We start from the raw sequence: 136,618 nt of genomic DNA on the forward strand, positions 1-136,618 counted from the left end.
CCCGGGAGGCCAACAGGGTTACCCTGTTGGCTCCCTCAGGCCACAACTGACAGTCCAAAGTTCATAAAGTGGTGAGGGTTGGTCGACAGGCTAGTAGCCTGTTACCGTAAAAAAACAATTATTACTGAATCAACAACAAATGGTCTCGGAATTTTCTCGTCAGTATCTCCCCGTGACTACCTCATCCTTCTAGGAGATATGAATGCTAGCATTTCAAATGAGTCAAGCCAGTGGGATTTCGTTGTTGGACCCTTAACAGCAGATAGCCTAAACGACAACGGAGAGAATTTTGAACTGCTGTCTCGCCCAGAATCTTACCATTGCAGACACATAGTTATAGGAATACACCAGGTACAGGAATGATGAATCAAAGAAGATGATGCTCTACTACATCGTCATATGCCGGCGATGGCTGTCGTCTGTACAGAATTGTCACACCTACCGAGGTGCCAAGCTTGGGAACACCACGTCTTTTAGCAGCCAAAATCAGGCTTCGCCTAAAAGATACAAAAGCAGCCAGATACCTCAGAAAATTGACACCTACCGTATCCAGCAAGATCTCACTTTGGCTAAGCAGCATCAGGTCGATATATCCGATAGATTTGAGTTCCTTACGCAGTGCGACGATAGTGAAGCTGTATGGAAGGTCTTCAAAGAATATACTCTTGCAACTTTAATTAGTGTTGCTGGAATGAAGCAGTTTAAGAAAAGAGACTGGATCAGTAACGAGTCCCTCGCCATTATTGATCACTGACGGGAATCCCGCCTTTGCGGGGACATGACCGTGTCTAGACGACTGAATAAAGAGCGTAACATCATGCTGAACAAGGATCGTAAGACTTTTTTTACCAAAAACCAGGCGAGCTCACAGAGGCAGCCAGTAAAAATGATGGAGGAGCCACATATAAGATACTCCGTGAGTTTTCAGGTCAATAGACTCAAACTACATCGTATCTCCGTAACTCCAGTAGCAAGAATTCTTATGACCAACAACAGTGCCTCCACCAGTAGGAAGTCCACTTCGAGAAGCTACTAAGCTTAGACCCACCTGACCAAATTGACGACTAGATTATTGCTGCTGATTAAACTCCTACACCTGCCCTCGATGGCCCTGAATTAACAGCAGAAAAGGTTAAAGCTGCAGTATGAAAGCTGAAGAAAAACAAAGCACCGGGATTGGGTGGCTAGACATCAGAACTTCTTAAAAATAAAGATCCATCCATGACCCTCTGGATAAAAGCGCTTTTTAATACTGTGTAACACTCTGAAATGATACCATCAGACAGGAGAAGAAGCTTACTTGTGCCAGTCTACAAGAGAAAAGGAAGTAAATCAGAATGCAATAATTATAGCGGAATAACTCTGCTCTTGGTACCCGGCAAACTCTTCGCCATACTGCTCCTCAAGCGTTCGGAAAAGATGTGTTGCTGCTTCCAAAATTTTCCACTCTATCATGGACCATGTTCTAAACAAAACACCGCTGAAGCATCCGTCTGGCATCGATGTCAGTGGAAGAGTTCTGTCAGATGTTTACTTTGCTGATAATTTTGCATTTGTATGTAAAAATCTCACTGATATGAAAACTGCCCTGGAACCGCTAGCATCTATTGCAGAAAAACTTGGTTTAAATGTAAACTGGGCCGTGACCAAAATATTGCCTGTGGACAAGACACCATGCAGCCCCCTGATAACTATAGAAGTATATGGCCATAATGTTGAGACAGTCAAGTAGTTTATCTACCTTGGTTCAATTGTCTGCTCAAACGGGTATCTAGATCCAGAGATATCAGCAAGGGTGGCAAAGAGGAACGCCTTATTCAGCCGTCTGTTGAGAACAATATTCCACAAATTCCAGATCCGCCGTCTACAGTAAGTTCGTATCTACTCTGCGTCGGTAGTAAGTGTTGTGCTGTACACGTCATAAAGTTGGCCTTTGACTCGGTCGCAGATGAAGATAGATGCTGTCCAGACAAAACACCTCTTCAAAGTCAAACACGTTAGGTGGCTTGACAAAGTAAGGAACATGGATGTCCTCCGTTCCTTCAAGTTACCCCCCCCCCCCTTTCCGAACAGCTTGAGTCCTGCTGGTTGCGTTGGTACGGTAATTTACTTCAACTGCCCACTGAAACACCTCCCCGACTTATATCTGACTTCGATCCAGCTGCAAACGGCTAAAAATAGACCACATATGAGATGGATGGATATCGTCCACGATTGACTCACAGCGTGGGGCATTGACCCCAGCGAAGCTCCTACCCTCGCTCAAAACAGGCCACTCTAGAGAGGAATAGCGGCACTGACATCTGGTTTCCTCTACGCTGTTGGCGCTGCCAAGCAAGAGCTTTAAGTCAAGGGAGTCAAGTAAAAGTAGTGTCAAAATCAATGTCTTTCAGTAAACGGTGTTGCATAGGAAAATTTAATTTTTACGTTCTTCCCTTTTTGTGAAGAAAGAATAATGGATGATCTACCTCCATCCTTAAATCTTTTTTTTGTTTAGAATTGCTCAGCTTTTGTATGTTTCTACTGCTTTCCAGAATTTATTATAAACTTGTGCAAAATCAGTGCTAGAGCACAATCTAGACACAGAAAAACAGGTAAATCACTTGTAAAAGATGCCTAGGCTCTAAAACTTTTCGCTCATTTTACTAGCAAAATATCAAATAGTTCGGGGTAACAAACTGTAGATGAGGAGCGACCCGGCTCATTAGTAATTAAAGGTCTAAACAAAAGAATATATATATATATATATATATATATATATATATATATATATATATATGTATATATATATATATATATATATATATATATATATATATATATATATATATATATATATATATATATATATATATATATATATATATGTGTATACATATATATATATATATATATATATATATATATATATATATATATATATATATATATATATATATATATATATGTATATATATATATACATACATATATATATATATATATATATATATATATATATATATATATATATATATATATATATATATATATATATATATATATATATATATATATATATATATATATATATATATATATATATATATGTGTGTGTGTGTGTATATATATATATACCAATACTACTACTACTATTAATAACTCACTGCAGCACCAAGCCACCAGAGGTCAACACAGCTACGCACGCTCCTCCTCCCACCTAATCTATTCAAGGTTTCCCTCTTTACATCCTCCCAAGAAGTTCATATTTTCTTTAAATCTTTATTCATGACATCCTCCCAACCCAGACGAGGACGACCTGATTTCTGTCTAGTCCCAGACGGTTGGCCAAAAAGGACAATCTTCGGCAATCTGTCATCCTTCATCCGCGGAACGTGGCCTAGCCATCTCAACATTTCTTTCATTATAGCCCTAGAAAGCGGTACAGAACCACATTTTTCGTACAACCTACTGTTAGAAATATGGTTAGTCAGCCGGGTAGCCAGAACAATCGGTAGGCAATTTCTCTGGAAAAATCTATTAAATTTTCATCAACTTTTCGGAGCCCATGCTTCAGAGCCATATTTGACCACTGTCATCACTTCCAATATTCTAATCTTGGTTTGCAGACTTCACTTTCTAGTCTTCCAAACTTTTTTGACTTTGAAAAAACACCCTGAGCCTTAGATATTCTACTTTTAACATCTTCACTGCTCCCACCGTCTGTATTAATAATAGTACCAAGGTAAATGAACCTGCCAACCTGATCAATCTTTTCTTTACCCGACGTCACCTTTTCATCTTCACTTATTTCTAGCTTTAGTAGCTTAGTCTTCTTCACAATAATCTTCAAGCCTATTCTTACACCCAGAACTCGCAAAATCTCTTAAAATTCATTCTGTTTAAGGGAAGCTGAAATTTCTATTCCTTGTAGTTCTGTAATTAAATCAGGTATAACCAAGTTCTGTCATTTTTCAAAATATACTTAATGTTAGGATGTCAAAGATTTTCTCCTCCCCCTCCCCCATAGACAATTCCATCGTGCCAATACAATGTCACTAAAAAAACAAAAATTCTTATAAATACAGAATAATTTTTGCTTGTGATTATCTGTCACAAGTTAACTTCGGAACTAACTGTATAGTAACCTATTTCTAATAATGCATCCGCTAAATCAAGTACTATAACCCATTCATAACTTTTAATGTATAAATGGTACGGGAAAGCATTACAAAATTCATCAGTAATATCAATCAATTAGAAAGCAATAGAGAGCGATCTCTACAGAGTGTTTTGGACAATCGATCTAGATTATGTCTTGCATAGCAAAAAAGAGGCGATTAAATAAAAAGGGAAAGTAATTCTAGCTTTTTGAGATCAGAGCCTAGACGATTTACTTCTTCATAATTTTAAGTTGATTTTCAGAAATAAATCAGGCACGTCCGTTCATATTTTTTCTTGGTGGAGGGGGATTATGAACCACGTGAAATCAATTAAAACTTTGTTTTGAATAGATCATAAGGTGTCAATAAGTTCCATTTTATATCCGTTTTCAAACATTATCAACGGCTTTCAGTAAATTTTAAACTAGTTTTTGGAATACATATTGGTATTAATTATAATTGACATTGTTTCGTTTTTCGCTAACATTAGGAAAATTTGCAAGATGTTCCGCTTAAGTGTTTTATGGGGATACTTAGACATGAATTAGTTTTAATTCTTCTTCTAATTCGTGAATAAAATCGAAACAACGTGACCCTTGGGGAGCCTTCAATTGGTTCAACCAATTCCCAATTCTTCAATTCCTTCAATTGGTTGAATTGGTTCAACCAATTCTCAGGTAGCATCTGAATTTAAAATATCAGGTGAAGGGGAAAACCCAGCTACAAGAACAGGAAATAAATTCTGGTTCCGTTGGGGGCCTTAAGTATTAAAATACTTAGGTGAATCGGAAACAAGACATTTATAAGTGGCCATCATCACAAAATACAAATTTCCCCTTATTGTACTCCCTTCCATCTATTATGCAACCTAGAAATGTCAAATCCAACCTCAATTTATTCCCAAGATATTGAAAGTATGGTATTTTAATAAATTGAATGCACATAGTTTAATTTTATGTAATTTTAAAATCTCATCCCAAGTCATAGTTGAACATCCGACCATTCCCAAGATAAAACAGACATGAAATTTCCTGGGTGCACAGAGCATTCTTTATTTATCCCTGCCCTTCCTGTACGTCAAAATTTGAGCTCCACTTAACCCCACGCTAAGACTCTCTGAAAGATTCGACTTAACACCGAACCCTTGATCCAATCCCCTTTGAAAGGTACGTAAGCGTTTCATTTTAACACCCTTATATATTCCGAGTATATAATTTCGACAACCTGGATGCACACAGGGTATATTTGCTAAAAATATTTCTTTGCTGTTTCTGACCATTCCTGAGATATTACACATACGCCAGATGGACGTGGTGTCTTTTTATTTAATTCAAAATTTCCTGAAAGTTTCAACTTATTACCCTTAGTTGTTCCTGAAACATTATATATGCACAATTTTTACTACCTAGATACATATAGTGTCCTTTTATTTAGTTCAAAATCCCTTCAAGGTTCTCTTTTAATTTCAATTTAATACCTTTAGACACTCCTAAGAAATTCCAGACGTACCCCTCTTGGTGCTTTGATATAATTCAACACCTCCTCAACAATCTCTGAAAGCATCAAATTAACACCCTTGGTCATTTTTGAAACACTGCCGATATAGCATTTTGACAACTAGGATTTCTATGTTGTCTTTTGATTTAGTTCAAAACCCCTTTCAACATACCCAAAAATATTTTATTTAATACCCTTAGTCGTTCATATGATAATACATATTCCCTCTTTTGATAATTTGGATGCAAATAGCGTGATTCGATTTAGTTTCACATGCTCTGAAAGTTCCATTTTCATAACTTTATCCATTCCTGAAATATTTTGGACCGACCATTTTCACAACTTGGATACACTTAGTCTGTTTGATTAACCACCTCCAGATGCACAGCACAGAAATTTTCACTGAAAAATAGGAGAAAAACTAAATGCCCCACTCATAGAAATTAAATATCACTAATTTTGGAATTTTTACTCTACCCCCCCCCCGCCATTTTTAAGAAATATCCCCCCTGTATGTTCATGATCTAGGGCCCTGCATCTGTATGAAACGCCGACGGTGAACAATGTTTAAACAAACTGAGTTGGTTAGAATAACATTAGTCAAGTCTTTGCCTACTCTATCTTCAGAAGAATGATCCGAATTTTTATTATTGATAAAAAATAATTTCTGAGACCTCAATGGCTAATCATGATAAAGCATAAAATCGCAAAAAACGGAAGAAAACGAGGATAATAAACAGCCGGATAAAAAGTTGAAATTTATGCAAATATGTTGGTCAAAACCTCCTCTTGACCGTCCTCAGTGTAGAATAAAACGATAAAAATATAAAAAAAAAACTTAAAACAAAATACAAAACTAAAATAGGATGACCCTTTCTTATTAACGGTGAAATGGTAACTAATTTAAGTGAGTAAAAGGTAACAGTATATAAATAATGATAACCTATCTGAATGAAATAAGAGGAGCACGAAAAAAGAAAAAGTTTTATTCCAATCAGGGGCAATCAAACGTTTCAACACTAAAAGTTAAACCCACACATTACAACTCAAAATAAGTCACATCATTGAAGGGTAATTTGGCAGAAAAATAAATATGGAACAAGATCGAACTCTTAGTCGAAATTTTTAAGACATCCATTTTCTCAAATATTTCAAAGACTCTATCAAATTTTGACCTGTGTCTACATCACCTCTAAGCCGAAATGCAAAAAAAGACATTCATAAAATCATGGACGAAAACATTAGAAGCAAAAAATTTGTTCAATCTGGTAACTTTATTCTGGGAAGAAGTTCATTGGACTTCCTCAGCTTTTTTTTAATGAATTGATCAAGGGTACTCAAGGCCGTATCCAGGGGGGCTGGTGTTTTTATGCATTTAAAAAATATTTAACCCCCTCCCTCTCTGAACGAAAATCCTGGATACGGCCCTGTTGGTACCATAAAGTCTCTTTCACATTGGCACGTCCGTGTGATATGTTATGTTTGCACTTTGGTCGAGTTGCGCTTGCTTTGTGTAGCAGTCCTTCATACTGGATTCGTTGCACATATTTCTCTGTCTGTTTATTAAGTAAAATATTTGTCGCTCTCATCTCTGACGACGTGTCCAAAATTTGTGAAATAAATGCTTGACCCTGATGAAGAAGTTGTTTCAATTCGTGCTTCAGTAATTGCTCTAGAATATGAAGCCAAAATTTAAGAGAAGAGAAAAAGAAAGAGAGAAAGAAGACATGTTAATTATATAAGAAACCTGTATCTATGAGTGACTTGGAAATTAAAAGATTACACAATTTTTAAAATTTGTCTTGCTAGCTAAACGTATGGGATATTGATGCAGAAATTACCAGGCTTTCCTCCAAAACTTCCGCTAAAATTATCAAGATAAAATAATTTTGATGTCTACGCACTAATGCACCGAGGAAAAAGCTTGGTTTCGTTCTTGCGTTGCGATTTAGTTTACTGAGCAAGGTTGCGTTGTGCCGTTGCAAGTTTGCCGCAGAGCTTTTGTCGCTCACTGAAAAGCGTCAACACATCAATGGGAAAGAGGCTTAATGCACGAATACGGCTACAAATAATACTAAATCGTTAAAAATAGCAAAATATATAATTAGAAGGAAAGCAAAGAGAATTGAAAAGCCATGTACAATCAAACTAGTTTATCAGAGAAAGACTTACCCTCAACTCCAATTGATACTCTCTGACAGTAAAAGTTGATAACTGCGCGATGGCTTGTATTAAACTAAGCTAACTTTTGGCTTTCATAGCCTATGGAAAGCAATTTATCTAATCTCAGAGTCTGCGATAAGTTAGAAAAAGTTTGGAGACACTTGTTGAGGTTTGCTTGGGAGCGTGTTTCTCTGCGTGATTTCTTTGTAAAATGAGAATGTGGTATGTTGCATGGCACTCAACGGTCTTGAATTAAAGTATGCAATTAATAGAGGCTAGGATTAAACTGAGAAAGGAAGGGACGAGGAAATGAATAATTTATTATGGAGTGACTTCTGACGACCATAGAAACAGGCTGGAATTTTTAAATAGGAAAACTGATTTGCCAGTCAAACCACAGAAAAACAGAAACTTGCTTGCGAAAAAAGTTGCAAGTCATGAATCTTCACTCTTTTTACTTGCTTAAAATTCTATAAAAAGAACCAATTAAGCTCAGCTTTCTTTCTGCTTCTGTCCAAAACACGACAAAGCAACAATAGGCGAATAAAAGTACGGTTAAAAAAGGGAGGGACATTTTGCCCAATATATCATGGTTGCAATTATAAATGTAACCTAATAAAGAGCTAACCATGCCCCATAGTGACCGAAAATTTAAAAACACGTTTTGAACTTTCAAAGGAGAAAAGATTGCCATTTCAAGCTACGTTAGGAGTTGTAAATTATATTTCGGCTTATCTTATTAGTAAAAGCTGATTGTGAAAGCTAATTATTTCGAATAAGAATATAAAACCCATCGAGAATGGTATTGGATTGAAATGAAAAGTTCACCGTTAGAATCACCATGGTCAAAAATCCAGTACAGAAGAATTACAGTCCCCACAAAAACGCTTTTGGCACCACTCCAGAGGATCCAGAATAGAAAATCTAGATGCTCATTGTGGCTTTAGTAAGTTCAAATTTGCCATCAATATTCCCTCATATTTTCCTTCATAGACTTAGCCTTAATCGTACTAGTATCACAGTTGTTGTGGTGGTAGTATGAGAAGTATTTGTAAAGTTAGTGCTGTATTAGTAGCAGTTGTAAGAGTAGCAGTAGCAGTATTCATAGGGGTAGTAGAATGTACATCTTGCCTATTGGTCAGTTGAGCATCCCTTTCCTGACGCCCCGGAATTTCACCTTGGCAAGGTTAGCCGTTCCAAAATATTGCTGGTGTGCACTTTTAACCCCCTTTTGACGTCCTTTTCAGCTTAATACTCTCAAGCCTTACAAGTCAATGCAATGGAAGTAGCAATTAGAATAGTTTAGCAGCAGTGATAGAATTTGTAAAAGTAGCAGCGGTAATAGTGTTAGTAGTGACATTCATATATTACATTTTAGTAAATTGGTCTTTTCCTTTTAATATTGTCTGAAAGCTCCAACTTAATACCCAAAATGCATTCTTGAGATACGCTCTTATGACAATTTGCATGCACTTAGTGCGTTTTCATTTAGTTGAAATTTCCCTTCAAAATCATGTCAAATTTCCCCCTTATACGCGCAGCATTAATTGTACTAGTATCATAGTAGTAGTAGTAGTAACAGTAGTAGCAGTAATAGTTTATTAATATTAGTAGTAGTAAGAGCAGTAGCAGTAGTATTAATAGCAGTACTAGCAGGTACATTTTGCCTTTTGGTCAACTGAACATCCCGCTCATGATGCCCCTGAAGTTTCGTCTGGATACGGTAAGCCGTTCCAAGGATTTTCCATAGTTTTTTGTCAATTATGAGCAACACATTTCATATACTCCTGTCTTCTTCCCTTTTAGATTCAAAGAGTTGAGTTTGCCGTTTTTTATCACGTGAATCTGTTGTTCAAATCAGCGTTGCTCATTTCTGAACTAATAAGTGGCACAGAAAACCGCATTGAGTCGTACAATGTATGGAGAGTTATGGAACTACGTCAAACATGTTTTTTTATCGATTGGTCACCGTTCATTAGTCAAATAATCCCTTGATGAAGTCGGAGAAAATCCGTTTTTAGCTATTTTAGACCACAAGCCAGCCAATTCAGGCAAATTTGCATTCCAATTTATCGCTTTCTGTGACTAATCGCCGTAAAACTAGACCGGGTTTGAGTTGCTCTAGACCCGGTGCACGTTTTACCACTTGGGCCAAGATTCTGAGTCTGTTTAGCGGTCAGATTATGAATCCACCTCTTAGACATATCCGAAAAGAGTTGCTTTCGCAACATCTTCAGTTTCCAAATTATTATTATCAAGCAACCAGCGTCTTCAGTCTTTGAGCCTCATACTAGAACGCCACTGCGAGAGAGCAAAAATGCATAGGATGTGATCAGGACGTGACTGAATCCACAGTAAATTCTTCACAATTTTATCCACATGTTAATCTCTGTAATACTGGGATCACACAAAAAAAAGGCGAAAGTCCGCCTCTAATTTCTTGTCTAAAGCCTTTTTTTCAGAAAATAGCAGCATAAAACTAAGAAATAACAATTGTCCAACTTGCATTTTGTACATTATGTTTTGTTTCTTTGCAAAAACACAATCACTTATGAACCAGATCTAACGGTCGGTTCAAACGCTAAGGAATTCCTGCCCGGAACTCTGGTCTTGAGTCGCGGGAGTCACCCTTTTCACGACTGGAAAAGCTCTTGGATTTTTTTTCCAAGGGATTGGTCCGTTCCGGGTCAGAAAACTGAAGAAAAAAATTGCTGGAGGTTTCTTGCTTCTAGCCTCTGAACATAGCCTCTGAAGATTAAGGAAGCTGTTTCTTTAGGCTGGGAAGGTATTAATAATACAAATCTAATCGCTCATTTTATGACTAAAAAGTTGAGGGTATCAGATATAGTAGTATATGCCCCTGTAGAACCGACTGACGGAGATAAAAGTGACTGAGATCAGTTTTACTTACAGTTACAGGAGCAAACAGACAGTTGCTCAGGTAGAAATATGGTGTTTTTATTACAAAATTTTATCTCCCAAGTCGGTAGAAATAGGGATAGATGGTATCCTAGACTAGCTAAATTTGGGGTGGGGAAACAAAACAGCAAGACTGCAGACTGCTGCAATTTTGCAGGTATATAGACCTAGTTATAACAAATACAGTGTTTTGTCGTAAACGGCCCTTAAGTTAACATAGTATTCACGTGATGATAAGACAACAAACCTTATTGATTATGTTATTGTAAGCCGAAGACTGGCAGGATCAATATAAGGTACTAGAATATTTAGGAGAGTGGTTATTGATGTTAGAAGTAAAAATCACCATCTAGTAGTGATCACCATTTAGGGTTAATTTAAAGCTCCCGAGAAGCTATGATGCTGGTAGACTCCAGGATGAAAATTTGAGACGACTTTTCCGGGAAGAGTTGAATCCTAAACTAGAGAGTTTAACATTGAACATTGTGGAAGATGGATGGAATAATTTTAGGGAAATAATTTGTGAGGTTACTGATGGTGTCTAGGGGAAGAAAGCTAGGAGCGCAAAATGAATATTAGCGAAAACAAACTTTATTTTTAATAGACAGGAGAAGGGGCTTGTACAAGAATTATTTGAATGATAGATCATAAGAAAACAAAAAGGATGTAAAGAAAGTAGAGAAAGCATTAAAGCATGAATTAGGGATGCGTGAAGTGGAGGGGTGGACAAAATTGCCGAGGATCTGGAATATGCAGCTAGACGGCATAATGGATCGGGGCCATAACTGTTGATAAGGAGAGTTAAAGGGAGATGGGCGGAACACTTTGAGATTGTGTTAAACAGAGATAGAGTTGCAAGAAAAGATACAGAAAAAATGAAAATATTTGTGATACCTTGGATATGAAGGAAGATTTGCATTATGAGGAAGAATTAGTTACAGTACTAAATGGATTAAAAATATAAGATTTCAGGTGCTGATAGGGTGGTAAATGAGTTTCTGAAATAAAGGGGTTCTGAGGTAAGAAATAAAGTACTGAAAATTATGAATATGGTTTTTGAAAAACGAGAAGTACCTAGTGATTCTAGGAAAACATAAATCAAACCACTATATGAGAAAGGTGATAAGAATGAGTGTGGTAATTATCGAGGCATTTATCTGTTTCTGTAGGTGACAAATTACTTAGTAATATGGTACTTTTAAGACTGAGAGATGCTGTAGACAAAGTTATATGAGAAGAACACTTCGGTTTTAGAAAAGTTAGAGAATGTGTCGACCAAAGTTTTACTCTTATGATGATAATTGATTTTGTTGATAGAAAAGCTTTAGTGAAGGTCTTATCCATTTACGGTATACAAGACAAATACATTAAATTGATCTGTGCTATGTACGAGGATAACACTGCTGCGGTTAAAGTAGAAAATAAGGTTAGCGGCTGGTTGCTTATCAAATCAGGAGTTAAGCAGGATTGTTTTCTATTCCCTTTTGTATGGATCAGTTTGAGGGAATTTCCCTTAAGGAGCACAGAAAAGGCTGGGTCCCATGAATACCAGAACGATCTTACTTCAGTGATTGGTTCCAGGCTTAAATTCAGTTGCAAGAATTACAAAGCAGCAAGTACTTAACCGTTCCGGTCAATGAAACGAAGAACAACTCGACAGCAGCGCAGATTGCCACTCTTCTTAGGAAATTAGACGAAGGGAAAGTAAAAGCAAGACCGATCAGATACTATCACATGAAGAGCCTGGATGCTCTAAGTCTTGCAAGTTTCATTCACGACACAGTGACAAGAATTGAACTCGATTTGAACTACCGTGTAACATAGTACTACAACGGAGCGTAATGAGCGCACCATTCTCCGGTGTTCAAGCTCGTTTGACAGTAAAATTGCCACAGGCAATCTACATTAATTGCCATGCATATAAGCTAACTTTTATCATTGCAAGCTGCGTTGAACCTGTCGGCACTGTTGGTTCTTATTTCTCATTGGCCCAGACTCTATACACATTCATTCCCAACAGCAACACTCAGTATTAGTTGTTTTTTGAGGAACAGAAAGCTGCCGAACTACCAGTTCTGGAGCTGGAAAAAGTGCTGCTACATGATGGATCGATTACTCCTAACGATCTATATCGAAGGTTAGACTCCGACATAAATATATTTTAGCTAGACCGTCTGCTGTAAGTGAGGGAGCCGACAGCGAAGTATGGGCAGAAGAAGATGGAATCGTTCCTTGTTACCTTTTATTCGTACTACATAAGAGCAAATTTACGATCGACGAACTCTCTGTCTCAGCAGCTCCATGCCATCGACTTGGTTATTTTCATTGCGTACCCTGATTCAGGCCAACAGGTCAGCGAACTCGCTGACCTGTGTTCAGACCCTTCATTCGTATCGCTTTTCATGAAGGCAAAAGATTTCAAGACAGAACTCAAAATCAAAGCACCTGCTGTGAATGAACCCACAACTGGACCTTCTCTGTTGATCAGAAGGGATGACCTCGAAGAACCCAAAAGATCACCAAGCATCTTAAATTTGGACCACAACCAGCTTGTTGACGACTTTGCTAGGATGAAACATCGGTGGTTTCCTTTGTTACCTTGGTTGTTGTAGTAGTTTTTGCTAGCGTCATATTTTCCTTTTTGTAAATATATTTGATCTGGAAGATTTCTGCAGAAGGAAATCCGAGATTTCGGTTACAACCCTCAGCATAATAATGAAGATTACTTTCATCGACGTATTGTTTACTTAAATAAAACAGTTTCTCGCTGAGGGACGCCAGCCTGTAGTCTGGTTGAATTTTCTACTTTCAGTGTAAGTTTCACTTAACCTCGTTGATTAAATTCTTCATTGCCATATTTAATGCTAGAGGTCAGTGTAGCTGAGTTCCACATTCGAATACAGTACAATTCCAAGCACACGCGTTTTTTCTTACTCGACACGAAGTGAATCGCCAGGGGGACAGATGAAATTCTTGCCAACCCCAAGATTTTGCCAATCCGTGGCGGAGGGTGTTTGACATCCAATCACTGTCGACTATTAAGAAGGGCACTGGCCATCTCAATTTCCGATCTAACGAACATCTTATCAAGGGGGTCTTTTGACACCCCTTGCACCGCTTTCCTTAAGAATTTTAAGAATTTGCTCCTATATTTATTCATGCAATTTGCCTATTTTAGTGATAGTTCCTGAATTTTAAGTCATTCTTGAAATTAACTATGGCATACGTCCTTAAGAAAGTTTGATTTCTAATGTGGAAAAACTATAATTAACAAGGCCTTAAGCATCTCACTTATTATTCGTAGTGCCATGAATTTAAAAAAAGGGAATATTGATATTTGTTTAAAGGCTTTTGTTTACACTTTTTAATAACAATTTTCAAAAGCTGAATTATTCCTTGGAGTTCAAAAACACTTGACTGACATTCCTTGGAGTTCAAAAACACTTGACTGACACATCTGAATTGATGCATCAGACAGTTTTAGGTCTTGTGGCAATAAAAGTTTGGCTTCGCTGAATTGTGGCTTACACTTTTTTACTTATTGCCAAAAATCGGTATGATTCAGATTTAAAACGAAATATGGGGACAAGGAAGGAATATTATACCAAATAAAAAGAAAAAAACTACTGTCATATACTTTTGTGATGAAAAATACCATCTGCATTATTCTTTAGACGTATGTCAGAAAAGGAAGCTAAATATGCTCCTTTTTCACGTTGTTGTATTCACCTATTGCTGCTATTTCATTTTTGAGCTAGTAAAAAGAATACAAACCTGATTGGTTGTTTAGGTTAAGTCCCAAGTTTTTTCACAATCAAGCTTTCTGTTTCTCTGTGTTTTGACCAAAACGCGTGATTTTTCCGATAAATAATCCTAGCAATGTCTTTGTGTTTCTCTGGTCATTTGTAGTCTTCCATAGTAAATTATTAATTTGTCTGTCTTCTCCTGTCTCAGTTTAATCCTTGCTCACTCATCTACCTAAATTCGTTATTAATTCAAGACCGTTGAATGCCATGCAACATACCATATCCTCATTTTACAAATAAATCACGCAGAGAAATCCGTTCCCGAGCAAGTTTCAACAAGTGTCTCCACTTTTTTTAACTTTTCGCAGGCTATGAGCTTACAAAAACAGCTTTCCAAGGAGTTTCAATGCCAAAAGCTATCGTATATGGCTGTCTTGTTGTCCATAAGAAGGAGTTATAACGCATTTCTATTGAGAGCAGTATCTTTTCATTTTTATTTCTAATGAAATTACGATTTGGAAATTTAGACGTTAAAAGAAGTGCTGATAAAATGTTTAGCGAGGAAGGCAAGGTATTATGAATTAAGTTTCTAATAAGACATATGCAACCAGACTACGAAGGACTTTAGCTGATTTTTATGGCACTTGGTATTAACCAAGTGACATATAGCAATCGCAAATTCTGTCGGTCTGTCGGTCCCGGTTTTGCTACTTTAGGTACTTCCAGGTAAGCTAGGACAATGAAATTTCGCAGGCGTATCTGAGACAAGACCAGATCAAATTAGAAATAATTGTTTTCCCGATTTGACCATCTGGGGGGGGGGGGTGAATGGGGGGCCGGTTAATTCGGAAAAAAGAAAAAATGAAGTATTTTTAACTTACGAACCGTTGATCAGATCTTAATGAAATTTGATGTTTGGAAGGATATCATGTCCTAGAGCTGTTATTTGAAATCCCGATCGGATCTGGTGACATTGGAGGGGAGCTGGGAGGGGGAACCTAAAATCTTGGAAAACACTTAGAGTGGAGGGATCGAGATGAAACTTGGTGGTAAAAATAAGCACAAGTCCTAGATACATGATTGACATAACCGGAATGAATCTGCTCTCTTTGGGGTAATTGGGGGTTGTGGGGGTTAATTCTGAAAAATTAGAAAAAGGAGGTATTTTTAACTTACGAACGGGTGATCGGATCTCAATGAAATTTTATTTTTAGAAGAATATCGTGTTTCAAAGCTCTTATTTTAAATCCCGACCGGATCTGGTAACATTGGGGGAAACCTAAAATTATGGAAAACGCTTAGATTGGAGGGATCGGGATGAAACATGGTGGTAAAAATAAGCAGAAGTCTTAGATACGTGATTAACGTAATTGGAACGGATCCGCTCTATTGGGGGGGGGGGGGGTTAATTCAGAAAAATTAGGAAAAATGACGTATTTTTAACTTACAAAGGAGTGATCCGATCTTCATGACACTTCATATTTAGAATGACCTCATATCTCAGATCTCTTATTTTAAATCTCAACCGGATACAACGTCATTTGGGGGGGCAGAAATCTTAGAAAACACTTAAAGCGGAGAGGTCAGGATCAAACTGGATGAGAAGAATAAAAACTTGTCTAAGATACGTGACTGACATAACCGGACCGGATCAGCTCTCTTTCGTGGAGTTGGGGGGGGGGGGGGGTAATTCGGAAAAATGAGGTATTTGTAACTTACGAACGGGTGACCAGATCTTAATGAAATTTGATATTTAGAAGGATCTTGTGCTTTAAAGCTCTAATTTTAAGTTTCGACCAGATCCTGTGACATTGGAGGGAGTTGGAGGGGAAACCGGAATTCTTGGAAAACGTGAAAATTGGGGTGTTTTTATCTTACGAATAGGTGATCGGATCTTAATGAAACTTGATATATATAGAAGGGTCTAATGTCTCAGATGCTCCATTTTCGACTCGAATTGCATCCGGGACATAGGGGGTTGGAGGAGGGAAACAGAAATCTTGGAAAACGCTTAGAGTGGAGCGATCGGGATGAATTTTGTTGAGAAGAATAAGCACAAGTTCTAGATGCGTGATTGACATAATTGGAACGGATCCGTTCTCTTTCGAGGAGCTGGGGGTGTTAATTTGGAAAAATTAGAAAATTGAGGTATTTTTAACTTAAGAACGAATGACCGGATCTTAATGAAATTTGAAATTTAGAAGGAATTCATGTCTCAGAGCTCTTATTTCAAATCCCGGCCAAATCTGTTGACATTGGGGGGAGCTGGAGGGTGAAATCTTGGAAAACACTTGGAGTGGAGGAATCGAGATGAAGCTTGGTGGATAGAACAAGCAAATGTATTTGATAAGTGATTGACATAACCATACTGGATTCGCTCTCTTTGGGGGAGTTGGGGGAGGGGTTCAGTGATTTGGCGAGTTTGGTGCTTCTGGACGTGCTAGGATGATGAAAATTTGTAGGCGTGTCAGGAAGCTGCTCAAATTAATTTGATAAAGTCGTTTTCCCAGAGTCGGCCATCTGGGGGGCTAAAGGGAGAGGAAAAATTAGAAAAAATGAGGTATTTATAACTTACGAGTGGGTGATCGATTCTTAATGAATTTTGATATTTAGAAGGACATCGTGACTCAGAGCTCTTATTTTAAATCCTGACCGGCATTAAGCCTCTGATTTAATTTTTAAATCAATCTATTGATTCTTAGAATTTTGTTAGAGTTCATACCATATGAGCTATTGGCTTTTAGATCTTCTTGCCTCGTCACAAGTGCCATATGAGCTCTTAGCTCTTGTTAGTTTATTATTCCTCAATTCCTGAATTGTCCCCCGTTTGTATTCACTTAACAATTAATAATAAAATTTAATTTTACAAATAGATACTCAAAGGAGCATCGTTTTTTCAAGGCAATCTGCTTCTAAAAAATATTCTGTGACCTTGTTTATCATCATTTACCGTGCCAAATGATGCAGACTATTATGTAATAAAAGAAAAACAGTTGAAATCCTAGAGTTAGACATATTCTCCTGCAAATCCCTAAATAAAAACAAAAATGTCTATTTATGGTTTGATATGCAACATAATGAAATCCGAATTATCTCTTCACTCACTGTCCGAGAAACAATTGTTCACGAACGGTCCCATACGGGGTTATATCCAGGATTTTTTTGGGGGGAGGGTTACGTAAGAAATTTTTCGGGGAGAAGCTACACAAAGAACTTTAAAAATGAACCAAAATTTTTCTGTATTAATTTTTGCTACGTTGTTAAGTGTTGGACAAACATTTCAGGGGGTCAAATCCCCTAACCCCCCACCCCTGGATACTGCCATGATCATATATATTGGTACAAATTCCGAAAAGGGTTTCTAACTTCCACAACCATTCGCACTGAATGTTTTGTAAGCCTGGTGATTTCGAATCAGTGGCTAGCTTTGTACCTTAGAAATGGCAACAGTATTTCGTTCGAAGGTTTTAATAAAAAAGATTCAAACCTGGATTAAAACAATTGAAAGTTCAAAGCAGATAATAAAATCATAAAAATAACTTTGAATAAAAATATTCAAAGTAGAATATGCTCGTGAAAAAAAGCGAAAAATAATTAGAAAATTTTAATTTGCAGCTGAATAATGCTCTTTATATATCCTCTTTATAATAAACCTCTTTATATATAATCAGATATGTTTCTCCAGATCTTCATAATCATCTATTCAATCCCAAAACCCTGGGTTTTACCTCTTTTTTTCCAAGGGGTTTACACACGTTTTTACCTTTAGGTTCATACCTCTGTTTCACGGTTTATACAAGATGTCAGTCAGTGACGAAAATAAAAAACAGTAAATACCTCTTGTCATCTTTTCATTCTAGTCAATCTATGCTTTTTCCTTAGAAGTTTCATTTACTGCATGGTTTCAGATTAGACAGATGCGGGTTATCAGATGGCATAAAATTAGAATAGACGGTAGTTAAAGGTAAAGCTAAAGAAGGAAAGGGAATTGAGAGGAAAAGGAGCTGGAATGTTTCTGGGTACTTCACTGTTATAGTGTCTATGTTAAGTTTTCATTCATTGACGCGCTGTAGAATTGGTGCCTTTGTTAGTTTCTTTCAGCTTAGCGTAAGACAGGACAAAAACAAGCGACAGAATAGATGAGAAATACATAATTAGGGCTTTATATTTACACATTAAAAGGGTGGGGGTAAATTATTTGGGCAGTGTGAAGTTAGAAAACAATTCTTACTTCATAGTATGCAGAATAATTATGCCTAACACATTTTGCATGCAGACCTGCTTTACTTTACCCCCACCGCTGAATGTACGAATATATAGACTAAATTTGTTTTTAAAGTACTATATTCTCATCAAATTCTGTGATGTTTCATTAGGGTTAGTAAATGTCATTCAATACATATCTCAAACGCAATGAAAACCAGTTCTACTTAGCGTCTATAGACATGGGCGCTATAACAGACAATTACCTGTTGCTGATATCTTTACTCTTTTTATTATATCTGTGACAAAAAAGGTGGGTGATATTTAATTTATGTCCTGTCTTCTTTTGTTCCACTATTCTAGGTTTTTTTAATTACCTTTCCTTAATCTACTTAATTACCTTTTTTCTTTAAATTACTTTATTTAAATAAGGTTTTCCTAAGAAAAATAAAGACCCAGAGTAAAACCCAACGAGCGAAAATGAAGTTAGAGCTATGACTTCGTAGTTAGAGCTAATGCTGCTTCATTCCTCATACAGGTTATAAAATTAGAACGAGGGATGTTTGAGTTAAGTAAAGAAAAAGGACTTGAAACCTTTCTAATCCAATTATCGCAATTCTTCCCAAACTTCTATTTACTCTTCCTTTTCATTTCTCTCCTGTAAACTAAAATGTTATTTTTATTTTCTGTGGGTTCTACTGTTTCAATTTTTGAGATGTTTTTGTTTCAACGTTTCAAGGTAAACCGGAACTTTAGTTTACACCAGCTTAGACTATAAAGTGGTAAGGGCAAAACAACCTGATTCAACCAAAGCATTTAACTGATTTGTATTTACTTAAGGTGGGACTCACAAAATTTTCTCACGAAAGTTCCAGCTGTAGTATTTGAAATTGTGGCGATGGATGGTCATCAAGTCTAAAATGTCTCAAAATTTAAAGAAAAAACTTTGGTCAAAAGCTAAAAAAAAGTTTTAAAAAGTACGAGTTACATCCTTCTACTTTACTACTATTACTGATAACTCACTACAGCACTAAGCTGTCAGTAACCAGCACAGCTACGCACGCCTTTCCTCCCTCCCAATCTAATAAATGCCTCCCTCTTTACATCCTCCCAGGAACTTACCATTTTCCTTGCGACTTCTTCCCTACCCAACCAAGGACTACCTGTTTTCCCTTTAACCCTAGATGGTTGGCCGAAAAGGACAAACTTTCGTATTCTGTCATCCTTCATCTGTAGAACGTGGATTACTCATCTCAACGTTTCTGTCATTATAGCCCTAAAAAGCAGGATTGAACCGCACTTTTCGCCGCATACCTTCAGTTGGCCGGGTAGTGGAGACCGGGGTATTGTGGACACTTTTTACAGGATTGCAAATACCTTTTTAGAAAGACTTTTCTTTGCACATCCAATACTACCAACATTAACCTTAGTATGTTGGCTTTGTTTGAGCTATATATATCTATGAATTTGTATCTGTTACAAAATTCTCATGGGAAGTGATCAAACGAAAAGCAGCAAAAGTGTCCATATGTCTGGATTACAGGGGTATAATGGACACTTGACAGCGGTGTCGTTGAGGGGGCGACAGTTGCCCCTCCCCAATAATTTGGAAAAAATTGTAATTATTAAGTAGTTTTAAAACTGTTACTCGTTTTACTTTGAGCAGAATTTTTTTTTTTAAATTAACACCTGCTTGTTTTTAACATAAGAAAACGAGAAAAAATAAGAGCGGTCCATTCCACTTCTTAATATGTTCAACATTAGTTTAATTGCAAAATTTTTAATTGCAAATTAAAAATATTTAATTGCAAAATTGGAAAATCTTCTATGCTTCCTGTTTCACCACGTTAGCTTAGGTCAATTTTTTCCCCTGATATTTAAAATGCTTTTACTTCCTAAAATCTGCAAGTTCAAGATACAATTCTCTTGATTTAAAATTTTCAAAAGTGGAAATGAATACATCCTCCACACCTACAAACAGGAAAGAAATGAAATTATTGAAAAATAAAAAGGGAGATATACAGTGAATATAATTTATTGAATGAAAAAGAAATAATTGAAAAAGAAAATAAAATTAATACTTTTTATAATGATATACGTTCAATAACTTGATAGGTCAAATCGGTTGTAGTTTCGTCATGGACTTTAGTAGAGGGGCATCTACTCTAGGAATCATTTAATTATTTTAATTTTAAATTTTATTATTAAGTTTAGTGTTAATCTTTATTTCCAGTATTTAATTGAAACTCCTGTTCTTTTATTTGTCATTGAAATGTCTAATAAGCACTGATAACGTCTTATCCTTTACGTTTTGGATTCACATACTAACCCACAAAAGTAGAACTGCCTACATGTCCAACACTATGCTAACTTCTCGCTATTTTTGCTTTTCTAAATATTTCATTTAACCAGCTCAAAAAATTGACGTAAGTGTGATGAGAATTTTAACTCATAAGTCCACTGAGAATAAATAAAGTGAATTTAAACAAAATATGTATATTTTTCTCACAATTTAGAAATTTCGTGTGCACATATAAGCAGTACCAAACTTTTCTCTTTTTCTATTGTTATCCGTTTTATTGCGCAGCACTAGGAAACCAAGCTTCACTTCTGAAAGGAATTATAAACATAAAAACGATATTCAGTGTGAACCCCCTCCCCCTCTGGAAATGTGCATCCCCATACCCTTATTTACAGAAGAAGAACTTTCGTATGTGCTTTATAGAATTCGTTTTTTTTAACAAAGATGAAAAGGGCAAGGTAATTTTCAAACTCTAGGAGTCAATTTTCCCATCCAATTGGCAAAGTTGGCAATTTTTAACTAGCCTAATCTCTGCCGCAATGATGCCAAGAATTGTTCAGATTTTCTGGATACTCTTTGTCAAACAATGCCCAACGGATAACTTAATAATTTTAATCTTTTCCGAATATTAAATAAAAAAACTAGTTTTTTAAACTGAAAGTAAGGAGCGACATTAAAACTTAACACGAACAGAAATTACTCCGTATATGAAATGGGTTGTCCCCTCCGCAATCCCTCGCTCTTTGCGCTAAAGCTTTTAATTGCTTTAAAAAGCAGAATTGTGGCAAAGAGACAAACTTTAGCGTAAAGAGCGAGGGATTGCAGAGGGGACAGCCCATTTTATATACGGAGTAATTTCTGTTCGTTTTAAGTTTTAATGTCACTCCTTACTTTCAGCTAAAAAAAATAGTTTTTTTTTTTATTTAATTTCTGAACGTTTTTGAATTAATGCATGTATGGTTTTGGCTCTCCGCACATAAATTATTAAAATGAAATTTGTATATTAATTTTTTTTTCCTCCCTCAACGTCCCGCTCTTTACGCTAAAGTTTTACTCTTTCTCTCAATTCTACTCTATTAAACAGTAAATGGCTTTAGCGTAAAGAGCGGGACGTTGACGGAGGAACAGCCCCTTTCATACACGGAGTAATTTCTGTTCACTTTAAGTTTTAATGTCGCTCCTTACTTTCAGTTAAAAAAAGTTGTTTTTTTATTAATTTCCGAATATTTTTGAATTAATGCATGTTTTTATTTTGGCTCTCCGCAAATGAATAATTAAAACGAAATTTTTATATTATTTTTTTTTTTTGCTAAATGGCTTTCTCTTAGTTTTGATCAGACGATTTTGAGAAAAAGGGTGGGAGAGGAGACCTAGTTGCCCACCAATTTTTCGGTTACTTAAAAAGGCAACTAGAACTTTTAATTTTTAACGAACGTTATTAGTAAAAACTATACAATATACAAAACTCATAAATTAACTTACGTAACGAACTTCTATATGCGTATATTTTTTTATGTATATGAGGGGGTTTGCCCCCTCGTAATACCTCACTCTTTACACTAAAGCTTTAATTTTGTCCCAATTCTTTAAGATCGACCCCTGAATCACATAGGCTGTAGAATAAATAGTTGAAATTATTAAACATACTTTAGCGTAAAGAGCGAGCTATTTAATAAGAGATGGACCCCCCCCCCCCCCATATGCGTAATAATCTCTGTTCGTTTTAAGTTTTAATGCTGGTCCTGACTTTCAGTTGAAAAAAACTTTTTTATATTTATTTTTCCATTGTTTTTTTTTTAAATAATGCTAGAAAATCCTGCGTCCCCTTCATGGAATTTCTCTTCTCCCATGACAAATTCCTCCAAGGGAAGATCCTCCCATGTATCCCCCTCCCCTCACCCTCCAACCAAAAATCATCCTGAAAAGGTCTGTATACGTCCAAATAATCATTACTGTATGTAAACGCTGGTCAAAGTTCGTAACTTGCAGTCCCTCCCCTGGGGACTGTGGGGGAGTAAGTGAGCCCCAAAGACATAGTTATTATGTTTTTTTATTATGCTGAACAAGGTAATAGCCATAACTATTACTTTGAAAGAAAGGCTTTTTGAACCTGCATATTATCGTATGCCAGTGTGTAGTGAGGAGGCTAACTAAGTTATGATAGATAAGGCTTATAATCAAAGGTTTACAGTCAAAGACCCCCCCCCTCACTAAAAACTTCCTCAATAAATGTCTTATCATCTTCTTTATGATCGCTTATAGTGCACAGTGAGGCAGTAAATTAAATTATTAAAAGACTGGCTGTAAGAACTGTTCAATCAATGCCTCAATTTTGATTATATGCTTATCCTGTTATCCTTAAGCAAGAGCTATCATGTATAAATAAACATTTTTATTGGAATTTTATTTTTCACTTATTTAGAAAAAATCTTATAACGACTTAATAATTTACTTATTCAATTTTCCCTGGCGTACCGTTTTGTCACTTCAGTTCCCTTTTAAGGAATGTTTTTTTCATTTGTGTATCATCACCTGTAGTAAATAATGAGAAAACTAACTAAGCTATTGCATATCTAGTTTCTTGTAAGAGGTGTGCAACTTGGCTACGAAGGACGTCGAATAATTCTTTATTTATTATTACGTAACTATATTCCTTTATTATTCTTTTTATTATTATCTGTTTCTTGACACTGTGTACCTTAAATCAAATTAATCCTAAATACAGACACCCCTTCCCCCTCAGATTTTTAAAAGACAATTTACTACCATTAGATGTTCAGTGACTTTATTTATCGCCGCTTACTCTGCCCACTGAGGCAGAAAATTCATCTATTAGAAAGAAAAGGTTAACAAGCGCTGTTCAACCAAGCTATGCCTCAGATGTGATTGTACATTGTCGTAATATTGTAAATAAATAGAGTTTCTTATGAATAAATAAATATTATATTGAAAGCATTATTTTTCGTTTTTTTAAAATCCTAATGCAATTCAAGTTTTAGGTGTTTAAATAACTGCTGTCTCCCGTGAAATATCTTTTTGTCGCCTCAATTACCTGATAGAAAACATTGCAAATATTTTTATATCATTTTATTCAGTGATGCAATGGACTTTTTTTTTAAGAAGTTACTGTTGGTTCTTGATGTTGTAGATGAAAAGAGATTTTTTTTTTTTCCTGGCTTGGTTTAGTATGAATGATTAAACTACAGTGTAAATTTTTTTTCAGTCAAAAGGCCTTTAGGCCCTTCAAGAGTTTTTGATATTTAGAGAATAAAATAGCTTGAACTTGAGCTATTACAGGCTAGGGTTATAATATGAGGTTTGCACCATTAACGCTTTTTGAATTTCAGTTTATTTCTCTTCAAGTTCCCATTTATTATCTGCTCCATATTCCTGGGCACTTTAGACCAATATTTATCCTAAAAATAGACAGAGGCGCTATTTTGGCCAAATCTTGGGGAGGGGATGAGGTGGGCTCCCCAACTTTCACGTAAGAAAAAATGTGAGTTTTGGCAGCACATTGATCGAATATTCTAAGTAAAAATTCATTTTCCGCACCCGTGTGTTGCACGGAAATGTACTGTAACCCAATGTGGAACTCAGCCACACTGACCTCTAAGATTAATTATAACATCAAAGATCATAATCAACGAGGTTAAGTGATTAAACTGAAAGTGAAAAATTCAACCAAACTAAAGGCTGACCCTCATCAGCAAGAAGCTTTCTTATTTAAGTAAACAATACGTCGGTGAAAATAGGCGTGCAGTAATGTCAAATCAATTGGACAGAATGAATTATGTTGAACATAATGGATTATTATGGCCGGCAAAGAGCACTTTGTGGTGGAGGCATGGACCGCCCTGAAAAATCTGGGATGGGCATTTGCCCACCCCTGACCCCCCCCCCCCACAAATGGCGCCTCTGAAAATAGACACTCCCCCTGGAGAATTATTTATTCATGCAGTGAGTTTTTATAAGCCACGGAGTGAAAAGGGCCATCTCAGTTGTTATAAATTAGCTTTGTAATAAGAGGTATGCAATCAATCTACGAAGGATGCTCATTATTTTAAGTCTTTTGTTCTTTAAATACCACAATTATTATCTGTTTTTTGTCCCTATTAAAAAAAGATATACCCCCCCCCTTCCGGAGTTTTTTTATTACCAAGACGATTTGCTTCTAGTAAATTACCGTGGACATGCTGTTTTGGTTTTACCGTGCAGTTAAACTAGAAGCTATTCTGACAACCAATAGATAGACATTTTCTTAATGTAAGTAAATTCAAATTTTTTTTAAAGTAGTGTTTAGTTTACGGCAAATAAACTGAATTAAAACTTTTTTTTTATTATTTATGATGAATTGGCTTTGATTTGTTTCAGCTTCGAACCCCATGACACCTCAAACTTCCCTGAATTTCTTGCCACTTCCTGATCAAATTTCTAGTATTTTATTATAATTAGTTTTTTTACAATTGCCTTTCTTTTTTACAATTTTTCAAGACGATTTCCTTGTTTGACGATTTACTTGTTTAACCTCGCTTACAGCAGTAGTAGACTAATCTATCAAAAACTGGGTTGTCAAGAGATGTTCAACCAACTTATGCCTTAGATTTTATTGTACCTAGTTGTCATGTCGTCCATAAACAGCAATTATCGTGTATAAATAAACTTTCTATTGAAATTAATATTCATAGCAACATCTCCAATATTCATTGAATAATATCATTTGATTTTTTTATTATTGTCAAATCTGCGCATTTAATCGATTTTGAACCTCAACTAGGCCTCATCTTCTCTGAGAAACGGATCAAGACTTAGGTTTTTACCTTTACGGCATTAATGCTCTGATTGTTTGAATTTTTACCTTTGCGGGATTATTGTCCTGATTTTAAAATAGTTTTATAAATTTTCATGCTTTGGCATGTTAATAAATTGAGAGGGACTAGTCAATCTGGATTGTCCCAGTTAAAAATAGGAACGCAGCCACAATTAGTGAGAAGGGATGAGTAAAAGAGAAATGAGCAGAACATTTTGAGGGTGTGATTAACAAAGATACAGTTGCAGGAAAAGATATAGAGCAAAATAAAAGGATTAAAAAGAAGAAAGTATTAAAATATGAACTGAGAAATTGTGAAGTGGAAACCACGGATATAATTAGCGAGGATCTAGAAGATGCAGCTAGACGGCATATTAGTGAAATATTGAAAGGCATGTTAATAAATTAAGAGGGAGTAGTCAATCTGGACTTGTCCCAGTTAAAGATAGAAATAGGGCCACAATTATTAGAAGGGAAGAGTAAAAGAGAGATGGGCAGAACATTTTGAGGGTGTGATAAACGAAGATACAGTTGCAGAAAAAGGTATAGAGGAAAATAAAAGAATTAAAAAGGACAAAGCATTAAGATATGAACTAAGAAAGTGTGAAGTGGAAACCACGGATAAAATTACCAAGGATCTAAAAAATGCAGCTAGACGGCATAATAGTAAAATATTTTACTGGCATGTTAACAAAGTGAGAGGGAGTAGTCAATCTGGACTTGTCCCAGTTAAAGACAGAAAAAGGACCACAATTAGTGAGAAGGGAAGAGTAAAACGTTTGGAAAGTGTGCTTAGCCGGGATAGAATTACAGAAAAAGATATACATGAAAATATAAAAGTTTGTGACACTTTGGATGTGAAGAAAGATATATTTTGTGAGGAAGAATTAGTGACAGTACTAAAAGGATTACAAATAATAAAGTCTTAGGTGCTGATAGTGTAGTTAATGGGCTTCGTAAATATGGTAGTTATGAGGCTGGAAATAAGTTACTGAAGATTATGAATACGATTTTTGAAAAAAAGGAAGTAATTAGTGCTCCTAGGAAAACATTAATTAAACCCCTTGCATAAGCAATTGGTAAGACTGAGTGTAGTAAATATAGAGGCATTAGTTTGGTTTCTGTAGGTGGCAAATTGATTAGCATTAAGATACTTTTAGACTTAGAAATACTGTAGATAAAGCTTTAAGAGAAGAACACTATGGATTGAGGAAAGGTAGAGAATGTGTCGACCAATTTTTCACTCTTAGATTACCAATTGAGAAGCACCTGATTCATCAAACAGCTTTAGTCCTCAGTTTTATAGATTATGAGCAGGTGTTTGATTCAGTTGATAGAACAGCTTTAGTGAAGGTCTTATCCTTGTGTGGTATACCAGTCAAGTACATTAGAGTAATTAGTGTCATGCACGAGAATAACGCTGCTACAGTTAAGATAGGAAATGAGGCTAATAGCTGGTATCGTATTAAATCATTAGTTAGACAGGGTTGTGTTCTATACCCGTTTAAATTGATCATTCTGATGGACTTCGTCTTAAGCAGCACAGGAAAGGTAACGGGAGAGCACGGAGTTAATGGGGAAGAAAAACTTTTCTGAACATAGATTATGCAGATGATTTCAACATGGTAGATGAAAGTGTGAGCAAAATGAATGGACTTTTAGAGGTTTTACGAGTTCAGTGTTCTAGAATAGGTTTGGAAATTAACGTTAAGAAGACTAAGTCGATAAGGCTAGGAATAAGTGAAGACGAAAAGGTGACGTCGGGTACTGAAAAGATCAATCAAGTGGACTGCTTCACTTACCTTGGTAATATTGAACAGTTCATGGTAAGGAACTATAAGTAAGGAGCAGCCCAGCTGAATAGTAACCAAAACTCTAAAAAATGAATTTTGATACCAATAGATATTCAGATTTATTAGATTTTTAATCTGATTTAATCAGATTTTTATGGTGATTTCAAATATAAAATATTTAGTCATACCAACCAAAATTTAAGATCCAGAGAAACTTTGCTTTATTTTCGGAAAAAGGGGGACACCCCCTGAAAGTCACAGAATCTTAACGAAAAGTACACTGTTAGATTCAGCGTATCAGGAAATTCTACTGTAGAGATTTTAAACTCCTATCCGCAGAAATGTCGAGCCTTGTATTTTTTGTCAGAAGAAAGATCACGGATGCGTGGTTATTTGTTTATTTGTTGTTTTTTTTCCTTGGGGAAATCGTATCGACCAAGCGATCTTAGAATATCGTGAGAGGGCTCATTCAAATGAAAATAAAAAGTTCTAGTGCCCTTTTTAAGTGAGCGCAAAAATTAGAGGGCAACTAGGCCCCCTCTCACGCTCATTTTTTCCCAAAGTTAACTGATCAACATTTTGAGATAACTATTTTGTTCAGCATAGTCGGAAAATCTAATAACTATATCTTTGAGGATGACTTAATCCCCCACACTTCCCAGGGGAAGGGATGCAAGTTAGGAATTTTGCACATTGTTTACATATAGTATTGGTTATTGGGAAGTATACATACGTTTTCAGGGGATTTGTTTTGGTGGGGGAGGGAGCCGGGGGTTATGTGGGAGGATCTTTCCATAGAGGAATTTTTCATGGGGGAAGGGAAATTTTTATGAAGGGGGTGCCAGATTTCCCAGCATTATTCAAAAACGATCAGAAATTAAATGAAAAAACACGTTTTTTCAACTGAAAGTAAGGAGCTAAATTAAAACTTAAAACGAACAGAAATTATAACGTGTATGAGGGGGTTTGCACCCTAGTCAATACCTTACTCTTTATGCTAAAGTGTTTTTTAGTACTTTCAAAAGAGCTATTTATTATAATCAAACTGCTTTTGTGATTCAGGGGCCATTCTTAAAGAATTCAGACAAAATCAAAATTTTAACGCAAAGAGTGAGGTATTGACTAGGGGACGAACTCCCTCGTATGCGCTATAATTTCTATCCGTTTTAAGTTTTAATTTTGCACCTTACTTTCACTTGAAAAAGCTTGGTTCTTTTATCAAACAGTTCGTGGTAACGAACTATAGTAAGGAGCGACCCGGCTCAATAGTAAACAAAACTCTAAAAAAACGGAATTTTGATACCAATATACATATCAAAAGAATCGGATTTTTATAAAATTTTACATCAAATTTAGTTTTACTCATCAAAAGTTACGAGCCTGAGAAAATTTGCCTTGTTTTGGAAAATAGGGGAAAACACCCCCTAAAAGTCATACGATCTTAACGAAAATCACACCATCGCATTCAGCGTATCATAGAATCCTACTGTAGAAGTTTCAAGCTCTCATCCACAAAAATGTGGAACTTAGTATTTTTTGCCAGAAGACCGATCACGGGTGCGTGTTTATTTGTTTGTTTGTTTTTTTCCCCAGGGGTGATCGTACCGACCAAGTGGTCCTAGAATGTCTCGAGAGGGCTCATTCTACCGAAAATTAAAAGTTCTGGTGCCCTTTTTAGGTAACCAAAAAAATTGGAGGGCACCTAGGCCCCCTCCCACGCTCATTTTCTCCCAAAGTCAACAGATCAAAATTTTGAGATAGACATTTTGTTCAGAATAGTCAAAAAACGTAGCAACTATGTCTTTGGGGATCACTTACTCCCCCACAGTCCCCAGGGGAGGGACTGCAAGCTACAAATTTTGACCAGCGTTTACATACAGTAATGATTATTTGGAAGTGTACAGACCTTTTCAGGATTATTTTTGGTTGGGAGGGGGTTTTGAGGGGAGGGGGCTACGTGGGAGGATCTCCCCTTGGAGGAATTTTTCATAGAAGAAGAGAAATTCCGTGAAGGGGGCGCAGGAGTTTTTAGCATTATTTTAAAAAAAAATGGAAAAATAAATATGAAAAAGTTTTTTTCAACGAAAGTAAGGACTGGCATTAAAACTTAAAACGAACAGAGATCATTACGCATACGGTGGGGGGGTCCATCTCTTCCTAAATAGCTCGCTCTTTACGCTAAAGTATATTTAATAATGTCTACTATTTATTCTACGGCCTTTGTGATTCAGGGGTCAATCTTAAAGAACTGGGACAAAATTAAAGCTTTGCTGTAAAGAGTGAGGTACTACGAGGGGTAAAACCCCCTCATATACATAATAAAAATATACGAATATAGAAGTTCGTTACGTAAGTTAATTTAGGAGTTTTGTATATTGTATATTTTTTACTAATAACGTTCGTTAAAAATTAAAAGTTCTAGTTGCCTTTTTAAGTAACCGAAAAATTGGTGGGCAACTAGGTCTCCTCTCTATTTGGTCTCTGCTCTATTTGAGAAGACTTGTGCCATTCATGAAGTTTACGAGGAGAGATCAGATTTTTACATTCGGCATCAAAATGAACAAATGACCTCCATCATTTACAGCTTGTTTTTCAAGTGATCTTGTCTCAATGTGACATCAAGTGGTTATGATTGCTAGAAGTGCAATGTCCAAAATTCACAGTTAAAAACAAGAAATTGTTTTTCTTTATTTAGCCCCACTCACAGACGACCTCTATGTCCGCTTAAGGTACGATTTTCTTTTATCCCTTTCGTATTTATATTCCAAGCTTTTGCAAGAAAAGTAATTATACATTTATTTTATATTGGTTATATTTGACTGTATTTTTCTTATATAGGTTGCTGTTTAACTATACTATTTGCTTGTTTGTTTTCTGGAGACCTGCTCTTTAGCGTCAAGCGAAATGCTAACAAGGATGTCCCCTTCCTTATCATCCAAGAGAAAGATCTCAGGTATTTTACAGAGGTGAGTGTAACCAAGAGACAGGTAATAATAACAACATGATTAATTTGATTCTTGTTTATGGCTGTAAATTGTGTACATTCTTATATAGATGACCCAAATCAAAAATTCTAGAAATCGGGACGGCGATCTTTAACATAGATTGATGTTTGGGTAATAAACATAAAACCAAACAAGAACCTAATCTAATATTTGTAGCTAATACTACATTTTGTAAACAACTGCTTTCCGGCACTTTAATATTATTTACATGCACTTTATACAATATATGCACTTTATAAAACGCGCTTTAATTTAATACATGCACTTTAATATTCAAAGTTGTCTGGGGGTTGTTATTTTTGTAAGGCTGTTTAATTCCTTAGTTTAAAATCAAGCAAATTCTCATTCGCTAATAACTGTTAATGAACTAATTTAAAATCTAGTGACAAAAGTTAAAAGTCAAGCAAATATCAACTTAAAAAAAGTTAAGTTAAAATTTAGTGACAAAATATTATGTCTAGCAAAAGTATAAGATAAAATTATCTTATAATCTTATCTTGTCTTATTTACTAATATATAATATATAAAATAATATATAATATATAAAATTGTCTTATTTACTGCATCTCATTTTTCAAATATAAAGTGCAATTTTTTTAAATAAATTATAACTTCAATAACAAGAGGGGAGAATATTAGTTAAAGACTGTTTGTACAAGCTACATGACCGGGACTCTCTTGAATTTGATAAAACATAAAGTCGCGAAGAAAGGAGAAAACAAGGGCAATAAATAATTAGTGAAAAATTATAAAATTATGCAGATATCTCGGACAAGACTTCCGCTTAACCGTCCTCAGTGTAGAATAGAACTGATAAAAATATAAACAAACAAACCTTAAAACAAAACACATAAGTAAAATAAGATGACCCTTTCTGAGAAACGGCGAAAGCATTTAAATAACGGTGGTGAAAGTAAGGGAAAGTAACTACTAAAATTTCGTTGAGTAATCCCACAGAATGGCTTGGTTCAGTGGTGGCTGAATCACATGGACCGTCATGGCCTTTGCATCTACTAATACAGATTCAGCAGATGGCAGATCTAAATCCATCTCTATTGGTATTTTTACTCTCATCTCTCTATGATGTTCTGGTCAGTCGCTAGCCCTCGTCAAAAAAAGAAAAAAAGGAGATAGAGTAGTGCTACCCATGCAAAAAAGTGATTTTCCTTGGTGTTCAAGGTGGAAGACTGTAATTGCCCTATTAAGGTTTTTCGACCATTCTGATTCCAACGGTACACTTTTTATTTCGATCTGAAGCCATTTTCAAGGGGTTTCAGGCTCTTTCTCATAATCACCATAAATTTTGTTCGCAATAAACCTTTACTTTTAAGATTAACCGAAACAAGTTACCATTCCTGATTCAGTATGAGATGAAATTTTTTTTCACCAGGCAGATTTTTTAAAAACGAGTTTTTTAGCTTTTGATCACTTTTGGCTGTGGTTCGCTCTTTACTAAGTTCCAGCTACTATTGCAACCATGATTGTTTTTCTTTCAATACTAAGGCTCTAACGTATAAACACCCGAAATATGCATGTCCTACACATGACCCAGCGAAATATAACATTGCCCCACCTGTGGGGCCGTTGCCTAACTTTGGGGATCCTAAATTCAAGTAAGATCTTTTTGCAACGTAGGCGATTAACAGGAATACACGAGGCTAATTTTTCACTTTCTTTTTGGCTAAAATCTGTTTTCTGTTTTTAAATCTTTTTTACTCTTTGTCAAACAGTTCGTGGTAACGAACTGTAGTAAGGAGCGACCCAGCTCAATAGTAACCAAAACTTTAAAAATAGAATTTTGATATCAATAGCTACATCAAAAGAATTGCATTTTAATGTTGATTTTAAATATATAATTTTAGTCAAGTTTAGTCCTAACCATCAAAAGTTACGACCCTGGGAAAATTTCCTTATTTTAGAAAATAGGAGAAAACAGCCCCTAAAAGTCATAGAATCTTAACGAAAATCACACCATCAGATTCAGTGCATCAGAGAACCTTTTTGTAGAAGTTTCAGGCTCCTAACTACAAAAATGTGGAATTTTGTATTTTTTGCCAGAAGGCAGATCATGCGTGTTTATTTGTTTGTTCTTTTTTTTGTTTTTTTTCCCATGGGTGATCGTATCAACCCAGTGGTCCTAGAATCTTGCGAGAGGGCTCATTCTAACGGAAATGAAAAGTTCTAGTGCCCTTGTTAAGTGACCAAAAAATTCGAGGGCACCTAGCCCCCTCCCACGCTAGTTATTTTCGCAAAGTAACCAGATCAAAATTCTGAGATAGCCGTTTTATTCAACGTAGTCAAAAAACCTTATAACTATGTCTTTGGGGACGACTTACTCCCCCACAGTCCCCGTGGGAGGGGCCGCAAGTCACAAACTTTGACCAGTGCTTACATATAGTAATGGTTATTTGGAAGTGTACAGACGTTTTCAGGGGGAGTTTTAGGTTGGGAGGAGCGGGATATGTTGAGGGAACTTTTCTTGGAGCAATTTGTCATGGGGGAAGAAAATTTTAATGAGGGGAGCGCAGGATTATCTAGCATTATTTAAAAAATAGACGAAAAAAATAAAATGAAAATTCTGTTTCAACTGAAAGTAAGGAGAAGCATTAAAATTTAGAACGAACAGAAATTATTACGCATATGATGGGCTCACCTCATCCTAATACCTCGCTCTTTTTAAAGCTAAAGTATTTTTTAGTAATTTCAACTATTTATTCTGTGGCTTTTGTGATTCAGGGGTCATTCTTAAGAAATTGGAACAAAAGTTAAGCTTTAGTGAAAAGAGCGAGGTTCTGACGAGGGGGTGAACCCATTTGTGTATGTAACAAAAACATGAGGATATAGAAGCTCGCTACGTAAGCTAATTTGTAAGTTACGTGTATCTTTTACTAAAAAAAACATTCGTAAAAAATTAAAAGTTCTAGTTGCCTATTTGAGTAACCAAAAATCGGAGGGCAACTAGGCCTCCTCCCCCGCTCCTTTTTTCTCAAAATCATTCGATCAAAACTATGAGAAAGCCATTTAGCAAAAATAAAAATAAATAAATATGCAAATTTCGTTTTAATTATTCATCTGCGGAGAGCAAAAATCAAAACATGCATTGATTCAAAAACGTTCAGAAATTAGATAAAAAAAACAAGTTTTTTTTAACGGAAAGTAAGGAGCGACATTACAACTTAAAACGAACAAAAATTACTTCGCATATGAAAGGAGATGCTTCCTTATCAACGCCCCGCTCTTTACGCTAAAGTTTTTTACTGTTTTAAAAAGTGGAGTTAAGAGAAAGAGTCAAACTTTAGCGTAAAGAGCGGGGCGTTGATGAGGAAGCGTCTCCTTTCATATGCGAAGTAATTTCTGTTCGTTTTAAGTTTTAATGTCGCTCCTTACTTTCCGTTAAAAAAACTTGTTTTTTTTTATCTAATTTTCTTTCCCAGAATGCTTTTTGAAAATTAGGTATTTTTGTTAAAGCTTTTGATTTTGTTTAAATATTGTCTCTCGCTATTTATCTTTTAATACTATTGTAGTCTTGAATTCGCTTTTTGAACTTAATAAAAAACTGAAAAAGATACTCAGTATTACACATCATGATTTTTCACCCTTATAAATGAAATATGCAACATGCAATTTAGCTTTATACTTTACTCAAAACGACTTTATTTTAAGCCGTGTGTTTCATTTTAGTTGCAATGACCAAATTGAATTGCAAATCACAATTCATCAGATTCAAAAATCGAAAAAAATATAAACGCTTATAGGAACGAAATTTAAAATTAAAACAAGAAATAGAACTTTAATTGTTTGTTTTAATATCGAAATTCATACCCTTTGTTTTTAGAAATTAAATTTAGTAGCAATTAAGAAAAATGCTCCAGGCGAGTAGCTTCTGTACAAAAGGCTCACTAAGCGGAAAGCTTTGCAAATCCATACATATTTGTGGCAAATTTTGCTAGCTCAACAGAAATGTGCCTTTAGGCTTAGGGAGTATTTGACGTTTCCTTAAATAGAAAAGCCGCTTATTATATATAAATGAATCGAAATTTCTATTTTAATTTGTCTTTCTTTCTCTTTGGATGCACAATCTTACGTATGGAGAGAATATTAGGGTGGAATTGTTAAGTAAAGCCCATCCAAAAAAAGCCCATCCCACCTGAAGTTTATTTTCTTCAAAATGTTTTCAAAACTAAGATAAGCCTGCACAGTTCAAGCATCCACTGAAAGATGCCAGTTTTCTTTAGTAGGTGTTTACTTTCATTTTTACCACATGGTTCGTTTTTCAGATTTTGGGAAAAATTAACCCTCCACCCCCACAGGATTTTGACAAAATTAAGCCATTCGTTGGGGTATAGGTTTAGTGGTGACCTGCCAAGAATGTTATTGCAAACCACGAGCTAGATGACCTCTATTCCCTTGTGAATCAACATGCTTGACAAAATACCTTCCCGGGACATGCTTTAAAAAATGAGTGCATCACGTTTACAATCAGTGAAATTTTCTTGTCTTAAAAATAATCGTATAAGGGACCTAACTGTCCCTTAACCGTCCTTTAAAAAAAAAACTAAGCAGGAAATAATTTAACGTATCGGTGTTTGTACCTTAATTAAATAAAAAAACTAGTTTTTTGAACTGAAAGTAAGGAGCGAAATTAAAACTTAAAACGAACAGATTGACTCCGTATATGAAATGGGTTGTCCCCTCCGCAATCCCTCACTCTTTACGCTAAAGCTTTCAATTGTTTTAAAAAGCAGAAATGAGGCGAAGAGTCAAACTTTAGCGTAAAGAGCGAGGGATTGCGGAGGGGACAACCCATTTCATTTACGGAGTAATTTCTGTTCGTTTTAAGTTTTAATGTCACTCCTTACTTTCAGTTCAATAAACTAGTTTTTTTTATTTAATTTCTGAACGTTTTTGAATTAATGTATTTTTGATTTTGGCTCTCTGCACATAAATTATTAAAATGAAATTTTCATATTAATTTATTTTTGGCTAAATGGCTTTCTCTTAGTGTTGATCAGACGATTTTGAGAAATAAGGGATGGAGAAGGAGGCCTAGTTGCCATGCAATTTTTCGGTTACATAAAAAGGCAACTATAAATTTTAATTTTTAACGAATTTTTTTTATTAGTAAAAAATATACGTAACTTAAGAATTAACTTACGTAACAAACTTTTATATTCTTTAATTTTTATTATGTATATAAGGGGGTTTGTACCCTCGTTAATACCTCGCTCTTTACACTAAATCGTAAGTTTTGTCCCAATTCTTTAAGAATGACCCCTGAATCAGAAAGGCCGTAGAATAAATAGTTGAAATTACTAAAAATACTTTAGCATAAAGAGCGAGGTATTTATCTCCTCCTAAATACCTCGCTCTTTATGCTAAAGTATTTTTAGAACCCCTCATATGCGTAATAATCTCTGTTCGTTTTAAGTTTCAATGCTACTCCTTCCTTTCAGTTAGAAAAACGTTTTCATGTTTATTTTTCATTGTTTTCTTATAGTAATGCTAGAAAATCCTGCGCCCCTTTCATTGAATTTTTCTTCCCCCATGACAGGTTCCTCCAAGGAAAGATCATCCAACATAGCCCCCTCCCCTCAGCCCCACTCCCAAACAAAATAAAATCCCCCTGAAAACGTCTGTACACTTCCCAATAACCATTACTATATGTAAACACTGGTCAAAGTTTGTAACTTGCAGCCCCTCCCCCAGGGATTGTGGGGGAGTAAGTCATCCCCAAAGACATAGTTATTATGGTTTTCGACTATGCTGAACAAAATGGCTATCTCAGCATTTTGATCCGTTGACTTTGGGAAAAATGAGTGTGGGAGGGGGCCTAGATGCCCTCCAATTTTTTTGGTCACCTAAAAAGGGCACTAGAACTTTTCATTTCCGTTAGAATGAGCCCTCTTGTGACATTCTAGGGCCACTTGGTCGATACGATGACCCCTGGGAAAAAGGAAAAAAAAAACAAATATACGCGCACCCGTGATTTGTCTTCTGGCAAAAAATACGAAATTCCGCATTTCTGTAGATAGGAGCTTGAACTTTGCTGTAGGGTTCTCTGATACGCCGAATACGATGATGTGATTTTCGTTAAGATTCTGTGACTTTTAGGGGGTGTTTTACCCTATTTTCTAAAATAAGGCAAATTTTTTCAGGCTCGTAACTTTTGATGGCAAAGACTAAATTTGATGAAACTTATATCTTTAAAATCAGCATGAAAATCTGATTCTTTTGATGTATATTTTAGCATCAAAATTCCGTTTTTTAGAGTTTCGTTTACTATTGAGCCGGGTCGCTCCTTACTACAATTCGTTACCACGAACTGTTTGATTACGTAGCTTATTAAAGGGGCTTAGAGGAGGAGTATAAGGGAGGTGTTCTTGCAAACCTCCTGTTAAGGAATTTGGACCATAATTATAAAAACACATTATCAAAATTTATTTTTGATAATAGAGTTGCGCACAGATGCAGCTGTATCATCAGCAAATTGTGTATCTAGAGAAGCTGAATCAGATCGCTAATATAAAAATAAAGAAAAGAGGGAATATAATTGAATCCTGAGGGACACCAGTCAATTAAGATAGTGGAAGGAAAGAAAAACCAGAATTATTCATTACAGCAACTTGTCTTCTCTCGTAAAGATAGAATTTTACTAAATCAAATGCTTTCCCACGAAACCCTGTGCCATTGAGGTTAGGAAAAAAAATCAAATAAGAAATTGAGTCGAAAGCCTTTTGAATGTCCCTCACAATCCAAACTCAGCATAATACAGAATAGGTAACAGCTTTCTTCGAGCAACTGGAGGCCTATTCTTATCGGGCGATAATTTTAGTCGAATACGCAGTCGAGAATACATGAAGTATGAGAATAACTGCAGGGCTTAACCCTCGTTTGGCAGCTTTCAGAAGCATAGCAGGGTGTATTAACAAGTCAAAGGCACGTTTGACGTAATGACTAGCAAGAGCAAGACATTCCCCCACAGATTCTGCATCAATTAGTGCATTTGCCACGACTGAAAGTGCATCTCCACATCCTGTTCCTCGTTTGAACCCGATCTGATGTAGTGGAGTGTAACATGTCTTTTCAAGATCGTCTCTGAAGAGAAGTTCAAAAAGTTTACAGAGAGATGTCGCAACAGTAATTGGTCGAAAAGAGGAACATTGAGGGTGTGCCCTCCCTCTTTTAGGAATGGATGTAAGATCACCAATACAAAATGTAGTTGGAACCGTACACTGAGTGAAAATCCTTCACATTAAAAGTGTGATATGCTGGACAAGAAGAAAGCCACCATGCTTTAGATGCATACCACTAACATCATCAATACCACTAGATGATTTCTGCTTTAGTTGATAAATAGCTATTTCAACGGACTTAGTAGTAACTACGAAATGGGTGTCTTAGCATGTAGCCAACATTTCTTCGAGCTTCGTTTTGGAAAGTTGCTCAATCTCAGGATTCGGTGAAGAAAATTTGGATTCATAGTACGAAGAATACCATTCACCATCTGAAATATCAGAGGCATAAGCAGAAGAAGAATCGCCCCGCGTTTGTGAAACCATTCTGAAAAGATAATTCCGGTCTAACCTTGCCATAGCAGAATTACTATTTATGAGGTTTTTCCTATGAACCCCGAGAGCTTCTGAAAACATTCTTTTCGTTCTCTTTGACAGCCTGGATACACTTACACTGTTTTTATTTATTTAAATTATAAGCACAGAACTAGTAATAGTAGTATACCCAAAAGTTTCAAGTTAATACCCCCAGCCATTCTCGATATATTGCTTAGATGTCTTATTGACAACCATTTACCGCAATGCCTTTTGATTTATTTTAAAGCAACGTTTAGTTTTAAAGCGTGTGGGCAAATGGCATGATTATAAAGGGTTGACATGCCCCCCTAGAACTTCAAATTTGCGCTAGATAGGACTGAAAAGCGATTGTTCAAAAAGCAGATGGTTGAAAAAGTAGTTGAAAAAAGATAGATCGTTGAAAAAGCTGGAAATAGACAGCCAGAATGACACAATAAAAGTCAAACGAAAAGCAATTATTCATAAGATCTTGGAAATTCTTAGCTCTAAACCAAGAAGGTTATATATAGTAGAAGGTTATATATATAGGATATATAGTTTTGGATGGTTATTCATTAATAAAGATTTCATAGGTATGATAGAACTTGCTGGCAATATAAGGTTCTGTGAACTGCCAATATAACTTCAGATCCCCCGCCCTTCATCACAGAATTGGCTCCCCCCCCCCTAGTCAAGAAGCTACGTACACCCATGATAGGAGCCCTGCCTTAAACTCAATGGCTACATCCACAAAGTATGCTATACATTCAAATTAACAAAAGATTACAAATAAGGAATGTTAGTATTATGTGATACCCGCCCAAGTGTTGAGAATAAGCTGAGTCTTGGTGTTAGCAAAGTCTCATTAGGTGTTAGCAAACGGTGGAAACAAGATCTGAACGTTTGAAGTGGTTAATTAGAATTTTGTACAGTCATTTATTTCTTAAAAGATATAGAAAAAATGAGGTTTCGATTTTTAAAGAAAAGGGCATCCGCATGCCGTCATGCAATTTTGGTAGGAGCGGGTTTGGGGTGGAACGTGGATAAAAAGCAGCCGAATAAGGTAAAGATCAGTGGCGTAATTTCACCAAAATCCAGGGGGAGGGGGCAAAGTCAGAGCCAGTTTTAAAAAAATCAAATGAAAATGACAGTGAAAATTGAAACATGAGCCATATATTACCATAAAGGGAAAGATATACTAAAGAAAACTGACCTGTTTTGAAAATTTTTTTGAAAATTTTGAAAAAAAGAGTCTTGGAAAATTGAAGTTCTCATGCACGAATTGTTTCAAGATGGTTCCAGGAGACACAAAATGTTTCACTTTTGATGGGCCTTAACGCTTGGAACTAAAGACATCGAGTGATTTCTATGATTGTTTACAGAGCCCAATCAAGACGGGGGTGTATTGACCTGGTTTAAACTTTGTTGATTGTCTAACTGTAATCGGAGTAACAGGAATGAGAGAAAACGTAGCGGAATAATATGCAGGTGTGCAAGAGGCGTAAAACCTTTGATTTTACAGGTTTTTAATCCATCAAATAAAATTATATTTAATTAAGGTTTTTAATTCAATAAATAAAATTATAGGTTAGGTATAATCTGAAACTTTGCGCTGGGCTAGTGCCCTTTTTAATAGTCAAAAGTGATTGGAGGCCAACTAATCCCCCTCCCACGCCCACCTTTTTCCCAGACACATCCAATCAAAATTTTGAGATAACATTTTTGTTCAAGGGAATTGAAAGGTCTGGAAATTACGGCTTTGAGGATGAAAATCCCCCCCCCACAGCCCTCAGGGCATGGGTTATGAGTTATGCCCTGGGGCAAATAAGGTATATATAGAAAGGGTAATCGTAAAAACTCTAATGCACTCATTTGATTTTAAATCAGATGTTCTAGTGCCCTTTTTAATATTCGTAGTTGTCGTAGAAACTTCTAGAGATAGCTATTTTGTCCAATGTAGTTGAAAGGTCCGGAAATTATGTATTTGAGGATGACAACCCTCCTACAGCCCCCAGGGCAAGGCTTGTAAGTTACACCCAGGGGGAAAATAAGGTTTATATATAAAGGACGATCATATAAGCTTCGGAGGGGGCTGATTTGACTGATAATCAGAAGATTTAGTGCCCTTTTTGGGATTCACAGCAATGGGAAGGTGGATACCCCCCAAACCTCGTATTTTCCCGAAATGCATCCGATAGAAATTGTGTAATGGTCATTTTTCGTTGCAGAAACTTCTAAAAGAGCTCATTCGATTGAAAAATAAAGCGCTAGTGCCTTTTTTAATGGTTAAAAGTGATTGGATGGCAACTAACCCCCTCCCACGCTCACCATTTCCCTAAGCACATCCAATAAATATTTTTGCTCAACGGAATTGAAAGGTCCGGAAATTATATCTTTGGGATGACATCCCCCCCCATGCCCTCAGGGCAAGGGTTATAAATTATGCCCTGGGAGCATATATGGTATATATAAAAACGGTGGTCGTAAAAATTCTGAAATGGGCCAATTTGATTGGAAATCAGCTGTACTTGTGTCCTTTTTAAGATTCAGAGTGATCAAAGAATGGATATCCCCCCACCTCGTATTTTCCCGAAATGAATCTGATGGAAATCTTGAGATGGCCATTAGTTGTCGTAGAACCCGCGGAAAGAACTCATTCGATCGGAGATTGAAATGGCTAAAGCTCTTTTTAATAGGCGAAAGTGATTGTAGGGCAACTAACCCCCTTCCACGCCCACCATTTCCTCAAACACATCCAATAAAAATTTTTAGACATCCATTTTGTTCAATGTAGTTGAAAGGTCTGGAAATTATATCTTTGAGGATTACAGCCCCCCATACACCCCTCGCGACAAGGGTTATAAGTTATGCCTTAAGGCATATAAGGAATATAGAAAGGGCGGTCGTATAAGCTTCGACGGGGGATCATTGGATTGTTAATCAGAAGTTCCAGTGCCCTTTTTAAGATGTGATTGAGGGATCGGAGTGATCGGAGAGTGAATATTCCCCCTCCCCCCGCGCAAAACTCGTGTTTTCCAGAAATACATCTGATAGAAATTTTGAGATTGCCATTTGTTATTGTAGAAATTTCAAAAAGAGCTCATCCGATTGAAAATTGAAAGGACTATTGCCCTTTTTAACAGTCAAAAGTGATTGGAGGGCCTTATTTCTGATCAGGGAAATGAGTAATTCTTCAGCTTCAAGGGTATATATCTATTAGGCTCTAGCTGCCAACTGAAATTCCCCAGATGTCTTCTGCTATTGGCTTAACATGACTGACTTTCTTGAAAAAGTCCGGTGAAGTTGAACGTTTATCTGCCTGCTATTAAGTCATGTGAGGCAGCACCGGATTGAATAGGTGTTTGTCCCAATTAATTTTTTTTTGCAAGATCCTGTCTATATGTTATATATTTAAATAAGACATACCTGCATAGTAGTTTACGTACGTAAAGTAGTTCAATTACGTGTCTCTCTAATATATAACTATCCCGATTAAATTCAATTGATTCGACATGAACTTTTACGGTTATCAGTTTTCTTTATTTTAAAGTGTATATTATGTAATAATAAGTGCATCAATAAATCTTATCCAGCAATGCAAACTTAAAATAAATGAATTTTTAATTATTTGAATAACTCTAAATTTATCCCTCATTGTCAAAATAATTTGCTTTAAATTTCGAAATCTTGTTTTTTACCCATGTTGATGGTAACACAGCTCCCTTTTAAATGCGCGGTCGAATCCCTCCAATCACCCTTTATCCAGCCCTGATGTGAGGAAAAACGGTTTATTAACTTTTTAGACAGTTTTACTAACTTTAGTAACGTAATGGGATCTCTCCATAATACACAGTCAAATGAAACAAAACTGTATCTTGATGGGGTGTTGTTAAGGTTGATTAAAATTGAAATTTCAGTTGCAATAATATCCATTTTCTTTCAGAACCCAGAAGGATATTAACTAACACTACCACTATGACTGACCACTCATCATAGCACAAGGTGGCCCAAGGTATGTAGACAAATTCTATATATTAACTCTGAGGTTTCACAATATCAGCTAAGTTAGTTTCAGAAGGCTTAATAGTTGGATGAGATCGCACTAGAAACTAAAGCAATAATATTCAGGAAAGCTTCTTTCTTCTTAACCGTCTTCTAGGGACTGCGGTACCTTATATGTACTTTTCTTTTTTCCACTAGTTTCCTGGGATTCTTTTGATTTTCCTGTCACTCTACATAATTCTTTTTTTATTTTTCTTTTGTTGACAAGTGATACTAGGATAGATCCTAAAGTTTTTGTTACTAAGTGTTCTCTCCAGAAAGATAATATTTTTTTATTTTATTTTCAGCAGTTTTATACATCCGAGATTAGATTTTTTTCGATTAGAATTTTTTTAGATTAGATTAATTTATTTCAAAAACATGTATACAAAACATTTTGCTGCACCTGCTGCCAAGAAAGCCCCGAGGGGCTTTTTGGCAGCAGGTGACAGTCATCTCTACTCTACATATTACTACATACAAAGATTCTACTTATGACACTCACGCATTAAAACAAACTAAAAGTTTGAAGGTATTACCGACACGCTACCTTTTCGTCAGAACTTTTAGTGACATGCAACCACCGTTAAGGCTCAATACTTTTTTTTTAAACTGTTTGTTACCTAAACGCTAAGATTTTGTAGTTTTTCTGGATTAGGCAGTAAAAGATTCACTGTCAACATCTATTTTGTAATTACAAAGTAGATGGCGACAGAGTTTATAAGTAAAGTTGCAAATTTTTAAACCTCAAACATATAAACTTAACGATAATTTATTCTTCTTTAGTTTATTAGGATGAAATCAAGTTATCTTTACTTAATCTCAAAAGCATGTTTAACCTGGTTTTGTCTAGTATAACACTTTAAAGAATTTTGCAAAACAGTCATATAGTCATTCAAATTATGCGATTATACACTAAATTACGCAGTTTTAAATGTATCTTTTCTTCCTACTAAATTTATTAATATTTTCTTTATTGTGCTTCCCATCAAAAATAAATCTAAAAGTTTTCAACGTTTTCTGTATCGCCCCTGTCACGTCTAAAAGACGTATCTGATATTCCACACTTCTGATACAAGTGTCAAAAACTGTTTATCAAGCTTCTCTTAAAGGAAGTATAAGCAGAATAATATCGATCAGGAAAATAAAAAAAGCATTTTTGAATGTGCATTCTGCGTTGCTTATCCTCAGTAAAAAAAAATTTCGGCAATTACGTCAGAAGTGTGAAAATGTCACACCTGACCTTTTGGCGACGATATTGCCCGTGCAACCCAGGGCTAGTTTTGCATGTTTCCGATTGGCTGATTTAATTCACCTTTTCTATTTTAGTTCATCTGTCAAAAAAATTGAATTATTTTTCGAAATGAAAATGTTTGTATTTTACTAAGATAAAAAAAAAAAATTAACAGACATCTAAAATAATTTTAAGTGGGAAAACAAAAATAACAATTGTAAAGAGGAGTATCGTTTTAGACCCCTTTGGGCAAATCCCCTCTATAAAAATTAAATGATTGAGAACCAAATGTAGTAACCTAATACGGGAGTCAAGAGACTTCAAATGATTCCCTAAGACCACGTTCTTCGAATTTTAGCATCTTAGCATTTATATTCTACTAGCCAAGGAACATGAGAAACTGATAAGACTAAGTAGCCTAGATGTTTCGGTGTTAGATTGCCTAGATCAGTGGTTCCCAACCGTTTTTGGGCCATAACCCACCTAGGCATTTCTAAAATCCTGATACCCCCCGTGATACTTAAATTTTGTTAATCAAAATTTTACGTGTATTAACCTTAAAATGTCATTAGCATGGCATCTTTTTTAGGTCGTCCTCTTGGCATATTTTATACTAATGAATATTGTCTGAATACAAAACTTTTTATTCAAAGTATGACGTCATTGCAATGCTATCATGTATCTTTTCTTATCTTTAAACGCATATGAATGTGACATCATTCGCATGAAATAAATTTTCTTGTGATAGCATTGCCATGCTATTACATAACCTTTTTGTTCTTTAAATGCGTATGAATGTGACATCATGCACATAAAACATGTTTTTTCTCAAAATTCGATGCTCTAAAGTATAGTCAGCCAAAGGGTGCGCGTTATGTCCATGATCCATTATAATATCAGCATGTCTCTGGTGGGGCCTAGAAGTAGTAGCCTATATAACTGAACAGCCTAGTACTTATCATCAACCAATCTATTATGATAAGAGAAAACATTTTGAATTTTTGATATGGTTTAAAAGGGGATAAAAAACTTAGTATAACATATTTTTGTTGTAAAACAGGGTTTCAGGTAAGGACTTTTTCCTTTTTTTTTTCTTTCTTCAAAATTGAAGTAAAAATAAACCAGAGATAAAACAGCTTGGATTTTTATTTCTGTGATTTACAACTCAATTTTTTATTTTATTACGTATTTTTAGATGGCGCGAATGTGATTTATTTAGAGTTAAACTTGAATTTCCCTTCCTTGAAACTCTTTACTTTGTTTGGCGCACTCTTTGGTACCAATATTAGTGACAAAAAAAAATATTTGAACTTGTGATAAACCTCATTTTGCAAAATCCCTAAAAACTCACTGGGCAAGGTACCACTCAGAAGAGCTCAACGGTATCCAAATAATTTTAAACTACTCCCTCCCACCTTCTCTAATCTAGCAGAGATACTCAGTACAGTAGAAATCATAGCGAGCACATTGTCTTCAAAAAGTCGTCAATTGGAGGAAACTTGTCAGCCAAAAATCACCCTTGGTGGGGTAAATAGTTACTGGAACTCAAGCTGAACCCTCATTTATAAACATCCTGTGAAAGTCATTACGTGGCAACAGGATTCCAGAATACGGTATCCAAACAAATTCAAACTATACTCTTCCACGCTTTCATTTCTTACTGAAGTGTTCAGAGATTGGACCAATCCCCAGCCCTGTTCAATAAAGGTGTCCTGGATGCTCAGGCAAAATATCTTCCTTCTTGCATTCTTGAGGAATCGTTGTTTCTCTTATTTGTTATGCTGATGACATCTTGAATCTCAGCCGTACGGCGCAGCGCATTGAGCAGAATTTCAAAATTCTCAAAGATGAATATCCAAAAATTAGAATGTCTTTCAATTCTAACGAAAAGGAAGTTTTTCTTTTCAATTGGCAAAATCCTTCTACTTTTTTCCTAAATCTTGACGATTCATTTATCAAACCCGTAGACCACATTACGTATGTGGGCCTTCCAATTGGCTCATCTATCGGCCACACGCGCTGTTTGTTGCTATCTCACTTTGAGCGTAAAATTAGTTTTTTTTTTCACGCTGGAATCGTAAAAAGCAAACTAAGCTTCAACCGTCACCTTCTAGCATCACCATATCCCTTCCCCATCTGCTTTACATTACTCTTTTCTGGAAATTTTTACAGTTACAGATAAAAAGTACCAACGATGAATCTCCTTCATTATTGCTAAGTATCTTTTACGTTTGCCTCCTTGAACAAGAAACCGTAAGATCATCCATATGTATAAGCTTGCAGACCCAAATATTAATATTGATAAATATTTATCCCGTTTTCCAATTAATTTTTCATCACCCATGGTCGTCAATTTGTTTAGAATAGTTTATTCGTATTAATGTAGCGTATGTAATGAAGAGTTTTTCGTCATGTCAGTGTGTTTTTATGTCCTTTTTTTGTTATCTTTAGTGATTACTCCGTCTATTGTATTTTTTTTGACGGACAATAAATGATAAAAACAATAACAATAATAACAATAACAATGATAATAATAACTATACATTTGACATCAACTGGATCAAAAAAATTTAAAAGGTAAAGAATACGGCATTCGGCTTTACAGTCCCTACCGGCGGTGCTGATCTCTGGTTCTTTGCCCTTCAGCCAGGAAGTGCAATGGGGGGCTGGGGGCCAACCATCCTATGCTTTCACACGCCCTTCCTGTTTACCTTCCCCAGATTACTCTAGGTACCCATTAGATACAGCTGGATCGACTCTGGCTGAGCTTACAGTCACGCCACTGACCCCCGTCCCAAACTAAATAATTGGGTACACTAGGATTCGAACCCTCGCCCTCTCAGACAAAGAATCCTGAAACAAGCGCACCAATCCACTCATCCAGGTCTGATCAAGGTCTTTAAAAAATGTTCAGCCAATTGTTTGGTTCACCCTTTACAAAAATAAAGAAAAAAAAGTTTAAACTTATGAAGACCCCTCTTTGGTTAATGGACATAAGACAAAAGAACAGATGAATAGGGTATCTAAAAGAATTCAAACCAAGTTCACTCACCGGTTCCGGTCCTGCAGAGGTCTTCAGCAGATAAGAAGTACTAGTTGTCTCATCATTTGCACGACTGCCATCTTCCGGATGAAAAACATTCTGAGTAAGGTTGAGCCAGTTTTTTAGTTTACTCTTACTGGGGAAAAAAGCTAATTGAACTTATTAAGACACTTCTTTGGGTATGCCCTCACCATTAAATAAGGAGAACAAGACTCTCACTTTCTATGGTTTCCAGTAGTCTTCAGCAGATAGGAAAAAAACACCCATTTTTTAGTTCACCGCCTAATCAGATGACCATCGAGTAGGGTCTAAATACGACCTCATTCACAAATTGGACTTCTATTCTAAATTCAAGACGAATCAAAAGTCTTCATACCCCAGCTGTGAATAACGATGAAAATAAATTAATTCAGAAAGGATAATGACAATTATTTTTTAAATTGTCTTAAGAAATAAAAAATTGTCTTAAGAAATCGTAATTAAATGATACAACTTTAACAGACGTTGAAATATAAAATTCGAAAATTAAATGTAAATTTAAACATAACTCATATAAAAAAAAATTAATGTCAGATTAGAGCTCATTGACTAGCGAAATTTGGAAGTATATATACATCATTCTACATTCATTAAATTTTTCTTTTGGAGAAAAGGCAGAAGAACATGTAAATTTAATAGGCCAACATTTTTCAAGGAAGGTAACTTCCAGGCCAATCTGAGGAAAGGGAGGCTTCCGAATCAACCAATAGTAAAAAAAGAGACTGAAATACTCATTTTATACTTTCGTGCAGTCTTCTAAGAAAAACAACAAATAGTAAAAAAGCAATAAAAAAAATCTGGAATATACTAAATGCCAACTTTAACATATCCATTCCAGTTGATTAATTTCTAGAATACAACGGTGTCTGGCAACACTGCTTTCCGGTTCAGGTATATACACCGAGAATTCTCTTGGTGTAGTACCTTCAACAATAACATGATTTTTATTTTTAAGACACACTTTTTTTTTCTTCCCTCAAATAAATTCCAATATACGTGAAAGAAATTTAAAAATTACTATTCAAAAACTTTACGTTGATGCACTCAAAAAAAAATCTTTTAAAAAATAAATGCATTGTCGAGCTGTTGTCTGTCACAAGAAAATCCAAAAACTTAACTTGAAAATAGTATATTATAAATCAGATTAAAAGGTTTAATTGCTCAATAAAAAAGGGGGAAAGATCCAGTCGTGGAAAAATTTTATGTCTATTTAACCTATTTACAGCGGAACTGCTTTTCCTAAAGCCCCATCTATTATGTCGAACCTTGGGTGTAAAAAATCAAATTCCTGTTAGATGTGACAAGTGAACACATGTTACAAATTAAAAAAAAGATTAAAAATTAATTAAAAAATTTAAATTAAAAAATTAAAAAAGTTAACAGTTAAAAAAAATATTTAATTAACAAATTAAAAAATTTACAGGTAAGCGAAAAAAGGCTAGTATTTTCGGGTTGTTGCTAAAGAACAGCTACAGCTTAGGCACATATATTGACAGTAATATATGTCTGTTAGAAAAATGGGACACCTCACATCGTCGCGAACGGACATGGTCAGTACAGTGAACTTTTGACTAATTTCCTAAGAGCGAGCGCATCAAAGCACAAGAAAGGTATATAAATTCGTCATTGGCCAGGTGCAAACGAGGATCCAAGGAAAATTAGCGACACGTGATCTGTTCCAAAACTCTTCAATGGAGAACATGAAGCTTTTCATCACAGCATATACGTACCTAGGCTGTTATGATAAGTAGTTTTCTACGAGGAAGAATTTGAATTTATGTTTCAAAATAAGGCAAACATAGTGTAGATGCTAAAGCTCAAAAAATCTGGCTACACTTGCATTTTAGAAGAGGAAATATATACCATTTTGGAAGAAGTGGAGACTCTTCATTGTTTTGGGTCTAAAATAGGCTACAGGTTTGCGGATTAGACGAATCAATCAAATGCATTTTATTTAATAAGGCGTGTTATAAAATAACTCTCTGAAAAAAAAAGTACCGTACAATCCTTCTTCAATCACTGAAGAGATATAACACAGTAAACACACCCACGGCCAGAGAAGAATCTTAGTACTCGCTGTCCCTTTTTTAATTATCAAACTTATAATATAAAAATCCCGTAGAAATCCCAATCCCTCTCAATAGCCCCTTCCATGTTTCGTAGGTATTTCATTTTGGAATAAAAGTAAAAACGTCCAGCTGCAAAGATATATCCATCTAGACCACAAGATGCTGTAAATACACAATTCAGCTTGAATACATTTTTTTTTTTTTATTGACATTCTGACTATCCATATTTTATCTTGGTATTCCGCAAGTTACGCAATTGTTAAACATTTCGTATTTCAAATTGTGTAAACGGGCAACAGCATTTAAATTGCGTAAATGTGCAATCTTGCTTAAACTGCGTACTAAATTTCTTAATTTTCTCCACAAGATTTTTGACCTGATAACTCTGACACACAAGTAGGTAAGGGATGGAGCTTCAGGTTTCTTCCTTGGAGCACCCCCACCCCCTTGATTCAAGGGCGCACACCTAGATCAAAATTGGAAACTTTGGACTAAGAACAACATCAAAGCTACTCAAAATTTGAGCTTTTCATTTTGAAAATTCAAATACAGTATTACAACAAATATTAATCATAATTCGGTATAAAAAATAAGTTTTTAGCAGCTTTTGATGCACAAGACACTATTTCTTACCGTCAAAAATACGGTTTTCGACTATGCTGAATAAAATGGCTATCTCAGAATTTTGATCCGGTGATTTTGGGAAAAAATGAGCGTGGGAGGGGACCTATGTGCCCTCCAATTTTTTTGGTCGCTAAAAAGTGCACTAGAACTTTTAATTTCCGTTAGAATGGGCCCTCTTGTGACATTCTAGGACCAATGGGTCGATAAGACCACCCCTAAAAACAACAACAACAACAAAAAAAAACAAATAAACACGTATCGGTGATCCGTTTTCTGGCAAAAATACAAAATTCCACATTTTTGTAGATAGGAGCTTGAAACTTCTGCAGTAGGGTTCTCTGATACGCTGAATCTGATGGTGTGATTTTTGTTTAGATTTTATGAATTTTAGGGGGTATGTCCCCCTTTTTTCGAAAATAAGGCAAATTTTCTCAGGCTCGTAACTTTTGATGGGTAAGACTAAACTTGATAAAATATATACATTTAAAATCAGCATTAAAATGTAATTCTTTAGATGTAACTATTGGTGTCAAAATTCCGTTCTTAAGAGTTTCGGTTACTATTTAGCCGGGTCGCTCCTTACTACAGTTTGTTACACCACGAACTGTATGATGACTCTAGAAAAAAAAAACACTATTTCATGTTTTAAGTAAATGTTTGAAACTATTCACAGAGCAAGTGACGTCTTAAAAAGAAGTCAAAACAATTCATTTAGAATATATATGTATATATATCCACGAATATATATATATATATATATATATATATATATATATATATATATATATATATATATATATATATATGTAATGAAAAGAGAAATCACCAATGCAACAGCACAAACACATAAAAAAAAGGAAGACTGTTTTCCTACATTAGTGATTAATATAGACCAGCACTTGAATGAGGCCTTAACCCTACTCATCCATACAATCACATAGGTCAAACAGCATAGCCATACACAATCAACCATAAAGAATAATCCATGGACAGGTGGTCGTGTCGTCAGTAAGTATAAGTCGTCTTTTACCAAACATTAAAAAAAAGACAAATAATTCAGAGGCAACAACCCAATACAAGTGCTCATCAGGAGAATACACGTGTTGAGTTGAGTAGATGTATTACTTCATCTTCGAAAAAGTCAACATTTATGAAAGGAAACGCTATAGAAATCAGACTGAAAATAATAAGCTGCAGGCGAGCTATAGTAATAATAGCTATACCAGTAAAATAGCGTATAACCATTATACCTTTACCTATAGGCACGATCCGTACAGTATGTAGACATACAGGTATGATAGGTATAAAAGATCGCAACTAATATATGGGTAGGTATATTCTATAGGCATACCGGTATGATAGGTTCAAAATATCGCAGCTAGTATATACAGCGTAAATAAAAACTCTTTTTCTTAACAACTATCAAATCTGATATTAAATTTTTTTTTTCACGTTGAAAATATTCTTAAGACTTGATAAAAAAAGAAAAAGAAAACCAACATTAAGAACCACGGGCAAATTGCGCCTATATGAGAATATGTCGTACTATAGGGATGCGGTATAAAGACCTAATTTCTGTATCCTTTGTTTTGTATATGGTATTTTTGTTTAAAAACTATATATATATATATATATATATATATATATATATATATATATATATATAACTTAATAGCTAAAAAGAAACTTAAATGGTAGAGTCCTTCCCCCCTCCCTAACTAGTGCAGGTCCAACATATAATACGAGAACCAGCTTGTCTACATTTATAGAACCAAAAGCTACTGAGCGTATAGACAAACTTATGACAGCTCACAGGGGTAAGAGGTTGGAGCCATCCTTGAAGCGCTCCCCCCACGGACGGAGAGAGGCATAGTCTTTACATAGCCAACTTTCAATAAAATTCAATTTTAATACAGTAGAATAAGGCTGAATTCATTATAACAAGCCTCATACGCTTCAAAAAATAGAAATAATAACGTTTCATTGATTCTCGTACCCTGGGTTCCCACTGATGCGATTTTACACAAAAACGGCCGTTTTACGTTATCCATCAAATTTCCTCCGTTTTTTGCTGCAATTTTATGCGTCATAACTATTGAACGGCTGCACCGAAATATTTCTACTAAGCCATTTAAAATCGCATTTGTTTTTCTTCATTGAAAGCTTTGTAGAGCCATAAATTGCACGTAACTAAGAAATCAATCATGTTCAGAAGTTTTCCATTAATATTTGAAAAACAACATGTGGGTTGTTTCCTTCTAATACAAGATTTTGTTGCTCGAGGCCTAGGGACATATTTCAAGGGAAGTGGCATAGAAGATAAGAATTATATTTTTCATAAGACATAGTTAGCCAAGCTTAAAACAGGTTAGACCTTTGAATATTTTTCTTCGCTTCTAGAACTTGATTTATCCAAATTCTATGCATATGCTTTTTAAATATCTCATAATTATTTATATATAATCATAATTATATCATATTTATATCATCATATCATATCATATTTATATCATAATTATTTATTTTCGAGCTTCAAGTGCTGCAGTGAACCGTTTCAGTCTGAAATTTTCTCCGATTTAGCTCTAACCGCTGTCCGTGAGCCGTTTTGCGTCAAAAAAATCGCATTAATGGAAACCAAAAGTTAAATGTCGAATCCGGAACTCTAGGTATGCTTTCGTTCACAATTATGTTGCTGCAATTTTCTAAAAACTATAAAACACTGCGATACAACAAACATATAGTATATTTTAAATTCAAAACATCGAAGATTTTAGCCAACAGGGAAACATAAAGAAAAAAATCATCTAAAAACATTAATAGATGCAAAAACTTTTGCAAAGTCAAGAAGTTGGATCAACTACCATCTATTTTCTTATCTCTATGAGCACCATTGTTTTCAAGATTGTCATGAAATATTTGAAAACAAGGAACGAGACACAAATTGACTTGGCACTCAGGGCAGCAGTACTTGGTTTTCCGTCGAAGTATTTTCATTGTCCCTGGTATTACGGAGTTCCAACAGTAAATACAACCCAAGGCAGGCCCATTCCGTTGAACTGGGCAGTGACCACTATTGGCAGCTATAGGAGAAATAAATATTTTAATTAAAAAAACAGTATATAAGCTCTATAGGGGTTGAGTAATTACTATTTTCCGTTCCCAGTGAGTCTCTAATAGTGGTTTTTGAAGCTACAAATTATTTTATTTCATTTTTAATTATTATCCGTTTACTCTTATTTTTTACATTTATTATTTGCTTCGTATTATCATTTTAATCTAGATTCAATATTATAATCAATTACTAACTTAATTACTAACTAATGAAAATAAAAAAATTTAATTAGACTTAAATTAGTAACTAATTACTTACGTAAATACTAACTCAGTAATTCTAAGTTAATAGTTTTATTTCATTATTTCTAAGCCATTTATATCGTTTTACAATCACCGAAGTACAATCGCAATTGCTCGGGTCTATAAAGCCGGGAACTCTATTGCTCCATATGGCTGAAACATAAACTAGTAACTTGTATACGCGTGAGACAATGAACTTGACGCCTTTATAGGTTCTATAGCAAAACCTTATTAACTTGACGCCTCTATTTTTCTATAGCAAAATCTTATCATCATAAATGTTTTTGGTTAAGGACGGTCATACGGATCAAGTCCTACTTGTCCCTTTCTCCTTGCTAACGTGACAACATTAGCATACAAATACGCGAAATTTCCTTGTTTTTCAAGCTGGCGGACTGCAGAAATTCCGGTAAAATGATGTGACACTCAAAAGAAACACCCGAGGTCACCCATTATAAATTTTTTTTAGTTTATGTGGCTAAACTATTTAGAATTGATTGGGCGGTGTTGCCACTGCTTGTTGAGCTTGCATAATAGATCCAAAAAAAAACTAAAAGGCGACACCCAATTTCCCTAAAATCTTCGGAAAACTATTTAACTTCTCCTGTTTTGTGCCGGAGATAGAGGGGTTCATTTTTGATAAAAGTTGCATCACTAGAAATTGCGAATTCTTTTTTTTTCTATTAAACAGAGCAGAATCGTCTTTTTAAAGTGCAGGTAAGGGCAGTCCCTAAAAATATTGGCTAGCCAGCTAGCCAGTCTAAGCTAGAAAAACGCTACAATTCACCCCAAAGGGAGTATCGTCTGAGCAATTTGGTAGCTTTGGGAGTTCATTGTGGTGCCACCCGATTTGATTGACAACCATGTCGTTAAAAGTAAAATAAAGTTTTATTGTCTTTTCAACAATTTTTAAGGTACCGCGTCCTTACAAGGGTTTACAATAAAGGCAATGTCAGTGGTAAGCTATAACTATTTCGCTAGTTAAATCTGAGGAATTTCTGGCTCTTTTCAGAGTCACCCCCCACACCAAAACACCTTAATTGCAAAGAACTATTGAGTTGAATCTGGACAAAAGCTACCATTTCCGAAACAGCATCCGATTCACAAAGCTATAACTCTGAAAACGCGCTTTTCTTACTTTTATTTTTTGCTTTAGGTACTATGGGCCAGGGTTCGCTCTGTCCTAGATTGAACCTACTGCTGCATCTATGATTATCAGTGCAATTCATTCAACTAGGTTGATTTCTTTTTTGATTCTATCAATTTATCTTAAAGATTTCGTAGTTGCACACTAACAGTTAAGGAGGGGTGGGCATGACGTTTCAAAGAGTGCAACTTATCACATTTTATTAAAGCGGTATATCTTTTAGATATACCTTTTAGATATATCTTTTAGATGTAAGAAACATACAAAGTACAAAGAAGATACAGAACAATATCAGAATCCAAACAATTTGGATTAAGCCAATGGCCCAAAGACCCCCCCTGGTACGCTCAGCCCCTGTCCGTTAGTAATTTGAGAAAAAAGAAATCATAATCTGAAAGTCATTTCTAGCCAACCTGATCTGATTCCTGGAAAACAAAAATTCAGAAGAATTTTTTTTTTGATCCAATGATATTAGAAGATAGAGAGACTTCCCATTTGAAAAAAAAAATATTCAGTTCTACTGTATTTTTGTTAATGCAGATAAAAGATAACACTCAAACTGACTTCCGTTTTCTGCGACGTTGTGCTATCAAGCAATTAAATAAAAAAAACAAGTTTTTTCAACTGAAAGTAAGGAGCGACATTAAAACTTCAAACAAAAAGAAATTACTTTGTATATGAAAGGGGCTGCTTCCTCATCAACGCCCCGCTCTTTACGCCAGTTGTTCCCAACCGGTGGTACGCGTACCCCAGGGGGTACGCGAAACCCTCGCAGGGGGTACGCGAAGGTCCCAAAATTAATTTAGTCTACATCTTTAAAACTTGTTTCTGACTCAGTTCCAACATTTCCCTCAAAATCAGATAACATAACCCATTGTACGTAATTTCAGACTCATTTTCAAAACTTTCGCTTTCAGTAACCCGCTAATTTTTCTGCATAGCCGTAAGGTCTCGATGCTAATTTTTCTCCATAGCCGTAAGGTCTCGATTTAAACTCAGCGAGTTCAGTATCTTGTCATCTGTTGAAACACGAAGTTCGTGAATTGTGGTTGCAAACAAAGATGGATAGATTCCTGATCAGGAATAACAAGAAGCCGAATGATGGTACCCAAAACTCTGAACCTGCACCTAAGAAGAAGAAATATGACGAATCATCGGTCAAAGTGCGTCGATATTTGTCAGAATACCTAGGGCTCGGATTTAGTGCGACAAAGTCTGATCCAGTGAATGCACAGTGCGTTCTTTGTGGTCAAGTCTTGGCCAACAGTTCCATGAAACCTGCGCATATGAACCGGCATCTCAGTACTGTGCACCCTTCTCATGTCGGTAAGCCCATAGAGTTTTTCAAGCGTAAACAAGAAGCATTCGCTAGTAACTGTTTGGAAATTGCAAAAGTGGCATCAGTTTCTTCAAAGGCTCTCCGGGCTTCGTATGCTGTTTCATATTTAGTTGCGAAACAGAAAAAACAGCTCACCATCGCCGAATGTCTGATATTACCAGCACTAGTGAAAGTCAGTGAAATAATGTTTGACACGAAAACTGCTACTGCCCTTCAGTCTATACCTGTGTCGAACAATACCATTTCAAGAAGGATAGAAGACATTGCAAGCGATATTGTCATGCAGGTTATTGAGCAAATAAAGTTGACGAAGATGTTTGCGTTACAGCTTGACGAAAGCACGGATGTGTCAGGTGAAGCCCAGGTGATCGTCTTTGTTCGATATCAAGATTGTTCTGAAATAAGAGAAAATATTCTGTTTTGCCAAAACCTACAGTCAAGAACAACAGGAGAAGAACTATTCAAGGTGATTGACAAATTCTTCGCAGAAGGGGGCATCTTGTGGGACTGGTGTCTATCAGTTTGCAGTGATGGAGCTGCCACCCTAACAGGGAAGAATAATGGGCTCCTGGCCTGGATAAGGAAGAAAAATCCAAAGGTGAAGTGGTTGCACTGCATCATTCACAGGCAAGCTCTTGCATCGAAAAGGATGAACGCACATCTGCACGAGACCCTCAACGAGGCTGTAAAAGTGATCAACTTCATCAAAGCCCGACCACTGAACTCAAGAATGTTCAAGTTGCTGTGCCAAGAGATGGGTTCAGAACATCAACATTTACTTCTGCACACAGAAGTTCGCTGGTTGTCTCGTGGGAAGATTTTAAACAGACTTTTCGAGCTTCGACAAGAAGTTCATATGTTTCTTCTGGAGCAAAAATCTGCATTCAGTTCACTTTTTGAAAACCAGGACTGGGTCTGCAGGATGGCCTATCTTGCGGATATTTTCGACAAACTGAATGACTTGAATCTGTCAATGCAAGGTTTCCGGACGGACGAACTCTCCCTGAATTCGAAGATGTGTGCTTTCATCAAGAAATTGGAGTTCTGGCTTAAAAAGGTTCAAAGAAACAGCGTTAGTGTCTTCCCGACCCTTGACAAGTTTGCAGACGATAGTGAAATTGATAACCTCAACACAATCTGTGATTGTATTCGGGAGCATCTGACAAAGTTGCGAGATGAACTTGTGTCATATTTCCCATCGATTATGAACCAAGATAGAACGCAGGATTGGATCCAAAATCCATTTGTTGAAGACGTGACCTCAAGCTCCGGTCTTAGTGACAAGCTTACAGAGAATCTGATCGAACTTGCCAGTGATCGCGCCTTAGAACTGAAGTTCCAAAATGTAACTGTTTCCCAGTTTTGGCTGGAGGTGAAAGGAGAATACAAGGAACTAAGTGAAATCGCCATGTCTGCTTTGTTACCATTCGGATCCACTTACCTTTGTGAAGTGTCATTTTCGGCAATGTCATTGATCAAAACCAAACACAGAAACAGACTGAGTGTACAAAATGACCTTATAATTGCCGTTAGTGACATCGAGCCAAGATTTGATAATATTTTAGCAAAAAAGCAGCCTCAAGTTTCTCATTGATTTTGTACGTACATTTAAGCACCGTCATATTGGACAATAAATCTCGTGTTTTTGAAAATCTGATTTTAGTTAAGAAAAAAGTAAAACAACGATTCTCAAGAAAGGGGTACGCAAACTTTTTGGGCCTTGACTAGGGGTACGCGGACCGAAAAAGGTTGGGAACCACTGCTTTACGCTATAGTTTGACTTTTTCTCTCAACTCTACTTTTTAAAACAGTAAAAAATTTAGCGTAAAGAGCGCGGAGTTGATGAGGAAGCAGCCCCTTTTATATACGAAATAATTTCTGTGTTTTAAGTTTTAATGTCACTCCTTACTTTCAGTTAAAAAACTTGTCTTTTTAATTTAATTTCTGAACATTTTTTAATCAATCCATGTTTTGATTTTGGCTCTCTGCAGAGGAATAATTCAAGCGAACTTTGCATATTTATTTTTTTTGGCTAAATGGGTGTCGTATAGTTTTGATGGAATGATTTTGAGAAAAAAGGAGCGGGGGAGTTAAAGCCTAGTTGCCCTCCGATTCTTTAGTTACTTAAAAAGGCAACTAGAACTTTTAATTTTTTACGAATGTTTTTAGTAGTAAAAGATATACGTAACTTATAAATTAGCTTACGCAACGAACTTTTGTATTCTCATGTTTTTATTACATACTAGCTGTTGGGGTGGCGCTTCGCGCCACCCCAACACCTAGTTGGTGGGGGCACTTCGCGCCCCCTCAAGCCCCCCCGCGCGCGTAAGTCGTTACGCGCCATTTTAGTTACGCGCCATTGTAGTTGTGTCCCTATGTCCCACCTGTGAATATAGATAGATATATTATATATATGTTTTTAACTACGTAAAACTTGCGAATATACAACATTCTTTGCTGTCCCATTGTCTGTGCATATAAATTGATTGTCAGGTTTACCGACTCTTGAACATGCAACATATAATGGTCCATGGGAAAACAATCCGTATTCAGATCTATACCTCATGATTCTAATGATTGCTCTTGAGCTTTGTTGATGGTGATTACTAATCGACCATTCCCTGTCCCGGTCGTCATTTATATCCCCCTGTGCCCCCCGGCGTCCCCGTTGTAGTTGTGTCCCGGTCGTCATTTATATTTTTTACTTATGTCCTGGTCATTATGGCTTATGTATGGTCATTTATATTCCCTGTGTCCCGGTCGTCATTTGTATCCCGGTGTCCCGGTCTGTATATACATTCGTTTTTTAGTTTTGTTTTTCTCCTTTATTTTTTTCCTTTTTTCTTTTTCTTTTCTTTTTTAGTTTATTTAGATTTTTAGATTTTTTAGTTTTTTTATTAGTTTTTAGTTTTTTTTTCTTTTTAGTTTTTTTGTAGTTTTTACCTTCTTTTTAGTTTTTTTAGTTTTTTTTTTTTTACTTATGTCCTGGTCGTCATTTATACTCCCTGTGTCCCGGTGCTTTGTTGATTGCTAATCAAACATTCCTTTTGTCCCGGTCGCTTTCTCTTTGAGTGTCGTCATTTATTTTTTTCTTTTTTAGTTCTTACCTTTTTTAGTTTTTTTTTTCTTTTTAGTTTTTTATTGGTTTTTACCTTTTTTTTTAGCTTTTTTAGTTTTTTTTCGTTTTTTCTTTTTACTTTTTTTTTAGTTTTTATCTTTTTTATTTTTTTTTATTTTTATTCTTAATTTTATTAGTTTTCTTTTTCTCTTCTATTTTTCAGTTTTTTCCTTTTTTTAGTTTTTAGTTTTTTTAGTTTTTTACCTTTTTTTAGTTTTTTTAGTTTTTTAGCCTTTTTATTTTTTTTTTATTAGTTTTTAGTTTTTTTTGTAGTTTTTGCCTTTTTTTAGTTTTTTCAGTTTTTTTTTTAGTTTTTAGTTTTTTACCTTTTTTAGCCTAACCAGGATTTGAACCTGGGACCTTCATTCTCCGTTCTGACACCCTCTCTCACCGAGTGACTACTCCAGCATGTTCATTTTGGTGTTTTAAATGGTATATTATTAACCAAATTAATGTGTTTTACAATATACTAAGCATCGTCATAACAAAAATGACGACAACTAATTTCATGACGTCAGCCGACATAGAAACATGACGTCACCTGATCCACAGATCCACAGACAGACAACTTATTTTTATATATATAGATATGAGGGGGTTCACCCCCTCGTCAGTACCTCGCTCTTTACACTAAAGCTTAAATTTTGTCCCAATTTCATTAAGAATGATCCCCTGAATCTCAAAAGCCTTAGAATAAATAATTGAAATTACCAAAAACACTTTAGCGTAAAGAGCGAGGTATTAGGAGGAGGTGAGCCCCTCATATGCGTAATAATTTCTATTCGTTTTAAGTTTTAATGCTGCTCCTTACTTCCAGTTGAAAAAACTTTTTCACATTTATTTTTTCATTGTTTTTTCTTTTAATAATGCAAGAAAATCCTGCGCTTCCTTCAAGGAAATTTTCATCCCCCATGACGAATTCCTCGATGGAAAGTTCCTCCAACATATCCCCCACTTCTCAACCTCTCCCCCAACCAAAAAATCCCCCTGAAAACGTCTGTACACTTCCCAATAACCATTAATATATGTAAGCACTGGTCAAAGTTTGTAACTTGTAGCCCTTCCCACGGGGACTGTGGGGGAGTAAGTCGTCCCCAAAGACATAGTTATAAGGTTTTTCGACTACACTGAATAAAATGGCTATCTCAGAATTTTGATCCGTTGACTTTGGGAAAATAATTAGCGTGGGAGAGGGCCTAGGTGCCCTCCAATTTTTTCGGTCACTTAAAAAGGGCACTAGAACTTTTCATTTCCGTTAGAATGAGCCCTATCGCAACATTCTAGGACCACTGGGTCAAAACGATCACCCCTGGCAAAAAAAAACGCATCCGTGATCTGCCTTCTGAAAAAAAAAAATTCCAGATTTTTGTAGATATGAGCTTGAAACTTCCACAATAGGGTTCTCTGATATGCTGAATCTGATGGTGTTATTTTCGTTATGATTCTATGACTTTTAGGGGGCGTTTTCCCCTATTTTCTAAAATAAGGCAAATTTTCTCAGGCTCGTAACTTTTGACTGGTAAGACTAAACTTGATGATAAACTTGATTTATATATTTAAAATCAGAATTAAAATGCGATTCTTTTGATGTAGCTATTGGTATCAAAATGCCATTTTTTAGAGTTTTGGTTACTATTGAGCCGGGTCGCTCCTTACTACAGTTCGTTATTGAACTGTTTGAAAATTTTGGTAAGAACAAAGGGCAGGGGGTTGAAAGGATGGCACTAGCCTCAGATTTCTAGTAATTTTATGTTCATTTTAAGCTTAGATTTTCTTTTTCTCAGAATTTTACTCAATAGGCTACATCACAAAATCGTTAGGTCATACCCGACGCAAATAGAGACGAGCAAAGATTCAGTCCTCTCCACGACCTAGTGTAATATCCGAGAACTGTACATTCCATCACACATAGTATACTCCACATTAGCCTTGTTAAGCCCCTCCCCACCCATAGCCCATTTCCAGCATACGTGGTATGCGGAAAGTGACCCACCTCTTTGGCACGAGCAGAGCCTTGGATCGGGGACACCAAAAATATAGAGAGGACGGATAGGATTCTTTTAATTGTTTAACAAAGTTACATAAACAACACTTTCAAATTCTAGGCGGGGGGCATTTGCTTTCTTCAAAGAAAATACCAAAAAAGGCGTTTTCAAAATCTAAAGGGGGCGGTAAAATCTAGGGAGACTATCACCTCCCTGCAACCCCTTTCCCAGATTCACGCCCCTACATTGAATGTAAAGCTTAGTAAAGTCTAGGAGGCACAAGAGGCAAATTCAGAGGTGAATGGCCATAGGCAAAACTTTGAGTACTTGCTGGAAGTTCAGTATGCAATCGCTTGGACCAGTAAAGCCGTATAGAATTCAATACTTTTATATTCATTTATCAGGAAACAAACGAACTTGAATAATTTTCTGAAAATCATGCATACCCAGCAATACCCGATTTACGTCCAAATTATAAATAAGTAAACAACCAGTACAATAACAGGCAATTTTCCGGGAACACAAATGGTTTTGGTTACAAGAGGTTTACATTTGAGACAGTAACAAGAATTAGATAATCATACAAGAGCGGAAAACGCTTTTACCGCAGTATTTACCCATAACTCTAGGAAATCATTAATATTGTTCGCTTGTAAACACTCATTTCCTGACCGACATGGTCTGAAGGGTTGCCTAATTTCTGTCACTTGTTTGTTTAGCATCTGGAACACTGGAAGGACTAAGGGTATGTTCAGGAACGGCTATTGTTCTGAACTAAAGAAAAAGCAAATATGTGTATCCAATTTGTCACAAAGGAACATGTGCAATATCTCAGGAAACTAACGACATTAGGTAAAAACTATAAGGGCATGTCAAACCAAGTCCGAAGACATTATATGAATCAAGGATGTTAAATAAACATACCTGTGATATCTCAGAAAACGCTAGAGTATCAAGTTAAAACTTTCAGGAAATTTGAGGGTGATGTTAAACAAGATCAAAAGACACAGTGGCGGATCAAGGGTTTTCCTTAGTGGGGGGGGCATAATAGGTTGCTTCAATAAACCTGCGAACAAAGAAATACCCACAATTAAAAGGGAACCTCGACAATTATGTGTGGTAGGTAGGTAGAGGAAATGGTCGTAAATTTAATCCAAAATTCGGTGAGGGTTTAAGTTCTAATAAATATGATGAAATTAAAACGGTATAAAAATACTGATATAAAAAATAGTAAGTTATAAATACCACCCCACGATAAAAAAATAAAAAGCTGTTTACCATCTATACAAAAAATATGATATTTAATATTTTCAGCATAATTTTTGGCATTTGCACTTCTGATAACTATAGCGAGTGAGTTAAGCTTTTTGTTGAAAAAAAAAAATTATTGGCCTCGAACCATCTTTTGGGGTCATGCACTCTATGTGACAATTAGTATAGGTCAAACAATTTAGAATGTTGCCTAACTTTGTGACATCGCTTAGTAGCTATGATAGTGATGATGAGTGGGAAATGAGGATAAAGACACAACTTGTATATTCGCAAAAGATATATTAAATATTAAATACTATTCCTTTTAGGGGGAAACAAAAAAAAACAGAACGAAGAGATAGAAATGAATAGGAGACATTTAAAACGAGGATTTTAAGTATAGGCATTAAAGCATTAACTAATCTCTATTTCTTTTTAAAAATAGTATTTTAATAAAGTGTGTCAACTTTGACGAAATCTCAAAAATTTACAAATGAAAATTATAATTTTCATAACTACGTAGTGTATCTTTCTGCTTTTTAAAGTTCAATATATTTCGCTTAAATTACAGAATTTACAATTTTATAAAAAAGGATATTTCTCTATTTCCACCCCCGTCATATCTGTTTATTACACAGTCGAAGTCTACCTCAATATTTTGGTGAACTTTTATAATGGCCAGCCCTATCAGTCTAGAGTTCTGTCAGTTTAGAGCTCTTTGTTAGTATTTCCTCTTATATTCATCCTAAAATATTCGAATAAAGACCAAAATTGTTAGAAAAATAGGAACTCTATTAAAGATGCGTGTAGGTATGTACTTCAGACTAAGCATATGAGTCGAAATAAAAATAATTATGGGTTTGTTATCTTTGTATTTGATAGGTATAGATTAGTGATTTAAATTCTCAGGGTTTCAAACTGTGGAGATTTCTAATTAATTTGTTTTAATCTTGATATTTTCAGATATCCAATTCAAATGTTTAAATCTAGATATGTCTGTTGAGCAAAAAAATAGAAATTTGAAATTTGACTCAGATTTAGAAAAAAGTAAGAGAATTGTCATGTAAAATTTTGATTTATAAACAACTAATCGTGGAAATATGATTGGATGGCAAGTATCAAAATAAGTATAAAAATCCTTAGCGGTATATATAGCAGTTTAGACAATTTTATGGACAAACGTATCCAACCCCTGTACAAAAAATAACTATATTTTGTGACTGGTTCGTATTGAGAAGGTGAGAAATTGTGAAGTAAGATTGCAGTTGCATTCTGTTTCCGTGGTTAACTCAAGTTGTGTGAATTTCCTTTTTTGTCATTTTTTTTTGTTTTTAAATGTTTGAAAAAAAATCAATGCTATTCCACTTAATCAAACTGAGAATTCAGAGACCGATCTATACCAGCTAGACAAAAAATGAATAAACACGTAATTATTTGCCTTCTTTTATACCTTCTTTTATACCTTTTTATACCTTCTTTTATACCTTTTATACCTTCTTTTATACCTTTTTGCCTTCAATTTTTCGAAAATCCACTCTTCTCAAATGATAACTGCAAAAAGATTTAATCATTTAAATGATTAAATGATTACTCCTCAGAAGGAGTATTTTGCCTCATATACTTAGTTTTAAGTATATACTTACACAAACCTTTATTAAAGTTTAAAGACTATGGCCTTTATTTTAATGTTTTAGGATAAACAGAGGTGATTTGTCATATAATTTACAGCTTTAATTAGATGAAAATAGGCAGTAAAGTGGCCACCATTTGCTCGCCAAAATCCAAAATTTAAATTAATAATTTTTCCACTTCTCATACATTTACTTTCTATTACACAAATCCCCTAAAAAAACAACAATGTTCTAAAAACCACACTGCTTCGCAAAAAAGGCAAGCCCATAAAACCAAAAAAGACAGCCAAAAAAGTAAAAATATCAATTTCTTTGCCTCAGTGCTATAACAAGGCTTCAAAACAAATTTTTGACAGTAAGAAGAATTAAATATTTTGCTTTTCAGCCCCATTGTGACAGCACAATCCTGAAATATCATTTCGACAGCCTGAAGAAGTTAGGATTTTAAATTTCCCCTCCTTGTTATTACGAAATGAAGATTTATGCCTCCCGGTTGGCTTTTTTGGTCAAACAGACATATTCCCTAGATAAACCTAAATTTAATTGAACACTTTTTGGTAGTAAATACTGTTGTGGCTGACAGCACAAAGTAAATAAAACCTTGTTTCAAGCTTGTTTGCAAAAAGAAACAGTCGTAATAATTAAAAACTTATTAAAAACTAAACTATTAAAGACCCATTACACAAAAAATAGCTTTCGTCCCAAACTAGAGCAGGCGGACCCAACCACAATCCATCACTTCATTAGGGGGCACTCTCCCTGGATCCGCTTGCTCCCCCACAGTCCCCATGGGAGGAGCTAAAAGTTACAAACTTTGACCAGTGCTTACATATAGTAATGGTTATTTGGAAGTGTACAGACGTTTTCAGGGGAATTTTTAGGTTGGGGGGGGGGGGTTGAAAAGACGGGGATATGTCGGGGGGACTTTTCGAAGAAAATTTTCATGAAGGGAGCGCAGAATTTTCTAGCATTATTTAAAAAAATGAAAAAATAAATATGAAAAAGTTTTTTCAACTGAAAGTAAGGAGAAGCATTAAAACTTAAAACGAACAGAAATTACTACGCATATGATGGGCTCACCTCTTCCTAATACCCCGCTCTTAACGCTGAAGTATAATTAGTAATTTCAACTATTTATTCTACGGCTTTTGTGATTCAGGGGTCATTCTTAAGAAATTGAGACAAAATTTAAGTTTTAGTGTAAAGAGCGAGGTACTGACGAGGGGGTGAACCTCCTCATATACATAATAAAAAACATAAGAATACAGAAGTTCGTTACGTAAGCTAATTTGTAAGTTACGTATATCTTTTACTAATAAAAACATACGTAAAAAATTAAAAGTTCTAGTTCCCTTTTTAAGTAACCAAAAAATCGGAGGGCAACTAGGCCTCCTCCCCCGTTCCTTTTTTTCTCAAAATCGTTCGATCAAAACTATGAGAAAGCCATTTAGCCAAAAAAAAAATAAATATGCAAATTTCGTTTTAATTAATCATCTGCGGAGAGTCAAAATCAAAGCAAGCATTGATTCAAAAACGTTCAGAAATTAGATAAAAAAAAACAAGTTTTTTTTTAACGGATAGTAGGGAACGGCATTAAAACTTAAAACTAACAGAAATTACATCGTATATGGAAGGGGCTGCTTCCTCATCAACTCCCGCTCTTTACGCTAAAGTTTTTTACTGTTTTAAAAAGTAGAGTTAAGAGAAAGAGTCAAACTTTAGCGTAAAGAGCAGGGCGTTGATGAGGAAGCAGCCCCTTTCATATACGAAGTAATTTCAGTTCGTTTTAAGTTTTAATGCCGCTCCTTACTTTCCGTTAAAAAAAAAACTTGTTTTTTATTTAATTCATATATGGAATAATTTATATTCATTTAATTAAGTTTTAATTTCAAGCTAAGCCGATGAGATACCTTAAAAATCATTTTGTAAGCCTTAGTTCCGCCAGCTAACGCAAATTATATCTGGGCATTGTCGGTTAAATTGTTTCTTAAATAAAATTGGGAAGCCTAGAAGTGGAGAATGTACTTGCAGTAAAAGCAAAACTTGTAGCCACTTTACTTCCCTTTTATTCTTTACAACGCTTCGGTTTGGAACTAGAACTCCAATCTCTATGAATTAATTTCCCTTTTTGTCTTAGTTCAGTAGTTTCTGATAAAGCACTAAGGAACTGTTTAAATAGGTTTTTAAGTTCAACTAGAAGACTTGTTTGATGTTTTTATTTGATTGTTACCTTTGATTGTGGCATTTAGTAGTTCAATTTATTCTAGTTTTTATTTTCAGTAGTAGTGAAAAACCTGTAAAGATTTATTCATTTAATAAAATTCATTCATTCGTTCAAGCTTCAGCGACGGCTGATCGTCTCCAAGGAGACTAGTTATCATCGAGCGTTGTCAATAATTTGGGGTTTAGCAGTAAAATTGGACTGAAAAGACAGTCAAATTCCACTTCCCCTTTTTGGGCGAGTTTGGCAATCAGAGCGAGTGGTACGACTGGTTCAGAAGCAGTCAATTAGCACAAACGATAGTTCCTTTAAGCTGATTTACAACACCTTACAACCAGATATGCTAAAGCATTTTTAGGGACTGCCCTTCCCTGAACTTAAAACAAAAAATCTGTTCCATTCCACCGGAAAAAAAAATTCAAAATTTCTGATGATGCAACTTTCAATATCTCTGATACAACTCAGTAACTCAGTGTCTCTGATACAAAACGGGGGAAGTCAAAGGCTAGTTTCTAAGATTTTGGGGAAATTAGATTTTGGGCCTATAGTTATCATCGTTGATTTGGACCTCTTATCCAAGCTCTACAAGTTACGGTAACACCACCCAATCATTCCAAATAGTTTAGTCAAACAAACCAAAAACAGTTTATAACGGACGGGATAGGGCATTTTAAAGTTATTGTATAGCCTTAACGTTCAATCATTTACAACCAAGGGGAAAATTCGGAAAACTCAATTACTCTTTCGAGGAAATTAGGGAAAAATCCAAAAAAAATAGGGAATAACGGAGGACCGATGTCATAAAGAGATGGGTACTTGTATCATATAGCCCCTACTACTCAAGTTGTTCATTCGTTGACACATTATAGAACCGTTTTTTTTGCGTTATTTTCTTTCACCTTAGCGTGATACAAGACAAAGAGAAGTGGCAGAATAGATGGAAAATACATAATTCGGCCTATACATTTGCATATTAGTGGGAGTGGGGGTAAAGTATTTGGACAGTATGAAGTTAGAAAACAATACTTACTACATAATATACAGAATAATTGTACCTAGCAAATTAGACATGCAGGTCCGCTATACTTTAACCCCTCCCCCTAATGTGCAAATATATAGCCAAAATTTGTTTCTAAGGTACTATATTTTTATCATACTTAGGTATATTTCATTAGGATTGAGCATCGCAGAAAAATCTTATAAGAATATTAGGTAGGGGCTATATTTTACAAGTACCAAGGGATGAATTCCTTTGACGGTAAATACGTTACGTAACATCCAGCTAACACTTATTCACTACCCGACAGTCCTCTAATCTGCCAGTATAATATTTATATATGGAAGATGATACAGGTTAAAAACTAAAAAGCGTAAATACATAGAGTAAGCAAATACAAAGAGACTGTTTAATTAGTTTCACAATGTTTGCTTTAAGTAGTAGCTCAAATTCCAAGTTTCAAAGAATATTTACGCACAAACAGGAAGCTTCTGTCAAGAGAGAAATGACCTTAGTTTGGATCAACTTTGTGCTTGAAAATAAAATCTCCCTGTTTATACAAATGTACCGTACTGCGCATATTATGTTAAAAAAGTACTATCATTATTACTATGAGCAAATTACCAAAACTGAATCTAGGATCTGGCTGCAAAGGCTCCCCCCAATATTACAAAAATATTAGCCACAATCTAGGGGAGGGGGAGGGGCAAATGCCCCTCCTAATTGACACCAGCGGTAGAGCCTTAAAGCCTTCAATGATAGTGACGAGGTATCCATCAATCTTTTCCTTATTCCGAGAGCCCCACCATCAAGCTTCAGAACGGTTTGTGCAGCCATTACTCATCAGTCAAAAGAGGGAGTGTTACCCACCACTCAGCCATCACCAGCACTTGATCTTTAGATTCAGTACTAGAATGATAACTTCCTCCTGTCATCTCGGATTGTTTTTCAATTGATCCTTTCGTTCGGTGTTTCATGCATCGAGGGGAAGCGAGCCCCGGGCATGATTTCGGCAGCCATTACTGGCTTCAGTCCATCCAATATCGGCAATGTGTTTCACAAAATACACAGCCTTATGGTAAGACACTGGCTATGAGGCAAGTGGTTGGACGGTGTGGTGACTGAAATTAGCAGAAACAGACTTTATTTGTGCCTCCTACTCTCAGGGGCATCCCAAAAAGGTTGTCACACTTGGCCAATTGAAAGAAATAAAATGGGGTCTATTTTTGTCCAAAAATTTTATGAGAAGACTTCAGTTAATTTCGCTTTTAATGAGAAATACCTGTCGAAATTCAAACGGCAAGTTTATGATTTCAAGATCAAACCACCTTTCCTTTTATAGTTTGATTCCAATTACAACCATTAAGTATGATTATAGCTGTGGATATCCAACATTGTAAAAACATTTCTTCTCTTCCAGAATAGTGAAATACTTTCGCGACGCCGCGCCTCTTCGCGTACTGGAGGACGCGCTTTACATCGCGTCTATTTGCGCACTGCACCACCAGCGTCAGGTGTAAATAATTCTGGAACTGGGGCAAGACTTAATAATCTTCGCCAAATTATTTGAACCTGCCAGAAATAGACTTTGCCAAAAACTGATAAAAAGAGTAATTTCCGATGCTTGTTGAAGAAGAAAGTGATATGGGTTAGCGGATATATTTCAAACAGAAAATACCTTAATTAATTGACCTCTGAATAATATCATAACAATTATCTTCTTTTGGTATATCAAAGCCAGGTGTAAAGGCACGTGTGTTATTCAAAATAAGCATGGCGAATGGCGTATAAGAATAAAATGATGGTCTGATTTAGCTAAGAAGAGACATCTAGTCAAATACACGTAGACCTATATACAAGGGCATATCCAGGAGTTTTGTTCGGGGGGGGGGGGTGTGTTTTATCAGAGGGTAGTGTTTCTACAAAAATAACCTTTAAAAAGGCATAACAATTTATTTATATGCATTTCTCTTACTTTTTACAAGTCGGACCTTTTTGGAGGGGAGGGTCTAACCTGGCAACCCCTGGATACGGCTTTGCCTATGCGATATGGAACTGAAAGTCCCCTACCTCCCAAAAGATCAGAATATTAACAATTTTTCTATGATTTACAAAATTATCCATATAAATGACGTACTATTGTGACCAATTTGTCATCTCCCTCCAAAAGACGGACCTAAAAATAAATTTCTGCCGACGTGTCTGGGTACGGTAGCTTATGACAAAAGTATAGTTTAAGCTAGGCCCACGCTTACTTGCGGTAACTTCTGTTCATTTCAAGTTTTACATGTTATAGACTTTCTTCCTGCTCATTTTAGGTTTAAATATCCCATACTGTAAAAAAGAATTGTTTGAGATTCAACAAAAATTGTTTTTAATGTTTATTAACAACAAAATTGGAATTTAAACAACCAAAAATTGGCAAATTGAAAACTAAAGACCTTATTAGGATTCCCAGATCATTATTGAATTTCCAGTTTGTTGACAAAAAAATGTTTGATTTTAAGATCCTTATTGGATTTCTATATTGTTTGTTGAATTTCCTGTTTTTTGGATTTCCATCACTAGCGTTGTTCAATTTCCTAGGCCTATAGTCTAATATCTAGTTCTCATGATTCAGTTTCCCTTTCTTGTTTCTGAAGTGTCAATAAATACAAAAAAAAACATTTATTTTCCAAGAACAGAAAAATGCAACAAAAAATTTCTCCAAGATAATATGTCTTAACAGCTGCACTTTTTCATGGTGGGAATTAGTAGTTGAAAGGCGTTGTTCGTATTAATTATTATTAGTTTAATAATTAGTAGTTCAAAACGCATCCGTGATCTGTCTTTTGGCAAAAACACAAACATTCCACATTTGTGGAATGGAATTTTGAGGTTGAAACCTCTACAACAATGTTTTCTGATCGTTGAATTTAGAGGTTTCATTTACATTAAGATTCAATGACTTTTCTGAGGCGTTTCTCCCTTTTTCGAAAATCAGGTTTCCTGTTTTCAAAATCCCTCAATCCATTAAAATCTCTTTGTTTTTCTGAGGCTTGTAGATTTGATGGGCAACATTAAAATTAAGGAAATTTATTTATTTGGAATCCGCATAAAAACCCAATTCTTATCAATTGTTATCAAAATTCCATTTTTGAGTTTCGGTTACTATTGAGCTGAGTCACTCCTTAATTTGCAGATAAAATTAGTGTCTTGTGCTTTTTTTTGTTTTCTTTTTTGTGCTCCATCTTTTTATCCATTGATGGGTATAAAATACATTCATTCAATTACAGTTTAACACTATGAACTGTCTGATAAAACTTATTGGGCTAATGCCCTATTTTTTAATTAACCCTGTAGCAAACTAGAATTACAGTTTAGGCAGCTATCGAAGTATTATTCGTGCTGGTAAAGAGTAGTATTATTAATTATAGAGTCCAGTTGAAATGCCCACTATTTTGGAAAATTATCTTTTTTGGGGAAGCTTTTAGTTCCTTTACGTGTAGGCCTACGTAAAGGGCTGAAATACCCATACAGGTGTCTTCTTTCATTGGATATATTTGCTTACCTGGTTATTCAGCGCTAGTAGCAAATTTATGGTAAATCCAGGCAAGAATTTTTTGAAACGCTTTTAGGTCTCATTACAAAAATGACGTTCATAGCAAAAATAAAAGTTGTTCCCACAAAAGGATTTTAGTTGTTAATTAAGAAAAATTTAATTCAGATAATAAAATATTTTAATCATTAGTGAGAGAAGCATTTAAGTTGTACCGTAATTTTCTGAAATCAATTATTCGCAGAGCTAAAACAGTATATTTTACAAAAAGATTTGTTGACTGCGGTAAAAATATAAAAAAGACATGGGACGTGATTAAGGAAGTTAGTCGGCCATCCATGAAACCAGAAGGTCTCCCTAAGTCTCTCATTGCAGACGATGAACTTGCAACAGAAAAAGGCCAAATTCGATATCATATGAATAAATTCTTCGCGGAGATAGGGAAAAAAACTGCTAATAGCGTTTCTTATTCCTCTGTGTCACAGTCTTGGAAGCAGTTCTTAGGTCCCTCGTGCTTGAAATCAATGGTTCTTGGGGAGGTTACGGTGCAGGAAATTAGAAATATTGTTCTGTCTTTAAAGAATTCTTCAGCAGATTTCGACCAAATTTCTGCTAAAGTAATTAAACATATTCTTCCATCGATTATCACCCCAATTTACCATTTGATTAATAGGTCATTTCAACTAGGAGTATTTCCCCAACGTCTTAAACTTGCACGTGTTATAGCTCTCTTTAAAGGAGGTGACCGAAAGGATCCTTGGAACTACAGGCCGATCTCTCTTCTGTCAGTGTTCTCTAAGATATTTGAAAGAGCAATGCTCAAACGTCTGGTGAGATTTCTTGAAGCAAATTTTTTTTTCCATCAGCATCAGTTTGGGTTTCATGCAAAGTATTCTAAAGAACATGCTTGTAATAGACTTCTTCAGTTTATGCGACGATCTTTAGATTCTAATCTTATTCCAGCAGCCATTTTTCTTGATGTAAAGAAAGCTTTTGGCAGCCTAACATATAAGATTCTCATCGGTAAACTTTGTCATTTTGGTGTCCGTGGGGAAGCATTGTCTTGGTTCTCGTCATACCTAACTGACAGATCTATCGCCACGGAAGTTACAGACGAAAAAGTTCCAATTGAATACGGAGTACCCCAAGGTTCTATTCTTGGGCCAACCCTCTCCCTCATATAACCAACTTTTTAACACCCCAATTAACAATGTTTGCTGTGGATTGTGTCACAAATCTTACTCTCAGAGTACGTTGATGTTCACACCTGATAGTCGAGAAGAATTAATAGCATTTGCAGATGACACCACTTTAGGTGCTGCAGCTCCGGATGAATCATCCCTTATTCTAAAGCTTCAAGCAATGACTGAGAAAATACTCTTTTGGTTTGACATAAATCAACTAACTTTAAATGTAAAGAAGTCCTACCTTCTTATTTTTTCTCGTAAAGGTGTGAACTGCCCCACAATTACTGAGCTTCATACACCAAGAGCTCCATAAGTCGTCCCCCGGATCGATATGTGCGATTCTTGGGAGTTCTTTTGGATGAAAATTTATCATTTAAGTGGCATGTTCAAAAAATAAGAGTGAAAATTTCCCGTGGACTTTGTATCATCCGAAAATTAAAGCGTTTATTTCTTTTCCCTATCCTCCGTCTTTTATACTTTTCTCTGATTTACCCTTATATATGTTACTGTTCGTCTGTGCGGATGTCCACATTTCCCTCGGTACTTGCTCCTATTCACAATCTTTATGAGAAAGCAGCAAGAATTCTCCAGTCGGCTACACACACTCCTCTTGACCTCCTCAAAATTAAAGATATTATGTTTTATCTCTATCTTCGTTGGCATATCAATACTTCCAGGGAGATCTCCCATGTTGTTTTTCGGGACTGCTTAAACTAGTAGGGGAAGTAAATTTGTATATGGTTCGCAACCGGGAGGATGTGATGATTCCAGCTAGTCCCTCGGTCCGTTCAGACTTCGGCCTGGCTGTGACTGTGGGGCGTGCTTGGAACTTGGTTCCCGCTGAGATCCGGCAGTCACGAACACTTGGCTCCTTTAAGAGACAGATGAAAAGTTTCTTATTAAAGGCTTCTTATTAAATGTTTCTTATGGTTTATATATTATTATTTTTTCTTTCTTTTTTGGGTTGTTGTTTAGCTGGTGTTGTATCCTCGATGACGCGAGAATTTTAATTTGTATTTTATTGTCGGGTGATGTGAGGGTCGCTGTTTCGTGGGGACTGCCGGTGAGTTGATTTCTTGTCCTTACATATTTACATTTAGATGTTGGTTAGTATGTTTATGACAAGTTTTATGATTCTTTATTTATTGTATGCCGTTTCCCAAATAACGGGCCGTTGAGCCCTTTGGGATAATGTTTTTGTTACTGTTATTTTATGAAAATAAACAGAACTCGAGAAACTGAATTGAACTTGAGAATTTTAAGATTAGGGTAGCATCTTAAGAAATTTTCTACCTGCAGAAACTCACAAAAAATTTATTTTTAAAAAGCGATTGTAAAGTTAAAAGATAATTTCTGTACATAAATTTCTGCGTCTTAGTTTTGCAGACAAGTAAGTTAAACTCATTTAAAAGTAAAAATATATTACCTTATTTTTATATTATCTTTTTAAATCCAAATTTCAATTAGCATCCGCCTGTTTCTGCTATTAAATAAAAAAAAAACAAGTTTTTTTAAATGAAAGTAAGGAGCGACATTAAAACTTAAAAGGAACAGAAATTTCTCCGTATACGAAAGGGGCTTTTCCTCCTCAACGCCTCGCTCTTTACGCTAAAGTTTGACTCTTTCTCTTAACTCTACTTTTTAAAACAGTAAAAAACTATTGAGCCGGGTCACTACAGTTCGTTACCACGAACTGTTTGATAATTCCAGTGTTTGAATTGAATTTATACTGAACATATTACTTTCAATAGTCAAATTTAAAATGATATTCAAGGAAAACTATTGTTGAAGTCCAAACCATGTTGATTAATATAATCTATTTACGTTGATAATTACATTTTTTCTACTGAAAAGTACTTAAATCTTAGTAATTTCTAAAATTTGTGAGATTTCAAACAGCAAGTCAGAATTTCAACCGAAAAATTGAATTTTTTTTACTTGATTAAAGGCCAACAAAAATTTTGTTAGAAATCAATTTTTTTTCTTTTTTTTACAGTGCACTGTGTTGTTAAAGTGCTGTTATACTGAATATATGATGGTGATTAAAAAAAAAAAAAATTCAACTGAAAATAAGGAGCAACATCAAAACTTAATATATTGAGAGTAGTCAATATATTGAGACTTGTCCAGGTTAAAGATTCGAACGGAGCTACAATTAGTGATAAGAAAAGAGTTAGAGAGATGGGCAGAACATTTTGAGAATGTGTTAAACTGACTTGTCTTGCAAGGGGAATTAGCGACAGTACTAAAAAGATTGAAAATAACTAGGGTCCAAGAGCTGATAGTGTGGTAAATGAGTTTCTTAAATAGACAAATTTATAAGAGAAGAATAAAATTTTTATTCCTAGGTTAATCAAACAGTTCGTGGTAACGAACTGTAGTAGGGAGCGACCCGGTTCAATAGTAACCAAAACTCTAAAAAACGGAATTTCGACATCAATAGTTAAATCAAAAGAATCGCATTTTAATGCTGATTTTAAATATACAAGTTTCATCAAGTCTAGTCTTACCCATCAAAAGCTACGGGCCTGAGAAAATTTGCCTTGTTTTAGAAAATAGGGGGAAACACCCCCTAAAAGTCATAGAAAGTCATAGTCATAGAAAAGTCAACGAAAATCGAACCATCAGATTCAGCGCATCAGAAAACACTACTGTACAAGTTTCAAGCTCCTATCAACAAAAATGTGGAATTTTGTATTTTCTGCCAGAAGACAGATCACGGATGCGTTTTTTTTTTTTTCAGGGGTGATAGTATCGACCCAGTGGTCCTAGAATTTTGCAAGAGGGCTCATTCGAATGCAAATGGGAAGTTCTAGTGGCCTTTTTAAGTGACCAAAATAATTGGAGGACACCTAGACCCCCTCCCACGCTCATATTTTCCCAAAATCAACTGGTCAAAATTCTGAGATAGCCACTTTATTCAGCATAGTCGAAAAACCTAATAACTATGTCTTTGGGGACAACCTACTCTCCCCAGTCCCCGTTGGAAGGGCTGCAAGTTAAAAACTTTGACCAGTGCTTACATATAGTAATGGTTATTGTGAAGTATACAGACGTTTTCAGGGGGATTTGTTGGTTGAGGGAAGGGGTTGAGAAGAGGGGGCTGTGTTGGGGGAACTTTCTAAGGAGGAATTTGTCATGGGGGAAGAAAATTTCCATGAAGGGGGCGCAGAATTTTCTAGCATTATTAAAAAAAAAAAAACAATGAAAAAATAAATATGAAAAAGTTTTTTCAACTGAAAGAAAGGTACTGCATTAAAACTTAAAACGAACAGAAAATATTGCGCATATAAGTGGTCCATCTCCTCCTAATACCTTACTCTTTACGGTAAAGTATTTTTAGCAATTTCAACTATTTACTCTACGGCTTTTGTGATTCAGGGGTCATTCTGAAGGAATTGGGACAAAATATAAGCTTTAGTGTAAAGAGCGAGGTACTGACGAGTGGGCGAACCCCCTCATATGCGTAATAAAAACATACGAATATAGAAGTTCGTTAAGTGAGCTAATTCATGAGTTACGTATATCTTTTGCTAATGAAAACGTTCGTAAAAAACTAAAAGTTCTAGTTGCCTTTTTAAGTAACAAAAACATTGGAGGGCAACTAGGCCTCTTTCCCGCTCCTTTTTTCTCAAAATTGTTCGATCAAAACTACGAGAAATTAATTTAGCCAAAAAAATAAATATGCAAATTTCGTTTTAATTATTCATCTGCGGAGAACTGAAATCAAAACATGGATTAACTCAAAAAAGTTCAGAAATTAAATAAAAAAAAAAAAAAAAAACAAGCTTGTTTAACTGAAAGTAAAGTTTTCACTGTTTTAAAAAGTAGAGTTGAGAGAAAGAGTCAAACTGAAGCGCAAAGAGCGAGGTGTTGAGGAGGGAACAGCCCCTTTCATATACGGAGTAATTTCTGTTGGTTTTAAGTTTTAATGTCGTTCCTTACTTTCAGCTAAAAAAACTTGTTTTTTTTTTTTATCTAATAATTGAGAAGTGCCTGAGTTAACAAACACCTTTGATGGTTAGTTTTATAGATTATGAGCGAGGATTCAATTCTGTTTATAGAAGAGTTTTAGCAAAGGTCTTATCCTTGTAAGGTATACCAGACAAATACATTAAACTGATTAGTGCAATGTACTAGAATAACACTGTTAAGGTTAAGGTAGGAAATTAGGTTAGCAGCTGGTTTTGCATTAAATCAGGAATTAAGCAGGATTGTGTGCTATCTCCCTTTATATAAATCATTTTGATGGACTTTATCTTAAGAAGCACAGGAAAGGCAATGGGAGACACGGAATCAAATGGGGATGAAAAACTCTCATGGACTTAGATTATGCCGATGATTTTAGCCTCATAGATGAGATTTGAGCAAAATCAATGTACTTCTAGAGGTTTTTCGAGTTCAGGGTGGTAGAATAGGTTTGAAAATTAAAGTTAAGAAAACTAAGTAGCTAAAGTTAGGAATGAACGAAGATAAAAACACGAAATTGGGTAATGAAAAGATTGATCAAGTGGAAAGCTTAAATTACCTTGGTAGTATTGCTAGTAGAGACGGTGGGAGGAGTGAAGATAGTAAAAGTTGAATAGCCAAGGCTCAGTGTGTTTTTCACGTTTAAAAAAATTTCGGAAGAACAGGAAGATAAGTTTGCAAAACAAAATTAGAATATTGGAAGGTACAGTGATGGCAGTGGTCAAATATGGTTTTTAAGCATGGGCGCTTCGAAAAACGGATGAATATTTACGAACTAACGGATGGATATTAACGAAATAACGGATGAAAAAGGGAGAAATTGCCTAAGGATTGTTCTGGGTGCCCGGCTGCCTGACCATATTTCAAACAGCAGGCTGTACGAAAAGTATGGTTCAATCTTACTTTCAAGGGCTAATGAGAGAAAGGATAAGATTCCCAGCGCAGGTTCTGCGGATGAATGATAACAGATTGCCGAAGATCGTCCTTTTTTGGCCAACCGTCTAGGGTTAAACGGAAAGCAGGTCGTCCGCGGTTGGGGTAGAATGATGTTATAAAGAAAGATTTAAGCGAAATGAGAAATTCCTTGGAGGGTGTAAAGAGGGAGGCTTTGAATAGATTGGGATGGAGGAGTGCAGGTAGTTGTGTTGGCCTCAGGCGGCTTGGGGCTGCGGTGAGTTGTTAGTAGTACTAGTATTATCACAAATGTAATAACAGGCAGCAATATCTTCACTGGAACAAAAAACAACTCGGATTAAAATAATACTTCAAAAAGGAAGGGAATATAAAGAGAAGCTAAATATACCGACGATGAGTCAGTTCTGCTTCCGTTCTCCAGTGTCGATAGAGGGCAGGTGAAAAGTTACAGCCTAGAACCTGGCTTGACTGGGGAGTCTTTGATCGTATATGTGAAAATGAAGTTACGGTTAGCTACAGTAGTTGCAAGAGTGCGGTCGCAAGACTTCTTTTGGTCCGATGGAAAGGCATGTATTTCAATATTTCTCTTTCTTATTCTTATTCGCATTTTTTATATGTCGAACTTATATATTTTAAGTTTTTAATATTTCGTCGTGCCACCATATATAACTTACTCCTTCCATGTATTTAGTTATTTGTTGTAGTTACTATTCGTTTTTATATTCTTATGTTTTTACTTATTCTATTCGTTTTACTATTCTTATGTTGCAGTTACTATTGTTGTAGTTACTATTCGTTTTAGCTTGACTGAATATGAACTTTAATCGCTATTCATTTTAGGTTTCAACTTTTCATCTGTAGTATTATTCTCACCCCAACTTGAGAAAAGAAGAGGATGGGTGAAAGGGATGTACTTACAATTTGAAAAAAATCTCAAAACATGGAAAACAAAGCAACGTCAAAAACCAAATATTAGAAAATGGATATGCTAAAGGATCTTTGAGAACCTTGATGAACACAAAAAATTAGGTTTTGTTGAAACATAAAATTCAAATTCTCAGGGCAGGACTTTTTACAATTATATATTCACTAAATATTATTTCGTGTATAACACTTTTACAATATAGCGTCATATGTAAACTTAAAACGGGCTGAAATAAATTCATATAATAAGTAAAACTTAGACGAACAGAAATCATAAATGAACGAAAAAAGCAAATGATACCTAGAAAAAAAAGAATTGAAATAAACATACATATTCAACTTAAAAATACCAGAGATTGCTAAGGATGAAAAGATCAATATGAACAGAAATAAAATGAATAGTCAATTCAAACTTAAAACCCAGAGAAGTTACCACAAGCAAGAGTGGTGCTAGAAGAATATATACTCCTGTAATAGGCTAAACAGACATATTAATATAACTTTTTTAGGGTCGTATTTAAGGGGGGAAGGGGCGAGAGACTTGTAAAACAAAAGGCCAAATACAGGGACGACTTTGTAGAACAGACGTAAATTGTCAAAGCATTTGTCTGTAAAGTTACAGAGGACGCCGTCAGCCTCATAAAGCATGTATAGGCCTAGGCTTCAAATTTCGAAATTCGAGGCTTCAATGTACAGGCTTCGAAATTATATAACTTTCCGTGAGAGATCCTTTAGATCAATACAAAGCGAAGGAAAGATTATCACCCAAATCCTTCATTCACTAGGAGGAATACTTTCTTTGGGTATTTTTAACAAGGTGTGAAATAGGGGTCGATACCTCCATGGTATTTATGTCAAAGTATTTCGTCCCAGAGCCAACTCACCTGAGGCAAACAAAGCTGTGAACACTCCCCCCAATATGTCCAAGGATTCACTATTTAATGGGGGGAACACTCCCCCCCCCCCAACATGTCCAAGGATTCACTCTTTAATGGGGGGGGGGAACACTCTCCCCAATATGTCCAAGGATTCACTCTTTAATCACTCCCAAGAAGTTACAATTGTCTTTAAATTCTTTCTTATGACCCATTCTCAAAGACCTCATTCAACCTCAATTCAACCTCATTCAAGGAAACTCTGAATTTCGCCCCAGTTTCCCGTTATTATAAGAACGATAAGGTTTCAACGTATTATCTGTTTTCAGGCCACTTGGTACGGAAGGAGCTGTCTTTTTTAATTCCTGGTTAAAATTATTGCCATTTTTAAGAGTCAAAAGTGACTAGAAGGCAATCACCACCCTTCCCACGTCCCTTTTTGCCACCCCTTTCCAAAGAAAAATGAAGTGGTTCTATTTTTTCTGAAGTCAGCATACTGGCTTGTTTCGTCTGAATTTTCAATGAATTCCTGAGCAACTTACTGAAAAATTGAAATGGACCAAGACTCAGTCGAAACCTTGCAAAGGCGTTAACGATATACCTTTTTTTTGTTTCTGCTCACAAATTTTCTCAGCAAATGTATAAATGGAATGCAGGACAGGATTAATAAATATAGTCTAGGCGTCTCCCGTGGGAAACTCCCCCCCCCCCCCAAACCCCCTGGATATTTCCGGATACTCCTTAGAAGGGAAATTGAAAGTTAAACTGACCTATTAAAGTCAGAGACAATGCTATAGCGTTGCCATAAGAGAGCCATAAGGGTTCAAAGTACTAATAATTACTTATTTTTTTCCCCAGAAGCACTTCGTATAAAAGGGTTGGTCGTATAAACTCCAAAGGCGGGCCATGGGGATTTTCGAGGGAATTTTGAGGGGAAAATTTTCCACAGGGGGGGGGGGTATTTCTACAGAGGGGAATTTTCAGGTTAGAATTTTCCGCGCGTTGGTGGGGGGGGGGTGAATTTCCACAGAGGCAATTTTCCAAGGGGGAGGGGGGAGAAACGCCGGACCCCGGTAAACAATCTTGCCAAGTTAAATTATTACACTGTGAATTGCAATTGTTAATAATTTATTACATAATGAACTGTCAAAATGAAATAATAAAAAAGAAATCACCATGCAACAGCAAAAACACATAAATAAACATACAACATAAAACAAAACAGATACAGAAAGGAAGACTGTTTTCCTACTTTAGTAATTAATATTGATCAGTACTTGACCCTACTCATCCATTCAATTACATAGGTCAAACAACATAGCCATACACAGTCAACCATAAAGAATAATCTATGGACAGGCAGTCGTGTCGTGTATGTATGAGTCGTCATTTAACAAATATTAAAAACAGTAAAAAAGACATATAATTCAGAGGCGACAACCCAACATAAGGGCTTATCAGGAGAATACCCACTTGCCTATAGGGTTTCGGCATTTTAAAACCTAAATCAGCGGTAAAACATCACAATAAACAAAAAAAAATGCGTACAAAAAGTAGGCTACTTGCTACGTATTGTTCCAAAAAGGGTTCCGACTTAATATATAAAATGCTCCCGTTTCTTCTGAGGTCAGTATACAGGTTTATTGTTTCTTAACTTTCGGTATAATTTCTGAACAACCTGCTAAAAAATTCAGATGTAACACAAGTTTCATGACCAAAATTTCCCACACGCGATAAAAGAACACGTTTTTGCACAGATATTTTCAGAAAACACGTAACACCTAACCACCTCTATATGTAAAATACTTAATTAAAATGTACCAGCATCGTAGTTTGTTTCACGAAAGTACCTAACTTCACTTATTGAGTGTGTTCTGAATACTACACAAGTACCGGGGGGATATTTCTGCGGAGGGAAATTTCCAGGTTGGGATTTTCCGCGGATTGGTGGTGGGAGGAGAATTTCCACAGAAGGAATTTTCCGGAGGGTGGGGGGGAGAAACGCCGGTCCCCGGTAAACAATCTCGCCAAGCTAAATTATTGCACTGTAAATTGTAACTGTTAATAATTTATTACATAAGAAACTGTCAAAATGAAACATGAATTTCGGATAAACATTCTTCAAAAACCTAAATCAGAAGTAAAACATCATAAAGAACCAGAAAAATTGCACACAATAATTAGGCTACTTGCTAAGTATTGTTCAAAAAATGGCTTAGACTTAATAGATAAAATGCCCCCATTTCTTCTGAGGTCAGTATACAGGTTTATTGATTCTGAACTTTCGATATAATCTCTGAACAACATGCTAGAAATTTCGGATGTAACACAAGTTTCATAGCCAAAATTTTCCACACGCGATAAAAGAACACGTTTTTGCTCAGATTTTTTCAGAAAACACGTGCCAATAGAAAACAGACTAGGTTTACAAAAAAAAATCACCACATTAAATTAGACCGCCTCCCTCCGTATGGCTGATCGAACCCGGCTCAGATTCTACCGGATACACGTGGTTTTTCTAAGTAGTGTAGGGAAAATGCGTAGAAAGAGCCAACTGCTGATGAAAGTCAGTTAATAAAATATGGTATGAGTGCCAAGAAAGGCTCAAGAAGTTACGCAATGAACAGGAACTAAACCAGGAAACGTGACTTCAAAAACACATGCTTCATTTGTGACAATTCAAACCTGTCTGCTTATAAAACGAAATCAGGTCCTGCTTCTTATTTAGCTGATATTTAAGTAATTACAGGGCAAACAAGATAAAAGACAGCCGGTGTGAATACAGACGTACAAATGCCTGTAGATTAGGAAATTACGAACATATTATAATATATTTGTAAATTATAGGTTGTATTGAGTGGGTTTTTCATTGTCTTGAAGAATATATATATATATATATATATATATATATATATATATATATATATATATATATATATATACCCCTTAATGGTATTTGTCCCCAACTTTAGTAAAAAAAAACAAAAAAACAAAACATTAGTTTACCTTTTCCTTGTTATTGTCATGCAGACACACGTACACAACGCAACACACCAACAATACCACATAATTATTTTTTCACTGTTATCAAACAGTTCGTGGTAACGAACTTTAGTAAGGAGCGATCCGGGTCAATAGTAACCAATGCTCTAAAAAATTGAATTTTGATATCATTAGCTACATCAAAATAATCGCATTTTAATGCTGATTTTAAATATATAAGTTTCATCAAGTTTAGTCTTACCCATCAAAAGTTACGAGCCTGAGAAAATTTGCCTTATTTAGGAAAATAGGGGGAAACGCCCCCTAAAAGTCGTAGGATCTTAACGAAAATGACACCATGAGATTCAGCGTATATGAGAACCCCACTGTAGAAGTTTCAAGCTCCTATCTACAAAAATGTGGAATTTTGTATTCTTTGCCAGAAGACAAATCACGGGTGCGTGTTTATTTGTTTGTTTGTTTGTTTTTTTCCCAGGGGTTATCGTATCGACCCAGTGGTCCTATAATGTCGCAAGAGGGCTCATTCTAACGGAAATGAAAAGTTCTAGTGCCCTTTTTAAGTGACAAAAAAAAATTGGAGGGCATCTAGGACCCCTCCCACGCTCATTTTTTCCCAAAGTCAACGGATCAAAATTTTGAGATAGCCATTTTGTTCAGCATAGTCGAAAACCATAATAGCTATGTCTTTGGGTATGACTTACTCCCCCACAGTCCCTGGGGGAGGGGCTGCAAGTTACAAACTTCGACCAGTGTTTACGTATAATAATGGTTATTGGGAAGTGTACAGACGTTTTCGGGGAGATTTTTTTGGTTTTGGGGGTAGGGTTGAGAGGAGGGGGCTATGTGGGAGGATCTTTCCTTGGAGAAATATGTCATGGGGGAAGAAAAATTCAATTGAAAGGGCGCAGGGCGCAGGACGAATCTGGTCACGTTAGAAAAAAAAGTCAAATTCAGAGCTTAATATACAATGCTGGGTGTTCGGAGCCTCTCTATTATGGAGTATAATTTGAAAATAACACAACTATACGAGCGATAAAACATATATACCACAACCATAACTCAACTAACGAAAGAACTGCTAAGAGATACCACAACTATACAGCGAAAACAGGTGAAAACTAACGGGAAAATAAACTAACTAAGCGGTGGAAGGGGCCCAGAGAACAAATATAATCATTTTCCAATTTTGAGCCTAACTTCCGCAAAGGAGTAATAATGTCAGAAGCCCCGAAATACCGCATTATTTTCTTTTCAAACAGTTCATGGTAGCGAACTGTAATAAGGAGCGCCCCAGCTTAACAGTAAACGAAACTCTAAAAAACGGAATTTTGATACCAATAGCTACATCAAAAGAATTGCATTTTAATGCTGGTTTTAAATATTTAAGTTTCATCAAGTTTAGTCTTACCCATCAAAAGTTACGAGCCTGAGAAAATTTGCGTCATTTTAGAAAATAGGGAGACGCATCCGTGATCTGCCTTCTGGCAAAAAATATAAAATTCCACATTTTTGTAGATAGGAGCTTGAAACTTCTACAGTAGGGTTCTCTGATACGCTGAATCTGATGGTGTGATTTTCGTTAAGATTTTATGACTTTCAGGGGGTGTTTATTTGTTTTTTTTGTTTTTTTCCCAGGGGTGATCGTATCGACCCAGTTGTCCTAGAGTATTGATGCTAAAATATACATCAAAAGAATCATATTTTCATGCTGATTTTAAATATGTAAGTTTCATCAAATTTAGTTTTTGTCATCAAAAGTTACGAGCATGAGAAAATTTGCCTTATTTTAGAAAATAGGGGGAAACACCCCCTATAAGTCACACAATCGTAATGCCCCGCTCTTTACGCTAAAGTTTGACTCTTTCTGTTAACTCTACATTTTAAAACAGTAAAAAACTTTAGCGTAAAGAGTGGGGCGTTGAGAAGGAAAAGCCCCTTTCATATACGGAGTAATTTCTGTTCGTTTTCAGTTTTAATGTCGCTCCTTACTTTCATTTAAAAAACTTGTTTTTTTATTTAATTTCTGAAAGTTTTTGAATCAATGCATGTTTTGATTTTGGCTCTCCGCAGAGGAATAATTAAAACGAAATTTGTATATTTATTTATTTTTGGCTAAATGGCTTTCTCATAATTTTGATCGAATGATTTTGAGAAAAAAAGAGCGGGGGAGGAAGCCTAGTTGCCCTCCGATTTTCGGTTAATTCAAAAGGCAACTAGAACTTTTAATTTTTTACAAATCTTTTTATAAGTAAAAGATATACGTAACTTATAAATTAGCTTACGTAAAGAACTTTTGTATTCTCATGTTTTTATTACATATACGAGGGTGGTTCGCCCCCTCGTCAGTACCTCGCTCTTTACACTAAAGCTTAAATTTTGTCCCAATTCATTAAGAATGACCCCTGAATCACAAAAGCCGCAGAATAAATGGTTGAAATTACGTAAAATACGAAATTAGCGTAAAGAGCGAGGTATTAGGAGGAGATGAGCCCCTCAAATGGGTAATAATTTCTGTTCGTTTTAAGTTTTAATGCTGCTCCTTACTTCCAGCTGAAAAAAACTTTTTCATATTTATTTTTTCATTGTTTTTTTAAGTAATGCTAGTAAATCCTGCGCTCCCTTCATGGACATTTTCTTCCCCCATGAAAAATTCCTCGATGGAAAGTTCCCCCAGCATATCCCCCTCTTGTCAACCCCTGCCTCCAACCAAAAAATTCTCCTGAAAACGCCTGTACACTTCCCAATAACCATTATTATATGTAAGCACTGGTCAAAGTTTTGAACTTGTAGCCCCTCCCACGGGGACTGTGGGGGTGCAAGTCGTCCCCAAAGACATTGTTATAAGGTTTTTCGACTAAGCAGAATAAAATGGCTATCTCAGAATTTTGATCCGTTGACTTTGGGAAAATAATTAGCGTGGGAGGGGGCCTAGGTTCCCTCCAATTTTTTTGGTCACTTAAAAAGGGCACTAGAACTTTTCATTTCCGTTAGAATGAGCCCTCTCGCAACATTCTAGCACAACCGGGTCGATACGATCACCCCTGGAAAAAAAAAACAAACAAATAAACACGCATCCGTGATCCGCCTTGTGGCAAAAAAATGCAAAATTCCACATTTTTGTAGACAGGAGCTTGAAACTTCTACAGTAGGGTTCTCTGATACGCTAAATCTGATGGTGTGATTTTCGTTAAGATTATAGGTATTATAGGGAACACACCATTAAGGGGACACACCAGTTCCCTTAATCACATATTTATGAGGTTCGTTAAAGAAGCAAGTTTACTCTATAATACCAATAGATTACATTCAGAAAGACGTTGGAAGAGCTGGAAATTCCCGAGGATTCGATTCAGAAAAGATGCTCGCGCACTTTGATTCCCATGGCGCAGCAGGCAGTGCTTAAGTACGTATTTAAACATTTTGATAAATCTCATTGTATATAAGTTATTTTTTTTCATGAGGGCAGTACAAGATTTCTCGAATAGGGAGTAACTTTTCAATAAACATACAAACCGTGCCTCAAGCATCGACTCAGGTATACACTAAAAGCCACTGATCTGCTATACCTTTATTCATCGATAACGTATTAATAATCATTTATTGTGATTTAATTAACTATAATTAACTTATGTTCCAATAAATATCAATTAAGTATTGAATAAATATTTAAAATAATAATTTGACATTGTGTAACTTTTCCCTGGTCGGTACCCTTTGAATTTACAAGGCAAAAGCATTAAGAGTGTGCATACTTTTTAAATTTCAATTGGCGCTGAGGAGAGATTATAAAAATAACTCGGTTGACTTGCCCATTTTAATGGCCCAGTGGTTTGAAGATAAAGACATCAATTCCCTCAATGATGTAGTTTTCTTCCATTCCTAGGACTCTGAATGAAACTTATTGGACAATTCGATTACTTGTAAGTAGAATAGCAGTGTAGACTTACTTGGAATGAAAGGTTGTGGAGAAACATCAGGAATCTTAACCCCAGCTTTACCCCCAGTAGCAACTTGTTTTGGCTTTTCACCCTTTCTTAGAGGCGAGGCTTCTATAGTTCTTGATGCTTCTCTTATCGTTTCTTCAATTTTTGACCTTCAAAACAATAAATTAAAATAAATAAAAAATTTTCAGTAATGATAAAACATCTTTCAGTGTTGGTATTGATTTGTCGCATTTATTTTATAGCATTTCTTACCTTGACGCTTACAATGATGGACCTTTCAAAATAACAAATGGAAAAAAAAAAATAATAGTAAGACATCAAACTTCAGAAATATTGGTTACTACCATTCATCCGGCAGCATATACGGTTATTATGGCACTTGGTATTTCGGAATTTTTTCCGAATTACCGGTGAATTCGGAAAAGAAAAAGAAAAATGAAGTATTTTTGACTAACGAACGGATGATTGGATCTTAATGAAATTCGATGTTTGGAAGGGTATCGTGTCTCAGAGCTCTTATTTTAAATCCCGATCCGGTGACATTGAGGAGAGTCAGGGGGGGGGACCAAAAATCTTGGAATACGCTTAGACTGGAGGGATTGAGATGAAACTTGGTGAGAAAAATAAGCAGGAGTCCTATTTACGTGATTGACATAACCGGAACGGGTCTGCTCTGTTTGGAGGAGTTGGGGGGGAGGGGTAACTCTAAAAAATCAGAAAAAAAGAAGTATTTTTAACTTACAAAGGGTGATCGGATCTTAATGAAATTTCAGACTTAGAAGGACCTCGAAACTCAGATCTCTTATTTTAAATTCCAACCGGATCCAGTGTCATTGGGGAGGGGGAACTTGGAAAACACTTAAAGTGGAGAGATCAGGATGAAACTTGGTGGGAAGAGTAAGCACAAGTCCATGATACATAACTGACATGACCGGACCGGATCCGCTCTCTTTGGTGGAGTTGGAGGGGGGGGGAGTAATTCGGAAAAATTAGAAAAAATGAGGTATTTGTAACTTACGAACGGGTGATCAGATCATAATGAACTTGATATTTAGAAGGATCTTGTGCTTTAGAACTCTCATTTTAAATCCCGACCAGATCCTGTGACATTGGGTGGAGTTGTAGGGGAAAACCGGGTGATTGGATCTTAATCGAACTTGATATATTGAAGAATCTTATGTCTCAGATGCTCGATTTTCAATTCGAATCAGATCCGGGGACATGGAGGGTTGGAGGGGAAAAACAGAAATCTTGAAACCGGAAATCTAGGAAAACCCTTAGAGTAGAGAAATTGGGATGAAACTTGATGGGAAGAATAAGCACAAGTTAAAGATAAAAGATTGGCATAATTGGAACGGATCCATTCTCTTTGGAGGAGCTGGGGGTTGTTAATTTGGAAAAATTTGAAATATTGATGTATTATTATGTCATTTGGTATTAAACAAGTGACATATAGAAATCGCATATTCTGACGGTCTATTTGTCTGTCTGTCGGCCCTGGTTTTGCTACTTTAGGCACTTCCAGGTAACCTAGGACGATGAAATTTGGGATGAAATACGACCAGATTAAATTAGAAACAGTCGTTTTCCCGATTTGACCATCTGGGGTCAAATCGAAAAGAAAAACAGACAAAATGAAGTATTTTTAACTTACGAACGGTTGATCAGATCTTAATGAAATTTGATGTTTGGAAGGATATCGTGTCTCTTAAACCCTGACCAGATCTGGTGACATTGTGGGGGGGGGGGAGGTGGGAGGGTGAAACCTAAAATCTTGGAAAACACTTAGAGTGGAGGGATCGGGATGAAACTTGGTGAGAAAAATAAGCAAAAGTCAAAGATACATGATTGACACAACCGGAACGAATCCGCTCTCTTTGGGGTAGTTGGGGGGGGGGGGGGTTAATTAAAAAATGAAGATCTCAATAAGATTTAATATTTAAAAGAATATCGTTCTCAAAGTTCTTATTTTAAATGCCGACCGGATCTGGTGACATGGGGGGAGTTTGGGGGGGGGGGGACCTAAAATCATGGATCGGGATGGAACTTGATGGGAGAAATAAGCAGAGGTCTTAGATACGTGGTTGACATAATTGGAACGTATCCGCTCTATTGGGGGGGGGGGGTAATTCTGAAAAATGAAGTATTTGTAACTTACGAAAGGGTAGCCCGTTCTCAATTAAATTTGATATTTAGAAGGATCTTGTCCTTTAAAGCTCTTATTTTAAATTCCGACCAGATCCTGGGACATTTGGGGAAACCGGAATTCTTGGAAAACGTGAAAAATGGAGTATTTTTATTTTACGAATAGGTGATCGGATCTTAATGAAACTTGATATATAGAAGGATCTTATGTCTCAGATGCTCCAAATTCCACCCGAATGGGATCCGGGGACCTAGGGGTTGGAGGAGGGAAACTGAAATCTTGGAAAACGCTTAGGGTGAAGAGATCGGGATAAAACTTGATGGAAAGGATAAGCACAAGTTTTGAATAAAACGAGATTGACATAATTGGAACGGATCCGTTCTCTTTGGAGGAGCTGGGGGGTGATAACTTGCCAAAAGTAGAAAAATTGAGATATTTTAACTTAAGAACAGGTGACTGGATCTTAATGAAATTTGATATTTAGAAGGAATTCATGTCTCAGAGCTCTTATTTCGAATCCCGACCAGATCTGTTGACATTGGAGGGAGTTGGAGGGGGAAATCGGAAATCTTGGAAAACGCTTATAGTGGAGGAATCGGGATAAAGCTTGGTGGATAGAATAAGCAAATGTTCTAGATACGTGATTGACGTAACCGTCTCTTTGGAGGAGATGGCGGGAGGGGTTCAGTAATTTGGCGAGTTTGGTGCTTCTGGACGTACTAGGACGATGAAAATCGGTAGGCATGTCAGGGAGCTGCACAAATTGACTTGATAAAGTCGTTTTCCCAGATAAGAAGACCTGGGGGGCTAAAGGGAGAAGAAAAATTTGAAAAAATTAGATATTTATTACTTACGAGTGGGTGATCGGATCTTAATGAATTTTGATATTTAGAAGGACATCGTGACTCAGAGCTCTTATTTTAAATCCTGACCGGCATTAAGCCGCTGATTCTCCTTTTAAATCAACCTATTGATTCTTAGAATTTTGTTCAAATCCCCACCGGATCTGTTGACATGGGTGGAGTTGGAGGGGGAGACCGGAAATCTTGGAAAACGCTTATAAATGCCGTAGATACGTGATTGACATAACCTGACTCGATTCACTCTCTTTGGGGGATTTAGGGGGTGGGGTTCAGTGCTTTGGCGAGTTTGGTGCTTCTGGACGTGCTAGGACAATGAAAATTAGTAGGCGTGTCAGGGAGCTGCACAAATTGATTTGAAAAATTCATTTTCCCCGATTCGACCATCAGGGGGGGGGGCTGAAAGTAGAGGAAAAATTAGAAAAATTGAGGTATTTTTAACTTGCGAGTTGGTGATCGGATCTTAATGAATTTTAATATTTAGTAAGACATCGCGACTCAGAGCTCTTATATTAAATCCCGACCGGCATTAAGCCTCTGATTTTCCTTTTAAAGCAATCTATTGATTCTTAGAATTTTTCTAGAGCTCATACCACATGAGCTCTTGGCTCTTCCGACCTCGTCACAAGTGCCATATGAACTCTCAGCTCTTGTTTGTTTTACATAATAAGTGAGAAAATACTGAAATACAATATACACTTTAAATCCACATTTTTAGAACAAAACTTTATGACTAAGGAACGTTTAAGTCAATTTAAAAAAAAACAAAAACAAAAAACAATGGCGTTATAAACACTTCATAATACGAATTTTTAATTTTCAAATAAACATTTACTATTAAGATGAATCCGAAACTCTAAAAAAACCACTTTGATAATAATAGATAGATAAAAGAATTGAATTTTTATGCTGATACAAATATGTAAAGCTCAATAAGGTTAATGTAACAGTAGAGAGACTTGACGTAGAGAAGGAAGTTTCCGCGTATGAGCTCTCCAGGCGAAATTCTTTTTAATGTCCAAATAAACGTTTACTATTACGATAAACTCAAAACACTAAAAAACAGAGCTTTGATAACAGTAGATAGATAAAAATAACTGAAGTTTTATGCTGATTCAAAATATATGAGGTTCATTAAGTTAAATGTAAACCAACAAAAGTTGTGAGCCTGAGAAAAGCTGCCCAATTTTAAAAAAACGGAGAAAACACCCCAAAACCGTCACGAAATCTTAAAGAAAAATACAAGATCAGATTCAGCGTATCAGAGAAGAGAACACTTCTGCAAAGGTGTCAACCGCCTATATACAAAAATGTGGAATTTTGCATTTTTTCGAGAAGAAAGATCACGGGTGCGTGTTTATTCGTTTATTTCTTTTTTCTCCCAGGAGGGGGGATCGTATCAAACCAATGATCATAGGAGATCGAGAAGGGGCTCGTTTGATTGGAAATCAATAGTTCTAATGATATTTTTAAGTGTGACCAAAAAGATTGGATGACAGCTAGCCAAACCCAAATACACCCTTTTCCCCGAATTCATCGATCAAAATTTTGAGATAATCATTTTTTTTCAGCATAGTTAAAAAGTACTTTAAATATGCCTTTGGGAATAACAAAACCCCTTATAGCCCCAGGGAAATGGGCTGTAATATTCGAAATTTATCCACTATTTACATATAGTATTTGTTATTGGCAATTATACAGACATTTCCTCTGTTTTTTGGGATGGGGTAATTTTCTTCTTGGAAGGATTTTCCACAGTGATCATTTGCCGTAGAGAGGGAAGTTTCCGCGGGCGAGCTCTCCAAGGAAAATTTTAGATTAGGAGAATTCGCCAGAATTCCTGTACGAAATTCTTTTTATTTGTCTTATTTTGTCTTTGCCGACTAAATTTAACATAGGGAGATTTTCCGAGGGAACTCTCCATAACCTAACCTAAACCTAACCTAAAATTTTCCCTAAACCTAGGGAAAATTTCGGTGAGGTTGAAATAGCCTTGAGGATTTTTACACGGGGGGGGGGGGATTTTTCACAGAAGAAATTCTCCATGGCTGGGGGATTTCCAGAAAAAAATTTCCGCAGAAGGTGGATTTCCGACATGATTTGAAAAACCTTTTAAAAGTTTTAAAATACTTTAGCGTGTGAAGCGAAATTTTGAGGAGGCGGAAGCCCCCTCATATAAGGAACAAGTTCTGCTCGTTTTAAGTTTTAATATCCCTCTTTACTATCAGTTGAAAAAAAAATCTGTTTTTATTCATTTAATTCTTTAAGAATCCAGAGGCTTTTTTCACCAGAAAGTATTTCGTTTTTTTTTTCTTATCACATGACAACTAAGAGTTTATACCCATTAGGCATGATCTGGAAAAAGTCCAGCAGGAAAATTTTGTTTTGGTTGAACTAAATCCTTAAAATGAACATTTCATAAACTTATGCATGTGCCATTGCGTCTGCAGTAAATCACAAGGCGTTATGTGACTCTTTTTGTCAATAACAAAATAAATTGATAATATTTTAAAAAAAAACTTATTTTTTATAAAGACATTTAATGACAATAAATACTTTTTCAATACTAATAATGACCTGATAATTAAACAATGGTTTATGAAGATAGACATGTTAAATTAACCGAGGGTAATCTGTGTTTCTGTATTTCATTTTGGCTTTAAGGTGATTCAGAACTTCCGTTTTCTTCCAAATTCAGTATATTTCCTTCTCCTCTTCGCTATACATACCTTTTTTAATTCACTATATTTCCTTTCCTAGAATAATCATAAAAAAGCCGAGTTTTTTCTTGCGGGAGTAACGGCCAAAGTTGAAACTTAAAACAAACCAAAATTATTAGTCGAAGATTACTCAAGACGTATCTGCAAAACCAGCTCAAATAAACTAACTCGTGACATTTTCCAGCACCCGAAAAATTCTAAAATTAGACATGACTAGCCACTAGACAATTTTATTCAAGACATGTTTTTAAATTTTCGGCTACTATGGCCTGTGGTTCGCTCTTAACAAGATCACAGCCATTGCTGCAACGTGATAAAACAGATGGAATTTTCAAATTTTGAAAAAAAAAAAAAAAATCAAGCCAGTCACTTCGCGAGGGCTAGACATACACTTTTTTCGTAGGAGCGACTGCTCGTTCATAACACCCGAAAGCAATTTTCAGTTTTTCACTCTCCTGTAGAACTTCTAACATACCACATACCACGTTTTGAATTACCGCAGTAGATTTGCATTGATGTCTAGATGAAGTAATAAAAAAAAAATAAGGAAATCAAATAAAAATGGTTCATTTACATTTCACAAATCCCAAAAAAGTCTCTGTATAGTGGTCAACAACCGGTACTCAAAGGTAAACACCAAATAAATGACGTCACAAAGAGACTTTTGGAGCTTCAGCTTCCGTGGTCATGGTAGTCAGTCACTAGTTAAAGTCTATTGAACTTAAGAAAAGAAAAACTATGCCTACCATGACAAAAAGAAAAACTAATATAACGGAGCCAGCCGAATAGCTTCAGATTTAGCTATAGCTGCTACAGAATATGAGTCCCGCCACATTCAGATGAATGCCGAAGAAAAAAAAAATTATACGCCCACCTTTCTGCTGACTGTATAGTCATGTGATACATTGTAGTAGCACAATGGACTGATCTGTACTTGGCAATAAGAGGGCCAGGGTTTCTTCCCAGCTGTTACGGGGCCTGGAAATGCATCGAGATTATGCATTAGCTCCTCTAAGTTATCAAACAAGAAGAAGAAGAAAAAGTTTACCAAGACGGTGGATCTTTAGTCTCGTGTCTAGTTAGCTAGAGCCACCGTTAGCTTTTCAGAAAAGTACTTATGCATTCGACAAATGCAGGTCAGCTTCTTTAGGGCAGTAACTAAAAAAAGTAACAGACCGACGCTCCAGTATGATGGAATTCTTTTCCGATTATGCTAAGAAGACTTCTTGAGCTGGTAGGTCACATCTATTCAGCCTTAGCATGTTTCGGTTAGGAGTAGTTACTGGACCAAGAATTAGAGTCACTTGAAGCTGTGACTAAGGTTTTGCGATACTTTGAAAAAATCACACTGGAGGATTCAGTAGAGGGTATCCTTTCTAAAGTCCTTCCACCCATGACGTTTCTGAGGCAAAAACAAATTCTGCATGGATAGTTGTGACTTTTGTATCCTTTCAAAATTCCTTTTAAGTCCTTCTAAAGTCCTTTAAAGAGGTTATCATTTCTAAACACCTTTAAAAGAGGTATCATTTCTAAAGTCCTTTCACTCATGACGTTTCTGAGGAAAAAAAGACATTTCGGCATGGATAGTTGTGACTTTTGTATCCTTTCTAAGTCTTTCTAAAGTCCTTTATATAGGGCATCCTTTCTAAAGTCCTTCCACTCATGACGTTTCTGAGGCGAAAAAAGACATTTCAGCATGGATAGTTGTGACTTTTGTATCCTTTCTAAGTCCTTTAAAGAAGGTATCCTTTACAAAGTCCTTCTAAAGTCCTTTGAAGAAGGTATCCTTTCTAAAGTTCTTCTACTCATGACGTTTCTGAGGCAAACAAAGACATTTCAGCACGGATAGTTTTGACTTTTGTGCAGTTTCAGAACGGAAAATATGTTTGACAGAATATACGAAACAGCGATTTCGTCCAAATGAAATATGGACATCAACTGGTTAAGGGTGCTATAGAGAGATAGATAGATATATTTATTCACATGAAAGCCCAATTGGGCCATGGTGACATACATAAAACAAGCGAAATATCCACTCTGACTCCAAGAAACTACTATACTACCAAGATACTGCGACTCACTATGTAACTCTTGTTCGATTTAAACTAAGTTAGGAGCTGGATTTGAGTTATTGTTCTGGATACAAAGATTTTGCCTACAGTTAAAGTAGCGATAGACCTAAAAGAGTCCGACATCTAATGTTGGTTCTTTCTGGCTCTAGCGTTATGCGAATGTACAAGTTTAGAGACAAGGACGTACGAATAAGGGGGGGGTCCTCGTCCCCCATGGAATCCTTATTCAAATTATCAAACAAATTGTTTTCCCATTAAATTATCAAATAATTTTTTTTTCATTATGAGCCCCTCCCGAAATTCCTTTTTATTATCCTCCCAACCCACGAAAAAAAAACTGTGTATGTGTTTGTTCAGAGACTCTAGAATCTAGACCGTTGGTTTTCTGAAAAAGCCTTTAAAACAAGAAAGTTCAGAAAATCTTTGAACTAGCAATTGTTGTGCCTTCAGGAAAGCTCTCGTCCAAAGCTGGGCAACTGTTCAGCAGTCTAAGGCAACTCTTAAAGCCGAAACTATTGACAGGTTATTATTTTTATGTGCATCAAATTGATGATTTTAACAGTGGAAAGAGTTGTTTGAATAACGTGACTTTGGGTTTTTAAATCAGCATAGAGTTGCTAGGATTGTATCGACACCTTTGGGAAGTATCTAATCGAATATCGATACCAATATTTTTTAAGTATTTTCCAGTTCCTCTTCAGCTATTGAAAACAATATGAGAGAATCTTGTTATAGAGGTTACTCGCCAGCCGGGCGCCAAATTTAAATCTGGACAGTAACAGAGAGGAAACGAAACGTCTTAGTTAGACTTGACTGTTTGGAATGGATCCATAAATCAGTCTTTATTCTAGGTGGGTTAGAGAGTCAAGTAGCGGATTCACTTTTTACTAATCATCTTAACAAAGAGTAGCCTCTGCTTTACTAGCTTATGACCAGAATGGTCAATTTTGACGGACTTCCTCATCATTGGTGGCATTAATTGAATTAACGTATAATTTTCACTAATCTAGTTCTTCCTTTGACAAGGAATCGCGAATAACACCTTCATTTAAGCACCTATAGGCAGATTTTCCTTTCGCGTAACTTTTGAAATAAAAAAATCATGTAGGCTATTGTTTTTACTTTTTGCACATTTTTTTACACTTTGGAAAAAGTTTAGGCTATATAAATCTATTTGAGTTTGTTGAATAAAAAGTAATAGATAGGAGATGAAAGCAGATTTTTGTTGATACGACCAGCATTTTGGGAAAAAATATTGGTTTGGAATTTTATGCTTTTTTCTTTTTACTAAAAACTCATTTCGATTTCCTTCATTTTGCTTGCTCAAAGTTGTGTAAATTGCTGCAAAGAGTTAAATTTCGGAAGAACCGATATACCTTCTGTAAGCTATAATTGTTGAAGTAAGTCCCACTGTGTCAGCACAAACCGACTGAAAGCAAAAAAAAAGTAAATATAAATTCAGAAAATGTCTTGCTTATAACTTTATTCATCCAATTTTTCCTACTAATTAGCGGTTATTTCGGTGACCAATAAGAAGCAAGTACTAATTGCAAAATCTCACTGATAAGCTAATATTCCCGCTACAAATCTCCAAGCACTAGCATCACCAGCGTTGCCACCAGCACTTTGAGGTCAATTGTACCGGTTTCCTCAACCCCAGTTTCGATTCCAAACACAAAAGCACTGGAATAAAGCAAAAAGTAAGTAACCCTTTCTTTCACTCATATCAATCATTCTCCCCTGCTCAAAACTATATGTCATGTGTTCACTACAGCTTTTTCAGGCAAAGTCGGCAGAATAGAAACAGCTTTTGTTCTTCGAAAAATAATTTTTTCTTGAATAAGACACTTCAAATGGGCCTGATTTGCTTATAAAGTATCAATGGAGACTGAGAGTGCCTCAAAATGTAAAAAATAACGAGCGACTTTGACTGAAAAAGCTATAATGAAGACATACCATGAACTGTCAAAACGTTCTGCATTGTAAACAAGCCTCTAAACTGTATAAAGGCGGAACAATTTTACCGCACTGGCAACGCTGTACATCACTAGGATTTGTCGAATCTCTTAAAAATTGAGTTAGAAAAAAGATAGATTCACCTTTAGAAACAAATAAGGAAAGCATGATTAAGAACATATAATTTAAAAATTGCGTGTAATTTATCTCTGAATGTAGGGACACGACCGAAACACATTAACGTTTGAGCAAAATAAAGTTAAACCAATAGATGTAAAATATAGAGTAGGGTTTTCACGTTTTTCTTTTTCAAAAGTATCATCCCCAAACGTATTTATCAGGAAAAAAATAAAATATAATAAATATATAATAAAAATATAATAAATGTATAACAAATTATCAGGAAATAAAAGGGAGTTGATGCCTGACATCAGTTTTATTGCCCTATTAAAAAAAATTAGTGTTTACGAAAAAAACATTAGCGCAAAAAAAAAAAAAAAAAAAATAGGGTTTATGAAAAAAGTAAATTCAGCTGCGGAAACAATTTTGCTGCCTGATTAAAAAAAAGTCCAATTTTAAACAGCCTATTGGGTAGATTTTGATTTTTTTCATAAAATTCAAAAATCTGTAGAACATCGGGCAATTTTAGAAGAGCCAAGGTCATCAGAATAAAAACATTTTAAGTGCCTGGGCACATGTTAGATGTATTCATAACCTATAATGTGTCCAAACGGAAATAAGGACGTCTTTAAATAGCATAGGAAAAAGTCGCATTAAAAGAGTTGGAAAAAGTAGGAAATTCATGGGGAAGAGTAATGAATGACACCGATGGCAGAAGAGGCAGGAGTAGGATGGAGCAGGTGTGTTGGCCTCATGCACCTTAGAAGTGGGAAAAGCAGTCAGAACTGTAGTAGAACTAGCACTTAAAGCACCTAGTTTATATAAGATGATATTAATAGAATAGCACATTAAGACAGCTTCAAGGAGTATGGGCTAAAACATGCAGGTTACGAAAATACATTAGTAGAGTCATTGATGTCGGTATAAAAGTAAAAAAAGAAACAAAAGGTAAATAATAGGGCATTAGACTTTACAATCCCTACCGACGGTGCTGATCTCCGTTTTTCAGCCCTTCAGTCAGGAAGTGCAATGGGGGGTTGGGGGCCAACCATACTGTGGTTTTGCACAGCCTTCCTGTTTACCTTCCCCAGTTTTCTCCAGGGACCTATTTAGAGCTGGGTCGACTCTGGCTGAACTTACAGAGTCAAACCACTGACCTCCGTCCCAAACTAAATAATTGCGTACACTAGGATTCGAACATTCGCCCTCTCAGACAAAGGATCCTGAATCCAGGCCACCAGCCAACTCGGCCAGGACGGCTCGAAAAAGGCACCCCCACAGCCCAAAATGACTATGTTTTAGGGAATGTACTTGAAATTACTAGGAATTATCTTTGTAAATGAGGGGTTTTATCTGAACCCCAACCTCAGTGAAATTCTCTGAAATTCCAACCTCAATGAAATAAAATCGATTTATAAATGTCTCCAAAAGTCTTAAACGTCTCGTATCCAGCACTAAGAAACATATGGTTTTAACAGGATCTTTTTGTTCGCTAAAAGCTGCAACTGCGACCGCGCAATACCTATCTTGAAGCATGCCAACAAGTTCAAGGGAGTTCAACCTGGCAATCCAATGTCACATAGCAAAGCCTAGGTTAATTTTAAGGTTAAAGTCAAGGTTAAGAAGGGGTGGAAAAGACGGATGTGTTCATAGCCTCAACCAACAACGAATTCTTTGCTTGACCTTGCATTTGATGACATCCATTCCAAACAAGATGAAGATTTGGACTACATTTTTCAGGGGAGGGAGGGGATCCAAACAACTACAATACAAAGTTAATTATGCTGCAAATTAACATTTTATAAATATAACGTCCAATCAAGAGATTTCAGGGAAGGGGGCCATGGGCCAAGACCCCCTGCATACATATCTGATTAGCAAAGAGAAGTAAGCAATGGAAAGGTTTTGTTTCCCTGAAACAAGCGCTGTGCGACCTTTAAAACTGGACTATATCATCAACTTCAAGCAAACTTCTAGTTTCCCCATGAAGAGTTGACAGTCCCAAAAACTGCTCAACTTTTGAGCACCTGTGATTTGAAGCTAAAGGGTTGCATTACAAATAACAGCAGATATTGCACAACGGTTTGTAAGAGCTGGAGGATTCAAGGGGCCCTTTTTATATCTCGAATCATAGAATAAAATCGTATATAACCTCCCCCTCCTACTACCAAGGAAAACATCCCCTCGAAAAGATACACCCCAGTGGAAAATCCCCCCTCGTAAAATACCCGCGTGGAGAATAAGGGTTTCCAAATTCGAGAATTTTATTTGAGTTTGGTTTTTTTTTTTTCCGTAGGGAGAAAGATTTTCGGTACTTGTGTATTATACCTTAGCGCGACACAAGAGAAAGACAAGTGACAGAATAGATGGGAAATATATAATTTGGTTTATATATTTGCACATAAGGGGGGGGGATACAGCATTTAGACAGTTTAAAGTCAGAAAACAATTCTTACTTCATAATATGCAGAATAATTGCACATAACACATTTCGCACGCATACCCGCTATAATTTACCCCCCCCCCAATGTGCAAATATAGAGCTCAAATTAATATTTAAAGTAACGAAGAAACTAATGACGGAACCGGTTTGTTCTCCAGTTATACACATCATGAACTTGAATGAGTGGCGTATAATACACAAGTACCGAAGTCAAACAGTTCGTGGTAACGAACTGTAGTAAGGAGCAACCCGGCTCAATAGTAACCAAAACTCTAAAAAATGGCATTTTGATACCAATAGCTACATCAAAAGAATCGCATTTTAATTCTGATTTTAAATATATAAGTTTCATCAAGTTTAGTCTTACCCATCAAAAGTTACGAGCCTGAGAAAATTTGCGTTATTTTAGAAAATAGGGGGAAACACCCCCTAAAAGTCACAGAATCTTAACGAAAATTACACCATCAGATTCAGCGTATCAGAGAACCCTACTGTAGAAGTTCCTATCTACAATGATCGAAAACGATCATAATTTATGATCGTTTGTATGTAATAACGGGAAATCTAGATCTCTTTTCATGAAAGATTAAATAAAAAAAAAAGATGTTTTTTCAACTGAAAGTAAGGAGCGACATTAAAACTTAAGACGAATATGAAAGGGGCTGCTTCCTCATCAACGCCCCGCTCTTTACGCAAATTTTTTTTACTGTTTTAAAAAGAAGAGTTGAGAGAAAGAGTCAAACTTTAGCGCAAAGAGCGGGGCGTTGATGGAAGCAGCCCTTTTCATATACGAAGTAATTTCTGTTCGTTTTATGTTTTAATGTCGCTCCTTACTTTCAGCTGAAAAAACTTGTTTTTTTTTTAAATTTAATCTTTCAAGAAAAGAGATCTAGATTTCCCGTTATTACATACAAACGATCATAAATTAAATTAAAAAAAAAAAACCTTTTTCCAACTCCAACTAAAAGTAAGGAGCCACATGAAAGCTTAAAACGAACAGAAATTATTACGTAAATGTAGAAGTTGCCTCTTTCACAAGAATTTGCTCTGTACGCTAAAGTTTTGACTTTTTGTCCTAATTCTTTAAGAATGATTTCTGAAACACAGTGGCCGTTCAACTAGAACCATAAGCGTTGTTCTAATGTTCTGAAAAAAATTAAGGTAAAGAGCGAGGTCTTGAGAAGGATGCAACTCTTTCATATAAGTAATAATTTCTGTTCGTTTTAAGGTTTGAGGTTGCCCCTTACTTTTATTTGAAAAACTTTTTTTTTTTACTTAACAACCTACAGATAGTATTTGTTAATGGGAAACATAGGGAACACGTTTTTTAAAGAAAAGTAAAGACCTTGATTAAACTAAAAATGAGCAGATTTTTCAGTGAACTTTCCCTAAAATAATATAGTGAAGAATCCGGAAGTTCATTATTTTGTGAATGACCCAAAAACGTAATTTGTTTTTTTTTCTGTATAAATATGCAAGTTTCAATTATATAATTTTTGTAATTCTAATGATGTCGATCACTATAAGTGTGATCAAAATACCTGGACTTTTTTTTGTTTGTTGTTTTTTCCACTGTCTAAATAAATGGATTTATCCCCATTGGAAATGTTTGTTCATTTTAAATGTTACTTTAACAAATAAAGAAGTATTTGGACTATAAGAAATAAATATCAGAATATGTATATCAAACTGACAATAAACGGTTATTATTTTTTTTAGTGAAGCGCAAATTATATTCTGGTCTTGAAAAGACATTGGTGCTGCCAGGCATACTCATTTTGAGTTTGACTAGGTTATCTGTTGTAATTTCTCTTAGTTTTGGGTTTCATTTGTTTATTAATGGTGATTTGGGGTAGTTTTACACTTGGTAGATAAGAAAAACAAACTAGAAGAATTTGACAACGCTTTCATCCGTAAAAAATTGAACAATAAGAATTGGTTTGTTCCCAAAGCCAACTATACTTTCACGTGCAACGGATATTTTACACAGGGGAGGGGGGTAAGCGCTGGCCATCACATTGAGTATGGGTTGCTCTTTCCTTGCATTATTACAGGTCTTTACTGGCAAACAGATGATAAAAAATAAGTGACTTGGTGCGTACAAGTGTTTTTTTTTTTTGGGGGGGGGGGGAATCATTTTTTTCAATAATTTAAATAAGAGGTACCTATAAATTCAAAAAAAAACATTTGATTTAAATTCTGAAAAGAATAACTAAATTAGAGCATAAAAATAGTAAAAATACTGTAACTTCAAACGCTTAGAAGACGAGTGTCATACAATAGATAAGTTAAGTCAAAAATGTACATTTGCCAAGCGTAAAATTTTAACCTCTAATCTGGAACACAGCTACGGACGAAATTTAGCAAATTTCATTTAAGATTTCGAAATATATATTTCGAAGATTATTTTCCAAAAGAGTTAATTTAGATTAGTAATATATTTTCATAATACAATCTTACAACTACTTAAGAGAGGCCAAATAATCGAGCCTTTTAAAAACCTGACTTTTTCATTGTTTCTGCTCTGCAAAATTTAAGTCAATATAAAGAAAGAAAAGTAAATTTCACCTGATTAGTTATCCATCATAAAATTTAGGTCAGTAAAAAGAAAAAAAAAACTTTCTGAAACACAAGTTTTTTTTACAGGCAATCCTTCTATTTCTCTACATCTTCGTAGTAATGACGATACAAACATTTTAAAGATTATATTGATAGAATCAGGGGAAATCATAAAGAGAATTTTCATAGGGAGAGATAATAAAATCTCTTTGGCGGAGGGAATAATATATAAACAAATTTTATTTGATAATTAAACTGAAAAAGATGGAGAAATACGAGAAAATCTAAAATTCCATCGACTGCCCCGCCCCGAGCCCTCCCCCCCGGCATACGTCATTCAGAAGATTAGATTTATTTTCGTTCTTTTACGAGTGAGGGCAAAGCAAATATTTTACTTTTTATTCCAGTGATTGAAAATATTTTTACATTGATTTAAATTAAAGGAAGGAAATAATACCCTTTTTAGTACCAGTTTGAGTTACCTCAAAATATTGTCCTTAAATTAAGTCGGTCTCAGACACAATTGTCTTTACATTAAATCCATTTCAGTCACATTTTCAGGGCATTCCCGCAAAAAATAAAAAAAAAATGAAAAAATCCTATGTACCTCCCTGATTCTTACGTATAAAATTTAAGACAGATTGATTGGTAAAACCAGAATCCATCTCACTCTAAAATATAGCCACCCCTCTAATAAATAATGACGAAATAATTCGTCACCCCTCTTACATACTATCCATCTGCCAAATTTCGGATTTACTTATGAATAAAACAAAAATACAGTTAAGTCTTTTAACAATCTCAAAATCCTCAGAATTCTTCTCAGAATCGTAATTCATTATTCTGACGATTCTTAAAAATGTCTAATGACTTTAAACTGGATCTTGGGTTTATTCAAAGTAAAACAATCTAAAATCTGAATTTTGATAGATATGACTGTATACAAGACTGGTGACGAATTCTGAATATAGAATTTCCTTCTAAATAACTTTCGAACAATTTTCAAATGGCGGTCTATAAGTCATCTGCCAATCTCCTGAATTTTCTGAATGAGCTGAATTTTCTTTCTAATACGTTTAGTTTTTGCCCCTTGCTTCTTCTTACTTTTGAAACCAAATTGAATAAACATCAAGGCCGTATCCAGATTGAGCGAGGGGGGCTGTTTACCAGGTTTGAATCCCTTCCTATAAAATTTTTATCCGACTCGTAAAAACGTAACAACAATGCATATAAACAAACTTTTGAGTCATTTTGTATAGTTTTATCCCCCCCCCCCCCAAAAAAAATGTAACCTCCAGAACAAAAATCCTGGATACGCCCTTGCTTATCATCGCGAAGAACAAGAAGTAAAAAATTGTGGAGAAATTTTTATATCTAATTATTTTTTCTGATATCTTTAGACTTTATTTGAAACAAAAGATTATTTAAATTATTAAGTAAATTGATTGTAAATTATTTCAATTATGCAAAGTTTTTAAGACTAAATAATTTAAGAATAGACGTTATGTTGCTTTGTCAAATTCGACGGCATTCTTTATGCAAGGAAGGAATTGGAGATGACCAAACAGAAACACAGAGAACAAAAATTAATTATGACCGAGTTAGACAATAGGCTACCGTTTTACAAATTTTATTGTCATCATTTGTAATAAAAGAACGAGAGAGAAAAAAAAACTCTCAAGTTCAATGACATACGTCTTTTCACTGAGACTGTCAAATATATACCATGACCAGACAAGATAGAGAGAAGAGTGTAACAAGCAAACCCTACAACCCGAAATACCCGAAACTCAAGTTTAGTTTTTTAAACTGGTATTGTGGAGGCGGCATTTTCAAAATGGATTAAAGAGAAAATGTTGCAAGAATATTCATAAAAATCTCTCAGTCACAATGTGTAAATTGACGAGACAAGACCTCTTCAGCCTATTGGCTATTATAAATGCTGTTGTATATTTAGTGTCCATATACTACGAGCTAAGCTCTTTACATGCCAAAAAATCAAAATTTAATATAACAATGAGTTTGACCAATACGAGCCTGCTTGGGATTTTACTAAAAATGGAAAGGCTATCGGAATCCAGTTCCTGCTTATCATTAAGTGAAAATGGACTTTGTACAGATGAAGAGCTACCATTACCTTTCTTATCTGAGCCAGAGTCAGATGACGATGAAATCGAACCCGTCATAGAAGAATTTGAAACGACAGAAAATAAATCTTTTACAATTAGTGGAATGCTAAGGACCAATTACCCCATTGAAAAAGTGCTGTTTTAAGTTATACAAGGCTGTGATCTAAGTTTAAGGTAGTTTTGTCTTAATGACTGAACTTGTTTATTGCTACCTCGAGTGTTTTAGTATGAACTGTCGTGCCCCTGTCAGTTGATGGTGATATTAGCCTATTTTTACTTTATTTATAACGTTTCAAATTAAATTCGTGTCGATTTCGTACTCTTATTATTTGACATATTGGGTTCACTTATAGCTTGATGGTGCCTTGTCTTACACATTCTTTCTACCTTTCCCCCTCCTTGTAAATATTCAGTAAGTTCATTTAATACGATAAATAAGGAAAATACCTTCTGACCTCCGCGCTTTTTCGAAAGTAACGCCACTCTAAGCAGAAACCTTGGTAAGGCGGGAAATGTTTTGGACCAGGCAAGAACTCAACATTTTGTATAATCTTTCTTACAATTTGTTCATTTTAAAGTAATTTATCAATTTTTGTCTTTTCTTTCAAAAATTGCTCTCCTCAAATTTCCTGGCTCGTTACTTGGTTTCAAGCAGGTCTAACGGAAAAGTTCATTTTGATCGAATTTAACTTGGTTTTAGATTTTTAGCCTTTAGGAGAGGGGGGAGTAATGGTCAATCAAGGATGGTCCCAGCACTAAGTAAGCCGTTTATACCATAAACAATTAAGTTGACTAGATTATGATACTTTCCTTTCTTAGCTGTCCTAAAGGTAACTTAATGGGAGTCTAAGCGGCAAGAAGGGCAGTGGAGCCAAAATAATTTCCTGGTTGAGCACCGTTGTAAGAATGCTTAGCGCCATGAGCACCAATTCCAGCAATTACCGAAGAGAACAACTTCCATCCAAACTAAGTTCTATCTACTGGTAAGTGTATTTCAGTTATAATTAATGTAGTATTTCTAAGACCATCCAAAGGGGTCACCATGTTTGCCGCACAATTCAGGCAAACTTGCCAAAGTTCCGCCACGTTTCCCGTACTGTTGCCACGCTTGGCCCATGTCATCTGGTGTGTGATTTCTGTAAGTTGGTCATCACTCGAAACATCCGATGCTTTATTTCCTACTACTAACAACTCCCCGCATCAACGAGCCGCCTGAGGCCAACACTGCCACAAATGTTCCACCTCCTTTTTACACCCTCCCAGGAAGTTCCCATTTCTCTTAAATATCCCGTTACGGCATCCTCCCATCCCAATCGAGGACGACATTCTTTCCGGTTAGACCTAGACGGTTGGCCAAGAGGACAATCTGCCATCTTTCATCCGTAGAACGTGTCCTAGCCATCTCAACCTTTCATACATAATCTACGCCCACGAAAGTTTTTCATCCCTATTTGATTCTGTGTTCTCCCATTGCCGTTCGTGTGCTCCTGAAGAGAAAATCCATCAAAATGATCCATATTAATGGGGATTTCTTGCCTGATTTCAAATTTGAAAATTGACTTTCTATTCTGATCTCGCTTGAGTACTTCCATAGTAAAAAAAAAAAAATAAGACTATCAGGTTTGAAAAAGGCGAGGTTATCGACCTCGCTTTTTAAAATGCGCCAGAGAAAGGCTAGAAGGCGGGACACAACCAAATTCGTGTAAATGGCTTGTAACTTTTTCACTATCACGTGTAAAATAGCTTTGGCATTTATCTGAGTGGGCTGTTTCAGATTTACATGCTTAAATGGCACTAAAAAAAAAAAAAAACAAAAAAAAAAAACACGTTTAGTCTACTATCAACAGATATGCTGACAACACGCCCAGTCGAAAAAAAATGAAACCGAGTTTTCTAAACACGTTTAGTTGTGAAGCCATAACGTTGGCAAGAAGGTTTCAGAAAAAAAGATCGCTGTGGGCATAGAGAGAATTTCAGCCGAGGGGTTAAGGTCAAGACAGTATTGCCTGTTGATAGCGAAGGGGCTATAAGTGACTTCATCATACTCGCATATCCCTCGCGCTTTCTCCGCTTGCATTTTTGAATAATTCAATTGTTCAACGAGGCTTCAACAAACATATACAAGGCTGAATCCATCCTGATTCCAATCCTGTACAAACGCTATAGGGGAGAGTGGGGTTGGTTCGGACGCGGGGTGAATCAGGGCAGGCGCTTCTCTTCCAACAGCGCCGTCTGCTATTCACGATTGTAGACCTGCCATCTAGCATTCTACTTTCATAATTAGTTGTGTTACCCCACGTGCAGTCGTAGGCTTTTTCTCTCAGGTGGGGTCAGTTTGGACAACCACAGTGGGGTGCATTCGGACATTGTCCGAACTAACTAAGTCCCCACTAACTATTTAGTCCCTTCCAATCGTTGTTCTTATCATATACCTTCTATGATTTTTATTTTTAACCGTTTCTCATTTTTTATTACTATTATTATTATTTTTATTTTTTTTTTAGTGCCATTTAAGCACGCAAATATGAAACTGCTCACTCGGATGAATACCAAAGCTATTTTACAAGTGGTGGTGAAAAAGATACAAGACATTTACACGATTTTGGTTATGTCCCGCCTTCAATCTATAGATTCTACAATTTTTCATTTGCCCCTCCCTGTACACGGAATATCTTTGTCGTAAGTCCGTGGTTCATAGTAGAACAGATTTGGAAATAGTCTGGAAGTTTCCTCTCGTATCCCATGTCAAAAACTTGCCTGTTGTGTTTGGCTTTTATCGCGAAGTTGATAGAGAGTGGCTGAGTCTCTTCATTGGCTCTTGGTGAAGCTTCTTCCCTTGATGGCTTTGATCGCTTGACGTAGTCCAGTAAAGTAGATTTTTTAATACCGAATTTTTCCGCAATTCCTCTCAACGTGCCTTCTTTCTTGATATAAGCCTCAACAGCTTTCTTCATATTTTCTCGATCAAGAGGAGAATCGTGTCCCTTTCTTTTGTACACTCGAGGCATTCTCAATAAAAAAAAAAGAAAAAAAAAGAAAAAAAAAGAAAGTTAGAAGCAGGTAAAAAATAAAAAACATAAAAGGTACATAATAAGAATAACGATTGGAGGGGACGAACCCCCCCCCCTCATGTACGGAATAGTTTCTGTTCAACCTGCGATTGTTCCCCAGCGAGAACCTCCAACCGGTACGACTCTAGTTCGTCATTGTAAAAAGACACGTTTGCATGGAGCATAAATGGGAGACAGTAACAACGGCCATCCGTTCAAATCCGATGCTCTCTTGTTTTTGTTAGAGGAACTCTCTAACAATAACGCTGATATCAATCCAAAAAAAGGAAACAACTGCCATCTTAAAGAGCCCGTTTCATGTTTTCTTTTTTTTTATTTCGGCAACCCAGGCAGTATTGCAAGCACACATCATAATTCTCGCTAGTCTTGAGATTAGTACATTGTTTGTTTTTTTTTTTTTTTTTTTTTTTTTTTTTTTTTTTTTTTTTTTTTTTTTTTTTTTTTTTTTTTTTTAACTGGCGCATTTAAAAAATCAAGTATTTTTCCTGCAATAGTTTTTAAAGTCTATTACGAAACTTGTGCCAATCTGATGCCAAATTTGTTGCAAAAGAAGGAAAAGCATCAGATATAAAATTATGAACAATATTGAAGTATGTATGCTGGAGGGGGCTTAAACCCTCTGCCTCCCAAATTTTGAGGTTTTTCCATGTAATCCACCTGTTTTCGTGCTTTGTTCGAAGTCAAATCACCCCCATCCCTCCTGAAATGAATTCCTACTTATGTGTCTGTCCGTGAGTGTAGCATTTGTAGCAATTTTAACGAGGATTATTTTTTAATTTTAAAGGGTTTCGGAATTTTTAATCTGAATTATATATTTTCAAACAGTTTGTGGTAGTAAGTAAGGATAGAGACAGCTCAATAGTAAGCAAAACTCTTAAGAAGAGAATCTGATAGCAATAGATATATCAAAAGAGTTGACTTTATATGCTGATCAAACAGTTCGTGTAAGTAAGGAGCCAGGTGGCTCAATAGTAACCGAATGTCTAAGAGAGTCTTGATAATGATAGATACATTAAAAGAATTGAATTTTGATGCTTATTCAAAATATGTAAATTCATCAAATTTAACGGTACCCTTCAAAAGTTACGAGTTGCCCAATTTTTGAAAACGGGGAGAAACAACCCCAAAACATGAAGTGATTCTAATGAAAAATCACTTCGTCAGATTCAGCATACCAAAGAACCCTATTGCAGAGGTTTCAAGCTCCTTTTTACAAAAATGTGTAATTCTGTTTTTTCCCATTTTTTTGCCAGAAGAAAGATCACGGATGTGTCTTTATTTTATTTTTATTTTTTATCAGGCGTGATCATATTGAACCAGTGATCGTAGAAGATGAAGAGAGGACTCATTTGATCGTAAATAAAAAGTTCTAGTACCCTTTTTAAGTGACCATAAGTATTGGAGAGCAGTTAGCCCCCGTCCCACGCTCGTTTTCCCCTAAAGTCACCAGATGAAAATTTTGAGATAACCATTTTGTTCAGCATAGTCGAAAAATCTAATAAGTAGGTCTTTGAGAATGACTTAACCCCACAGTCCCCGGGGGGAAGGACTGCAAGCTATGAACTTTGCCCATTATTTACATATAATATTGGTTATTGGGAGGTATACAGGCGTTTTCAGGGGGAATTTTTCTAGTTTGGGTCGGGGGGGGGGGTACGGGGGAGTTGGATTTCCCAGCATTATTAAAAAACGATCAGAAATTGAATAAAAAAAAAGCTTTTTCAACTGAAAGTAAGGATCAACATTAAAACTTAAAACGAACAATTATTACTACTTACGAGATCGCCTCCTTGTCAATACCTCGTTCTTCATGCTAAAGTCTTTTTAGTACTTTTAAACGAGCTATTTATTCCAATTAAACGGCCTTTGTGATTCAGGAGTCATTCTTAAAAAATCGGGGGAAAACCGAACTTTAGCTTAAAGAGCGAGGTATTAACGAGGGGGTGATCCCCTTCATATACGTAATAATTTTTGTACGTTTTAAGTTTTAACGTTTCTCTTTACTTTCAGTTGGAAAAACTTGTTTTTTTATTTAGTTAAATAAAGAAGACAAGTTATTTCTAGTAATTTCAGTCATCTAAATAAAAAAAAAAAAAGTTGTTTCAACTGAAAATAAGGAGCAGCGTTAAAACTTAAGGCGCAGCGGCAGCTGCAACCTAGTAAAGAGCGAACAACAGTTTATAGTAACTGAAAGTAAAAAACACTTTTTGAAAAAAACTGCCAAGTGAAAAAAATTAACACCTGACAGTGGTTCAAGAATAACTATTGTTTCAGTTCGTCTTAAAAGTAAAAATTTATTGCGAAATTTATGGTGATTTCAAAAAGCCTGAAACCCCCGAAAATGTCGTCAGATCAAAATGAAAATTGGAATCAGCGAGGTCGGAAACCTGAAATAGGGAAATTATAGTTCACCCCCTTGAACAACAAGGAAATTTACTTTTTTGCATCGGTAGCACTGATCTGTCTCCCTTTTTTTCAGTAGGCCTAGTGGGCTACCAGAGCATCATAGAAAGATCCTTAATGGCTCATTCAAAAGCTATTTCTCATATCTATGTGCTTTTTTTTATAAATTCCGCACTCTCCAACTGCCATATGGCACTTTTTGTGCCATTTCTCAAGGGGACTAGCAGGCTACCAAAAAATCTTAGATAGATTTTTATAGCTCATATAAAAGATATTGTTCATATCTACGTTATTCCTATAAATTCCACCATCTCCAAGTTCCAAATGGCACTAAAAACCGCGCTTTTGGTGTCATGTCTCAAGTGGATAAGGTGGGGCTATTGGACTACCAGAACTTCCAAGAGCGATGTTTAATGGCTCATTTGAAAGCTATTGCTCATATCGTGTTTTTTTTTTGTCAATTCTACCATCCGTAAGTGTGATAGCACCGAAAACAATACTTTTGGTGCCACTTCATAAGTGGAAAAGTTCTGAAATACAAAACAGGTACTATTATAATAGCTATATTCCAAAACCCTTAAGTGGGGGTTTACTAGAACCCCTCTCGTACACTGCCCCTCCCAGCCCCCTTAGTAAATTTCATAAATCGTCTACTCATCAGTAAGCTACTGAAAAATCAGCAGGCTACCACACCGTCGTATATAGGTGTTTAATGACTCAATTTAAACCTATTGCTTATATTTACTAGGTTTTTATAAGTTCTCAACATTTCACAGATTCCAATGTTAACTAGTTTCTGGGGAGAATTTGCATTGAACTCTTTGTCATTGTTGAAGCACTAGCTGCAACCCAGTAAAGAGCGAACCACAGCCCATAGTAACTAAAAGTTAAAAAACGCCAAAACGGTCTTTTTCTTCTTTTTTTAGAGGCATGGCGGGTTACTAGAACATCATAAAGAGATGTTTAAGAGCTCATTTAAAAGCTTTTTCTCATATGTTCGTGGCTTATATGAATTCCACGATCTGCAAGTGCCATATGGCACGAAAGAAGGCACTTTTTATGCAGTTTCTCAAGGGGTGGGTCTAAAGGGCTACCAGAACATCATAGATAGATTTTTGATAGCTCATACAAAAAATGTTTCTCATATCTACGTTTTTCCTATAAGTTCCACCATCTGCAAGATTCAAATGGCACTAAACCATATCTCAAGTGGAAAAGCTGGGGCTAGTGGGCTACCAGACCTTTTTAGAGTGATGTTTAATGGCTCATTTGAAAACTTTTGCTCATATTTACGTGTTTTGTATCAGTTCTACCCTTCGTAAGTGAGATATAGCACTAAAAACAACACTTTTGGTGCCACTTCTTGAGCGGAAACTCTTGAAATTATACAACGGCATCATTGTAATCAGTCTAAAACCTTCAACTGGAGGTTGGCAAGAACACCTCCCGCAAGCTCATACTCCTGGCCCCCTTAATGAGCTACGCAATCAAAGTCTTACAAACACCAATATATTAAATTATATTATTAGAGGCATGGTTCTGCTAGTACAGCTGTGGACTTCAAATTAGATTATCATACGTTCGATTCCAGCTTGGATTTTTTTAAAATCGTGGTTTGTCCCTCCTAATGATTACTTTTCAGATAATCGATTATTTTTGCAAATGTGATGCACTCATTTTTAAAAAACATATCCCGGGAAGGCTCATTTTAAACCTATTGCTTATATCTAGGTGATTTTTATCAATTTTACCATCCATAAGTGCCATATAGCACTAAAAACGGTAATTTGTTTCCACTTCTTAAGTGGAACAGTTTGGAAGCATAAAATGCTAGCATTACAATAATTATGGCCCAAAGCACTTAACTGGAGATTTATAAGCACCCCTCACATATACTCCCCCTCCAAACCCTCTTAGTAAGTTTCATAAATTGCCTACTCATCTTTAAAGTAAAAGATTGTTGCAAAAACAAATTAACTAAAACAAAAAACTTTTCAACAAAAATCTACGAAAAATTAAGCTTGAATGATCAACAGTTTTGATTTGAACCTTCAAACTTTACTCTGCGATGAAGTCTGTGTACTAGTTCTAATGGCGGTAACTGAGGGGAATGGATGTCCTTGCCTCCTTAGTTTTTTGCTCCTGCCTAGGTTTTGAAAAACACCCTTTTTGGTCATTTCATTGGAAGAAACACTTTTCATTTGAAGAAAAATGGGGGAAACAACCGAAAGTGCCCTTTATGGGAATGTGCTATCAAGTCAAATTTATAGAAAGCGATTAGGTATAAATATATGATTTTAAATGAACCCTTAAACAGATCTCTTTCGTTACAATAGCCTTCTAGTTTCTGCTAGTCAGTAGGCTATTTATAAAGCCCTGTCTTCATTATGGCTTTTTCAGGCGAAGTTGGCCGAGTAAAAAAAGCTTTTTGTTCATCGAAAAACAAACGTTGAAAAACATGTATTGTTTTGTGAATTATGAATAATCAACTTTATGTTACAGACTAAAAGTTTTTCGTAGATGTTAAGGTTATGTGTAGTATTTTCTAGAGGTGTCTTATCTCCTCTAGATCGGTGATAATCAGAACTTATATTAAAAATAAGTTTTCAGCTGAAACTAAGGAGTGACATTAAAACTTAAAACGAACATACATTAGTCCGTATAAATAAAAAAATCATGACAGCGCTGTTTCTACATTAAGTTTTAATCAAAAACAAATAAACATTAATTTAAAAAACAAATTTTTCTTAGGGATTTAAAGATCGAAGTTGAAACCTAAAATGGACAAAAATTATTACTTCACAGCCTATCGAATATATATATCAATAAAACTGGTACAAATAAACCAACTAATTATGTTCCCCTATATTTTTAGAATTATAGAAAACTAGCGTTTTACTGAAAACACAAAATAATATGGAGTTATGGTACACTGAAAGCAAACCAATTAAGAACCCTTTTTACAGAATAAAAATATTATAAATCCCTTTTAGGATAAATCCTTTTTAAGATAAAGCAACAATCCATTTTAGGGTTGTTGCTTTATTTTTTTTCGCTTATTTTTTTTCGCTTATCACTTCTGCACGATGGCTCAGTTCAATGACTGGCTCTTGTTTTGGTTCTGAAAAGGAAATGTCATGATTAGTTTGTAGACAAGTTCGAAGTAAAGCCGTTTTGATAGCATTAGGACTATAGACTAGCTTTAGAATTTTATCATAGCTTGAAATTCACTGTTGTATCGAGAGAAACAACCAGATTTCCAGAGTTCATGTTGTTCGTTTCCAGAGCTATTGGTATTATAGCTGACGAGACCAAAATACTACCTGATAAATCAATTCAATATTTCTGTATACTGTTCAATTAGTTGGCGGTTATTAAAAAAGAAAACAAAATACTAATTTTATGCTTATATTTTTAAGTGATTTTAATTGTATCCTGAAAGTTACTGACGTCAGAACTAGTGTAAGACTATGCAAAATTTTATAGATTCGTTTATTGGTGTCTGAATACATACTCAATTTTGACTACCAAATTACTATTCCTGTTTTTATGCTTGACTTTTGTGTTGTCAGTAAAGCGCTAGTTTTCTATAATCATAAAAGTATAGGGGAACATAAGACGTTGGTTTATTTATACTAGTTTTAATGATATATATATATATATTAGATAGGCTGTGAAGTAATAATTTCTATCCGTTTCAAATTTCAACTTTGCTCTTTAATTCCCTCAAAAAGAAATTTAGTTTTTAAAGATTAATGTAAGTTAAGGATCTTTCAAAACACAGTGATTAAAACAAAATTTAAGAGAATATATTGGCTATACCAAAGAAAAAATAAAACAGAAACAACAAATAAAGTTTGCAATAAGCCTTACATGAACGGGGAGAAGGGGAAGATATACACTTATTGAACATTTTAAATGCATAGGGAGAAAATTTCTTCTATGTCATTCAGTGGAAAATTTATCAAGGTAAAAACCAGGATTTTTCTAAGGGCAGAAGGAGGGAGGCAAGGCATAAGTAGAGGGAAGGGATGCCAAGGGAAAAACAAATTTGTCCATGAATATAAATGGCAGGAGAATTCTTAAACACTATAATTTAGGACTTCTAAACTTTTCAGGAGCTTAAGAAAAGTGCAGTGGCATCAATCAACAGAAATTAGCCTAGGGGGAGGGGGACCAAGATATACATTTTTTTTCAAAATCAAAGGGGAGGGGTCAATTTTGTTATGTTTTTCAATTTTTTAAAATAAAAATACACAAATAAAGAATTTCTCAGAATTTGTGGGACAAAAAAATCAAGAGGCACATGTCCCCCTGTCCCCACCGATTCCGGCCACTGGAAAATTTGAATTATAATTAAAATACAGGAAAGACTAAAACAAAGAAATCAATAATAATTCAAGATGATTAAAAAGCTTCGATAAAAAAGAAAACTAGAAACCAAAATCAAAACTAAAAAAAAAACACTCCTGCGTATGCGCCTGGCTGATGATCGCCAAGCAAATAAATAGCGGGGCCAAATCACATAAGCGTAGGGGAGCTAAGATTTATTTAAGTAAAGATTTTAACAATGCATTTATAAATCTGGGGACAGAAGAGGGAGGGGCACAATATTGTTGTATTTTTCAATTTAATAAAAAAAAAATATATTTTTCAAAAATTACAACCCCACTCCAGCCAATTGGAGTCCCTAAAAGCGCTGATGGAAAATAGTCTCCAACTGTCAAGATAACCGAAAATGGACATGTAAACAAGTATAATACCTTTTCAAACCATTCATCATTCCGCAATTATCTGCTGAATTGACTGATAAAGGAAAATAAATATTTCAAAAGATTTTTAATTGAGTTTAAGCAAAGAAATTGTATCTGTAAATCTTGAGAGTTCACCGACTTTCAGAAATCATGTACATCAGGTGAACGTACTAAGCGTGACAGAACTATGCTATGCGTTGCGGGGACATTACAAAACGTTGTGGGACTGTGCCATGCTTTGCGGAACTGTGTGGCAGACATGGCACTCTGAGATGTTCACCAGGTGGCGGAAAGTGGGGAACCCTCATAAAGCTCTTTGACCTTACAGGTGATAAACGGATGGACAAACTTTATTAAAGCCTTATGGGTCATTTACAGAAAAATTATTTCATCTCATTTACATTTGCTACATAAATCAGCACTAAATTGAAACACGTATGTAAAAATTTAGGAGCTTAAATTAGATACGTAGACTAGAGACAGTGACGTAATTTCTTCTAAATCCTGGGGGAGGGATCAAAATAGGAGCCAATTTTCCCAAATCAAGTGAAAATGACTGTGAAAACTGAAAAATGAGTAAAAAATACCAAAAAGGTAAAGATATACTAAAGAAAACTGACCCGTTTCTGTGGATGCTTGAATTATGCAGGCTTATCTTAATCCTGACCAGATTTTTTGAAGCAACTAAATTCCAGCACGGAGGGGGGAGGGGAAACCTAGATTTGCTAACAAAGTACATCCCATAACAAAGATTTCCCCATAACTTTTATTTTTAGTATATAAAAGTACATCCCTGACTAAAAAGTCCTAAAAATGCAAAGAAAATTGAAATTGAAATGCGATTGACTTGGTTAAGTGGAAATTTACACAACCACATATATGTTTGGAAATTAGAAAATCGGGAATTCGATTTCTAATAATCAAAGACTTTCATCTGCAGTTATATAAATTTTTGTTGTAGTTGTAGTTAAGTATAAATTTACACAACCACATATATGTTTGGAAATTAGAAAATCGGGAATCCGATTTCTAATAATCAAAGACTTTCATCTGCAGTTATATAAATTTTTGTTGTAGTGGGCTACAAATAAAAAAAGTAACGCCACCAAAAATCAGCAAAAAATAAACTAAAAAAATATGGCAGTAAAGAGATTAAGAAAATGTAGCTTTCCTTTGAAGGTTAGTTGTTTTTTTTTGGAAGTCAACAGGTTTTTAATGTTTGAATTTTTATAAAAGAAAAGTGGTGTCGCATTTAATTGATTAGTTTCATTTATGAGTTTTCACTGTTCAACGTAGCAAGACTGGCGAAAATGTGATACTGCCATGAAAACTTCATAGCTAAAAAAAAAGCTGAATTCCCAGAAAATTCCTATTTTCAGCTGTGGATAGATCTAAGACAGGTTCAGAGACCAAAAAACGTCTTAATTTCGATGTCCTTGCTACTTGAACTAATCAGAGAAAGGCATAGAGTTACTGCCAAAGACCAAGGTGGGCCAGTAGTTTAAAATTTTTACACAGGCCTGCATATTAAAAGTTAATAAATCTATTCAAAAGGCCCGGCATTGAACTTCCTAGCTTACAGGAGGAAAAAATGAAAAATAGCAAAAATCGAAACAATAAGAAAAAAAAATTAAAAATAGGAAAAAAGGAAAAATATCGATTGCTAAAAATTGGGTAATATTTTTATATTTCCATCTTAAAGTAAGCGAAAAACTTACTTATTTCTGGTCAACAATCGACACCAGCCAAATTACATGGGAATTACTCCCCAGAGAGGAAGACGGCGAACAAAAATAAAAAATACAAACTATATGAAAAATTTGAGGAAATATGGGAAAGCATTTTGACGTAGTAGGCTACTTATATCGATTTTCTAAAAAATAACCAACACATTTAATTCTCCTTCAAAAAAGTTCAATTTTACTCCCCACCCACCCAAAAATGCCAAAACTGAGACTGCGTCGCAGCTTGGCGTAATATTCTTTAGCAAGGGGATAGGCAAATATCCTACAAAAAGGGGAAAATTTCAGAAAAAAATTAATTTACAACATAAGTGTCACATTTAAACAGCCTAAAATTGATGAATTCATTGTGAATTCGTCACCATGAGACACGTAGGGATATTGAAAGTTATTTAGTTACAATATGGAACTACCACCTAGTGCAGAAATTATACATCGGTCAATTACGTACGCAGAATGACTTTCTTCCCTATGCCCCCTGCTCTCCTAAATAATTTCTTAGACCACGCTGTCCTTTCAATTACAACTAAAACGAAAATCTACTAGAAAGGGTAATTTCTAAATTAGATATTGAAAAAACAAATTTTGAATAATAATATAAGTCCGAATATGTTTACTTACAATTCGGAAGCCTTTAGGAAAAGAAATAATAATAATAATAATAATAAAAACAACATAAAAAACAAACAAAACAAAAAAAATTACACACAAAGAAAACTCATAGTTACCCTCTCTCCAGAGGCATCGTTTGGGGGGGGGGCAAGGGGGAATTTGTCCCCTAATAATTTAGAGAAAAACTGTTATATAACCCATGTCCCCTGACTATCTGGATATATGCCCCTCTTGCCCCCCCCCATCAAAATGCTGGAACTACGCCCCTGCCTCTCTCCTACATCCCGAGGTATTTCTCAACATTTCTTGTACTTTCTATATAAGTCTCCTTTGTTTTTTTTTTATAATTTGTCATTTGATAATCTCCCTGCAATAGCACCCCCCCCCCCGAGACGAATAGTTGCCTACGTGCTTAATATCAATAAAAAACATCTCATTGCGTTTAATTTTATCTAAAAACACGCAAATCCTTCAAGTGCATGCAATTTTTTTTTTACTTTGTATAAATAATTACTAAATATTCTTATGTCTGTCAGCAAGTCATAGCAACAACGTTATCTGACAGTACTACCTCCTTAACCTACATAAAAAGTTACTAGGTTTAGGCCTTCGGGGGAAGGGATTCTGCTTTTGTAGGGGGGTTACCGAAAAAAAAATCCATATTCAGGAGAGAGACAACCCTGGGGGCCACCAAGGAGGGGTGGAACCCACTATCTCAGAGAGAGCAAGCTTCATACACAAATTCAATCCCTTTAGTCCTTCCCAAACCCAGGATTGGGTATGGGGGTATGTTGAAATACAAGTAGATACCCAGGAGACAAGAGCATGGGGGCCACCAGTAAGAGGTGGAACCCAACATCTCAGATAGAGCAAGCTTAATCCACAAAAAGTCCATTTTCTCCCATTTTATTTGGTTCTCAAGATATTTAGAAGTTACTAATATTTTTCAAATTGTTTTCTGAATTTTAATCATTTAGAGAAACAATAATGAAATGACATTTTTGGTTCCAAACGCTTTCTTGCCATAGCTTGGATGCAAGAACGTATCCAGGATTTTTTTTTGGAGGGGGGTACAACAAAAACGTAAAACAAAATGTCAAAATTTGTTTAGGCCTAAATTCAATTTTGTTGCGTTTTTAGGAGTCAGAAAAACATTGGGGGGGGGGCTACTAACACCCTCACCCCTCCAACGTTGAACACAACCCTGTTTGGATGCCTTTAAACTGACCAAAATTATTTATATCGTTTATTAGCACTTCACTGAAGTAGATGAAGCTTTTGATCTTGAACTGTTTTTTTTTTTTGCCGCATCTCCTTTTTTAATTTTTACTGTTTTTGCCATCCTTGCACACTTAATTGATCCTTCATAAAAGTTAAAAAACGCAACACGCGTTTCTCAATTCTCCTTTTTCATACTTTACTCCTCCCATTAAGTTCCAACTTCATTTGAATTCTTTCAAGTTCCGAATTCATTTTGCAATTTGCCACCCTTCGTCCGTAAAATGTGCTTAGCAATTCTCCTGGAAGACACTTCACCAATCTATCTCTGCCTTTCGAAGCGCCTACGCTTCAGAAACACACTTGACCACTGTCATTATCGTAGCTTCCAATATTTTACTTTTGCTTCAGAGACTTAGCTTTTAACTCTTCCGAATTTTTCAGCACACTCAACATCCTCTCTTCAACTTCTTTGACTCCTAATCTATGCGACTCAGTCTTCTTAAAATTAATTCTCAAACATATTGTTGCACCCTGAACTCTCAGACCTTCCAAAATATTCATTCATTTTGATAATTTTTTGTGCAGGACACTCAAATTATCTTCATATTCTAAGTCTAGAAGAGCTTTGGCTTTGCACTTGATTCAATGCTTTCCTATAGTCTTTGCCGTGCTCCTTAGGATAAGGTCCATGAAAACAAGCCCTGTACACGGAAATAGAACACGACCCTGCTTAACACCTGATTTAACACCAAACCAGTTACTAATTCAGATTTATTAAACCTTTGAACTGAATGAAAATCAATTACAACACACAAATAGTAATTGTTTAAAAGTTCATGGATGAATTACCAAGTACAGTGAAAAGGAAATCTGTTCGAAACTTACATAACCACAAATCTCTTGCAAAACTAGAAAAATTAGGAATTCATTTTTGAAGTAAAAAAGACGTCCGTGTGCAGTTTTATAGTTGTCCATGTGCAGTATATATATATATATATATGTATATATATAAATATATATATATATATATATATATATATATATATATATATATATATATATATATATATATATATATATATATATATAAAACAAAAAAAAAACAGAAAGTGATACATCATAAAAATTAAGCTAAAAACATTTGGCACCAAAACAGCTTAAAAGGTGTGGCTTTCCTTTGGAGGTATAGTTGTCAATGGTAACCAACATTGTTGACATTTGGTGTTATTTGGACGGAAACCGTCGTCAATTATAATCAATTAGTTTCACTTATTCCTTTTCATAGCTCAACGTGGCAACACTGAAGAAAATATGATACTGGCCTAATAAATTAGTAATATTGAAACGACGGAGGGGTTACTCACTCTCAGAAACCATGTAGGCCTACACCGGATGGAGCGTGGCAAGCATGGTGGAACTTGGGCAAGTGTTTGGGGAATATACCAGGCGAGGCAGAAATGTGCGGCATTCATGGCGTTCCGAGGACAAAACTTAGAAATTAATGGTAAACAAAGCTAAGATGGGTTCCAAGGGGGCAAAGCGTCTTAGTTTTGGTGTCCTTGGTGTCTTAAGTAAACATTTTTCCTTTGAACAATGAGTCAGAACTCACTGAGTGGCATGATTAAGTGAAAATGAACGTCAGAAAATTGTAGGATGGTTCAAACCAGATCGCATAAGCAATCGCTACGTTCACTTAGTGGGCAGTACTTAATTTTTTTAATATTTAAAAACTTTGATTCCACCATTGCGAGTTCAAAACTTGGAAAAAACAGCAATAACTTGCAATAATCATAGCCCGAGAGCAAAAACACTGTCAACAATTGTATATTACAACCATTAATTATTCCAACTCCTTAAAAAAGAGAACAAATCTACCTACCTATAAAATATTCATAATATAAAAGTACAAGAGAATCGTTAATAGTTTTAAAGGATAATTTTCACCAGTCGTCGAGAAACGCATATAGAATTCAGGCAAGAGCTGAAGATCAGGTCTAAAATTAACGCTTGACCGCGAAGCGACTGCCAAAATCGTGCTAATAAATAAAAAAGCGATTAAATTCTTAACTAACGCTTAGCAACAAAAAACTTTGAACCGTTGGAAATGTCTGGTAAAACCGGAATATCAGTAGTTGCGTCCGAAAACAGGAACTCATTTGATGTCGAATTATTTCGCTTCGTTGAATGCAAAATTATACTAAAAAATCTTAAGTGGCGCGGGATTCAGGGAGTGGTGGTGTTAAACACCAAAAAACTAAAAAATGTTGGCCACCACATTAATGTTTTTAAGGAGGGGGGAGTTAGGCGACTAATTTTTGAGGTAGAATTCGTGATACGTGATACACACGTGGTACACGGTACTTTTAGGCATAATTTTAGTCGCCTAAAAACTTAATAAGAATCCTGGCAAGGGCCCCAAATCAGGTCCTAATTAACATTTGGTGGTGGAGCGGTTGCCAAAATCTTGCTAATACATAAAAAGGCAATTAAATTCTAAAGTAAAAACAAAGCCCTTAATAACAAAATACTTTGGAGATGCCTGGTAAAACCAGAATAGAAAACCAGTAGCTACGTACAAAAACAGGTACTAATTTACTCTCAAATTATCCGCTTCTTTGAGAGGAAAAAGAAATACCACATTGGCATAGGTACCCAAAAATATAACCTTTCAGGTGGGGGGGGGGGTGAAAAACCAAAATTTCGTCTTAAGCCACTATTTTGAACTTATTTTTAGAGCAAGAGGTTCTGAACTCCGGGTTCAGTGCTTTACGTACCATACAATTTTCTAATCGCCAAGACACTAAATTAGAATTGCGGCGAGAGTTGAAAATTAGGTCCTTAATTAACGCTTGGCCACGAAGTAGCTGCCAAAATCGTGCTAATAAATAAAAAAGTAATTAAACTCTAAGAAAAAGCACCTAACAACAAAGCACTTCGAACCGCTGGAAATAACTTGTAAAACTAGTAGCTACGTCCAAAAATAGTTACTGATTTAATGTCAAATTATCCTTTCTTTGTAAGGCAAAACAAATACTATGTTTTCACAGGTACGAACAGTTATAACCACTTGGAGGGGGGGGGGGTCAAAACATCAAAAATGTATTTTTGCTTATGCCACCATTTTTGAGTTCCTCCAAGTATGCATGTTTCTGAGCAATTTCAGGGGTAGAATCCTGCCCATTTTGTACAGGCATGTAAATAATAAACTTGGTAAGGTTGGGTTTCTAGCGGAAAAATAAAATAAAGAAACATTAAATGTTGTAACCTGTATTCGAACTCAGAATTGTATTCCACTGTATTATTATTGTTGTAACAAAGTGACAAATATAAAAATTACAAGAAAACAAAACCACTTACAACTATCCACATATCTAAAAAATGGACCAAATTAAAAGAGTCTCGGTCCGAACTTGGGTAAGGTGATAATGCTTAGCTGACTTCTAATCTTGCTAATTTTTAGGTTTTTCAACTTTTTTTTATTGATTCTTATTTGTCTTAAATTTTCAATGTCTTTCATTTTATTTCTTTTTTTCTTCGTCAAATATATATATATATATATATATATATATATATATATATATATATATATATATATATATATATATATATATATATATATATATATATATATATATCACTGCTGCTACTTCAAGCCACTCACTGCATCACCAAGTCACCTGAGGCCAACCGGACAGCAGACACTCCTCTTCAATCCCAACTCATATAAACTTTTATTATTTATGGCCTTTCATGGGGTTCGAATTTCGAATATAGGCTTCGAATAGCGGAATCGGAATATTGCAGCATATGATGAAACATTGATCAAGTATGGTTCTGAAATGTGAGCACTTTGAAAGCCTGAGGAACATAAATGATTTTCAGAACGATTGTCTGAGGTACCTTAATACCTCAGACAATTTTCGGAGGTTTTTTTTTCTCGAGGGAAATTTGTCGGTAAAATATATCGGTGTCGTATCGGTACGACAGCGATATACGGGTATCAGTATAAGATACCAAAAATCCATATCAGTCTGGCCCTAATATAAGTATATACAATTTTCTGACAATGCCTACGTTTTCGCCTTGCCGATGTTTGTTCTATCCGTTTTTCGTGGTAAAGCACCATAAGAAAACCGCGTGCATTGGCTAGTGAAAGTTTCTATTGGCGGCTTTTATACCGTAAAAGGATTCTAGTGACTAAAAGCAAAAAAGTTAGGACAAAAGCTTTCATCTTAGGTAACTGATAGCAGAAAGTGAATACGATCTAGAATTGATGAAAAGGCGAAACAATTGGTTTCCCGTTTGACCGTTAGTCGAACGGGAGGTACCCGTTTGACTAATGGTATTTCGAACAACAAGCTGTGCGAAGAATTTAGTTCTATTCCAATTTCCTGGCCGAGTGGATTGGTGCGCTGGATTCAGGACCCTTTGTCTGAGAGCGCAGGGTTCAAATCCTAGCGTACCCAATTATTTAGTTTGGGACGGGGGTCAGTGGTGTTACTCAATAAGCTCAGCCAGATTCGACCCATCTCTAAATGGGTACCCGGAGAAATCTGGGGAAGGTAAACAGGAACGGTGCGCGAAAGCACAGGGTGGTTGACGCTTCCTGACTGAAGGGCCAAGGAACGGAGATCAGCACCGCCGGTAGGGACTGTAAAGTCTAATGCCGTATTCTTTACTCTTTTCTTTACCTTTTTAATCAAAGAAAGGTTGAGATGGCTAGGACACGTTTTACTGATGATGGTTGCCAAAGATCGTCCTTGTTGGCCATCCACCGGGAGCCAAACTGTGAGCAGGTCGTCTTAGAATGGGGTTAAGAGAAGTCTTATGGAAGTATTTGAAGGAAATTGGGACTTCGTATGAGGGTCTGAAGAATGAAGCTAGTGTTGGTATCAGATAGCCTAGTATTGCAGTGAGTTGATATTAGTAATACTAAATATAATATCACTTTCTCTCTTGAATTTTCTTTAGGAAAAGCAACATACAATAGCAGATTCATATTACTCGTATATTTTTATGAATACAATCTATCACCTAAATTCTTTTTTCAAAAAATAGAAAACAAATAAGCAGAAAAATGGACTTTATAAAACTAGAAAGTTACAACATCAATAATTGTTTTATTGCTAAGACTTCTAAATTATATTGACTTACCTAATCTGATCTTTTGACAAAGGAGCCGGGTATAAGCTCGTTTAGGCTCTAGCTTGATTCACATCATTTTGGACTAATATTGTTTTCTGCTCTGGATAGTTTCACCCTCTCTTTGCCCTCTTCCCCCTTAAAAAACCAAAAGTGTAAAACTGTTTGGCATTTCGTTACAGCTTTTGTAATCAATAAATTAGAAGTGGGGAGGGAAAATTCCTAAGGCATATGCAAGCGCAGAGGCAGGGAGCAATTCCGTTTTTTTGGGGGAGGGGTAGAGGGTTAGAAACGTCACAATATGCATTTTGGCACCAAAAACTTCAAAGTTTCTCTTTGAGGGATTTTTGAAAAAAATGTGGCAAACGAGAATTTCTTCTAGATACAGGTATAGCTGAATCACCCAATGAAATAGATTTTTTAATAAACCACAGTATTCCTTAAGCAAATATTAGAAAGGGAAGGCATTGTTACCTGTCATTGCTATATCAAATTTGGTAGTAAGAGTTTTTTAGTCTCAAAAAGGAACAAAACCCTGTCTCGCTCTTATAAATGAAATTTTAATCAATTAAAGGGAACTAAAAGTTTTGAGTCATACATTTTTTTAATAAGTAAATTTTCTGTTTCTTTTTGGGTATTTTTATACCTCTATTGGGTATGACTTTGTGTATAAGTTAAAAAAACATCTTCACTTACCTAATCTGCTCTTTTGACAAGGGAGCTTGGCTTTGACCCGTTTGAGTTTGTAGTTGACTCCCGTCACTTTGGGAAAATGGTGATTTTTCACTCGATATAATACAATAGCTGAAATCATTGATTCCAGAAGACATTGCAGTTGATTGGTTTGTACACTCAAAGCCTTGTATATAATTATTGGCGTTAGTTTCAAAAACAGGAATTGGCGTAAAACATGCATTGGATTGCACTAGTTCTCCCCCCTAGAAAACAATATAAATGTTGAAATGCCGGAGAATATAATTTTAACATAATTCACATACTCATATGTTATGATTAAGAATAAATATAATCTAAACCAATGGTAGTTATGGCCTCTCTTGCACCGGAGCAAAACCTTGATTAGCGCCCCGCCCCTGTCACCCACAAAATTTTCAGACCAAATTTCAACAAAGTGTTCATTTATTGGCAAAGTTATTTTCAGTTGATTAAATACTAATTAACTTCAATTTATTTATTATTTAGTTTATTTAATCACTATTAACGGAGTGAACTATTTTAATTATTATTATTGTATAATTATTTTTAACTAATTTTTATTTCATTAATTAATTAGCGTTGTATTAATTTGTTATTTTCATTTATTTACTTCGCTCTCTACTTTATTTAAAAAAAATGAAAATAAAAAGCTAAAAAATGATAATAACCGTTAGATTTTTTATTTGAAATTTTTCACCCTTAATATTTCTGTCCACGAGGCAAGTGCCCCTCTGTCCATCCCCTAAAGCCGCCTCTGATCTGAACATAATTTTGTGTATGAAAATCTCTTTCCCCTGAAGACGAACTGGAGATTTCTCTCTAATTAATTTCTGATATTCTTTGGTAGAACATGGGATACACAAATGGATACGGTATGTTTACTGCTCTTACCACAGCTCTACGACTACTAAATGCTTATCACAAGGGCGTAAGAGGGGAACTAATTGCCCTCCAAACTTTTTGGTCAATTAAAAAAGAAGCTAGAACTTTTGATTTCCGTTCGAACGAGCCCTATCCCGACCTTCTAGGACATTCATCCAATTTTTCTACCTCATCAGCCGGGTTATCTGATATGCTGACTCTGATGGTGTGATTTTCAATAAAACTGTTTGAATTTTTGGGGGCATATCTACCTATTTCAAAAGTCAGGTAAATTCCCTCAGGCTCGTAGTTTTTGATTAGTTACATTGAATTTAATCAATTTTCTATTTTCAAAGCAATACAAAGCATAATTTTTTTTACAAGATTGTTTTTTTTAACTGTGTGAATAAAGAATCAAAAGATTTTTTTGGGGTTTCTTCTTCAATTACCTGAGACAAAATCGATTTTCCAACTTTATCGATTTCCCATACTCTTGTTATACAAATAGATGTCTTATGTTATTGATTTAACCACATTTATGGTAGAAACCATAATAATTTGTTTATAGATTTCGATTATCTTCCCTTACCGCAGTTATGTTAGATAACTAAAACATAATATCGATCTAGGCTACTTTTAATTGGACTTAGCAGACTGCACGTATTGAGTGACCATTTTGCGTGCAGGCGAATTAAACGATTGGGTACGAAGCAACATCAGATCCCGTCATAACAGAGTTTTAATTCATTTAATTCATCTTATTTTAATTCAGAGGAGGCTATTAAAAACCTAATTTAACATTTTCTGTATCTTTCTATGTATTTTATATAACTAATGGTAAAAGGTGGGACGGTCCTTTCCCTTAGATTTTCGAGATTTAGTTATATATCATTTAGTTTTACATACAGTTTTTAAGTTGCACCCCTCCTACCGGAATGTTTCCAGTGTACGTGTGGGAAAACCAAACCATTTGGTAATGGTCTTCAAGTCCTTTTGCCAACACTGTCTACTTTAGCCAATAGTTATAAGGTACGAGTCAAAAAAAGGGACTACCTTATTTTGCATTAAAACTGTTGCAATGCAATAGTCTAGTAAACTATGCTTAAAGTTAAAAGTATTCCGATAATAATCTATTTTTAACCCTCTAAAATACAAGACAAGTGGAATAAATAAGAAATAATGAAAGAAAAATAAAACAACTATATCAGAGATAAAACTTATACAACACAACCACTAATCAACTAACGAAAGAACCTCTAAAAGATAACACAACTTTAAAATGAAAACAGGTGAAAACTAACGACTAAATACACGAATTAAAGGGTGGAAGGGGCCAAGAGAAAAAAAATAATCCTTTTCCAATTTTGAGCCTAACTTCCGCAAAGGGGTAATAATGCCAGAAGCCCCAAAATACCGAATTATTTTCTTGACGGAGAATGACGGAGAAAATTTTCGGACAGAGAAGTTGAACACGGAAGACAATTGGCCTTAGACCGGTTCAGCGCTCCTCGCGGAGCTTTTATCGTTAGTCCCCCCCCAACTTCACCATCATCATTTTTGTTGACAAATAATTGGACTATTTATAAACTATTTATTTATACTCGCAACATAAGGTTCATCCATCCCAACTTTAGTTGGAAAGAAGAAGATGCTTCAATCTACTACAAAATACTCTTTGAACAGTGTATACTTTGGTGTGGTCTGATGGGGGGATATTCAGTGATAAAATATTGATGATGCTGAGGAACGAGGGCGGGAACTAATCCGCTTGGCGTCTCTGAACCCGAATAACGAGAATTGGGCATAGACTTTGCACTAAAGACTAGGCAATCACGCTTAACGATATTCAATGACAGGCCAACACTTTGGAAATGTTTTGAAATAGATGATATGGAATTCGAGAGGCTAGATCTAGGACGGCTTAAAAGAAGTATATCATCCGCATATGCAATATAAGAGAAAATTACCAAATCACAAGACAAAAGAGAGAGCAAGACAAGAGAAAGAGAGAGCATGGACAGCAAACAGTGGATACAAATACTGAACCCACCTTGACGCATATACGCAATTCAGCCAGATCCCTTTTTTTCAGGATAGGTGAAATACCAAACAGGAATAGCATTAAATGGTCATAAAAGCTACTATAGAGCAATGCAAGCGCTTTTCGAGAACAATGCTTATTTTCCACATTTTTGTATTTGTTTTATTAAGATAAAACTGCGTTAAGCCAAGACTTGCCGGTACCTGATTATTAATCATTATTATATTTGTTACATTGGTACTGTGCATGTTCTTTCTCTCTCTTTTTTTATGCCTATTTTTTCAACCCGTTCTTCATTCTTCATTTTTTTTATTTTTTTATTTTTTTTTAGAGAGAAAGAGGAAGATAAGTTTATTAATATAAATAAACAAAACAAAACAGACCAATGACCAGAAGCAAAGCTTGTTTGAGCTTACAACCCCAGTACAAATACAAATAAAAACAATACCAAAAAAGAGAGGAAAATAAAAAAGAAAAAAAGGAAAAGAAAAAAAAAATCAATTGCCCTGCATTTCGATCGGTACGGGATTACACTTCAAAAAAGACAAAATAAAAAGAAACTAAAACCACTTGACGAGTATCGCATAAAACAAAACCAACACCTTGGATCCATTTGAGGTCCACTAAACTATCAAAAACATAAATATTAAGGCAAAATAACTTTTCCTCTATGTTCTAATAGAATAGTTTAATGCTTTACAGAGTTTTTGTATGTCTTGTGTCATTGCTTTACAGGCCATAAGTCTATATCCAACCATACCATTGGTATGAAAGTAATATTTTTTCCACTTTACTCTAACTATTGATGACTCATTTAAGCATCAATTCACCAGGGCAGCTGTATTTCTTCTTTCCCCAGACATTTTCATTTTTTTTTTTCTTTATTTCCTTTTCTCTTTTCAGATGACTAAGAAGCACCTGATCTTAAATGAGCAGCATAGAAGGACTTTTATGAAAACGAGATGAATATGCCAAAGATGATAAAGAAATGTAGATGATCAAAAAACAAAGAAGATAATCTACTTCTAGCAGTGCTTTCATCTCTTATATATATTATTATTTATATCATTTATACCTATAGAATAATTAATTACTAGGTAATAAAGACTAGCAAATGGAAATGGAAAGCTTAGCAAATTTATTTCTAGTGTGTAAGATTTTTCGTTATTTTCTTGATGGGTTTATTAATATTTGTATCGATGAGAAGCTTTCAAATACAAATGGTTATAAATTAATACCATGTAATATTCTAGAGGGATTTCTATATAGGCTGAAATCCCCAGCAGTGAAAAGGATAAAATCATTGACACTATATAAAGTTTGACTTCAAACTGAACAGATCAATCAACGCTGATTTTAACTATGGATTTCCCATTATATCCCTACGAGGAGGAGATGTTAGTGCTGAGCAGCAGTAATCTGTACTTAATAGAAGGGAGCAGGGTTGCCACCTGTAGGACAAAAGCTCTATTTTAGCACCTTTTTTTATTATGTTTAGCACGATAGCAAGACCTCAGGGATGCAGAAATTGAATAAACCCTGTTGATTTTGACTTACTTTCCTCTAAACTTTTCTGAAGTATGGTTGTGTGTTTATAAGGAGGGGGTGGGGTATGTAAGAGGCGATGGTAGCTTTTGTGTAAAATTTTGTGGTTTACGAAAATTACATAAAGAAGGTATTTCCTTAAGGTCTATTGTAGTATGGACAAAAGACCCTGCTTCCATTCAACAGCAGTAATCTGTACTTAATAGAAGGGAGCAGGGTTGCCATCTCTAGGACAAAAGTTCTGCTTGAGCACTTTTTTATTATGTTTAGCACGATAGAAAGACACCAGTTGACACAATTTATTACCGGCCATTGTCGTCGTAATGGTTTCCTCCATAGAATTGGTAAAGTTCCTTCTAGCTTGTGCCACTGTTGCCAAATGCTTGAAACTTGCAGCCATCTTTTATTTGATTGTCCTTTATATTATACCCAGAGAATGTTTTTGTCTTTGTGCCTATCTGAACTAGGTCTTAGCTTTCCTTTTAGTTTGAATTTGGTAGTCAGTAATAAGGATGTTAGAAACCTTGTTATTGTTTTTTTTAAAAAGAACTGGGAGATTAGAAATTTCGTAGTTGGTGATCATTGATTGTGTAATCATTCTTCTTCATCTGTGACATTAAGATTGGATTAGTGTTTTTTTTTTTTTTTTTTTTTTTTTTTTTTTTTTTTTTTTTTTTTTTTTTTTTTTTTTTTTTTTTTTTATGTCATGTAGTTTTAGTTTAGCATATAGTGTGAAATACCTTGTTTGGTTTACTCACAAATAAATACTTACTTACAATAGCAAGACCTCAGGGGTGCAAAAATTGAATAAACCCTGTGGATTGGCGCTGAGCAGCAATAACTGTACTTAATAGAAGGGAGCAGGGTTGCCACCTCTAGGACAAAAGTTCTGGTTTAGCACTTTTTTTTTGGTAAAATTCTAGTTGTTTGACTTTTAGCTAACTCGGAAAGGGGTTAGGTTAGGAAAATGAAACTTTCAAGGATGGGTCTAAAGGCTAAAGTATGTCCCGGGAAGGTATTTTGATGTGAAATTTTGGCAAAACAACATTTTACCTTAATTTTCGGTTACCAGTTGCCTTTTTTCTCCCTTTAGTTCTGAAAATACAATTCCTGTTATTTGAGTGGAATTCTGATCCATATCAATGTTTTTTTCTTTTCAAAATTTAGGAAATGTATTTGCATATCTTTAAAACCTTATAAATTGGAATTGAGCCAAGTTGTGAAGCTGAAAGCAATTTTGTTGTACTTCATTCAAGCAGAAGATCTATTTGCAAGGTTTCACTTTTATAACATACATATTTTTAAAGGTCATCAAAGGTCAGGGACGTCTAGAGGGAGAAGAAGTGGAGGTGGGTCCTTCAAAATACCTTCCCAGGACAAACTTTAGCCTTTAAAATTATCCCTGAAAGTTTTATTTTCCTAACCTAACCCCTTTCCAAGATAGCCAAAAGTCAATCAACTAGAATTTTACCCTTTTTTTTATTATGTTTAGCACTATAACAAGAGCTCAGGGATGCAAAAATAGTGCTAAAATAACTTAAAAGTGCTAATTTGGCACTATTTTAGTACTATTAAAGTAATTTTTTACTATAACACTAAAAATCGCTGTGTACCCGCAAATTTGGGCAATTTTTAGCACTTTAAGAACTGACCGTGGTGGCAACCCTAGAATAGACTCTTAGAATTCTCAAGGTCACCAGATACCGACAAAAAAATCCATGATGTTGCTAGAAATTATTCACGGTGGGCGGGAGAGGGGGAGGTAAATTTTCAAAGAGACAATTCTAAATGAATAGGTGTGTTGCCAAGCGCATTGAATGGGTTAATAGGTAATGGCATATTATTGTAAAAATAACTTGGTTTTTTTAACCCACGGACGAAGAAGAACAAATACACATGAGCCTAGGTTACGGAGTTTTTCTTTTTCCCAGGGGGAGGACATTGCCTATCTCGGCCATTTCTGGAACCACTCAGGCCATTTCAACAATTTTGGAGCCAACATATAATGAATAGGCAATCGTATGTTTGAAAAATATTGTTCATCCTTGCTGAAACACATAGCAGCCCAAAGGGGACGGGTATGTTAACAACTTACAAAAATCAAATGCAAATTTTATTCATTGTAACATACTGTCGTATTTATAATATTAAAACGATACAATTTTGTATTCTCAGTCTAAATGTTTGTTGTTTGACAATATTTCGCACATCTTATATCAAATAATGATATTATTTTGACCTCATGAGCTTCATAGAGCTAAAAAAAAACTCATGGCTTTAATGTTGGTGTCTTTAGTGAAGTTCGAGCACATGGTGAGAGAAAATACTTTACCCTACTGATCCTTCCTTTGAGAAAAGCTTAATAAGCCTTTTTTGGCAATTATCGCAGGAGATTAAACATTTTTGTTGCGGTCTTTGGGTATGACAGCGATGATTAATAGTCCTTACTTTTGGACAGTAAAATTACATATCTACTTGGATATAAGCAAAATCATTGGATATCAAGGTTGATTCGTATGTTGTCCCATGATTGCGCACCATATTAGCATTATTTTCATTGAGCAACTTTTATATCCCATATACGAAAAAGGGTGACAAAAATAAAAAGGACGATTCACAGTACGGTGCGAGTGGTAACATGTGGTAACCTTAGGTCCAGGAGGACAGTTCCAACCCAAAAAGCTGACACAAAACGCATTCACAAGAGGAAAAGTTTTCCTCCAGGAAGGAAAGAGGACAGGCTTCTATGGAAGGAGTTGTAACAAATTCGGAGGGACTCATTCGTGAAAACTGAAAGTTTCATTGTACTTTCTATTAGTCAAAAGCGATTGAAGGGTAACCGGGAAAATCACTGGAGGAAAAGACGACACAGATAAGCGGTGGCGTCGTTTGAGGGGAGGAAGAAAGGGGACAATTTCCTCTTCCCAATAATTTGAAGAAAAACAATATTGGGTTACTTTAAAATTATTGCTTGTTTCAAGTTTCAGCTTCGTTCTTTACTTTGAGCATATGAGTATACTCAAAGTATACTATACATGAGTATATATATATATATATATATATATATATATATATATATATATATATATATATATATATATATATATATATATATATATATATATATATATATATATATATATATATATCCACCCTTGTTTTTAATAGAAAAAAACAGTGGTATACTATTCCTTCTAAAATGTTCCACATTAATATTTATACAAATATACTACATTCAACATCTAATCATTACGTAAAAGATGAGATTAGTTAAAAGCAAAATTGCAAGAAAATACTATACTTGCAGTTGGTTCAGATTGGTCCCCCCCTAGGATCTTTTACTTCTTAGAATTTATCAGTTCAAGGAAAATAAATTCTTGTTTCAAAACTTTCAAAAATGGATATGAACACACCTTCTATGTATGCAAGTAGGACAGAAATTGAATCACTGAAAAACAAGAAATCCTTGAAAACAAGAATTTTTTCATTGAAAAATAGAAAAAGGAATAATTGAAAAAGAGAACAAGACAGAATTTGTTATAATAATATTCGTATTTCAGCTAGATAGGTCAAATCAGTTGTAGTTTAGTCGTAGAAGTTACTAGGGAGGGGAGGGGTCAGCACCTGGAACCATTTAATGTTTTAATTATTTCCTTTCAAATATTTAAAGCTAAATTCAATACAGTTCCAGATTCTCTTATCAAACAGTTCGTGGTAACGAACTGTAGCAAGGAGCGACCCGGCTGAATAGTAAACGAAACTCTAAAAAACGGAATTTTGATGCTAAAAGATACATCAAAAGAATCAGATTTTTATGCTGATTTTAAATATTTAAGTTTCATCAAATTTAGTCTTTGTCATAAAAAGTTACGAGCCTGAGAAAATTTGCCTTATTTTGGAAAATAGGGGGAAACACCCCCTAAAAGTCATGGAATCTTAACGTCAATCACACCATCGCATTCAGCGTATCAGAAAACCCTACAGAAAAAATGTCAAGCTCCTATCTACAAAAATGTGGAATTTCGTATTTTTTGCCAGAAGACAGATCACGGGTGCGTATTTATTTGTTGTTTTTTTTTGTTGTTTTTTTTTTTCCCGGGAGTCATCGTATCGACCAAGTGGTCCTATAATGTCGCAAGAGGGCTCATTCTGACGGAAATTAAAAGTTCTAGTGCCCTTTTTAAGTGACCGAAAAAAGGAGGGCACCTAGGCCCCCTCCCGCGCTCATTTTTTATCCAAAGTCAACGGATCAAAATTTTGAGATAGCCATTTTGTTCCACATAGTCTAAAACCATAATAACTCTTTGGGAATGACTTACTCCCCCACAGTCCCTGGGAGAGGGGCTGCAAGTTACAAACTTTGACCAGTGTTTACATATAATAATGGTTATTGGGAAGTGTACAGACGTTTTCAGGGGGATTTTTTCGGTTTTGGGGGTAGGGTTGAGGGGAGGGGGCTATGTGGGAGGATCTTTCCTTGGAGAAATATGTCATGGGGGAAGAAAAATTCAATGAAAAGGGCGCAGGATTTTCTAAAATTACTATAAAAAAAACAATGAAAAACTAAACATGAAAAAGTCTTTTTTCAATTGAAAATAAGGAGTATCATTGAAACTTAAAACGAACAGAGATTATTACGCGTATGAGGGGTTCTAAAAATACTTTAGCATAAAGAGCGAAGTATTAAGGAGGAGATAAATACCTCGCTCTTTATGCTTAAGTATTTTTAGTAATTTCAACTATTTACTCTATGGCCTTTCTTATTCAGGGGTCATTCTTAAAGAATTGGAACAAAACTTACGATTTAGTGTAAAGAGCGAGGTATTAACGAGGGTACAAACTCCCTCATATAAATAATAAGAATATAAAAGTTTATTACGTAAGTTAATTCTTAAGTTAGCCTGCGTATATTTTTCACTAATAAAAACATTCGTTAAAAATTAAAAGTTATAGTTGCCTTTTTATGTAACCGAAAAATTGGAGGGCAACTAGGCCTCCTTCCCCGCTCTTTTTTTCTCAAAATCATTCGATCAAAACTATGAAAAAGCCATTTAGCCAAACAAAAATAAATATGCAAATTTCGTTCAATCCCTCGCTCTTTACGCTGAAGTTTGACTCGTTGCCACAATTCTACTTTTTAATGTCATGTTTAATGATTTTTAACTTGTCACTTTTAAATTTTAAGTAACAATTTTAAACTGTCACTTTTTAATGAAAATTCTACTGATATGTCATGGGGAAAGAGAAATTCAATTAAAAGGGCGCGGGATTTTCTAGCATTACTATAAAAAAAAACAATGAAAAAAAACATGAAAAAGTTTTTTCAATTGAATCTAAGGAGTAGCATTAAAACTTAAAACGAACAGAGATTATTACTCATATGAGGGGTTCTAAAAATACTTTAGCATAAAGAGCGAGGTATTTAGGAGGAGATAAATACATCGCTCTTTATGCTAAAGTATTTTTAGTAATTTCAACTATTTATTCTACGGCCTTTCTCATTCAGGGGTTATTCTTAAAGAATCGGGACAAAACTTAAGATTTAGTGTAAAGAGCGAGGTATTAACGAGGGGACAAACTCCCTCAGATACATAATAATAATATAAAAGAATAATAGTTTGTTACGTAAGTTAATTCTTAAGTTACTTATAATTTTACTAATAAAAACGTTCGATAAAAAATAAAAGTTCTAGTTGCCTTTTTAAGTAACCGAAAAATTGGAGGGCAACTAGGCCTCCTTCCCCACCCCTTATTTCTCAAAATGGTCTGATCAAAATTAAAAGAAATCCATTTAGCCAAAAAAAAATATTAATATGCAAATTTAATTTTAATAATTTATGTGCGGAGACTCAAAATCAAACATGCATTAATTCAAAAACATTCAGAAATTAAATAAAAAAAAAACTAGTTTTTATAACTGAACGTAAGGAGCAACATTAAGTTTAAGACGAACAGAAATTACTCCGTATATGAAATGGGTTGTCCCCTCCGTAATCCCTCGCTCTTTACGCTAAAGTTTGACTCTTTGCCACAATTCTACTTTTTAAAACAATTAAAAACTTTAACGCAAAAAGCGAGGTATTGCGGAGGGGACAACCCATTTCATATACGGAGTAATATCTGTTCGTTTTAAGTTTTAATGTCACTCCTTACTTTCAGTTAAAAAAAAACTAGTTTTTTATTTATTTGTAGTTGAAACGCGTATAAGCACTGATAACGTCCATTTCCTAAACTTTCAGATTCACATACTAATCCATAAATATAGATCTAATCCTAATATAGAAATCCATACTAATCCATAAATATAGAACTGTCTCTATATACCATACTATGCTGACAGCTGACTTTTGGCTATTTTAGCTTTTCTAAATATTTCTTTTAACCAGCTCAAAAAAAAAAAAATCGACATAGATGTACTGAGGATTATTACTCACATTAGTCGCATTTCACGTAACACCAGCGCAACTTGTGTGACCTTTATCTCTGCATCAGCAAGCTGTATCAAGACTGCATCAAGCAAGCTGTACGAGTATCAAGCCTGTATCAAGCAAGCTGTACGAGTATCAAGCCTGTATCAAGTCTGCATCAAGCAAGCTGTACGAGTATCAAGCCTGTATCAAGCCTGCATCAAGCAAGCTGTACGAGTATCAAGCCTGCATCAAGCAAGCTGTACGAGTATCAAGCCTGTATCAAGCCTGCATTAAGCAAGCTGTACGAGTATCAAGCCTGCATCAAGCAAGCTGTACGAGTATCAAGCCTGTATCAAGCCTGCATCAAGCAAGCTGTACGAGTATCAAGCCTGTATCAAGCCTGCATCAAGCAAGCTGTACGAGTATCAAGTCTGTATCAAGCCTGCATCAAGCAAGCTGTACGAGATGTCTGCTGCAACTAGGATAAAGTGAATCCAAACAGTAGATACATATATTTTTCTAACAATTTAGACGTTTTATGATTGCATCTAGCTGGTACCAACCCATAATCTTCATCTATTGTTATCAGTTTCAACATTCAGCAATAGGAGACTGAGCTTCGCTTGGTGAAAGGAATTTCAGACATAAAAAATTTTTTTGTGTAATTTGCTATATTTCGCTTTTTATGGCACTTGATATTAGCCAAGTGACATATAGCGATCGCAAATTCTGTCGGTATGTCTGTCTGTCTGTCTGTCCCAGTTTTGCTACTTTAGGCACTTCCAGGTAAGCTAGGACGATGAAATTTGGCAGGCATATCAAGGACCGGACAAGATTAAATTAGAAATAGTCTTTTCCCGATTTGACCATCTGGGGGGAGTGAAGGGCCGGTTAATTCGGAAGAATAGAAAAAATGAAATATTTCTAACTTACGAACGGGAGATGGGATCTAAATGAAATTAAGATCCCATTTAGTTTTACAAAAAAATTTGTTTAATTTGTTATATTTCGCTTTTTTTAAACAAAGATTACAAACACAAAGATGCAAAAAGGAAGTAATTTTCAAAGTCTAGGTGTCAATTTTTTCTATCCGATTGAGATCTCTTATTTTAAATTTCAACCGGATCCAGCGTCATTGGGGGCAGTTGGGGGGGACCGGAAATCTTAGAAAATACTTAAAGCGGAGAGATCAGGATGAAACTGGATGGGCAGAATAAAAACAAGTCTAAGATATGTGACTGACAGAACCGGACTGGATCCGCTCTCTTTGGTGGAGTTGGAGGGGGGGGTAATTCGGAAAAATGAGGTATTTGTAGCTTACGAACGGGTGACCAGATCTTAATGAAATTTGATATTTAGAAGGATCTTATGCTTTCAAGCTCTTATTTTAAATTCCGACCAGACCGGCGACATTGGGGGGAGTTGGAGGGGGAAACCGGAATTCTTAGAAAACATGAAAAGTGGGGTATTTTTATCTTACGAATAGGTGATCGGATCTTAATGAAACTTGATATATAGAAGGATCTTATGTCTCAGATGACCCATTTTCGACTCGAATTGGATCCAGGGACATAGGGGGTTGTAGGAGGGAAACAGAAATCTTGGAAAACGCTTATAGTGGAGAGATCGGGATGAAACTTGATGGGAAGAATAAGCACGAGTTCTAGATACGTGATTGATATAATCCATTCTCTTTGGAGGAGCTGGAGGGGGTGTGTGTGTGTGTTAATTTGGAAGAATTAGAAATATTGAGGTAGTTTTAACTTAAGAACGGGTGACCTCTCATTTCAGACCTCTTATTTCAAATCCCAACCAGATGTGTTGATGGGGGAGTTGGAGGGGGGTATCGGAAATATTGGAAAACTCTTAGAGTGGAGGAATCGGGATGAAGCTTGGTGGATAGAATAAGTAAATGTCGTAGATACGTGATTGCCGTAACCGTACTGGATTTGCTCTCTTTTGGGGGGGGGAGGGGTTAGTGCTTTGGCGAGGTTGGCACTTCTGGACGTGCTAAGACGATGCAAATTGGTAGGCGTGTCAGGGAGCTGCACAAATTGACTTGATAGAGTCATTTTCCCAGATTCGACCATCTGGGGGGCTAAAGGGTGAGGAAAAATTAGAAAAAATGAGGTATTTATAAGAGTGGGTGATCGGATCTTAATGAATTTTGATGTTTAGAAGGACATCGTGACTCAGAGCTCTTATTTTAAATCCTGACCGGCATTAAGCCTCTGATTTTCCTTTTAAATCAATCTATTGGTTCTTAGAATTTTTTTTTAGCTCATATCATACGAGCTCTTGGCTCTTAGCTCTTGTTGCCTCGTCACAAGTGCCATATGAGCTCTTAGCTCTTGTTTTTATTTAGTAATGCAGAAAGTACGTATATCGGAAAATATAGATTAACTTTAATCTGTAGTATCGTAGCGGATGGGGGGAAGAGGACTGAAGCCTCAAAAGTTTTAGGCTCAGGTTATGTTCATAGCGACTTAGAACCAGTGATTAATCTATTATATCCCACTGAAAGGGAAATTTTAGGGTAGTGCAATATGGGTGCTGTTGGGGATAGTTACTCTATTGCAAAAACGTAGACTTTAATGAAAAATGATAGTTTCCGAAATTGATCCATTAAAAGCTGTACTTTATCCTGAAAAGGGGGACAAAACGCCCTAATATCAAGGATAATTCCATTCTGCTGTGGAAAGAAAACTCTCTTAACAAAAAAAAAAAATAACAGTACAATTGCTAATTACTTCGAAGAGGGTAAAAAGTTAGACAGAAAATGGGTTAATTATTGGGCAGTGACTTGACCGGATAATTGCATGCTGTAAAATCCCCCAAGAAAGGCTTCATACATTTATCTAGATTCTTAATAAATGTCCAACTTTTGCCAAAAATCCCAAGAAACCATGGGGAAATTAAACATTTCACAAAATTTCGGGGGGGGGGGGGGTTCCGGGCCCGAAGACCCCCTCTGCGTACGTGCCAGTGCTCGGTATACATTTAGAACTAGTCACAGGGGTCATTTGCCTCACTGAAATTGATTGTTCGCTCATTTAAATCAGTAAAAGTGTGAAAATGATAATTCAGCTCATATTCAGTTTAGTTACTCTATTTAAAGGGGAGTCAATGACTTAAGAATTAATTTTGCGAGTCAAAGAGTCGGCTAACCGTCTCAAAGACAAAGGACCAATTAGTGAATTTTCCCAGCGCAAGGATTTCCAACGCAGTTTTGGTAGCAATTGATATGTGATCTTAAATGAGTCAAAAGTTCGAAAAACTAATGAGAGACTATTTTAAAATAAAACCAAATAAAGAAAACGTATAATCTCCTGCTTATTGTTAAGCAGAGCGCTGTCATTTCAATGCACATATATCATGATTAATATGCATCCTGTGTCGGATAGGTTTTTAATCGGTGTGGCTGTTAAACGCCACCGCGGTTTCCCGCCACCGTATGTTTTCCGCCACCCAAGAAATCTTTCATCATCAAGAGGATTAGTTGTGTCAGAATAGACAGGTTAGGTTAGTCTATGTCTATGTTTTTGTCTATATCTGTGTCTATGACTAAGTCTGTTATTATGTCAATGTCTATTCTGATTTACCTGAATTAAAATGTGGCGGAAAACATATGGTGGCGTAAAACCACAGTGGCGTTAAAACACTGCTACATTTCAATCAAGGCGGTTATCACAAAAAGGAACTCCTAAAGCTCTCAAATTACTCAAATTATACTTCCTTTAAGCTTATTTTAAATGTTTTCCAAGCAAGTATGCTAGGATACTCTTAGGGACTTGCCTTTCCTGAACTTAAAAAGAAAATTCTGCTCCGTTCAACAGAAAAAGAAATTTACATTTTCTAATAATATAAGCTTTACTAAATTTGAATATCTCTATGTGTGGCACAAAATGGGATAAGTCAAATGGGTTTTCTAAGATTTCCAGGAAAGTAGGTATCTGTTTTTAGTTTTCTATGGCTTACTTGGATCTCTTATCCAAGCTCTTAAAGTTAAGGCAAGACCATCCAATAAATTCTAAATAGTTTAGCCACACTAGCTAAAAAGCTAGGGTGATCCTTTAAGATTGAATTCCCATAATATTCAGTTTGATCACATAACTCAGTGACGGGTCTTTTTTGGAATGATTTTTTTTTTTTACCCAGTCAATTTTAGTTTCGGTCATTGACCACAAGAGAGGTTTGAAAAAAGAGAAATTACTATGCGGTTTCACCACATGACCATATGCAGCTTGACGACTTTTTATCGGTATTTTATTTTTTTTAATTTCCTTTCTCTCTGCTATAAAATTAAATCAGTACGAAAATTATTACTGACAGTCAGGGTCACATTTTCAAAAATTAAAGAAATCAGAGTCAGCGTTCATAATTTAATGACTCTATAGCCGTGGTTGGATGCACAATCATGGTTGGAGCAATAACATTTTGAAAAAACTGCACGTTGAAAAAAAAAATTACCATCTGACATCATGAATTTATGTTTATCCTA

General features: G+C 35.6%; 3 protein-coding genes across 3 annotated transcripts in view; 1 reads left to right on the plus strand and 2 right to left on the minus strand.

Moving 5' to 3' along the window:
• LOC136027900 (transient receptor potential cation channel subfamily A member 1-like) overlaps positions 1-8,094 on the minus strand; it is a 175,412-nt gene extending 167,318 nt beyond the window's left edge. Inside the window, exon 1 of the mRNA XM_065705331.1 lies at positions 7,812-8,094. The gene's annotated coding sequence lies outside the window, so the exon portion shown is untranslated. The remainder of the gene's footprint in view (positions 1-7,811) is intronic.
• A 4,846-nt stretch (positions 8,095-12,940) lies between these two features.
• On the plus strand, positions 12,941-27,378 carry LOC136028455 (uncharacterized). The gene is made up of 2 exons (XM_065706295.1): positions 12,941-13,329; positions 26,943-27,378. The coding sequence occupies exons 1-2, from the start codon at positions 12,941-12,943 to the stop codon at positions 27,376-27,378; spliced, it is 825 nt and encodes a 274-aa protein (XP_065562367.1).
• A 24,545-nt stretch (positions 27,379-51,923) lies between these two features.
• Positions 51,924-121,518, minus strand: LOC136027901 (uncharacterized). The gene is made up of 4 exons (XM_065705332.1): positions 121,243-121,518; positions 104,359-104,610; positions 84,600-84,745; positions 51,924-52,278 (listed from the first exon to the last, which is right to left on the minus strand). The coding sequence occupies exons 1-4, from the start codon at positions 121,374-121,376 to the stop codon at positions 52,052-52,054; spliced, it is 759 nt and encodes a 252-aa protein (XP_065561404.1). The 5' UTR covers positions 121,377-121,518; the 3' UTR covers positions 51,924-52,051.
• Between the last annotated feature and the right edge of the window lie 15,100 nt (positions 121,519-136,618).

The sequence above is a fragment of the Artemia franciscana genome, chromosome 6 (assembly GCF_032884065.1).
Source record: "Artemia franciscana chromosome 6, ASM3288406v1, whole genome shotgun sequence".
In the NCBI taxonomy this organism is placed as follows: Eukaryota; Metazoa; Arthropoda; class Branchiopoda; order Anostraca; family Artemiidae; genus Artemia; species Artemia franciscana.

What these genes read in the sequence shown, in the direction of transcription:
- LOC136028455 (XM_065706295.1), top strand. Translation starts at nt 12,941, where the DNA reads ATGGAATCGTTCCTTGTTACCTTTTATTCGTACTACATAAGAGCAAAT. An exon ending in CCTTTGTTACCTTGGTTGTT is followed by an intron (nt 13,330 to 26,942) that starts GTAGTAGTTTTT and finishes AGATACTTTTAG; the next exon opens with ACTTAGAAATACTGTAGATA.
- LOC136027901 (XM_065705332.1), bottom strand. Translation starts at nt 121,376, where the DNA reads ATGTCTTCTGGAATCAATGATTTCAGCTATTGTATTATATCGAGTGAA. An exon ending in ATAAAAGCCAAACACAACAG is followed by an intron (nt 84,746 to 104,358) that starts GCAAGTTTTTGA and finishes ATTGTTTTGAAG; the next exon opens with GTCAAAAATTGAAGAAACGA. An exon ending in TCCACAACCTTTCATTCCAA is followed by an intron (nt 52,279 to 84,599) that starts GTAAGTCTACAC and finishes TTTCTCCTATAG; the next exon opens with CTGCCAATAGTGGTCACTGC.